Source organism: Tetrao urogallus (assembly GCF_951394365.1).
Source record: "Tetrao urogallus genome assembly, chromosome: 20".
In the NCBI taxonomy this organism is placed as follows: Eukaryota; Metazoa; Chordata; class Aves; order Galliformes; family Phasianidae; genus Tetrao; species Tetrao urogallus.
Genome location: NC_136833.1, coordinates 4,475,511 through 4,613,579, shown reverse-complemented (window position 1 = coordinate 4,613,579; position 138,069 = coordinate 4,475,511). Strand labels below are relative to the sequence as shown.

The 138,069-nt window shown below is 52.9% G+C and overlaps 10 protein-coding genes across 12 annotated transcripts; 5 read left to right on the top strand and 5 right to left on the bottom strand.

Annotated features, from left to right (window-relative positions):
* Positions 1-945: 945 nt before the first annotated feature.
* Positions 946-5,312, top strand: RHBDD2 (rhomboid domain containing 2; the record flags this gene model as incomplete). Its single annotated transcript, XM_079545003.1, has 4 exons — positions 946-1,090; positions 1,943-2,344; positions 2,697-2,847; positions 4,883-5,312. 4 exons carry the CDS (start codon positions 946-948, stop codon positions 5,310-5,312), a joined length of 1,128 nt encoding a protein of 375 aa, XP_079401129.1.
* A 14,917-nt stretch (positions 5,313-20,229) lies between these two features.
* Positions 20,230-34,917, top strand: POR (cytochrome p450 oxidoreductase; the record flags this gene model as incomplete). Of its 2 annotated transcripts, XM_079545098.1 has the most annotated exons (15): positions 20,230-20,405; positions 26,933-26,981; positions 27,793-27,921; positions 28,480-28,629; positions 29,251-29,375; positions 30,236-30,325; positions 30,675-30,773; positions 31,416-31,532; positions 31,793-31,911; positions 32,700-32,881; positions 33,030-33,179; positions 33,382-33,649; positions 34,023-34,168; positions 34,467-34,552; positions 34,773-34,917. In XM_079545098.1, the coding sequence occupies 15 exons, from the start codon at positions 20,230-20,232 to the stop codon at positions 34,915-34,917; spliced, it is 2,031 nt and encodes a 676-aa protein (XP_079401224.1). The 2 variants fall into 2 exon arrangements, with proteins under 2 accessions (XP_079401224.1, XP_079401225.1); XM_079545099.1 differs by lacking the exon at positions 33,030-33,179.
* A 1,762-nt stretch (positions 34,918-36,679) lies between these two features.
* Positions 36,680-43,067, bottom strand: TMEM120A (transmembrane protein 120A; the record flags this gene model as incomplete). Its single annotated transcript, XM_079545059.1, has 12 exons — positions 36,680-36,793; positions 36,870-36,938; positions 37,374-37,438; positions 37,912-38,004; positions 38,244-38,305; positions 38,799-38,864; positions 39,277-39,366; positions 39,613-39,708; positions 40,383-40,442; positions 40,807-40,923; positions 41,309-41,427; positions 43,002-43,067. The coding sequence occupies 12 exons, from the start codon at positions 43,065-43,067 to the stop codon at positions 36,680-36,682; spliced, it is 1,017 nt and encodes a 338-aa protein (XP_079401185.1).
* A 2,547-nt stretch (positions 43,068-45,614) lies between these two features.
* Positions 45,615-55,020, bottom strand: STYXL1 (serine/threonine/tyrosine interacting like 1; the record flags this gene model as incomplete). The annotated part of the gene is made up of 8 exons (XM_079545058.1): positions 45,615-45,746; positions 47,901-48,010; positions 50,354-50,448; positions 51,155-51,303; positions 52,299-52,468; positions 53,564-53,696; positions 54,146-54,207; positions 54,918-55,020. The coding sequence occupies 8 exons, from the start codon at positions 55,018-55,020 to the stop codon at positions 45,615-45,617; spliced, it is 954 nt and encodes a 317-aa protein (XP_079401184.1).
* Positions 55,021-55,251: 231 nt separating this feature from the next.
* Positions 55,252-62,861, top strand: MDH2 (malate dehydrogenase 2; the record flags this gene model as incomplete). Of its 2 annotated transcripts, XM_079545054.1 has the most annotated exons (9): positions 55,252-55,314; positions 57,037-57,205; positions 57,976-58,059; positions 58,705-58,814; positions 59,261-59,386; positions 60,017-60,094; positions 61,237-61,336; positions 61,739-61,890; positions 62,558-62,861. In XM_079545054.1, the coding sequence occupies 9 exons, from the start codon at positions 55,252-55,254 to the stop codon at positions 62,687-62,689; spliced, it is 1,014 nt and encodes a 337-aa protein (XP_079401180.1). In that variant the 3' UTR covers positions 62,690-62,861. The 2 variants fall into 2 exon arrangements, with proteins under 2 accessions (XP_079401180.1, XP_079401181.1); XM_079545055.1 differs by lacking the exon at positions 59,261-59,386.
* A 10,296-nt stretch (positions 62,862-73,157) lies between these two features.
* On the top strand, positions 73,158-90,009 carry SRRM3 (serine/arginine repetitive matrix 3; the record flags this gene model as incomplete). The annotated part of the gene is made up of 14 exons (XM_079545053.1): positions 73,158-73,381; positions 75,511-75,612; positions 79,260-79,394; positions 79,619-79,699; positions 80,012-80,041; positions 80,349-80,417; positions 80,707-80,742; positions 80,962-81,012; positions 81,122-81,226; positions 81,506-81,677; positions 86,508-86,794; positions 87,410-87,640; positions 87,931-88,068; positions 89,790-90,009. The coding sequence occupies 14 exons, from the start codon at positions 73,158-73,160 to the stop codon at positions 90,007-90,009; spliced, it is 1,881 nt and encodes a 626-aa protein (XP_079401179.1).
* A 2,832-nt stretch (positions 90,010-92,841) lies between these two features.
* On the top strand, positions 92,842-94,755 carry HSPB1 (heat shock protein family B (small) member 1; the record flags this gene model as incomplete). Its single annotated transcript, XM_079545061.1, has 3 exons — positions 92,842-93,202; positions 94,245-94,308; positions 94,444-94,755. 3 exons carry the CDS (start codon positions 92,842-92,844, stop codon positions 94,601-94,603), a joined length of 585 nt encoding a protein of 194 aa, XP_079401187.1. The 3' UTR covers positions 94,604-94,755.
* A 4,305-nt stretch (positions 94,756-99,060) lies between these two features.
* YWHAG (tyrosine 3-monooxygenase/tryptophan 5-monooxygenase activation protein gamma) lies at positions 99,061-114,267 on the bottom strand (the record flags this gene model as incomplete). Its single annotated transcript, XM_079545060.1, has 2 exons — positions 99,061-99,717; positions 114,181-114,267. The coding sequence occupies 2 exons, from the start codon at positions 114,265-114,267 to the stop codon at positions 99,061-99,063; spliced, it is 744 nt and encodes a 247-aa protein (XP_079401186.1).
* Positions 114,268-121,065: 6,798 nt separating this feature from the next.
* On the bottom strand, positions 121,066-126,649 carry SSC4D (scavenger receptor cysteine rich family member with 4 domains; the record flags this gene model as incomplete). The annotated part of the gene is made up of 9 exons (XM_079545277.1): positions 121,066-121,382; positions 121,512-121,589; positions 122,395-122,706; positions 123,485-123,559; positions 123,847-123,927; positions 124,919-125,233; positions 125,617-125,688; positions 125,848-126,153; positions 126,592-126,649. The coding sequence occupies 9 exons, from the start codon at positions 126,647-126,649 to the stop codon at positions 121,066-121,068; spliced, it is 1,614 nt and encodes a 537-aa protein (XP_079401403.1).
* Positions 126,650-132,333: 5,684 nt separating this feature from the next.
* Positions 132,334-136,307, bottom strand: LOC306954215 (PHD finger protein 7-like; the record flags this gene model as incomplete). The annotated part of the gene is made up of 8 exons (XM_079545276.1): positions 132,334-132,413; positions 134,409-134,527; positions 134,759-134,875; positions 134,964-135,070; positions 135,195-135,357; positions 135,432-135,556; positions 135,782-135,883; positions 135,987-136,307. 8 exons carry the CDS (start codon positions 136,305-136,307, stop codon positions 132,334-132,336), a joined length of 1,134 nt encoding a protein of 377 aa, XP_079401402.1.
* Positions 136,308-138,069: the final 1,762 nt, after the last annotated feature.

Sequence of the window (138,069 nt, the reverse complement as noted above, 5' to 3'; positions counted from 1 at the left end):
CGGATCCCAGCCGAAGAGGCAGGGCTGTCGGTGTGTTTCAGGTAATAGGGTTTTCTAAAGGAAAGCCATATGGGCGGAGCGCACAGTGTTCTAGAAAGCCACGTGTTGATTCGGGGAGCAGCTTTCTGAGAGAAGAGATTGTGATCTGGGGGCTTATCAGGCAGGAGAGAAAATGAGGCTTCAGAAATGAGGTTTCATCAGGGATGAACAGAAATTAAAGCAATTTGATTGCAGCGGAATGGATTGATGGCTGAGTTGGGCTGTTTCTAAATCCCACTGTCGTGGCCTGAAGTTTCTGCAAAGCGAGTTGTGACTGGAATTATTAATTTAAAAAAGAGTTGCTCTGTGTAGAGCCTTTGAATCTCCAGTTCCAAAGCAATTGAAGTATTTGTATTGTTGGATGCCTGAAGGCGTTCAAGAGCAGCTTGGATGGAGCCCTGGGCACCCTGGGCTAATAGCAGATCTGGATGATGGTGGCCCTGCCTGTGGCAGGGGGTTGGAATTGATGATCCTTGGTGTCCCTTCCAACCCAAGCCATCCTATCATTCTCTGATCAGTGGAAAATGGCACTGAGACAATAAGTTACTGTTTTTATTGCCTAGTGGGAGGTCGGGGGTTCCTGACAGCTCACAGCAGGCTCAGAGGGAAAGCTCCTGCACTGTGCTCTCTCTTTGCTCCCCCCAAAATGCTGGAGTTGGGAAAAGAGATTGGCCCTTGGTCCCTGAGCATTCCCCTCATCCGACAGCTCCTAACAGTATGAAACTATGAGATGGCAATGTCCCCTGCTGACCAAAATAGAAAAGGAGAAAAAAAAAAAAAAAGTATGAAAAATTAAAAAAAAAAAAAGACAGTCGCCATGGTAACGGGTACCGCAGCGGCTCGCGTCGCCATGGCAACGGAGAAGGCCTTCCGGCGGCGACCGGAAGTAGGGCGGCACGCGGCAGCATGGCGGCGGGGTGCGGCCGCCCTCTGGCTGGTGGTGCTCTCACGTTGCTGCTGTCGCTTGGTGCCTCCGGGCCCAGCCTGCTGCGGGGTTCCCTCGCCGCCCACCCCGGTGCCTTGCGGCCCGCCGCCCTGCGAGCCGGGGAAGGTGAGCGGTGCCTACGCCCAGCCCGTGTGCCCTTCCTCCGCGGTGCCTTTTGCCGTGCCGCGCCGCCGGGCCCTCACAGCCCCGCAGCGCTTCTCTCCCAGTTCCCTGTGCTTCCCTATGTCTGTGGGCGTAGTGCACAGTGGGGACACGCTGCTAAGAGCTTGGCTGGTTGCTCTCTTCTCACCCTGTGCTATTTCCTGAAGGAGCTGATCATTAATTCCTCAGCTTGCTGCAGTGTTCAAGCAGTGTGGTGTGCTGAATTGATGGTGAAATCACTGCCTGCCTGGGGCTGTCAGGTTGTGCTAAATGATGCTCTCTCCTGTATTTATCCTGTAGTTGGAAGGAGGGCTTTGGGAGCTTCTTGGCATGCCCAGAACTGCTAATCAGAGGGCCTCAGGGTGTTGCTACTAGCTGATAATCTCCAATTGTTTTTACTTATGAGACAAATCTCTCTGCTGGCTGTTTAAGAAGTATTTTCTTTATTTTTACTTCAGTAGCTAAAGCAAGAGAGCAAAGTCGGAGTTAAACTGTAGCAGTCATTTTTATGCCTTCTGCCTTCTAACGAGGCTGATATTTACTATAGAAGCTATTGCTTTTTTCCAGGCACCATCCCAGCAAGCAGCAAGTCAGTCCATCTGCCTACAGTACCCAAGATAGCTCTTGTTTTAGCCGTCTTTGATTCCTTACTCGTAGTTTTAAAGGCCTCAAGTTCCCTCTCTTCTGCAACAGGATAGATTAAAAAAAAGGTTGATTAATCTTGTAGGCTGTCTCCCTCTGCTTAAACTTGTAATTGTAGCGGGTTAGGACAAATTCATTGCTGTCCCTGCCTTTCTGACACACTGGCATGCTCAGTTCACAGGCTGGTTACCTACATCTTTGTCTATGAAGACCTGATATCCTTGACCTGTGGTGCCATTGTCATCTGGTATTTTGCTGGCAGCTTTGAGAAGAACGTTGGCACTGTGAAGCACTGCTTCCTCACCGTTGTGTTTGCCATCCTGACCGGCCTCCTGTACCTCTTACTTGAAACTGTTGTCTCAAGGGTGTCAGAAGTGGAAGATGCCAAAGGATTCATGCCTTTAGCTTTTGCTACACTGAGTGTCTCCACCACCCGCTCACGAATGAAGCGGGCTCTCTTCTTTGGATTTAGAGTTCCAGTGATGCTGGTGCCGTGGTTTCTGCTCTTTGTGGTGTGGTTTATCCCCCACTCTTCTCTCCTGAGCAACCTGTGTGGGCTCCTAGTTGGGAAAGCCTGTATCCTTTCTGAACATGTAGCCCTAAGTCAGTGTAAGATTGTTGCTTCATGAGGAGAGAGGGTGGTGCAGTTCTTGTGGTCAAGATGCATTGACTTTATGCTATTTCCTGGGCTCTTTTTCTCATCACACCCAGTTCTGCATTTCTTTCTCATCCCATGCTTCTGCTGTGGCTTTAAGGTATGCAGAGAAGATGGAGATGTGAAGGATGATGGTCTGAAAGGGCAACACTAGCTGGAACCGGAAGAATTCTCCAGGGAAACTAGTCTGTGGTGTGGAAGGGATGGTGTGTTGCAGTGCAAGAAATGAGAGCATTTTGTCAATAATCCTCCTTAACGTGCTGCTGACTTCAGATGGTCTTGGTTACTGTTTCTGCTTGGATCTTCCAGAGTCGGTGGCCTCTAAGCTGGATCAGAGGTTTCCTTTCAGTGTGCTAAAGAGAATACCAGGGCTAAAATACATCCCGGGGTCCTCAGCTGAGAGAAGAGCCACTGAGAGCAGCAAGTAAGTACTGGAGCTCCTATGAAATATCTTGTGGGAGATTTTTGAGGCATGAGGAGGCATTAAATCACCTTTAAAATCTTTACTGTGCTGGTCATGTTCCCATATGGGATGTTAAGAACAGGAATGTGGGACATCGGTGTTGCTGTGGTATTGCTGTGATACATCATCACACATGAACTCAGTTTGCTCTTTCACTGGAAACTGAGTGGAGGTGAAGCTCATTTGCTGCAAGGCTGCTGTGTACACATGTTACATGTATTGCAGCTCCACTGACATGAAAGTAACAGGAATTCTGGTGCTTGTTTCTGGCTGAATTGCTCTCTGGGATGTGATCTTTGTCAGTCTTTGCACAGCTTCACCTCCCAGGAACGTTGGGATGTTTGTCATATCCAAACCTGTGTAGGAGCAGCACATTATAAATTGAAGACATCACACAGGAGACCTTTCAATGCATGTTTTCTGTATTGGGGCAAAGTTGATTTAATGAAAAGGAACCATGGCACTGGAGCTGACATTCAGGAATGATTATGCCACAAGCAATGAGAACTCATGCAAATTCTAAAAAAACTCAGAAGTTGAGGTCAAATTTTTCCCTACCCTGAGATGTCATTTCAGTTTCACAGAGACAGCGATGGTTTTCTGCTACAGGTTAAGTTGCACGTTTTGTTGAAGCCATCAGCTTATTGTAAAGCATTCTCTGAACTGGAAGCATTTCCAGGTGTTTACATTTCCCCTCACCTGAGGGGAAACCATGAAACAAAACCTTGCTGGTAGGAAGAATGTGCCCAGATGCAACCAAACTCTGCAGGAGTGCTTGCAGGGGAAGCCAGGCAAATCTGGGACCATGTTGACTCTCCCTGTTTTATTACTGCTATAGGGAGGAGGGAATTTCTCACCATATGCTGAGCCTGTGTCTACCTCAGCCTAAAGCTTCTGCTGTTGTGCACAGCTCTGCCTTAACTTGCTTTCTTTAGGTGAGATGACACGGACTGTTCTGGCTCAAAGGTATTTGCATAAACGTTTGATTATCAAGCAGGGTGTGGGAAGGTGTTTCTAGGATGTTTCCATTTCTGCAGCTAAATTTGTATGTCTTTGTGTCTGAAGCACAAGTTCTATACTTGTTTCTGGGGCTTAATTAATTACTATTTTGATTCTTCTACCTAAATATGAGCTCTATATGTGTGTAGGTTTGGTTTTCTTCTTTTTTTTTTGTTTGTTTGTTTTTGTTTTTTGAATTAATAAGACTTCAGACACCAACTTCCCATCAGACAGGAGGCATTTCTGGGAGGTTTGCTCTTTCCCATCAGGCTTATGGCCACAAATGAGGTACAGGGGAAATAAACTCAAGTCCCCAAACCCCAGCATGAGCCAGTTTCTCATTTTTTCTGGTACTCACGTGATCTTTGTGAATATCGCCTTGATTCTCTGCACTCATTTAGTGATGTGCATGGGCTGAGCAGTGCTCTGGAAGTTCCCAAGACTTTGGCTTCTGGGTGAGGTTTTCACTTGGTGTGTTTTGGTGGGATGAGTCATGCCTTCTGCTGGCAAGGGCTGTTTATGGACCTTGCTTCTGAATGATTCATTTTATTTGCAACTCTCTCTCCTCCTTCTCTTTTGCTCTCTACCCTGAGCTGCTACTTCTACTAAAGGCCTTCTTGATAACCAACACTTGGCAGCTGTGACTTCTCCTGATTAATAACTTAGGCTCAGTGGAAGGCAGAGAGGATGTCTATGGAAATTGTAAAAGCATTTTGTGGTTTGGCTGGCATGTTTCTCGCATGAAGAGACTCCAGGCTAAAACCCTCCTCGTTCCGTGGGTGCAGAATTAGAGTGGGTCTGGTGTAAGCTTATCTGTCCTGGGTAATTAGTAAACCTATTTTTACTCAAATGCTACTTGTAATAGAGAATCTCTGATGAATTGCTGTGACCTTTCTGAGCACTGGTCAGGAGGAAATCAACCCCCAGGGCACTTCCAGCACTAATTAGGCAGTGACAGTTTTGAACGCAGTATAGCCTTCTGTTTTCTTCTGTCCAGGATTACCCCGCTGCCTGGCACATATCCCACTCAAAGCTACTACTGCTCTTCACCTTCGGCTCTTCCAGCCTCCCCGATGCAGCACCCCGGTGTTCAGAGCCAGGGCTTTCAGGACAGCTGCACGCCAGGATTTGGCCATGCTTTGGGACACGTGGGACCTCAGCACAGCTATGCAAGATACAGCCTTGTTTCTTCCCCCTACCAAGCCAGAGGTGCCTCTGCAGAGGGCTGCATTCAGTCCCACGCTGGATCCTCGCCTGGACAGTGCTGCCAGACAAGCAAGTTCTCTGTGCCACCGCGCGTGTGTCTGACTGGTCCACAGTCACCTGTTGGCCTGGACCTCCTGGCTGGGGTTCAGCAAGCATCAGGGGATCCAGCAGCCTCAGCAGCTCCTGTTCCAGCTGAATTTTCAAAAGTTCAGGTGTACTGATCCTCCAGAAAGCAGCAGGACTTGCAGCAGCAGGGAAGACGATGTGATGCTCACGGAGCAGCAATTGCTGGCACTGTTGCTGTCTCTGAGGTGACTACCTAAATGGATTACTTTAATTCTATTTCCTTTTAATTTTGATACTTCTTTTAGCATTGTGGAGGGAAAGAGACTGGATTGCCTCTCCACATTTCTAATTCTAGTGAATACTTTTCTCATTGTAGTGTTTAGCAGCCTTCTTTCTCCACACAATACCTACAGTTTCAGAGGCTCTGTCCTCCGATTCAAGGTAAGATGGAAGCTAATAGTCAAAACACTGGACTAATCTGGGATTGAGCCGTGCTGCAGAGATAAGGATACATCCCATCTACATCAAGGCTCTTAGCTTCCTATCTTGTTTACATGTGTGATGTAGTTAGGGCACAGAAGAAGGTGGAAGCATGGAAGCCTTAGTTTATAAGTTAGTATATGAGTGAAGAAGCCTTTCAGTAGTGATTTCTCCACTGAGGGTACGCATTCAAGGGGGCTTATTAAGGCAGGGCTGGAACAAGGAGAACAGAATAAAGAGCACCTTTTTCTGTCCCCCAGAACCCTCAAAAAACATCTCTTAAATACTGAGGTGCAGTCTGTGCACTCAACAACACACTGTTATTTCTGATAGCTCCGCACTAGCTCAGCCTTCATACCACTAATAATCATTTGAGTTGGAAGGGATCCTAACAGGTCATGCAGTGCAATTCCCCTGCAATGAACAGGGTCATATACAGATAGGTCACCCCTGCACTTGTCAGCAAGGCAGCCTTGAATGCATAAGAAGCAGTGGAAGAGTCTTTAGTAAGGGATTGTGGCCATTTGTGCAGCAAATATGCATAAATCCAAGAAGCTGAGAGGGACTTTCAAACTGGGTTATAAGAATTACCTGGAATGTAGCTTTCCCATTGGGGATGTTCACATTTTTATCTTTTGGTGTGTCACCCACCAATATTAGCACAATCACTCTGGGTTTTCTTTAGAGGTGGTGGAAAGGTATATGGGAAAGAGGAGTTTTCAGCATGGGATTCAGAGCAGAGCGTACCTTTTGGTGGCTGTGGTAGTAGCACAAGTGTTTATTTTAGGTGGTAGCACTTGGAGAGCCAGAGCTTTATTTCCCACTTTGTGGTGGCTTTACTGTGCCATGTCTAGGAGGAATCTCCTGTTTCTGTGATTGTGAATCAAGCAGGATCTCAGCTACTGCAGTTGATTCATTACTTAAAGTTTTCTTCCCTTCCTCCCCCCCCCCCCCAAAAAAAAAAAAAAGTTATATGTAACACAGAGAGACATTTCTGCCCTTGGAAATGTTTTGAACATGCCTAGCCTGTCCCCTACAATAGCACAGGGCTCTTCCTGTGTATCAGGGAACCAGGGTTGGAAACAGCATTGCTGATGCATGAACCAAAGCATGTGCATGCCTCTCTTTCACCTTTCCCCCTCTTCAGTGTCTGAAGAAGCCACGTGTTGCTGTACAGCCACTTCTCCAGCAGCTCTTCTGGGAAAACTGCCACAGGTATGTGTGGCTTCACAGGGACTTGCTTTGGGGGAAGGCCAAGGTGAAGGGAGAGGGCTTGAACCTCAGATTCATGACAGTAAGAAGCTGCTTGAAAAGACAGAGGTGGGGCAGAGGCTTTCAGAAGGAAGATGCAATAATTTGGGAACAGGCTTGTGGTGGGATGCCTGGAGTTGGTGGCCAGCTCCATCCCACTCCTGATTGTTTCACCCCTCCCTGGGTCGACAAATGGACTTGGTTTCACAGTCTCATTTTTCCTGAGCTGCTAACAAGAATTTCATTGTTAAGTTTTGTGTGCAGCACAAACAGGATGAGGCTCTTGTTTGGAAGTTAAAAGGATGTTTTCAATACCAGGAAAGGACTGCTAGAGATAATCATTGAAATGTTGATATTCCACTCTGGTGCCTTGATTTTCCTCCTCGTGAGATCTACATGAGATGAGATCTTGTGAATTTTATCACTGTGCAGAAAATACACTAGAGTGATGAGGACTGTTTGCAATGGTAAATGTTGTGTATAATCAAACTGAAAGCTTGAAATACAATCTAGAAGACAAACTGCCACATGTCCTGGTTTGCTGTCAAGTGGGGAGAGCCTCTGGATGGTGGTCTCAGTCCCATGGGGACAGCTGGGTGCAGTCTGCGTGATAGGCTGGTGGCAGAGGACACACGTTGGAGAAGAGTAGCACTGCACATTGGAAAATGCTTGCGGGCATGGAAGCTGGTTATTTTTATTTGCTGACTTTTAACAGTTGATCTGTTTCAACTCTTACCAGTTGCAGAACCATCAAAAGGATGGCGTGGTTTCCAGTGAGTAGTTTCATGGCATGCATTAAGTGGTAAGAAGTAAATGTTGGCTTCCGAGAGTCACTGCTTTGTCACTGCAAGCAGCAAGAACAGCCCTGACTGATAGGTGAGGGGAGAAGGCAGAGGGTCTCCTTACAGGAATGAAGGTGGGCTCCTGCCCATGCAGGAGGCAGCAGGGACCAGCCCTTAACCCCTCTGTGCTGGGTGCAGGTGCCCACTGCAGCTCTGTGGGAGGGACATCCTAGAAGAATGGGGGCAAAACCACGATTTGAGGTTTTTTTCCTTCTGGCTCCAGCTCTGCTGTCAGCTTCCTGAAGATCTTGGCATGTCACTTGGTCTCTGATCACTGCAACTACCTCTGTGACCCTGGGGCTGCTCTGAGTCCAACTGTGCAACTGCCCTGTGCCCACATGGCACTTGAAATGTTCAGTGGCCTTCAGACAGACATTTTGAACGACACGGATGATTTCTAACAGTCTGTTCCCTGCCTTTCCTGAGGGCAGTTGTGACAGTTAAACATTGTTGTATAAATCAGAGGAGGACCTGCTACTTTTCCAGCAGTGGAGTTCAACCAAGTCCCAGTTCCTTAGGGCTGGCAGTGGGTTCAAAGGGGAATGGAGAGAGAGGGACAGGATGGGATGTGCAGTTGTGGCTGAAGGCTGAAAGAAGGAATTGAAACTCAGGAGAGGGAGGCAGAAATCATCTGTTCATCCGGCCTTGGCATGTGTCTGAGCTCACAGCAATGCTATGGATCATACATTGCAGTACCAGCTCCCTTCCTTGGAAGGGAGATAAAAAATTGAAGTTATTCTTAAAAAAGAAAGGGGGGAAAAAATAGTGACAAAAAAAATCAATACAATTCCAGGCTGTCCTAGAGAACATACTGTCTCCAAAGGTTTGTTCTTCTGTACCTCCAGTGCATTCCCAGTACAGCTGGCACTTCTTCAAAGATCAGGATTGATTCTCTCCTGGAAACAGGGCACAAAGTGACTCTGGGCTGAAAGGGCACAAGCCAGCTAAGCTGGTGATATCACAGTCACCATGCTAATGGGTCAATATTCCTCTTATTTCTGTGCTTCGCAGCTGCTTATTTATCTCTGGCAAAGCCAACGCGCGCAGTTATCCAGGCCTGGGTGACCACGCTAGCTGTGCACACGTATGCTCTCTGCTCAGCTGGAAACAGGCTTGTCAGGTCAGTGCCTCTCCCTGCACCTCTTCTGACCCCTCGGGTGCCCCCTGCTCACCCACATGGACTTTGTGCCTTCTCTGTGGGTGTTATTGACTCTGGTGTGAGTGTCAACGTGGTGATAGCAGCGGGACCATGGACTCGATGTGCCTGCACTGTGCTGCCCACACCTCTTGCAGCCAGGAGGAGGTGGGCAGTGCCAGCTGGGCTTTGCAGAGGAGAGAGGCTGAACGTCATGCCCTAACCTTTGGCTGGTTCATGGGTGCTATGGGGTGTGAAAGGCACCACCGTGACCGCTGTTGTCATGCTCCAGTGGGGGTTCTTTGTGCACTGCAGAAGCAAAGTCCCCCCAGGACTCCTCTGTGCCTCTCATGCATCCTTGCATTGGGGCCTTCAGCCCAGCAGTGTTTGTGGCTGTGGTGCAGCTTTACAAAAAGAGCAGAGCTGCAGAGGTGCTACAGCCAGGTCTTGGGGGTCAGGTTGTGAAATCTCTCCTGCCAGGGACGTTTCTTGTGCAATGCTGCTGCCAGCAGCATGGGCTTTAGCAAAGGGCTAAAAGCATGGTTTGAGGTTAAATTGCACATTAAATCTGTGCACCCATATCTGCTTGTCTATGCATCTGTGTGTCTGCCTGTACGCCTGCTTATATGCCTGTGTATGTCTGCGTATCTCTGTATGTCTATATATCTGCCCGTGCGTCCGTGTATCTATATGCCCGTTTATGTGCCTGTATGCATCTCTGTATCCCCATCCCCATGTATGTCTATCTGTCTCTCTATAACCGTCTGTCAGCGTCCCTATATCCGTGGCTATATGGCCGTATACCTACATGTCCATCTGTCTGTATGTCTGTACCTCTGTCGCTGAGCAGCGTGGCGTGGCTGCCGCGCCCACCGTCATCCTTCCCCCGACCTCGGACCACCCCGCGACCTTTGAGCCGCGCACCCTCCCCGCTGCTCTGTCCCTTTAAGGCTTCCCCAGCAAGAGGCGCGCTGGGGCCGTACCAACCGCGGGGGGAGGCGGTGAGGGGTGTCCGCGCGGCCCGCTCGCAGCCCATTGGCGGGAGGCGGGGGCGGCTCACGGCTCTCCCCGCTCTGTGCGCACAGTGGTGCGCGCCGCCCTACGTGCCGGCCGCGCCGGGCTGCGGGCACCGCCAGCGTCAGACGGCACGGGAACGGGGCGGGTGAGGGCACGGCGGGGCGGGCGGCGTGCCGAGATTGGGGAGAGAGAAGGGGGCTGTTTGGGGGCGGGGGGTCGGAGGTGAGCGGGGCCCGGTTACGGGATGGCTGAGGTGAACGGGGCCATGGTGCGGGGGGGCCGGGGGAAGTGAGGCCCTGCGATGGGGGGCTGCGTTGTGATCCTGGGTCCCGCCGAGAGCGCTGCTGCTTTTCTGTCTGTGTCTGCCGTAGAGCCATATGGGATGGCTGTAAACTAAACGAGAGGGGGGTTAGGGTTGGGCGCTCAGGGGCGTTCTTTGCTCAGATGGCGGTGAGGCAGCCCAGAGAGCTGCGCCCAGCCCGGTCCGATGGGGACACCCAGAACACAGCAGGGCTGCGAGGGCCGTAACAATCCAACCGGTGCCAGGCTGCTGAACTGTGCTGGGGGTGAAGTTACCCCTAGGGAACGTGCTGACAGAAGGAAATAATGGGAAGTCTCGTGTCTGGGGTTGTTAAAGCAGGAGGGGGTGAAGGTGCCTGGTTCTGGGGTTCGTTGGGCATCAGCCATCAAGCTGGAGGTGGTTCTTAGGAGGTCTCCTTGCTTGTTGGAGTGTGCTTTGGTCCCTGGGTTTGGTGTGGGTTAACCTTCAGGGCATAAAGGCAAATGATAACGCTTGGTGGAATGCATGAAGAAGGGTTACTTAGTTCTGCTTAGTCTGAATGAATCTGGGAAACTGAAACGGGTTTTGGCTTTTACAGCTGTTTCTAAGAAGCAGTAGCATCCTGTTGAGAAATCAGAAGAGCACAAAGGTGGATCAGGTCTCTGCTTCTAAATTTGGAAAGTAAAACGGTGCTCATATCGATGAAGGCATCTCCCCTTTGCAGTGCTTTAGGCTTTGTGTGGCCTACAGTGAGGAGCAGCGCATGCATCTTTTGCTAATTAGAAAGGAGGGTGCTGTCATTTACTTTTCCTGTAGATCTTTCATCTACTCATCAACTTTGATGAGCTGTGCACACACAAAGCATGCTTGTGGGTGAGTCTGCTGCAAGTGAAGAAACTGGTGTTTGCTGGGCAAGGGCTGGTGAGTTGGGCTGCTCCTGGAGAACCTAGTGCTGTCTCAGTGCGTGTTCTGTTGGGTTGATTGCTCTGAATCCAGGTGTGCACAGCGTAGAGCCCCCAGGTTTGGGGCTGTGCTGAAGGAGTCCTGTGTGTTGCACGTGGATGTGAAAGTGCAGAAAGAGGTGTTTGCAAAACGCTTTCCCGTGATGGTGGGGAAGACAGGGAGGAAACCAACACTGCAGGAAAAATGGTGGCAACTGAACACTTTCACTTACTCTCCAAGGCTTTTATATTGAAAGAGTAAGGAGAAGAGTGGGCAGAAAGGAGGAGCTAGTGCCACACATCTGGCTTAACACTGTTAATTAGAGTCCTGCCCTAACTGACAGGAAAATCTCTTGTTATGTCATCACTTTGCAGTTGCCTCCTTTTCGATCAATAATTGCTGGGGTGGTGCCTAGTCTGAGTTGAGCAAGGAGGTGGTTTCTACAACTTTTATTTTTCTTTCTTGCAGGCAGCTCGACAGGATTGTGTGACCACACTCCTCATCTTGTCTTGAGGGAAGTGTTCCGGGCTGCTTGCTGCCCTTCGTGTTGGAGCTCGTGGGTCCCATCAGTGTTTGCTTGCAGAACAGCAGGTGCAAGGTAATCCGTTCCTTTTGAGCATCACAGGTGGAGTATCTGTGGACACACTGGGGTTTGGAACGGATGGCTGGCAGCAGGAGCTGACAGGCTGGGAGCTGGGGAGTGATGATTTCTTTACGCAGTTCACCTGCAATAAAAGCAACATGTGGAGCCGCACGTGGACTGAAATCCCCTTTGATCTTTACTCTCATGTTTAGCTGTTGAGACACAGCAAAGATAATGTTTGCTCTGTCCTGAAGGACTGGGCAAGATTTCCCTACTCAGATCTGTGCTCTGACCATCTCCTCCCCATCTCTTTTCTCTCACATAAAAAAAAGATTTGGCAGTTACCTCTGCTAACACTGAACTTTGTTCTGTTGCCTGACATGAGCTCTCCTACCTTTAAAAATGCAATTCTTAGAACTTACATAAGTTGCTTTCCCAGTATGATCATTTGATCCAAGTGTCTGTATACATGCTATTGTTGAGTGAGTCATGAGCACCATAGAGGCTGGTGCACGCCTGCCAAGACTGTTTTTTGTGGAGTTTGAAATTTCATATAACAGGACAAATAATTACAGGCTGCTCATAATCTCTTGCTGCTTCTCTCCAATTACAAGCTGTTTGTTATCTCTTTCTGCAGTTCAAGTCAATTACGTGCTACTTGTCATTTACAGAGTCCACAAAGAGTGGAAGAGGAGTGCTCCTATCTCTGGCTTTTCTAAGGCCACAAGTCCAAAGGGTAGCTGAATGTGATATACTGTGGCAGACTATTGTAGCATTTCTGCTTGCTATTGGCCCCTTCTGTGCCTCTAGTTATTGCTTTGCAAAGAGTAAAGTAGAATTACTGATTAATTTTCCTTTCCATTCTTCCTGAACTAGGAGTTGAGTAGGTTCAGAGTTCAAGCTCGGGTTGGATTTTTCTCCTTGGAAAATCTGGCTCTGTCAATACATGTGCAGGTCTTCTGTGGAGGCTTAGTTACCTGCTTGGGGTGTTTTTAGATCAATCTTTGTGGCACTGGCAAGTACACTGGATGTTGCTGCACAGTTATTTGTGGAATGTATCTACTGACTTGCTTTCGCAGGTCATTGCTAGCATCTCTTGATTCTAACTAACTTGAAGCTTTGGAGGAGCAAGCTGATAAAATGCCTGCAAGGATTGTGCAAGCTGTGGTTGTGTAACAGGGCTGTGTGCATACATACTTGAGGTAAGAGGAGCAGCTATTCTTACAAAGGGAAAGAAAAACTGCGTGTCAAGTATCTTCTGTTTATGTTGACCATAATAGAATGGGAGCGTGGAGTTGGAATGTTGTGAGTTTTATAACTTGAGTTCAACCATTCAGCCTGTGACCCTACTTACTTTCCCTGCCTGTCTTGTCTGCTGTTCTGTGGTCTGATGTCCCTTTCTGGCATGAGGATGTCAGCTTTGGGTTACAGAGCTGATGTTCTGGGGTCTGCTGGCACTTGCCTGCCTGCATGCGGTTGTGTGTGTCTGCAGGGAACAGAGCTCAGGAGTTGCCTGTGTTTCTCAGGTGTTCAGCTTGGAGTGCCTCACCCACAGAGACAAGGATGTTCCCTGGGGGACTGTGCACCCTCCTGGATCAGCCAGATGTGCAGTCTGCTTCTGGGGCCTGGGGGACAGCTTTCACAGAGAGTTTGGTTGACAGCAACGTGGCCACATGCAAGGATCGTGTGGTAACACCTCCTGCCCTTATATCAGTACAGAACGCAGGTGCAAAATATTTGAAATGCTTCCACATCCTCTGGGGAAAGCTACCTTACAAGTACAAGGTGTTCTGGTTCTGTACAAATACCACAGGGTTTTCTTTAAGTAAATAAATAACTCCCCCCAAAATGTACTGTTCCAAACAGAGGTTGTTCACAGTTCTTAAGCTTGTGCTGGATCTCTGACTCTCTTCCAGCTGCTAGCTTCAAAGGAAGACTTTTGAATGAGAAAAGTGTTAGAGACTTTTGCCATCTAAACTCTTCTTGGTGGAAGAGATGAAAGTCTGCAGCTACCAGCCCTGTGATGCTCTGCTCCCTGTAAGTGCCTGTGGGTAAAATCACAGATGCCCTTATCAAATACAGGCACAGGGTCAGCAAGTGGCCAGTTCTGAGGAGGAGTTTTCACTGCAGCTTTAGCAGCTTTGGGTACAGCAGCTGCAGAAGGGAATATGGTGTTTATTAGCAACCTCCTGAGCATGAAAATATCTTCAGCAGTCAGGACCTGAACTATGCAAGATAGGTGCGTGAAAGGCTTGCTCCTGAGATTTCGCAGCACAACCCTCTGAGCAGCTGTTCTGAGTGAGAAGAGCCTATGGCAATTGGCAGAAGGGTGATCTGCAGCTCCTGTGGTCTTTCCCCAACTTCTAAATGTTGGTGGCATTGAGACCTTTGTTCTCCTTTCATAGAACGCATGCGTGGCACGGTGCTCTGAATTTGTCCCTCTGTAGGAAGGAAAGCTGGGGAGCAGCACTAATTAGCAGAGGGGTTCAGTTTGCACGCACTTCTCAGGTTCTGTTTGTCCTGCAATCCTGAATGCTTGTTTTTCTCTGCTGGCTCATGTTAATCTGTGCAAAAGTGGATGTTTGAGTGTTTGAGCCAGTGAAATGCCCGGTGTTTAAAGGCTGAGAGACAGGCTATTTCCTGGTGAAGGGAAGTGTGCAAACTCAGTAATACTAGGTTGTGTTGTTAGGACAAGTTTGATTTCATTCTTGTGTTGGATAATGCCTTAAATCCTCTGGTTCAGTGTCCTGGACTCATTGCATAGCCACACCTTGGCATACCCCTAGGGTAGAGTTGCTTTCTGCCTCAGTAAACCCTCTCCTGTTGTTCTCCATGCTTTTACAGCTGCTCCACTGTCCTTGAATAAGAGCTATTGGCCAGAAAAATCCCAGTGTAACAGTGAAAGCTCAAATATGCAGTGTTTCAAGCTCCAGTTTGACTGATGCACATTCTGCATCTGTCCCATTCCGAAAATAGAAATTCTGATGTCTGAGCTGGTATGTCAAGGCCTGGTTGGAAGCGACCTTGCACAGCGAAAGTAATTTGTTCTGTTTCACACACACACACACGCACAAAAGCTTTGATCTGTGTACGTTTCTTAGTCTCCTCAAGGTCCTCTCTTTAGCTGGGAGCTAATGCCTTGCACCCTTGAGCTGATGGTGGGGAATGGCAAGTTGCAGGATGTGATGGGGTTTGGAAGCGATATGGAAGCGATAGACATAATGAGCCTTGGTGCATAGGGAGCCTTGGTTTCTCAGGCAGTGGTGAGAATCAGCCTCACACAGCTGACCAAACTGTTGCAGTGAGGGAAGCAGTTTGCCCCAAAGGTCTCCTGGCCTAATACTATGCACCAGCACACAGGGAAGTTGTCTCTGCAGCTGGACTCAGTCATGGGCAGCAGAACCATCTCCACCACAAACCTGCTCTGTTTCTGTTGCTGCTGGCACTCCTTTCTTGTGGGCTTAAGACTGGGATTTCTTCCTGGCACTTCAGTAACCTGCTAATCTTGTTATCTTTAGTGGGTGAAAACAGACAACCCTTTCCCTACCACAGGACTTCATTCCTGCTTGTAAGCAAGTTCCTTCCTTCTTCTCCATCCAACTGTGTGCAGAGGCTCATGGCTTCCTTATCTCGTGATGACACTGACCACCCCCCCCAATTCAGACCTTCCAATGCTAGTAATTGTGACAGCTGTATTTCTGCTTTTTCTAATAATGCAAAGTATGTGCTGAGTCAATGGCACGAGGGTCGTCATGTGGCTGCAGGAAGCAGGAGGAGTGCTCTGCCAGGCTGTTTCCACCAGCACACTCCTTTGTTCTCTTCCCTGGCGCAGCTGCACAGGGCTTTTGCTGGGAGCCTGACATGGAGAAAGACAGTCTGAAAGAACTGGGAGATCTTTGAGTGTGTGTTGCAGTTCGTTTTGGTGCTGACTTGGAGAGATTTCCAGTGATAAGAAACAGAAAAAGAGTCCAGTAAGCGTCCTTGCTTGATGGGAGTATTTCAGTGAACAGAGAAGGACATAGTGCTCTGGTTCATGCTGGCCACATGGCTGTACAGCTGCAAGGCATACAGCTTGCTCCTGCAGGCCATGGTTTGGCTTTAGACCAGTTCTTTGGTCCCCTGGGCAGCAGCTGAGATGTCCTGGACCCGGAAGGCTGAGCTGTCTGGTCTGCCTCTGCATGGTGCCTGGCACCAGGAGCGTCATTGTGAGCCTTAGGTGTTTATTGCCTAGTGACACCGCATGCACTTGTTGCTTGGTGACTCCTCTGGTTCAGTCATTGCAGATTTAGAGTGCACATATTATGAGATAGAGCTTCTGCCTGCAGCTCCCATGTTTGTTTTATCTCCATGTGTCCAGAGTGCACTGCTGCTGCTCTGTTTGGTTTGAAAAGCTCTTTAAGAAGTTCAGCTGGCTGCCTCAATAGACTCAACGATGTGGGAGATGGGCTTGTGCTTATCACTGCATGAGTGTACGGATCAGGAAGAGCCTTTCTCTGTGTCAAGCTGAACTTTTGGGCTTGTTGGTGCTACAGGCTGTAATCAGCTGGCTGGTGGAATCTTGGCCTTGGGCAGGGGGGTGGCTGTGGGAGCTGAGGTGGAGAGCAGCGTGGGGCTGTGCCTTGTCAGCAGTCTGCTTCTCCTTCCCATCTCAGGCCAGTAGGGCTGATGTCAGTTTGTCATATCCTGCTTCCGACAGCACAGGTCAGAGGAGGCTTGAGCTCAGAGCTTGGATTCACAGGCTGCAGCAGTGGGCCAAGAAAGCAAATCATCCTGGGATGCTTGAAAAAACACCAACATCATATAGATAAAAGGTTACTTTTGTGAAGAGCCAGCCTCCTGCACAAGTCATGAACTTGACTTCAGAGCCAAGGGTTATTGGTCACTATATTGTACTACAAACAATCTGTGACTCTCAGAAACTTCCTTGTATTTTGGGGAAAGGGAGACCTTCTAGCCACCTGCTATATGAACTTGATGTTCTGCCTGCCAGTTGGAGCTGAGGGCTGCAGCATGCTTTTGGGTGCATCTGTAGCACCACTTAATACTGCCACCAGCTGTGAACAATAGAGGGAGAATAACAGATCTGCTTGGGTTGCTGACCACTTAGAATTAGAAATAAAACTCTTTAACATGAAAAAGAGATGCATCACTTTGACAGCAGGGGGATGTGCAGAGATGCCCCCAATGATTGGAATGACTGCGAGCTGCTGTACTGTGTGCAGTCCCAGGTTTAGAAGCTGCACTGAGAGGCTGAAAAGCTGTGCTGAAATAGTGCTGCTTGACTGTAGTCTTTCAAAATGCTGTGGCTTTTCTATGTAGATACCTTACATCGTGGCTGAGACTCATTGCTTTTCACCAGATACTGCATGCATAGATGAGGAGCAAGAAATGTATGCATGACTGATATTAAAAAGCAGGGGGAGGTGGGGAGTTGGATGTCTGCCTTATCTTGATTGTTATCTTGACTGAAGGTACAGTAAACACTGAGGATAAAATAGCTACCCTTGAAGCTGATATAAGGGGGACTTTTACTTCTGCATCATAAATTTTGTTCTCCCTTGTAAAGAACTGATTTGATTCTAGTAGGATCTTCTGAGAGACTGGGATTTCCAGGACAGCTAAATCCCAAGTGAGAGTCAGTTTTCCCTTCACTGGAGGTTTGAGAAGGATGTGTATTAGCTGGTGAATTGCTGTCACCTTCTGGAAGGTAATTGCAACCTAGCCAACTAGGTTGAGTCTGAGATAAATTGAGAAATAATCTTCCTGTGTCAGGTGAAGGGAGATAAATCAGTAATTCTGAGTTATGACAGGCTTTCTAAAAAAGAAGTGTAAAGTTTAATCCCGCATCCTTTGTGTTTCTTTTGTTACATCTGGTTCCTAGGGATAGGGATGGGAAAGGGAGAGAAAAAAGAAAAATCTGTAGCTGGCTTGAATCAATGGTAATATCCAGGGCCAAATGGAACCAAGCATCAGAATTAGTGTTTCTTGTGTCTTTGGTTCCATCACTAGAGGACAGCGCTGTTTCTTTCCAGGCTCGGAGCTCAGTACAGAGCCTTTTTGCCATGGGGACTTGTGAATGGTGAGATGAGAGCAGACCAGACTCTAGCTCCTGTGCCCTGAGCTTCTAGAACTGATGCTGTTCCCTCGGGCTGTGAGTGAGCAGGGGGTGGCCCAGCTGTTGCTGCAGCTGTAGGGTTCAGCTTTGAAGTGCTGGAGAGCTGCAGCATGGTGAAGGCCAGGAGATGGTCTGGCTTCCTCCCCCTCCTGTCTGCACTGCATTCCTGAAAGCTTCACTCCTGAGGATGCCTTCCAAGGCACTGCACTTCTAGCTGTTGCAAGCAAAGCCCTGGGAAGCTGGTGGATATCTGTGCTGAGTTATCTGAGCTGGAGGGTGGGGTTGCTGGGGGCCAGGCATACACAGGGTCTGTATGCTTCCCACCCCGTGCTTGCTGGAGGCGTCTGGCTAGAAACTTTCCTCCATGTGCAGCTGGTTGGTGGGCAGTTACATGGCTGCTGTGCTTGCTGCAAGAAAATTTCCAAGGGCTTTGCTGCTGCAAGTGCTGGATTTGGTGCTTAGGAGGAAAGGGCTGCCTGCCCCAAGCCAGCATAGCATGGTCTCCATCAGCCTCATTTTTTCCAATAGCTTCCTCTGAGGTTTCATCAGGAGTGGGAGCAATAAGCTAGCAGTGCTTTTCCTCACATCAATGCCTTCTCTCAGACCATCTCCTGCAGTAAATCCCCATCAGGGATTTACTGGAGCCAACAGAGACGAGAGGAAGGACTCTGCTGGGAGCTGTGTGTTGTTGGCAGCAGAGATCTGGTTGTGGAGGCTTTCCTAACAGTTTAGTCTACAGTCACACAGAAATAACACCCATCTCCTGCTTGGCTCTGAGATTTGGAGATGGAAAGCCTCTCTATGAGGGAGGGAGGACAGGGTGACCTGATGAGAGGAGCAAGCACTTTGCTTGTCTGCACTGCATTGCTAATGTTTTTCTTCCTACTCCCTGCTTAGTGTCATCTCTGAGAGCCAGCAGCAAATGTGGGTTCTGCAGTGGTTTTGGTGCCTTTTGTAGTAGTCACTTGCCAAGCTCTTCACTAAATGAAGCTTCCTGTGGAGCTGAGAGCGCGCTGATCTGCAGAAATGCCCAGCAGCCCACCTGTGATGGCTGCTGGGTGGCTGTGACTTCTCCCTGTACTCCACTGTGTACAGCACAGTACTGTGCTGTACTCCGTGATCTCTGGAGCTGCGTGCTCCTTCAGTAGGCTCACAACAAGCAACAATGTGGATAGGAGAATGAAGCAAACCCTAGCTGTTACATGAGTGCTGTCAGGTGAAAAGGATGAGCTGTTGTGAAAACCTGGACTTAGATTTGAATAAACCATGAGCAGAGTTTAAACTGAAGTCAACTTCTCATCCCAGGCACAGCTTGCTGTTTCTCTTCCAGCTTTGCCACAGGACATGGCCTCAACATGTCCTCACTCCAGTGGCAACCCCGCAGCTCCGAGTCACTCTTCTGTGTGCAGGTTCAAATGTCCATGGTCTCGTGGCATGGTGCCTAAGTGCAAGAAGAGTCACTTTGCCCTTATGAATCAGGTTTTGAGTTAATTATCTGTTTGCCTGGACAGAGAGTGCCCTTGTGCATTGGGCAGGTAATCTTTCAATCTGAATTGCAGCCAGGAGGGTTCAGAGTTTGGCAGAGTTTGGGAGGGAGGGAGCGATGGGTGTCTCCTGCGAAATGGACAGAGGCCATTGGGCAGTCAGGGACTTGAAGGCTGGATACATGTCCTTGTTCTACCTCAGACCTTGAGTATGGCCATGGCCAAATCACTTAAACTCTGCTCAATTTCCTACTGGTGAACTCGTAATTCAAGGAAACAGAAGTTAAACAAGGGAAGGGAGTGGAGTTGATGAAGATGAATGAGGTACGAAGGGATGGGGTCTGTGTGGGGATAGTAAATAAGAAGTACTCACCATTTTGCTGCTGTAATGGCATGGTGTGGGGATGCTTGCAGAAGTCCTGCTTTGCAGTGTGTGAGTGCTGCAGTAAATCAGGAGCATTGCATCTCCTTGGAGTGAGGGACAGATCTGGAGGTGTGTGTGAAAGAGTGGTGTCTTCCCCCACCAGCAAGCACCCTTGGGTGTGTGATGGGTAAAGGTCTGCTGAAGGCTGGCCATGCATCCCTGCTGAGCCTTGCTGGGCTGTTAGCAGCCTGCCTGGGCTCCCTGGCTGGAACATGGGGCTGCTCCAATGTTGCTGGCTGGGGATGAGCAGAAGTTACTGCCAGTAGATCAGCACGGATGCAGTGGGAAGGGACAAGCGTGGCAGGGTAGTGAGATATCGAGGAAGGAAGAGATCTTGCAGAGTGTGATGGAATGTCTCGAAATCTCTGGGAGCTGTTGGGCTACCATGTGTTCCTAGGATTAAGTGTATAATGGAAAATCATGTTCTGAGTGGTCCTTAATGCTCTTCTGTTTTTCTGTGGTTGCGTGTGATTGCTGATGTTCATCTGTTTTTCTTTCCTTCCAGTATCTCTGACCATCATGGGGGATGCTGGCGTGGAATCAACAGTCTCCCCCTCTGAAAGCACTGCGCAGGACTCTTTCTTCAGCATGACTGATGTGTTTCTCATCTCACTCATCACTGGGCTTTTTACTTACTGGTTCTTCTTTCGCAAGAAAAAGGAGGAAGTTCCTGATCTCCCCAAAATCCAAACAGTGTAAGTACCAGCTCAGGTGGTGTGGGGTGAGGGTGACTTTCATTCTTCCTTATGATTTTCTGACCACAAAGGCACTCTTGCTTTTCCTTCCCTGTTTGGTTTTCCTTGAGCGCTTGCAACCGGCTGGGTCTTCCCGGGATGTTACAGTCACAGACTTCTAGGAGCAGGAGGACTGATTTCTGTGTATGAGAACATTCAGATGGGGTTTCCACCACCAGCCTTTCACTCAGTGCAAGTTCCTGCATTTCTCATCGTGCCCTGACCTCATAGAGTTGCCACCAAGGCTTGTGACCTACTGTAGGAACTGGTGGAGAAGGCAGAAGGGAAAAACCTCCTGTTAGCAGTTCTCTTGCATTGCCATCCAGCAAATTGCTTTGACCCTTGCCAGAGGACAGGTGATTTTTCCCAAGTGATGGCATGGGATTCCTCCTGTCAGAAGGGTGGGAAGATTTTGTGCTGCCAGTGGGTCCTTGAAAGCTCCCTGAAGGGGTTCCTTTGAGGTCCCCAGATGCAGAGCCTTGGTCCTGAAGTGCCCTTCTGTCCCCTCATGTTTCTTTAAGATATGTTTGCCTCACCATGCAGAAATCCCTGTGGAAGAGCCAGGCTGCAGTTCTCTTATGCTGTGATGTGGCCTGTGTCAATAACTTGTCTTGCCAAGCAAGGCAAGAAAAGACTTTAAAAGCCCTTGGCTGTACTTCAAAATGCTTAGGGATTGCTTTGGCTATTCTCTGCATTTTAAGATAAGTCATAGATAAGTCTGGAGAAAGAGAAAATGAAAAGAGGAAATCTTTTCATAGTTACAAAGTGAAGAAACAGGGCCTTGGGAGCTGGAAGGTAGTTCCTAGACATGAGCTGCTTGGCAGCTCTTGTGAAATGTGTTTGGCTTTGATACCTGGTCTCTGCAGCAGGAGACTGGATTTCGAGAGGGGTCTTTGTTCCTCCCTTTCTTCTAGGACCAGGATTGAGCTGCACTGGTGGAGGTGCTTAGTTCCTTGTCTGTCCCATCAGCTTTCTTCTGGGCTTTTGATCCTGTTCCTGCTATTTCTTCCTGGTGCAGTGGGCCTTGTGTGATGAGAGCAGTAAGTACAGGTGTGAAACTCTGCAGCGGAGACCTCGGGAGCTGGAGCTGTGCAATACCTTTCTTACCTGGGATCTGTTCTCTGCGTGGATGCGTTTGCTGCAGATAGAAAGCCAACTCTATGCTTTTACAGTAGTAGGCCATCACAGAAGGTAACACCGTGACCAAGGTGAATCTTTTGTGTTTGTAATGCTGGGTACACTGCAGGTTGTGCTACAGGGCTGGCGAGAGGGACAAGGTGGATCATGCTTGGATGTTCACACCAGGCTCAAGATTTTTGCACATAGTTGCAGTGGTGAGATGGCCTTCATGAAGTGGTTTTCTCCATGAGGCACTTAAAGGGTGCTGCTCTGGTATGAAATTCTTCTTAGTCCTTCATTTGAAAGTACTCACTTGGAGCAATAGAGTAGCACTTGCAGTCAGTTGTGGAAAGAGGCAGCAGCTCTCCGCAGGCTGGTCAGGAGAGGACATTTGGTGATAGGCCAAGGCATTTCAGCATGGGGTACATGCTTCTAGTACCCTATGTGTAAATGTAAGCTAAGTCAAGCACAGCAAGTGATTGTGGGCCTTGTATCTTTTCTATACCTCTGTATTTACCTTACTGAATTGTGCTGCTTCCAGTTCTCAAGGCTTGTCTTTCAGTGTTTGTGTTGGAATTCAGTTTGTAGTTGAAAAGGAACAGGTTTGGTCTCCCCTCTGGCCAGATCATAAGTTTTCTAGCTGCAAGGCAGAGCTCTTTGAACGGTCTGGGACACCTGATTTTGTTGAATCAGTCAAATAGTTCCCTCTTGTGCCTGAGAGCTATTTGTGCATGTGGATATCCTCTGGAGATTGTAATGAGCGTGGCTATGTTGTGATAAGCTGTGGTCATTGTGGTAAGCTGAGGGGAGCTTGGACCCTTAAGCCCGGGCTGTGGCTCATGGCACATTTATCCTCTGGTCGGAGACAGTGACTTCCTGCTGCTGTTGCAGTGTTATTTTATGGGATGCCTGGAAATATGAGGGAAACAAGCGGGGAAAAATAACCTTGCTCAGCCTTGGATTTCCTTCCCTCTGTCATCTTAGAGCCTGGGGTGGAGTTTCCTTGCTGTTGAACAAGCAAATCGGCAATATAGAAGATCATGCTGTCCACTATTGCCCTGGACTGGCTGTATAGCAAGCATGAGGGAAACTGGCCCTGGAGACAGAGCCCTTTGCAGCTGCAGTGGAGATCCTTGGCCTTAAGAGATGTTGCTTTTCTTCAGCACTTTCCTTGCAGCTGTACCTTGACTTGCCAGGCTGTCCTGAAGTGCTTTATCTGGCAGTATTTGCTGGTGTTTTTTGTTGCGCTCCTTTAGCTCCTAGCTTCAACTGTGAAAGACTGGAGAGCAGAAGGTTTGAAAAGCATTTCATGTGGCTGTGAAGGCTGATGCTGGGTTTTCTTCCAAAGTATGAGAGTTCAAACGTAGTTTCCAACCTGAACTCAGCTCTGAGACCTCGGTGCCCTCCTGGAGTTGCTGCTGAGCAGCGTACCTCTGTCAAGCAAAGTCAGCACAGCTGTGTCTCCAAGAAGGATGCTGGAATTGCACTGCTGGAATTGCTGCTGATTGTTGAAGCTGATGTCCACAATCCAAGTACTCTCTTCTGGATGTCATCTCATCTGGCCTCGCTTTTTGTGGCCCTGCCTGCCCCCTTGTGCTGGGAGCAGTCCTGCTCTCACCCTGTCAGTGTGTCTGTGGGTTGAGCTGCAGCATTCACTGGTCCCTTCTACGTATGGTGGAGCAGAGCTCTACTCCTGCCTGAAGCCCGCAGAGAAGGGATTCAGCATATGTAGATGCTTCTGCATGTAAGACTTCATCTACTTGTGCTGTGAAATACCCACAGGGCAGCCCGGGATGCTGCCAGCTGAGGATTTTTTGCATTTTGACTGTTTTCAGTTTTAATTAAAACCACTGGAGTGTTCCTGGCCGCCTGCTCTGCAGATGTCATTAAAGAGAGCAGCCCTCGGTCTCCATGCAGCCATGGTGAGGGCAACTGTATTCAGTGACATTACTGAGGAGTGCCCTCGTTTACTTTTTCTCACCCAGGCCATCTCTGTGTGTTTCTCAATCACAGATTTCTGCCCTCCCTTGTGTTCCTGCTCCAGAGTTGCACAGGGAGACACGGGGTGAGACACTGATAGCTATGCTTGGTGTCAGCCCACCCTTCTCCTCCCCCTCCTCGTCTTTAACATTGTTTGGGGCACAAATAGGCTTATCTCTATTCCGCAGCTATAGAGAGACTCATTCTCTGGTGCTTGTAGGGCTTCCTGTCACAGGAATTGCTCCAACTTCTCAGCCTGATTAGCTCTCAGCTGCCTGCGTGTGCGTTAGAGAGACCATCTCTAATTTAATTTAATAGGATCCTGATGAGAACTCCTTTGAGCTGCCTCCATAATGGCACTGCCATAGTTACCCGGGATATTACTCACACAGTGTCTGGAACCGTTTCATTCAGCTACAGCACTGACTTTTTTTTTCTTTCTTTTAAAGAATATATATAAAAACAACTGTGATATAAACAGTTTCCAGGGTAACAAGGCTGGGGGAGGGCTTTGCATCCAGCTCCACGCGGATGGGAGAGGGACGTGTGCTGCGGAGAATCCTGGGAGGTTTCATTCTTGACTCCTAATTCCTTTCTGCCACTGCTGCCAGATGTTGCAGTGTCTCAGGACTGTGTGGATTTGCTGTGTAACTTCCAAAGCCTCACGACCGGGAGCTGAGCGCGCTGCACCACTTCTGCTATGACCCTGACTGGGACCTTTTGTGCCGGCTCTCTTCTATTTAACAAAAGGCTGACGCTTGGCTTCAATGCCCAGAAGGAGCAGAATGGAAAGGCCTGTGTGCATGTTTCTCCAGAGCTAAGTTAGATCCTTCCCCCACACCTCCCCTTGCAGACAGAGAGCTGCCCTGGGACTCTTTGTTTGCCTTCTCCCTGCCCTGACCATGGGATGTGTGTACTCGGTGCCAGGAGAAGAGGCGGCTGCGTCCAGGTGAGTGAACTGCCCAGCGGGCAAAGGGAAGGACTTGGAGCAGGAGGAGAAGGCAGGGAGAGACTGCTTGGAGGCAGGCTGCTGCGAAGGAGGTCCCCAGCGTGGGTGCTTGGGTGAGAGCAATTTCTGTGCAGCAACCAAGCTGCATTCTTGCTTCTGGATGTGCATTTGTTTTCGGTAGGCGAGGCAGGTGTGGGAGCTTTCTGTTTCACCTTTTCTTCAGACTTTGATAACTTTGAGCTGCCTGTGATTTCCTCTACTCCTCCCTTTTTCCTTCTGAAATCAAAGTGAGAGCGCCTTGGGACTTGTTTGTGCTCTGGGCTCTCAGCAAGGGTGGGTGATCTGTACACTTGCTTCAACAAAGGAGTTAATCTCCTTTCTTCCACCCATCACTTTTTCTATTATAAACACAACCATGAGCTACGTTGAACTGTAGGAGTGGTCTGCCGAATATGTGCTTTCTCTCCTAACTTTTCCTGGCTGAACAGTGAAAATCAGTGCCATTTCTGTTTTCAGTATTTCTGCATTTTACAGCTCAGATTTCCAAGCCATCCTGATGAAACAGTTTCAGGGAATTCTGTGGCTTTGTTTTTTTTTCCTTTTTCTTTTTTTAACGGAAGCCAGACTCATTTCTTCTATGTCTGAGCCACAGTCTGCTCTTCACCACAGCTCTTCAATGTGAGGTTGCCTCCTTTGAAAGTGGACTAGCTCCATGTGTGCCCTTTTCTCCTTTAAAGGGAGCTTACTGAAAGGATTTAAAACTTATTTTTTCTTCCTTTAAAAGCATTCTGGTTAGCAGTTGACCCAACAGCTATTTTAATTGGATCTAAGGGCAGTAAACGAAAGAGATTCACAGGGGAGCCAAAAGTGAAGTGAGAGTCCTGTGGGCTTTGGGACACGCGGGGGCAGCTCTGCAGAACTTGGGTTCTGGCAGAGGCAGGGTTGGGATTGCTTTGTGAAAGGTGCTTGCAGTGCCCCTGTTCCCAGCAGGGTACAAATGAAGACACAGAGAGGCTATTAGCCATGGAGGGGGCAGATAGGGGCACAGAGCAGCACTCTCTTGTGAGCACAGCCTCTGTCAGTATCTTTTTTGGATAGGGTTTGCTCCGTCTTTCATACATGGTGCTTGGGAATATCACTGCTCAGAGCTACCAGGCCTGGTTGTGGAGCTCCTTATGAAGCTTGGGTAGAAAGGGGTGCTTGGACTGGATGCCCCCACCCTGCTGCTCTGTGTGTGCACTCTGCAAATGTCTCTGCACGTCCGCACAGATCCCTCCCTCTGGGCTGCAGGGTTTAGGAAACTGTTAGTGAGCTCTGCACATTCTCACATGGGCTGGAGCCAAAACCATTTGTTTTTTGCCTGGAGGCTTCTCTCTTCCCACAGGAGACCCAGCCTTGCATTCTTCCATTGTGAAAGAGGAATGGGAACGGGTCCCACGTTCCTCTCTTCCCTGCTACCAAAGCTTCAGCAGGGAAGACAGCAAGTGAGCTCCTGGCACTTGTTTGCCTGCCTTGAAGAGACCCCAGTGTCTAATCTGACCATTGCTGGAGCTATGTCTGCTTGTGGGGTTCCCAGAGGTCCCACTTGTCAGCAGGGTTACATTGCGTTCACGGTGTGACACTAAAAGCCCACGAGTGCATTTAGAATAGTTAAGCTCTCTTGGCTTCCTAAATAATAGGGTATCCATAGTGCTGTGAATCTGCCTGCATGTTTCTGACTGCCATGGTTTTTCCCACTTTCAAGCAATAGAAGGCCGCTTACTTGCAACAGAGCAAATACCTCTGTGCTGGAGACAGAAACCCCAGTGTGGAAAGTAACACTGTGGGACCTCAAAGGGCAGCATTCATGTTGCCAGAGACTGATCCACCACTGAGCCTCTGTGTGCCCATCTGCTCTGCGGGCTCTGTTTTGAGGTCAGAACAGTTGGTTTTTAGCCTTGTCTTACTTCACGCTTGGGGAATCCTCCCTGGGGCATGGCTCAGAACCAAAGCCTGCCTGCCACAGAAGAGCAGAGGCAGGATGTTCTCCCCATCTCACACCATGGCTTGGCTTCTGAGATTTATCTGAAAGCATGCTCTTGCATCCTAGTTCTGCGAGGTCCTCATAACCAGCAGTTTTTCAGTTTTCAGAGTGAAAGTTTTCTGCTGCCCAGGGCTGAGTTCCTGGTCTTTGCCTGCAGCATGCCTTCCTGAAGGAGGTAAGGCTGGCAGCTGGCTTTTCCCCTGCTCTGTTATCTGTCCTTGGAGAAGTCACCCTGCAGCTGAGCACTGGATATCCCTAAGATGGGCTATATATCAGTGGCTGATGGGGAATCTCACCACTTTGGTAGCCCTGCTGAGATCTGACACAGCCCAGGGGCTGCTTTTTCCTCCATTTGTTTATCTCTGACCTTAAAGAACCATTGTACTCATCTGAAAGGAGGTTTCTTCTATCTTTCAGGTCAACCCCAGCAAGAGATAGCAGCTTCATTGAGAAGATGAAGAAGACGGTAAGCTGCCTGCTCTAGGTGCTGGGAAGGTGACAGAGCTCATGTCATTCCCTTTATCCTCTGGAGACTGTTAGCTGTCAGTAGTGGGACTGACTTGGATCCAGAGGCATTCTGCTGCAGTGTCCAAAGGCAGTCTGTGTGGGAGGCAGGAGTAGCTCACAGCAGTCTCTGCCTGAACATTGTTCTTAGAGAGAAGAAACTAAATTGACAATTTGATGCAAGAGTGCAGTAGGGGATCAAAGTCAGGATGAAAAGGGCAGAGACTTTGAAATCATTGGCTGGCAGTTGTTCATCTTTGTGGTTGATTCCCAAACCAGGCTCACTCTGGAATGGGAATTGCACACAGATCTGGCAGATTGGACTCTGCTGGACTGGGTGCAAGAGGAAGCAGGAGAAAGTGTAAGGGCTGGATATATTTTCCATTTTACTTCAAAGGAACTGGCTTGCTGTGGAGCAGGAGCTCCTGCACTCGGACGCTCTCCCAAAGCTTTGGCAAGTCTTTCTTGTCCAGGGAGTTTCCTGCCTTCTGGAGTCACTTTGTAGCTTTGGGCTGAGAATAAACCTTGGAAGTTTATTCTTTGCTGTAATTTTAGATTGACCTGAGTCGCCTCCCTGAGACTGGCATGGATCATATTCCTGGTAACAGCTTAGCCTGGTGTGAAGTCCTGTACAAATTCATGCTCCTAGTTGCCTTTAAGCTTCGGTCCAGGACTCCTGATCCCAGGCTTTTCCATTTTGATGAGATGTGCTTGCTCTGTGCATTTGCCAAATGAGTAATTGCCATTTAACAGTTTATTTTTCTTCTCTCCAGGGGCGAAACATCGTGGTTTTCTATGGTTCCCAAACGGGTACAGCAGAGGAATTTGCCAATCGCCTCTCCAAAGACGCTCACCGCTATGGTCTCCGTGGCATGGCTGCAGACCCAGAGGAGTATGACTTGGTAATTTAGCCATGAACACAGCCTCAGGGCATGGCCAAGGGACTGTTGCTCTTTTAGTAGTCTCACTTAGAGAAGGAAATGAAATTAGCTCACGTTCAGAGTTGCAGAGGTGGGTCCTTGTCAGTCTATGGGTTTAGGGGGTGCCACTCTGCAACGTGGCTGAAAAAGGAATGTAGCCTGGAGTGCTTGGGGCTTACAAGTCTGCTGCTGGCAGCATGAAACTTTCTCTATGTTCCTTCTGCAGTTAGCATTGGTACCGTGCTGCTGCAGTCTTGCACAGAGGGGTTGACGTTGTATTATTCTTCAGCCTGGATGGAAAATCCCATCACTTTTCTGGTGGAGCAGAAGTACTGACTTGCAATCCAGTGGTACAGTTAGCTTTATTTTCCTTACCATTTCAGATGGGCTTGGCCTTTCCCCAACCCCTTTTGTAAGCAGTTGTTTGACATGATGTGGTGCTGTTCTGGGCAGCAGGGGTGTAGCTGCAGTGCAGGTGTAGGCTTGCTCAATGATCACATTGCACGATCGTGGAGGATTTATTCTTTGCTTTGGTTTTAGTCGGACCTGAGTCGCCTCTCTGAGATTGACAAGTCCTTGGCTGTGTTCTGTATGGCCACGTATGGTGAGGGTGATCCTACAGACAATGCCCAAGACTTCTACGACTGGCTGCAGGAGGCTGATGCTGACCTGTCAGGTCTCCGCTTTGCAGTAAGTGGTTTGATTCCAGTTTATGCTGTGTTTGGGCAGGAAAGTCAAAAACCTTCCACTGTGCTTGCACGTGGCTTGGGTAAAAACACAACAGGATGTCTGTGCCTTCTATCTGTTCTATCTATTCTATCTCCAAGCTGCACAGATATTTGCAAACATATATCTAAGTGTTTTAAATGTAGCTGTCAGGGAGCTCTCTCCACTGCCTAAATCACAAGGGTTTGCTGGCGATGTGTTGCCCAAACAGCCCAGCAGACATTGAGTATAAGGTCTGTAAATGAGTTACGGGCTGCTGCTGTTGTTCAGGAGCTGATTGAACAGCCCTTGGCTAGATTCTCTCACAAATTAAATCACTTGGAGGAGTGTGTGGCTCTTTTTCTGTGCTGAGCTGAATAATTGGCTGAGATACAGCCACCTCACCTAAACGCCAGCCAGATTCTTTAAGCAGCATCACAATTGCAAATGAAAGGAAAATGCACTGCTGGAGATGTTAAGCTGCTCTGTAAGAAGCAGTCTGTAAGCACTTGCTGGGCGTTTTGTGGGAGGGGAAGGATAGAGGATGCTGTCTGATGGAGGAAATCCAGTCCCTGCTTCTCCATGATTATCAGTGTTCTCTTCCAGGTCTTTGGGCTGGGGAACAAGACTTACGAGCACTTCAATGCCATGGGGAAATATGTGGACAAGAGATTGGAGGAGCTTGGAGCCCAGCGCATCTTCGAGCTCGGACTGGGAGATGATGATGGCAAGTGAGTAGCTCGACTTGAAGGGTTGCTCTGAGCTGGCTGTAGCAACGTGGAAGGGTCCCTGGCAAGGTGTTGGCTCTACTGCTAAGACAGAGGTAAACTCCTTATGGCCGTTTATGGTGGTTGCCATGTCCCTGAGTGCATCTGCAATCTCTCACATAAATCAGTCATGTATACCCTGTATACCTTGCTGAAATCCGACATCAGCTTTAAATGACCATAACTGTATATTTATTGAGGCTTCACAGCCTCTTCTGCAGCTCTACTGGTATCCCTGCCTGGATGGAGAAGCCCTCTCATCCCTGCAGATGAGATAAGATCCATCTCCTTGTGAGCTGTTTATTTTATGGTAGAATGCAGCAGTGTTCCAAAATCACAGTCCAAGAGCCATTGTTTGTACTTAGCTGAACAACATCTTGGCAGAAGCTGAACTTCAGGAATTACATTAACCTGTGGTTTTGCCTCCAAGGATGGCAGGATCTAATTAGAGGGATCTGCCCTCTGTGTGAGGCTCTGAATTTAGGAAAGTAAACTTTTCAAAATTGGAATCTGGAAGGTGACCTAATGCCAGGAATGGGCAAAGGGTGGCTGAGATGAGCAAAGACAGCGGGTCTGAGTTACAGCCTTGTGTGGCTGTGAAGGGAGGTGTGTGAGGAAGGGAAGTCCTGCTACTCAGTGCTCTGAAGATGCTCTTCTGGTGACGTGTGAGCATGAAGAGGTAACAAAACTTAGTAGGTCCATGGGCAGATGCCTTTTCCCATGGTGAAGGAGGAAGTCTATAGGGATCTCAGTTGGCTCTTCTGGGAACATCCCTCTGCTTCCTCTTGAGCAGGAATATTGAAACTCCCTTTCTCCTCATCTAGCCTGGAAGAAGACTTCATCACTTGGAGAGAGCAGTTCTGGCCAGCAGTGTGTGAGCATTTTGGGGTGGAGGCTACAGGAGAGGAATCCAGGTGAGTATGGGAGCATTTTCTTCTGGGTGCCAGAAAGATTGGCCACGACTGAGCGGCAGCTGTGCCATCAGGCCTGAGCTGCTGTCCTCTTTCCTGCAAGCTGTTGCCTCTTCCAAGCTTGAGTGCACACACAGATTTGCAGTGCTCCCAGCAGAGTTGATCGTTCTTCTTGCTTTGGGCACTGAGCATTACTGCCCTGCTTCCTGCTGTGTTGAGAGGGGTGAAGGGCAGAAGTGTCTTTTGTCTAAACTGCAGCAAACCCAGTAAAGCAGATGATGGTTCCAGTTGCACCTTTGTTATTTCCAATCTGACTTTTTTTTCCTCTCTTCTGTCCCCTTTCCTCTTCCAGCATCCGCCAGTACGAGCTGGTGGTGCACACGGATGTGAACATGAGCAAGGTGTACACTGGGGAGATGGGCCGCCTCAAGAGCTACGAGAACCAGAAGCCGTAAGTGCCAGGGTGTCCCTGGGCCAGGCTTTGGCCGATGGCATTCTTCATGTTTCTAGCTACACAAGCCATGCAGGCAGTGTCATCTTGGCAACACAGCCACGTGGCGGACATCTGCCCAAGAGAAATGGGTTCAGATGTGCTCTGGAACTCTCAGGGGTTCCACAGTTAATGAGTCATTAGTGTTTGAGGGGTTGGCTGTGTTCACCTACACTGTTTGGCTGGTAGGTGAGCAGCGTTTGTCCTGAGGTCAGTCAGAACCTTTCCTCCCCTGGAGTGGTTAACGTGTGATGGTTGCTTGCGGTATTGCTGCGGGGAGATTAATTGTGTAAATGAATGACAACCTGAAATACCATTTGGAGAGGTGACGCTCCCTCTAATCCGCTGTTGCATCACTTGTTCTTAATGGGGTAGGAGCTGTTGGCTGCTGGGCTGTACTGAGAAGGAAAATGATTGTTTTCTCTGTCAAGCGTGGGCAGCAGCAGCGTAAGTTGTGTGCTGTGGTGTTTTGAAACATCAGCCAGGGTGGCCCTGTGCTCTAATAGTGGGACCCTGCTCTGGAGACAGAGGGAAAGTACCTAGATGAAAGCAGTACTGTGAGCCTGCAGGAGAGTAACCCAGGGGGGCCTTCTTTCCTTCCAGGCCATTTGATGCCAAGAACCCCTTCCTGGCTGTGGTTAGAGAGAACCGTAAGCTGAACGAGGGTGGGGAACGACACCTTATGCACCTGGAGCTGGATATCTCCAATTCCAAAATCAGGTAGGCTCTGGGAAAAACTACTGCTATTTTGGGGGCTCCCATGTAGAAAAGGGGGGGGTGGGGGGGGGGAAGCATCTGATGGTTCCTTACTACCATGACTGCTGTCTCTTTGGGGTCCCTGATCCTGCAGGTGCAGCTCAGGTTTCAGTGTTGTCTTACAAACCAGCAGCCTGCTGGTCCTCCAGCTGAGCAGCTCAGGCATGACATGGACAAGAAGTAGTGCCTGTATTTCATCTCTTCTGCTCCTGTTCTTGTACCAGGTATGAGTCTGGGGACCACGTGGCTGTTTATCCGGCCAATGACGCATCTCTGGTGAATCAGTTTGGTGAGATTCTGGGCACGGATCTGGATACAATCATGTCACTGAACAATTTGGATGGTGAGTATGGATCACCCATGCACATCAGCAGCTCTCCTGCCATAGCCTCTGTCCTTCCCACTGCAGCAAGAGTCAGATCACCCTCAGGTCCTGTAGGACCCATCCAGGCAGAGACATCCCATGGCCACTCTAGATGCGTTTTGCAGTAGTGGCATAGAGCCTGTTTGCTGCAAGCCAGCTGAAGTGGATCAGTTGTGAAATGTTTGGTGTGCCCATTCAATAACAAATTATGTAACAGCGTTCTCCTAATTACAGAGCACCAGCCCACCAGAGCATCCCTCTGCTGCAGCAGCCCCACAGCTCAATAGGAGCTTTTGAGTCTGAAACACTGTTTTTCAGTCCCTGGAGAATGCACAGACTTGGGGGCTGAGATGCCAGAAGAGAGCACTTTTCAGTGCTGATACAAAGAGCTCTTCTTGGGCAATGTTCCCAGCAGAGCTGGCCTGTGGCAGGAGGGAGGCTGCAGCTGCTGCTTGTGTTACTCCTGAGACAGCAACGCCTGACCTGAGGCATCATAGCTGCTGGCCCAGAAGTCCAAGAGCTGGCTTCTCATTTCCAAACAGTAAATGAATGTAATTCTCTGCTAGAGGCTGTAGACTCCTGTGTGGTGTCCTGGGCCGCCTGGCCTCACGCAATCATTCCTGCCCCTTACTTGCTCTTAGTTTGTAAACTGAATGTCTCCAGCCTTGACTGATGGTACTTTGCTTTCCCAAATGTCCACAGCTGCAATCTACCATAATAGCAAGCGGTTGCTGACATCCTTCTTTCTTTCTTCTCTTCTCCTCCAGAGGAATCCAACAAGAAACACCCATTCCCCTGCCCCACCTCCTACCGTACAGCCCTGACCTACTACCTGGACATCACCAACCCGCCCCGCACCAACGTGCTCTATGAGCTGGCCCAGTATGCCACAGATGCTGGGGAGCAGGAGCAGCTCCGAAAGATGGCATCATCCTCTGCTGAGGGGAAGGTGTGAGCTGCAGCCTTCCCAGCAAAGCTGCGGGTTGAGCTGGGTCTGGGGGATGCTCTCAGGGGAGGCGTTGTGCCGTGGTCAGAGAGCTGTGGGCTGTGTTTGTGGTTTTGTGGAGAAGTCATGGGTGTGCCTTCCTTGTCTGCAGGCTCTCTACCTCAGCTGGGTGGTGGAGGCCCGGAGGAACATCCTGGCCATCCTGCAGGACATGCCCTCGCTGCATCCCCCCATCGACCACTTGTGTGAGCTCCTGCCCCGTCTGCAGGCCCGCTACTACTCCATTGCCTCCTCCTCCAAGGTGAGCAGGCAGCACGAGGGATGCTAAGAAAGCCATTTAGCTCCACAGTGCCATAGTCCCCTTGCTCTGACACGGACAAGACTTTGGGAATTTGCTCTGGGTTATCCCAACTTCTGGAGAGGGAATTTTTTTTTGTCCTGCGTAGCAGCCGGGCTGGGGAGCTGGGCTCCCTCTGCCTCGCACCGACGTCCCCTTCCTGCAGGTCCACCCCAACTCCATCCACATCTGTGCTGTGACGGTGGAGTACGAGACCAAGACGGGGCGGCTGAACAAAGGGGTGGCCACCAACTGGCTGAAGAACAAGGTGCCCAACGAGAACGGGAGGAACTCCCTGGTGCCCATGTATGTCCGGAAGTCGCAGTTCCGCCTGCCTTTCAAACCCAGCACACCTGTCATCATGATTGGACCGGGCACAGGCATAGCCCCCTTCATGGGCTTCATCCAGGAGCGGGCCTGGCTGAAGGAGCAAGGTGAGAAGCCAAAAACTCCCCTGGGCGCTGAGGGGTGCCCTGCTGGGCTGGTCGGTGCCTCCATTGCCACATCCCATGGGTTGGGGAGATGACTGCAGATGAAGGGCAGCGTATCTTGTCCCAGCACGAGGAGACTTTGTTCTTGGTTGCTGGCCACAGGGAGGCACTTAGAGGGCGGGTAGATCAAAGCTATTTCTCTGACTTCTGCCACCTCTCCAGAAAAGCGCAGGCAGGTCACCTTGACTCATTTCTAAAGCACGTAGCTATCTTGGGATCAGCCTCGAGATAAACAGAAGCAACAGCTCTGCCAGCCCTGGGCTGGGTGAGCAGGACAGGGGGCTGCAAGGGGCTGATGGGTGCTTTGTGACCGCAGGCAAAGAGGTGGGTGAGACGGTGCTGTACTACGGCTGTCGCCGTGAGCAGGAGGACTACCTGTACCGCCAGGAGCTGGCCCGCTTCAAGCAGGAGGGCGTCCTCACCCAGCTCAACGTCGCCTTCTCCAGGGACCAGGCTGAGAAGGTACCTCTCTTGTCCCTCACACAGTTGTTCCCATTGCTCAGCATCGCTCCCCTAAAATCACAGAGTATCCTGAGTTGGAAGGGAAACACAAGGATCAAGCTGTGATGGTGGGGGTCAGTGAGGCTTTGAGGACTGGGGACGGCCAGCCCTGCTGTTTGAGGAGGCCCGGGGCAGTCAAAGGAGCACCCAGCTCCTCTGCTGCTGTGTGGTTCTGTGTGGGATGGGGGGGTCTATGGGCATGGGCTTGGCTTTCCCCCCCCCCCCCCAGCCTGTGACACAGCCTGTTGTTTCTTGCCAGGTTTATGTCCAACACTTAATAAAGAAGAACAAGGAACACATCTGGAAGCTGGTGAATGATGGAAACGCTCACATCTATGTGTGTGGGTAAGTCTTGGGACAAGGAAGGGACTTTGGGACGAATGTTCCTATATTTTGGAAAATGAGTGTGGCCCTCATTTACACGCTTGCTCACTTTTTTTCAGTAGGAAAGGGAGCAGCCAGGTAAATGAGCTGGGCAGGGCAAACTGCCCCCATCCACACGTTCAGGGACAGCCAGCTTTTATTTGCTGTGTTGTCACCTCACTCACGGTCCTCTTCTTTCCAGGGATGCCCGCAACATGGCCCGGGACGTGCAGAACACTTTCTATGAGATTGTGGCTGAGTATGGGAACATGAATCAGTCTCAGGCCGTGGACTATGTAAAGAAACTGATGACTAAGGGCCGGTACTCTTTGGATGTATGGAGCTAAGAGAGAGGATGGTGGGGCCAGGGAGAGAAGGCAGGAGGTGCCCTCCCATCCGCTGTTCCTGTGGGTGACCGTGTTATCCCCAGCCTCCAGCTGCCCCACTGTCACCCCAACCCCTCTTCTGCACCCAGGGTGGGCTGTGGCTGTGCACCCTGGGTGGTGGAAGGGGGCAGGTGGAGGGACAGGGGGTGGCCGAGGCTTTGTCCTTGGTGTTTGCCCTGGGGATATGTGGGGCAGGAGGGATGGATGGCCCTGGGGAAGCTCTCGGGTCTTTTCTGAACACGGGGTGTTGCCTTATTTCCTGGCACCTCGTTCTGGAACTGCAGACCACCCTTGTGCCCTGCAGGCTGGGGATGGCAGCGGGGGTGGAGGAACCCGGCAGGTTTGGTGCGAGGGCAGCATGGGGCAGCGATCTGCTCTCATCCCTCTCTACTGTTCGACCCTCCCTAGGGCTAGCTCCTGTGCCCCATGCTGTCCTTAAATGACAACAGGCTGCTTTTTGAGGAAAAGGCACAGCCTGCACTCAGACCGGACCTGCAGGCACCCCCCTCTTCCCCTGCAGCCCTCCTGGGTTCCAGCACTCAGCAGGGCAGGGGGCAGCTCCTCTCCCCTCCCCACAGCCCAGTCTGGGGTCACAGCTGCAGGGTTCTGCTGGCTCCCTTGGGCCCTTCAGCCGGCAGCTCCCCTGTTCCCAGTCCCTCTGTCATGCTGTGTACGCTCATTTTTTTTTTTTTTTTTAAATACTGTTTTTGTTTCAGTATCTTTGTGATTTTAATCATGGAAGAAAAAAAGAAAAACCACCTTTCAGGCTGTTCAATGACTGTAAATTATTTAAATATTCTTGCCCTTGGAATAAAAACACTGTTTCTGTAGTTTGCTGCTTGCCCTTCTGTCTTCCCCCTGGCCCACTGAAGGAAAGGAGAAGCAACAGCTGCCACCTCCAGCCTTCCCCCTGCCAAGGAGATGGGGGGAGCACACAGGGACTGCTGAGTGAGGTGACACAACGCTGCTTGTTTCAGGAGTTGCCTGCAGTGGCAGAGGGCTTCAGGGACGCTGCACTGGGCTGTGTGCTGCTGTTTGTTCTGCAGCATCAGCCAGCAGCGTGGCTCTGCTCAGCCCTCCCGTTTCAGTCGTACTGCAATCAACTGTGCTTCACCCCAGGCAGGGGTGGAACAGCTGGAAACGACTTTCATCCCTCCCCCCTGCAATGACAGCCCACTGCCACACTGCCTGAGTGCAAAACGATGCCTGTGCTCTGTTCCAAGACCCCAGCAAACCAAGGAAGTACCTTCCCTTTATTATTTTTGCATATGCATCCTCCAGAGATGCAAGGCCAGGGAGCTGTGAAGCCTGGTTCTCAGGTTCGCAGTGCTCCCACTCTTCCTGTACCCACAGCTCTGCCTGCTCAGCCCCTCTTCACGTTGAAGGGTGAGGAAGAACTCGGGGTGCCCCATCCCAAAGAGCAGCACGTGTGTGCAGCCTTCGGCCTCCCTGCTATGGGGGGGCTGCAGGGGCTGCATTCCTGTACGTGGCTTCAGGAGCCGGTGTTGCAGGGTGCTCCTGCTGCCCGCTGAGTGACACAGGTACAGATTCAGCACCACAGAGAACACGTTCTCTATTCACAAGCAAGCCCCCAGCTCTGTCCTGCATCCAGGCTTGCACAGAATGGGTGAGACACCAGAGTCTGGACGGCATCAAGGCAAGGAGATGGGAATGGGACGGAGCCAGCGGGGAGAAACAGTCCTGGCCCCCGTGCTGCTCCTCTTCAGTTCCGCTTTGTGTCTTTGCTCTGGTTCTGAAACTTCTGGTGCACAACACGAAGTGTGGTGAAGAAGTTCCCCAGGAAGAGGACGAAGAAGGGGAGGCCGCACATGAGAACCTGGGGGAGCCACGGAGCTGTGAGGCAGCAGGGATGGACACCCCTCCCCACGCAGCCGCCCATGAGCCACCCCTACCTGCCACTCCTTGCACTCTGGGTGCTGCAGCATCTGGAAAAGGGTGACAGCATTGTAGAGCTGCCAGAACTGCAGGAGAAAGGAGATTTAGGGATTGTCCAAGGCTCGCCCTTACGCTGATGCTCAGCTGGCTGCTCCCTCACATGAGGCCAGGCTGCCTCTGCGCAGCCATGAAACCCCACGCGGGCTTGGAGTGAGCATCAGCCTAAATGGTGGAAATGGACCTTCCATAGCAGATCAAGAGCTGAACTTCAGAAGGGCTTGAGAAGGGTTGTCAGAGCCCCTCTGCTGTATTTACACTTAGCACTTAGCAGCACTACCAGCTCCACATCTCACTAGCCAAGTCACAGAGGTGGGTGCTCTGGGGGAAGAAGAGGAGGCTCAGCCTCTGGCACCTGTGCTGTGTGTCTGCAGCAGCCCAGGCTGCGGGGCACAGTGAGGAATGGTGTGGCTCAGTCCCACCCCAGGCCTCCCATGTGTCCCCGGGAGGGTTGGTGCACTCACCTGTCCAAAGAAGAGGAAAGGAAGCAGGAAGGTGAGGCCTCTCCACATCCAGGACTGGAAGCCCTCTGCAAAGGATGAAGGTTTGCTGAGAACGTGCTCACAGGGCCAGGATGGAGCAGAGCTCCAAAGGCCAGGGCAGGGCGGTTCAGTGGCCATCCCGTGCCTGGCTGAGGCCCTGCAGGGCACTACAGGGGCAGGGAGTGTGGGAGGACCGTGGCAGGTTTCCTATCCCTGGGGTCTAGAGTGAGTAGGAGGGAAGGAGGAAGGTGCTCCTGTGGGGCTGCCCTCAGCCAGAGCTGGGCTGCAGAGGCTGCACTGGAGGGATGCTGGTTGTGTTTGTGGCATCTTTTCTGATGCCAGCACTCATAAACCACGGTCTGATCTTGGAACAAAATAACTACCACCATTGCTTCTAACAGGAACACAGCACCCGCTGAGCCTAGCACCGGCCTGGCCCTGGGAGGGGGGTTGCTGTCAGGAGCAGAGGTGACAGCATGTCCAGCTGTCCAGGACAACCTCAGGGAAGATCCTGGCTTACCCACAGTGAGGTCCATGTTGTGCCTCTCGCCCAGCGCTCGCAGCCGGTACAAGCACCCGCTCTGGTAGTAGTATTGGAGGAACTGCACGAAGCCTGCAAAGAGAGTGGATGAGGGCAGGAGGCACCAGCCTGCGGGCTCAGCACCAACTCAGCTTCGAGTTGCCTGTGCACAGAGCTCTTCCTGGCCCCTGGGAGGCAGAAGGCAGGAGAAGAGCTAAGGGAAAACCCCAGTGGGCTGAGTATCCAGTCAGTTCTCCGCTGCAGAGCTGGGCAGCACAGCACACCTGGCCACTGCAGGAAGGTCCTGGCCCAGCAGGCATGGCAGCACTTACTTTGGTACATGGAGAAGGAGAGGAACTGGTTCCTGAACATCTGGTACATGAGCCCATCTGGCCTGCGGAGAGAGGACACTGATAGGGGTGTGTGGGAGGGAAGAGATGCTGCCAACCCTGCCTGCCCCACAGCTGAGGTCACAGCGCTGCTGCCAGCTCCCAGCAGAACAGGGGAACCACAGCACAGACCCTCGGTGTCGGCGTCTCACGGAACACTATCTGCCCAGCTTGGGAAGCCAGGAAGTAGGAGGCTGGCAGGACAAGGGTCAGGAAAACACTGCACAACCCTTGGACAAGAATTGCAACACTGGGAACAGTGTTACCCAACAGAGACCTGGGCTGTGCTGCCTGCCTCACTGAGGTGCTGGTGGCTGCTTTGGTTTGGGGTGCTTGGGCCTGCTGAGGAATGCATGGAGCTGATGATTATAGCATAATGCTCATGGGGAGGAATACAGCTGTGGGTTAGGGCACAGAGAGAAAAGGCCCCGTCAGCCAGGCTGGCACGGCACAGGCAGGCCAGGTCCCTACACACAGGAGCTGAGGATGCAGACTTACCAAGTCAGCATGACGCCTGAGAGGAACGTGGAGATGTGGTGATGGAAAACCCACCAGCCCTTGATTCTGGAAGACAGACACAGGCAAGGGGTCAAGAATTGGGATCCAAATGCACCCTAGGAAAGCAGAGCCAGCCAAGTGCCAGCCACCTGGTAGCTCCCAGGGCAAGGCAAGAGCAGAGATGGTTATGAAAGGGACGTGCATGGAGCAGGACCCAGCGCCTCCGGCCCAGGTGGCACCCAGGGCACCGCACCTTCCACACCACCTCCACACAGTGAGTTCACCCAGCCCTCCCTCCCCAGCAGCTGCCTCAAAACCACAGCTAATTACTGTATGGGGGCTAATTACCAAGGTTTGTTACACGCCCTGAGTAGGAGGTGTCAGCTGCATCCCCGGGAAGCACAGAGCTGTGCGATGGGTGCACAATCTCTCAGCCCACAGAGCGAGAACTGCCCACACCGAAACATGAGAGACTCACTTGGATCCGTTGTTGATCAGGATGCTCTCCCGGATGGTCAGCGTGCAGTAGTACCACACCAGGAGGAAGTTAAAGGCAGAATCTGTCACCCTGGCAAACAAAGCAGGGTGAAAAGACAGCAGGGAGACCACATCCCTGCAGGATGCTCATCCTTGGGAGGCCACCGTGTCCCCAGGGCAGGGGAGAGCTACAAGGTTGGGGCAGTCAATCCCTCTGTTGGGACCTCCTGTTCAGCTCCATTTTTTGAGCTTTAGTGTTGCTCTGGGCTCTTCAGGACCAGAGATGGACACAGGGGCTCTGGGAGGACAACTCTGCCAGGACCTCAGGCAGACTCACCTGGAGTTTAGAAGGAACCGACAGGAGAAAGACACAATGAGCAAAATGATGGTGAGGTAGAGCTTGAACTTCTCGTACTCGTCTTTATAAGCAAACCTGCAGGGGTGGACAAGAACAGGCTTGGAGCAAGGTGGCTGCCGGCAGGCTGCATCCTCCCCTCCCACCTGGCTGGACATAAGAGATGCCCTTCTGGGAGCCTCTTGCAAGAGCTAATGAAATCCTTGTCCCCCAAACACTTCTGAGAGGAGAGCAAACCACAGGGCAGCATTGCATCACTGCACAGCCACACCAGCTGGGGAGGTGGCCCAGGGCACTCAGGAAGCTGAGCAGATCAGCACTGGTGCATTTCATGGAGAGCCCATGGAACAAGACAGCAGGGTCTGGGGCTCACTGCTCAGCACTTCTCACTGAGTGTCCCAGAATGGGGGCTGTCAGCACTGGCTGCCATAGCCAAGGCTTCCCCACAGCTGGGTCCCTCCTGAAGTCCCTAAAACAGGGGAAACTCAGGCACAGCTTTGGTGGTGGGTCCCATTTAACTCATTACAGCCAGCGGTTCATCCCAGCCTGGTCACAGGAGCTAAGCAGGGACTGAGGGCTGCTTCCAGGAAAGGGAGAACTGGACAGACCTGGCAAGGAATCTGCACCAGCTGGGTCAAGCCAGCCACATGCCTGAAAGCACCGCGCTCACAGGCTGCAGATCTGTAACTCCCCGCTGACAAGGGAACCCCAAGCCTCCCCACACACATGACGGCGGCGCTGCAGGGCCGTACTTAGCCTGCTTGCTGAGCAGCGTGACGTTCACGTTCCCAAGCACCAGACTCAGGTACAACCTGGGGAGAGAGCAGAGGTGTTCAGGTGGGAGCCTGCACAAAGCTGCCCGCGTTACGGGCCAGGCACAGCTATCACCTTTCCCACCACGTCCCGTGCTGCTGACGGGCACCACATCCCCTGCCCAGCCATTTTCCACCCGGAGCTGCTCAAGGGCAGCAGGAGGACGCAGAGAGTTGGGCTGGCTGCTGCCCAGGCACCTGCGGGTGACCACGGGGCTGTGCCTAGTGGTGGTGCAGCTGCTGGGACCCGGTGCAGCATGTCATAAGGTTTCACCCAGGAGGATCCTGGCACCTACAGACCCCAGCTGTGCTGCCTGCTCCTGGCAAAGAGACCGTCCTCACGCAAACATGGGGCACCTCTCACCCGTTCTTCTTTGGCAGGTAGGCCTCCATCTCGAAGAAAACATTCTGTCTCTCTTTGATCAGGCTCTGGATCTCTTGGATGGACTCTCGCTGTTCGGGACTCACGTGGGTCTTGCATCTGGGGAGGAAGAGCAGGCACTGGCATCAGGATCGGCTCCGTCACAGCACGAGCGCGTGCTGGCACTTGATACGGTGCTGTGCCTGGGACAAGGGCACCCCAAGGACAGCAATAGCAAACTGGAGGCGAGTTCCATCTGCGGGGCAGGCAGAGGAGCTGCCAGAGGGAAGGGAGAGGGAGGGAAAGCACAGGGAGGACGGGCAGCTCGTCCCATTGCCAGGAAACACAGGCAAGACTTCGAAAGCACAATTTGGAAAGCAAAGCTGAGGAAGATGTGCCAGGGTACACCCAGACCTCAGCAGCCTTTTGCTAACATCTGTGCTGCCCTGAGCCGGGTCCGACAGCCCTGCCCTGGCAGCTCTTCCCTCCCAGCACCCCAACTTACTTCTTGAGGGACAGGGACAGCTCCTTCAGCCGCTTCTTCTGCCGTGTGATGCAGCTGGAGATCCCATCCTGCAGCTTGGTCAGCTCCTCCAGCTTCTGCTTGTACAGCCTGTGGTTATCCTGCGAATGAGAGCAGTGTGTGCTGCAGGTACACACTCCAGCAGTGCACAGAGCCCTCAGTGCACGCCTGTCCCACAAGAACACCCCCAGAACCACAGTGCTCTGAGCCCAGTGAGGAACTGCAGCAAAACAGAACGGCAACAGCCTCCGTGCTGCTGCTTGGAAATATCTTTAAGTAGAAAACCAGGAGTGCAGTGTGTGGAAACGATGCAGATGCATCTGTAACTTCAATGCACATCAGGGTGGGGAACAGAGCAGCAGTCAGACAACGCAGTGGGCAGCCAGGTGTGTTTGGGGAGCCCATCCCCAGCTCTGAGTGCGTTACCCACTGTAAAGGATGAGTTCTGCATGGCACGTCCAGCAGCAGGCTGGATGCTCGGCTGCCTCGTCTCAGGGCTGTGGAACCCACAGCTTTGCTCTCCAGTTGTGACACCATGAAAGAGCCACACAGTGCTGGACCGGGGTACAGTCGGGGGCTGAACCCAGAGGTGGTTTTGCTGCTGGCCCCGCATGGGACCGGAGAGCAGAGCTCTGTGCCTGCTGCCCACAGCTCACCCTGGGGGATGCCGCTGGCCCCGCTTGCCGCCGTAACCCAACCGCACCTGGGTGACACCAGATGCCATTCTTCTGCTATATTTAGAAGGGAAAGGAGAGACCGTGCTGTGTCAATATTCCTTCTGGTCCTGTCAGCTGAAAAACAACCTCACCTCGACCACAGGCAGCCCCAGAGCCACCAAGGAACAAAGCGCTGCTTGCAACAACCCTTGGACTAGACCTTGGTGCGCGCTCCTTTCAGCCTCCGCAGTTCTTATCGGGGACTTTATCAGCAGATGTCAAAGCCTTTCCCAAAGGAGAAAGGTGAAAGCAGACACAGAGGAGGGAGAAAACACGGTCTCCCTCAGGTGTCCAGCAGTGAGGTGGGGATGAACCCAGATCACCCCGCAGTGACTAACGCCCTGACGTAGGGCGGGATGCCCCCACTCAGCAAACCCTTCCCTGCTCCCAGAGGAGCTCCTGTCGCTCAGGGGTCGGCCACGAGAGAGCCGGCTTTGGGCCAAGCGCTCCGTCGGAGCTTCTTGCGTCCCAGCCCGGGGATTTCGGGATGCACAGACCGGCCTCTATGGAGCAAGAGCGCGTTTCTCAGAGCCGCCCTTGCCCCAGATCTGGGCACAGCTGTGCTGAATCCGCAACAGCATCCGCTTCGCCCCATCCCGCGGGGGTGGAGAGGTAGAGGGAAGAGCTGTGAGCGGAGCCGGTCAGCCGAGCTTTCCCTCGGGTGACCCCGGCCGCGCCGATGCCTGCCCACTCACTCGCGGGGATTACACGGCGCACCCCGGCCCGCTCCTGCGGGGACGGACGGACGGACGGACGGAGGGCGGCCGGCTGGTCTGGCTCAGCGTCCCCCCCCCCCCGTGACCGGCAGCATCCTCCCGCCCCGCTCGGGCTGCTCTCCGCGCCAACAGACCCGCAGCTTCCCCACGCCACGGCCGCCCAACAGCCCCGCAGCCCCGCTATTTGCGGCCGGGCACCGAGCCCTGAGCAGCTCCCCCTCGCGCAGCCCCCGGCCCCGGTACCTGGATGCGCTGGAAGCCGTCCTGCAGCTCCTCCCACTCCCGCAGGCATTCGGCGACCGAAGCCATGGCGGTGGCGGCGGGAGGGAAGGAAGGAGGGACGGGCGGAGGAGGCGGCGAACGGCCCCGGCACTGCGCTGCTGCTTCCGGGCACGCCCCCCGCGAGGCGGACCGGGGGGGCGGCTCCTGCCGTGCCGTGCTGTGCCATGACACCCCATGCTGTGCCATGACACCCCATGCTGTGCCATAACACCCCATGCTGTGCCATGACACCCCATGCTGTGCCATGACTCCCCTTGCTGTGCCATGACTCCCCATGCTGTGCCCTGACAGTCCATGCTGTGCCATGACTCCCCATGCTGTGCCATGACACCCCATGCTGTGCCATGACTCCCCTTGCTGTGCCATGACTCCCCATGCTGTGCCCTGACAGTCCATGCTGTGCCATGACTCCCCATGCTGTGCCGTGCCACCCCATGCTGTGCCATGACTCCCCATGCTGTGCCATGATTCCTCATGCTGTGCCATGACACCCCATGCTGTGCCATGACTCCCCATGCTGTGCCATGACTCCCCATGCTGTGCCATGACTCCCCATGCTGTGCCATGACACCCCATGCTGTGCCATGATTCCCCATGCTGTGCCATGACTCCCCATGCTGTGCCATGACTCCCCATGCTGTGCCCTGACAGTCCATGCTGTGCCCTGACAGTCCATGCTGTGCCATGACTCCCCTTGCTGTGCCATGACTCCCCATGCTGTGCCCTGACAGTCCATGCTGTGCCATGACTCCCCATGCTGTGCCATGACTCCCCATGCTGTGCCATGACTCCCCATGCTGTGCCATGATTCCTCATGCTGTGCCATGACACCCCATGCTGTGCCATGACTCCCCATGCTGTGCCATGACACCCCATGCTGTGCCATGACTCCCCATGCTGTGCCATGACTCCCCATGCTGTGCCATGACTCCCCATGCTGTGCCATGACACCCCATGCTGTGCCATGATTCCCCATGCTGTGCCATGACTCCCCATGCTGTGCCATGACACCCCATGCTGTGCCATGACTCCCCATGCTGTGCCATGACACCCCATGCTGTGCCATGACTCCCCTTGCTGTGCCATGACTCCCCATGCTGTGCCCTGACAGTCCATGCTGTGCCATGACTCCCCATGCTGTGCCATGATTCCTCATGCTGTGCCATGACACCCCATGCTGTGCCATGATTCCTCATGCTGTGCCATGACACCCCATGCTGTGCCATGACTCCCCATGCTGTGCCCTGACAGTCCATGCTGTGCCATGACTCCCCATGCTGTGCCATGATTCCCCATGCTGTGCCCTGACAGTCCATGCTGTGCCATGACTCCCCATGCTGTGCCATGATTCCTCATGCTGTGCCATGACACCCCATGCTGTGCCATGATTCCTCATGCTGTGCCATGACACCCCATGCTGTGCCATGACTCCCCATGCTGTGCCATGACTCCCCATGCTGTGCCATGACTCCCCATGCTGTGCCATGACTCCCCATGCTGTGCCCTGACAGTCCATGCTGTGCCATGACTCCCCATGCTGTGCCATGACTCCCCATGCTGTGCCATGACTCCCCATGCTGTGCCATGACACCCCATGCTGTGCCATGATTCCTCATGCTGTGCCATGACACTCCATGCTGTGCCATGACTCCCCATGCTGTGCCATGACTCCCCATGCTGTGCCATGCCGGCCCTGCGCCGCTCAAGGACGGGATGGAGGGATGGTGGGCATCCTGGGCTTGAGGGGTTTCAGTGCTGCCAACCTAAACACGCAGTGATAGATTTTGTTCAAGGGCGTTTTTTTGTTTTGTTTTGTGCTATCAGCACAAGGAATTTGTAGTGCTGCAGGGCTGAGGGTGGTACCGACTTGAGTTTGGGGTTTCAAATTCATCTGCTGGTCAAAGCCAGGTTACTGGGTGAGCAAAAGCACACCTGAAAATGGGGAAATGCAGTGTGTCCCTGGGCTGCAAGTCCACACTCTACATCTGCCATCCAAGGCCATGGATCAGTGAACTTTTTCAGTAGGACAAGAGGTGATGGCCTCAGGTTGCACCAGGGGACGTTCAGGTTGGATATGAGGAACAATTTCCTCTCCAAAGAGCGGTGCTGCAGTGGCACAGCTGCACAGGGAGGGGGTTCACCATCCCTGGAGATGTTCCAGAGCTGTGGGGATGTGGCACTGAGGGATGTGGGCAGTGGGCAGTGCTGGTGGGAGGTGGACGTTGGACTGATATCTTAGAGGTCTATTTCCAATCTTAGTGATTCTACAAATCTCTTCAGAGAGAACCCCAACAACCTCCCTAGCTGGGGCAGAGAGAATGCCCAGGAATGTGGCCACAAGCCCCCCAACTTACAGGAGAGGCAAGCTGTGCAGTGGGCCATACCCTGCAGGTCTTGCTCTCCCCAAGCCCACATCCTTACCAGCATCCCTAACAGCTCCAAATATGGACTCCATTTATTAAAGCTGAAGATAAAAACAACTCCATTATATAACAGCAATGTCAACAGAGTTGAGTTCACTTTCTACCTACAGAGGAGGCAGTGGGGCAGACAAAGAACCATCCTTTCCCGTGCTCAGTAATTGGGTTCAGAGACATCAGTGATGGTGGTCCCATAGATTTGAGCCTCCCAGTCTGAAAGCTGTTTCACAAAGCCCCGGTGTGGTCTCACATTCGTTTTGCATTTCAGAACGTGGTCCCAAGCTTTCTGAAAAGAGAAAGCAAAGAAATGTTAGAAATAGGAGCTGAAAATGAATGTCTTGTATTTATACCAAGCAGCTCTGCTTGTGAACAAAACAGCTTTGAGTTTGCTCCCTGGGATGGACTTTGGCAGGCAAGTCTCTGGCTGCCAAACTATGGACAGATGGGATCCAGATGTGAACTTGTGAGAAGCCTTTCATCTTTTCATCCTGCTTTCCTGAGCACGAGGACAGCTCAGCCTTCTCTCGTTAGCTGGCACATATCTTGCATCGTTTGACACCAATGGAGAAATGCAGGCCTGGGTTTGCTCCTCCAAACAGCTAATTCTTTCACAGATGATAAGCAGAACAGCAATGTACCAGGTGTTTGCACACAAGGGACAAAGGTTATCATCTTTCTGAACTACTGCGGTGTTCATGTGGCAGATGTTGATGTGGCAGAGCAGCTGTTAAACTCCAGTTATCCCACCACGTTAATTACAGCCATCTTAATGATCTGCTAGGCCCATGGAATCAGCTAGGGATTCTGCTACACGCAGGGCAACTCCACCAGCGTTACACTGCTTTGCTCCTGCTACACCCCTGGATTTCCCCAGTAGGGCTCATCTTCCTGCTTCTGAAAGTCCCCCAGCAATCAGAGCATTGCATAAGCACAATGAGACCAAAGGTTACAAGATAGCATTCCATGGATTTGTTTTTCTCATCTCAGCAATTCTGCAGGCTCTGATCTTCCAGTATTTACTCCTCTGTGCCCGTGTTCTGCATGTCTGTGCTTCCCCTGAACTCCACAGAGCTATCAATCGCTAACAGAGTAAGGGGGCACACACCCCAAATCTGTGTTTCTCATGAGATATCTCTGCCTTGGGACATTGTTGGACGTGTTAGCCTAGATTGGGTGAAGAATCATAAAGGAATCTGTTACACTGCCTTTACCTGTAAGAAACAAACCAGTCTGACAGGGCAATCCTGCAGGAAAGCTTGGCCCAGGCCAGCTGCAGGAGACCATTGCACCTTGCAAAGTGCTGGGACCAACCTGCTAGTACTGAGAGAACCTGCAAGGATCAGCCTTTGACTTTCACACTGCTGCTGCAAATGCCTCTGGTAACTCAGCATGCAGGAGAAAACAGCGAGGGAACAGTTATCAGTGAGCTGGAGCAATCACACCCAGCGTTACTGGCAAAGACCAAGCAGTGTCTGCTGCCCGGCTGGCACACTCAGCCTGGAATTACACTTTGGCACACACTGGTGGTAAGAGATTTCCTCTTATGTTGCAAATGTTTGCACAGAATCAATTAAATGATTAGATACAGGCCCAGCTTCAGTGAGGTGTGAGTCAGTCCTTTCCAGCTTCCAAAGGAGGTCACACAAAGGAGGACGAGATTTTTAAGGAGAAACCTTTTGGTTTTCATAGGGAAGAAGTCTGGTCTGTGCCAAGCAGGCACCACAAGCCACTGCCTACAGCAGCAGTGTGCCCACGTGTTGCATGCAAAGGGAAAAATGGGCTGGCTTTTGGGGAGAGGCCACTAGTCTTTCCACACCTCTGGGTCATTTTCAGCCTTCCTTTGTTATTTTTCTTATGTTATTCAGAGCACTGGAACAAGATGTACTGTTCTTTTCACCTGTACATCCCTTGTGGGCTAGTGTTATCCTGCTCCAGATTTCTTTATAGTAATGTCTGTGGGAGGGATTGCTTCTTAGGAAATAAAATGGTTTCAGACAAAGTGGGTGCTGATGAGCACAGTGGTAAATCAGAGCTCTGCAAACACTGGGGTATGAATTGCTCTGTAACCCCTGGTATTAGGAGATGGGATTAACTTCATAGCTTCCAGATACTCTTTATCTCAGAGCGGGAGAGCTATGATCTGTAACCACTGCTTTGTTTTCACAGCCCTGTGGGGCTGGATTTCCCTATTAAGTAGGGAAATACAAGAACATCACAGGTGCCAGCTAAGGACTCACAAATCCAAAATCACACCTATGCCACCTCCATAATGATATCAGGAAGATCCAACAGATGTAAGAGAATCTCTCACACTATCAGGTGGGCAGTCTGCACGAATACATGGATGAGTTCTTTCTCATTACTGCAGTAATGAGGCTTCAGGAGCAGAAATAAACTGCAGGTTCAGCCAGTATCTGTGGGAAGGATGACAGTGATGTACCTTCAGGGAAAACTGGAAGGAATGCATAAGATAGGCCATGGTTACTGTGCTGCTCCGGCTTATCCCCAGGCTAGAGAACACCAGCACTGCTCCGAGATCCAGCTGGGTGTCTGCATAAAGAAACACCAATCACACATTAGTGATCTGGGAAATCAAATTTCCAATCATACAGCAGAGCTCTAATTCAGTGAAAACTGGCAGGCTGCTAGCCTGAGAGACAGGAACCATCATTAACCCTGATAGGAACAGATGTGCACTGCCAGCTCTTGTTTCTTTAAGCATCTGCCTTTCTTAAAACCCCACTGAGTTAAGAAGGAGCTTTGAGGACCTGAACCAAATGACAACGACCAGTCGGTGCTTCATGACAGATCAGTGTCAACTTCATGTCAGATAACTGCGACGAAAAGTGGCCTGCCATCACCCATCAGCTGTGGTCGGCATCACATCAGCAACTCAAACTCTTCCAGATAGGTTTAAAGATGACAAAATTTCTGTTGAATGCAAACCTAACTGTTCTGCACTCAAGCTGGAGGAATCAGCTCTCAAACTGATGGACTCAGGCTGCAAATCCCTTACCCCTCGCTCTCTACACCTGCCTGAAAGGAGGTTGTGGTGAGGTGGGAGTCAGCCTCTTCTCCCAGGTAACAGCAATAGGACCAGAGGGAATGGCCTCGAGTTGCAGCTGGAGAGGTTTAAGTCAGATATTAGAAAGAATTTCCTCTCAGAAAGAGTGGGCAGGCACTGGAATGGGCTGCCAGGGATGGGGGAGTCACTGCCCCAGAGGAGTTTAAGGGCAGATGCAGTGTTTGGGGCCACGATCAGTGGGCAGCAGTGGTGATAGGTGGATGGTTGGACTGGATCACCTTAGAGGTCTTTTCCAACCTCAGCAATTCTATGGTTCTGTGGGGGTCAGCGTGTGCACACCAGGCAGGGCACTGGTTTCATGATGGTGTGGTGCACACCAGGCACATTTTATGATGGTGTGGATGATTTGCAGCGAAAATTATGAAGATCAGCAAACTCTTTTTCCACCACAGCAAAGCCCACTTGGCTGAGAATGCTGTCACTCACTGTTCACCGCATCAATTCCGCCACCTATGCATAAACAGCTCTGTAATTTATTAATAACTCTTTTAATGCTTTCCTTCCCTCTCCAGAATAGACAGCACGATGTGTTTTTGGAATATCAGCAAGTGCACTGTAGAATTTGTAGGGCAAAGCTGTTTCTACTGTTGTCAAGAAGCTGTTGGGTTTTTTTCAAGCACTAAAACACAGTTTCCTCTCATGAGGTAAGGCCCAGGAGCAGAAATGCCTCAGTCCAACAGACTCCAAGCATGAGAATACCCACACCCCTCTCTCAGGGTTTGTGGAGAGCTTTAGTGTTCACCCACAACCGTTCCACTTAAAGTAACCTACTCAAAACTTATCAAATAAACAGTATGCACAGTATCCACAGCTAACAAACTCTAAGAGTCTGTGTTGGAAGCTTCCACATACTGATGTAAGAAAGAGACTTCTGAAATACTGCTGCAAAAAGAAAACTTGAGGCATAATGAAGGATATGCAAGTGGAGATCAACATTCCGGTTTCAATGTCGTGCAAGTCATGAAATTCAGGTTAGGACAAGAGATTATATCCAAATTATATCCACACCTATCATTTCCTTGTCTCTTTGTGTCCAGTTGTTACTACTTATTTTGCATTTGGATTATACTGTCTGAAGGAACAGACCGATCTGCTTCTGGGTCTGCATGACCGAGTGGAGCAGGGCTTTGGTCTGTGGCAGATGCTGTTTTGTAAGTGTGATAGAAGATGAAGGTGCTGTTGAACACCATCATAGGATAAGGCTGCAGGAACTGTGTCTGCTGTGCTGTTGCTGGTGCCGAGCTGGTACATTTTTCTTGCCCTCTCTGATACAATGACCTGAAGGCAGGTTTATGCTGTCCAAACTTCAAATTGCCCTAGGCTTTATGGTGAGTCAATCCCACCAGTCCCAAGGATTCAGAGCATTTTGCAGTAAGTTCTCCCATGTGTGTCACACTCCTGTTTGGTGGTTGAAGATTTGGTGGTCGAAGATTTGGGCTGGTAAGAATCAGAGGGCTGTATTTAAAAATAGAGGAACAGGGGGACTCCTATGCAGCTCTGGCAGACATCCTACAGCAAGGCCTTCTCACACCTACTGCAAAGCTCTCTACTTTTGCTGAGTGACTATTCTTTAAAATAAGTAGGAACATTGGCATCAGATGCCCTCTAAAATCTTGTCTCTGTCCATCAGTCTGGTTACTGAGGCAGCTCTGGTATCCATTAGGATGTGGGCTAGTTTGGGAGTACACTGATCTTCGCAGATAATGACCTGCCTGCCTGAGCTTCCTATTGGAGTGAATTGCAGTCACTCCATTTTAATATCCTAGAGTGACTGAGAGCTCAGGAATTCCAAATCAGAAACAACTCACCAATGAAATGACAAATTGTCGAAAAGGAAGAAAAAATATCTGCTTCAAGTGAATCTGGAACAGATATATGGAGGTATTTGCCTTCTTCTGCCCACCTGTAAAAAGAGCACGTAGCATTACGTGGACCAGCAAAGCAACTATGGGGAAAAAAATTGTTTGTTGGAGGCAAGCTGATAATTTTGTTTGCTGTAACATGTGTTTTTCATCATTGTCATTACTAACATTATGATAAGGAATCGTTATGGTAAAACACTAAGGCACTTGTAATGCAGAACCAGTTTCATTACTGATTTTCCATTTACCTGGTACTAGTACTCATGCCTTAACTTTATGCTACAGCTTCCTTTATCTGAGAGCTACATGCAAACAGATAAACTGAAAGCAAGCATGCCTTTGCAGCATGCATGTTGGCAGTCCTGTCAGCAGAGATCCCTGCTTCACTTCAGCTGTTTTCTTCCACAGCATCCTCCTCCTTCCAGAAGCTCAGAGAATTCAACACAGGGACAAACTGAATGGACAAACTCAATGGGACAAACTGAAACGTGAAAGCATGACAGAGTGGAAAGTGCCAAGGGCTCCCAGTCCTTCTCTCACCCAGTCCATCCATGTCATGGCAGCTGGCTGAAGGAAAGCACTGGTGCCATGCAGGTAGAGATCACAGAACTCAGTGTGAAATAGCACTCAAATCTGCTGTGAAAAAAAAAACAGTTCTCCTTCAAAGTTTACAGGCACTGACTCCTATGCTACCTCACTTTTTTCACAGGCACAGATATTGGGAAAAACATACCCTGAACAACTTACAGCGTTGCAGGCTGTTCAGAAATGTTGACTTGTGCTTTGATCTTCAAATCTTTCTGAATTTGTTGGTCACAGGCCTGCTTGAAATTGCCCATGTATAACTTTCCAGGCAGTATTTCTACAGGGTACGGCTGGAAGTTGTCGAGTTCCTGCAAGGAGAGAAGCTGTGGGCTCACTTTAGAGTATATTTGCTCCTTTCAACTTGGTGAGCTCTTAAACAGAAGTCACGTGCAAAAATGAAGACACATTCAGTCAACAGCCCGTGACACATTCAAGTGCAATGATTCGTTCAATCTCCTGGATTTTCTGAAGTGTTGAAGTATTTGCTAGGTTTACTGAGAATAATTAACAAAAACGTTTCCATTGTGGCATTACTTGAAACAAATCCTAACTAAACAAGTGGAAGAATACATTTTTTGCAGTGTCTCAAGCAGCGTAACAGATTCATTTGAACTCTGGTTGCTGTTCACAAAGCTAAATGAAGCCATCCGCCACCTGCAGAGCTGCAGGTGCAATGTAGTGGCACAGCACCAGTCTGCAGCTATTTCTGCTCTGTGCAGCATAAGGGCTGATGACAAAAACACACACGTAGCTGACGGTGCTTCTACATCCATAATTGATACTCAGTAATGCTACACCAGAACCAAACAGCTCAATAATTCGAAGCAATAGAGAACAGCTTCAACAGAGTGCTTGCTTTGTGATCCTTCAAAGGGCTTTACAGACATGAAACACAGTATTTGATAGATGTCAGACCTCTGCCTGAAAACGCTCACTGGGTAACAGCTCAGATAACTGCATATAAAGGAGAGTAAACTGGAACCTGCCTTCTTTGTCATCGTTTGCTACTGTTTGTTCGGTTATCTGGACTCTCCAGTAGGCCAGCTTAGGGGTTATCAGAGAAAGCTTCCCTGGTTGTTTCATGAGCTGTATTTTCATGCAATAGAAGAAGAAAAAAAAAGGCAAAGTGTGGCTGCAGAAGAACTTGTGGCAACACCTGGGGCGAGCACGGTAACTCAGATTACATTTAGTTCCTTTGTTTGAAATTACCCTGATATCGGGTTTACAGCACCATCCACCTCGAATTCATTAATCATCAGCAGTTGAACATGAAGGTTCAAGTCTTCTATTTGCAAGTCAGTCTCACCTGAGGCATCCACAGTATCTTCTGAGTCCTCAGGAAGTGGTAGCAAGCTGAGAAACGTTTGTATCCTCCCCTGAGGACAAGCACCGGATGGCGGCTGAACTGCTGCAAGCTGCTGGCGTGTCGGGCAGCAGTTCCTTCCTCAGCATCTAGCGAGAGCAAAAAGCAATTTGCTGGGGCGGGTTTGGTGTGCCCCCAGCGGCACTGCAGGCTAAACTCGGCCCACTGGCACTCACAGTGAGCTCCTTTTCATTTCATCTTATGGGCTGTAAAAAGCCCCGTTAAAAGCTGGGCTTATTCAACTGTTGCTTGAGGACAGTCACAAGGAATGCTGCTGTTCACCTCTAGCGCTGATCTTTTATTCCTCTCCTGGTTTCTTTTGTAGGACCAGATCACGCTTTTGTTTTCTCCCCACTATTCTTTGGGAAATGCTTGCAATAACTTCCCATATTAGGAAGTATTTAAGTATAAATCTAATTTTAGTTGTATGGATCCCCTTTTCTTTAGTCTGCTTTAGCCAAGGTGAACAAAGGAGGAATCTTGAACAACTTCTGAAGAAGTTTCAAACACTCCCCTCAGTAATTACACAAGATGGTTGCTCCTCCTCCTTCTGTGTGAGATCCAAGTTGCCTGCAACTGTGCCTGCTTTAGGAACAGACCAGCAAAACAGAAGCCTGCTTTGGTTTCTTCACACCTTCCCTTGTGGAACACCTTCCTACAGGATGTGTTACAATTACACATTTCCACATGGGTCAAGGAAGGCTGAACAACTGCATGAAACTTTCCAGCTCTTTGCATTTCGCAGTGAACTTCTTCACATCAGCACCACTAAAGCTAGGTCCTCTTAGACAGGATAAAGGTGCTTTGTAATCCTCAAAGAAGGAAGTACTCGCTCTGTGAACATGAGGAACCTGACTCAGTGTTCAGTCTCTGAAGAACCATTGCTTCCTGAAAGGCAATTGTTGGACAAGCCCAATTTCAGTGAGATGTAGAAGAAAAAAAATAAAAATTTGTTCCTTACATGCAACAAAGAACTTCAATTGAATCACATAGGAAACCAGGCCTGCCAGAAATCTTTGAAATCAAATCATGCTTTATGTTTAAGAACATATGCAACACAGTTAAATAACAAAGGCACAGCATGGATGTTCATTTTGTTCTGAATAGAATTGGGTAAATTTGCACTTTGTCCAGTAAAGCTCACAGAAGTAAATAAGGAGGAGGAAGAACATCCATCCTGCTGAGAGGTTTTGACTGACGTGAGCCACATGTACCTTTCTCTTTTTCCTCTTCCTCAGAGTCATAGAAGTCCAAAGAGCTGCTCATACAGTCATACACCACGCAGTATCTGACACATGCCAGCTCCTCAGGATCTGGCACCAGATACTCCCCTGTAGGGCTCTGAAAAAAAATCACAGAAGACTGATTGTACTCCATGGGGAGTACAACATCACACTTTTCTTGCAGCACAATCGACACAGTGAACAGATCTGGGGCTGCAACTGCACTTCATTCTGAAAGACCCGGGTAGAACTCAGAAATCACACAAACCACTTCAGATTGCTTCATCAGCTGCAGTGGTAGAGATGCCTGTGCTGCCCTTTATGAGACAAGCCAACACTGCGTCAGTTCTTGTGCAATATTTTTCCTGCTATACAACTTCAGCATGCCAATTCTTTGGGCTACTGAGGCCAGTTTTTCTGTCTTTGTGAACACCCCAGTGGCAGGAACACGGCTGGGACAGGCTGGGGAGAGGTGAGGACAACTCCCTTGGTTTCTAAACCAGTTCTGTGTTACTGCTTAATTGCTAAATCCAGAGATGGTTTACACAAAGTATAGTCCCACCTCACCTGTTCAATCCTGCGTGCTGTGATGATGTGGCTTTCATTGTACTCACGAAGAGTGCGGGCATCTGAAAAAAAAAAAAACAAAAAAAACCCCACCACTCAATCAAGACAAAGCAATTGGCTTATCTGATATTTATGTGGTAGTATCCTGTTCTTCATTTGTTTGGTGGGAATCCAAGCACCAGCATAACAACAGAAAGAGATTCTGCTTCTTTGCAAGTGAGGCTTTCCAAATGGATATAACAAACCCTGACACTGACGTGAGTCTGAACACGTGTAGCACCAGGGGATGCCCACAGCCACAGCTGCCATGCTCACAGAGCTGGGGAGGCTGTAAGGGGAACAGTGGGGACCTCCTCCCCTGCTCCCAACTGCTTGATCGCCAGCCTAAACACACGGCAACACACGGCTCCACCTGGGGGTGCTGGCACTGTGAAGGATACAGATGCTTAGTGATGGCCAAGGGCTGCCTGTCAGCACTGCCACCTCTGGGTGGCAGAGAGAGGAAGATGCAATTTAAGCCAGAATTTCCATAGGCAGAAAGCTCACTGCTTCCCACTGTGGCAATAAGTGCCACACACCGCTGCTTTCTGCTCTGTGTGAAGGGCAAAGGAACAACAAGCAGTGCTGCTCCATGGAAAAAGGGTGGCAGAAATGCCCCAACAGCAAGGACTCGTGGCTGGTGAGAAATCCCTCCACCAACGCTCACAGGCCCCATTCCTGAGGAAAGCAGCCCCGCTCCTGCCAGCCGCCCTGCTGTGCTCCACGGGCTCACCCAGCAGGATGAGGTAGTTGGGCTCGGACAGCCTGGGGAAGCGGCGGTTCTGGTTGAGGATGTTGTAGAGCTCGGTGGGTTCGCAGAGCATCACCCCCGCCATGCCTCGCACCAGGCCCGGACCTCTTCGCCCTTGTTGCTATGGCAACGCAACCGCCTCGTTGCTATAGAGCGACACCGCTCTGTAAATCTCGCGAGACTTCCTCGGCAGCTCAGCGGAGAGAAAAGAGAAGGCGGTGTGAGAGGAATTCACGCGAAACTTGATCTCGCGAGATCTGTAGCCGGCCGGCGCATGCGCGGCGCCTTGGAGGTCGTTGGAGTCACAGCCGTCGCCATGCTGTCCCGCCTCGCCCGTCCCGCCGCCGTCCTGTGCCGCGGCCTGGCCACCAGCGCCCAGGTACGAGCCTCGGAGATGAGAGGGGGATCCGGGGCGTTGGGTGCCTGCTGGGAGCCGGCTTTCCGGCAGCGAGAGGCGGCCTAGGGGCGAGGGGCGGCCCGTGGGGTGCTGAGGTGAAGCTGAGGAGGGCTGTGTGGGGCTGTGTGTGGGGGAGCTGAGTGGGGCTGTGTGTGGGGGGGTGGGGGCTGAGCTGCGTGAGGCTGTGGGAGGGCTGTAGGTGAGGGGGTGAAGCTGTGTGGGGCTGTGGGGGGGGGGGGCTGGGCTTGGCGGGGTGCTGCCTGCATCTTTCTGGAGCAGAGCTGAGCAGTTAGTAACGGTGATCCGTGGTGTGCCGGCATCCTGGATCCTGTAAATGCTTGGATAGCTCTGTCAGATGTGTGGTTTGGTTTTTTGGGGTGAGCTTGTGTGGAGGCACGGCTTCACACACATCGTTCTATGATGGTTGGGGGCCTTTCCCGTTGGGGTTATTCTCTGGTTACGTGTGGGTACTGGCCTCCAGGAGGTACTGCTTTGGGCTGGGTAGGGAGGGATAGAGATAGAGCTCTGCATTTTAAGTGAAGCAGTTTTCCTGTGGTGTGTACAGGATGGCTACCAGAGGTCTAAAGACAGGCTTTGTGAGAGAGGATTGTGTAATTTAATAAGAATTCTATTCAATAGCAATGAGGTTTTGATCTTAGGATATTAGTTCGGTCATAAACACGGGGTGCAGCAGTGACTAATACTAGACTTTGCTTTCCTTTGAAGAGTTTTGTGCTAAATTGTATTTCTTGCAGTAGCAAGGATGCTGAGCTGAGTGCAAATTGATCTAGCTTGTGGGTGGATTATTTATTATGCTGTGAATTATTATTAAGCTAATAATTAAGCTGTTCCTGCAGTGAGATTGGAGCAGTTATAGCTTTATCTGGGAGGACGGTGATACAGAGTGCCAGTAGCACCTTCCCTCTCTGCAGTAGCCTCTGGTCCTCCATCAGTTTGGCAGAACATCACAGTTCACAGTTTTTCTGACCTTTTCAAATAGCTTTGCTTACACTGCGGGCACAGGGGGGTCATCAAAAGAAACAGCTTTCTTCCAAAGAGCACATCTGGGTACAATTGGTTCACAGGGCAACAAAGCAGGGTTGATTTTTTTTTTTTTTTTTTTTTTTTTTTGCTTGCTTGTCAGCTGCATTTAATCAGTAATTTAATGTTCTCAGGGCTCAATTTTGAGGCAGTTGCAGGTACAATTTTATTTCAGGCATAGACATTTTCTTCATGTACGTACAGTAGCTGTTACATTTACTGTAGTCCATTAAATGTATTGATTGTTTTCCAAATGGAAAGGCTTTTTTTTTTTTTATAATAGCTTTGAAAACTGGAAAAAAAATTGCAACACTCATTTTGCTCTGAATGAGCTGGATGTCCACAGGAGCAGGTATTAGTCAATAGTCTGCAGCTGAGGAAGGCTGATCCTGTCAGTGCTCTGCCTAATGCTGCTTTCTGTGTGAGCTTCAGAGCACAAAGAACGCTTTTGTCCTTCTTGTCCAACCAGCAAATCTCAAGGATCTTTAGGAAGCTGTTGTGGTGATGGCTTTCTGTGGGCTTAGGCAAGCAAATTTGCATGGTGCTTAGTAAAGAAATTGAGAAACAGAATTAACGTAAAGAAAGCGTGGTGAAATCCCCAAGGTCACTTCTGCATTAACTAGCCAAACAACTCATCAGCATGTTTTCCTATTTCTCCTTCAGAACAATGCCAAGGTGGCAGTGCTGGGAGCATCCGGAGGGATTGGGCAGCCTCTGTCCCTTCTCCTGAAGAACAGCCCTGTGGTGAGCAGGCTCAGCCTTTATGATATCGCACACACCCCTGGTGTTGCAGCTGACCTCAGTCACATCGAGACAAGAGCGAATGTGAAAGGTATGGTGAGTGCCTGGGGGTGGACTTTGTGCATGCAGAACGTGAAGGATCCCCTCAGGTGTGTGTGGTGTTTGGCAGGGCCTGCTCTTGTACTTCATGTGAAGGGAGGCTTCACATCAGCCCAGCGTCAGCTGAAGCAGCTTTTTTTCCTCAAGTGATGCATGCCTAATTAAGGCTTACTTGATTAGATTGGCATGTATGGAGATGAGAAATAGTCTGTGGTGGTTGCACAGTTGGAAGAGAATTCATAATAGCTGGCAGGAAACATTTAATAAAGTCATATCAGGGAAAAGCCTGAGTATTGAATTTAAAATCTTGGCTATAAATATCCCTAATGCTCCTGGGGCATCTGTGTGCATTGTATGTGCTTGTTTTCTTCAGAGGCAGCAATCAATTTTTGATGAAATCGAAGAATACTTCATTTGCTGATCTTCATTTTAGTTGAAGATCACTAAAAGGTTGTGCTTTGCCTGAATGTGCCCATCTGCAGTTCTGGGGGCACTGAATCAGCTAGGACCTTTGGTTATGGATACAGAATGGAGTGACTGGCTGCGTGTGAAACGTACAGCGTGGTTCTTATCCCACTTATTCTGTGGGCTTTGAAAGCCAGAGCATCAGATCCATCCATCCATAATCTCATTGCTTTGCTTCTGAGTGTGGATTGAAAACTAAATTCAGAATTGGTTGTCTTGAGGCTTAATTTCGTTCTTCAAACTGGCAGTTATTTAAAAACTGGTGAAAGCACAACGTCTAAAAATCTTCCATTCCAGGTTTCCTGGGACCTGAGCAATTGCCAGAATGTTTGAAGGGCTGTGATGTTGTTGTGATCCCTGCAGGGGTCCCTAGGAAACCAGGTATGTTCTCCACGATAAAAAGCCCCAGGGCTTCACTGAATGCATCTCTGCAGAGCTGCAGTACGTTCCAGGAGGCTGTGGTGCTGCTTTCTGGTTGCCTTGGGATGGAAGTGGTCTGTGAATGACCCTGACCTAGAGCTTGTTGTGGTGTCAGGTACCTCAGCTAGTCACTGCTTAGATCATTGCTCATAAGGTGGGGAGAAACATTGATTTCTGGGCTTCTTTTATAAGGGGGAGGTGCAGAGTCTTTTCACTGCAGTTAACCCTGAGTCTCCCCTGATATTTTTTGCCCACGTTCAAAACCTGCCTCGTTGTCTCTTTTCTTAGCAGAACAGAATAGTCTGTTCTGCATTAATTGTACAATGTCTCTGAGCATCTCTGAATCAATGCCTTTTTAGTTTCTGATCTGTTCTATTTCCACTGTTTGGGTTTGTTTTTTTTTTTTTCAGTATACTATTGGGAACGTAACACAAGTCTAGGCTTTGATTCATTTCTTATCCTAATTCTGCATTTCCATGGTGGCAGCCCTGCAGCTAGCAATATTTTGCACAGATCAATTAACATTCCAGCTGCAGTTGTGGAGGTGACTTCAGAGAGGGATGAATAGGCTGCAGGTACTGGAAGCATTTACTGGCTGTGTTGTAGGTATGACCCGTGATGACCTGTTCAACACCAATGCCAGCATCGTTGCTTCTTTAACAACTGCCTGTGCAAAGAATTGTCCAGAAGCCATGATCTGCATTATTTCCAACCCGGTAAGCATTTTCTGGAGACCTTCAAAATGTAGAAAAGAAAATCCAGTCAGAGGATACTGAAATAATCTGCAAGTTCTTGCTAGTTTTGACCAGGGTCTTTGAGGTTTATGGAGTATTTGCAGGAAAACAAGAAGAAAAACTAAAAGCCTGGCTCTTGATTGTTCTTGAGATATAAAGAAGTCAGATTAAACTTGTATGTAGAAGGGATTGATATCTCAGCTTCTCTCTGGCTGGTTATTATACATACTGCTATAGTTACTGTCTCACTAGTTGTTTAAAATAAAAAACTTGTTCCAGCTTGCCTGTAAGTTGTTCTTACTGTGAAGAATTGGCTGATTACAGGTGACTTAAAGTTGGAGATGTGATGTTTATTGTCCTGTTCATTTCATGCATTGGTTTTGTTCTGCTCCTGTTCTCGGTGAACGCTTGCATGTTTTTGCCTGCAGGTAAATTCAACCATCCCCATAACTTCAGAGATTTTCAAGAAGCACGGCGTGTATAATCCTAACAGAATCTTTGGGGTAACAACTCTGGACATTGTCAGAGCAAATACTTTTGTGGCTGAGCTAAAGGTAGGCCTTAATGATGGGTGCTGGGGAAAGGATGTCGTGTGCTGCTGTCATCAGTTGCACCAAAATGCTTCTAAACGTCACAGTGTAGAGCTAAAGTAGCTCAGATTGATGCAGAGCTGGAGCTGAAAGCAATGATTCCCTGCAGAGGAGCCTGGGGATAGGGTTTCTTACAAAACCTACTTGCAGAGACTTTGACCTTTCCTTTCGTCAGCCTCCCCTGTGAGTGAGCTGCATGTTTGCCCTCGTTCTCTTGGCACTTTCAGCCCTGCTGGTGCAACTGGAGGAGAGAGGTTTGCAGTGTATCTTTGCAAGTCATGCTGTCTGTGCTGCGTCTTGTAGGATATTCTCTGTGTAGTATCAAACAGGGTGTGAAGGCTTCACTGCTCTTAATAGCCCTGGTGGAGTTTGTACCTTTGCTGCTGTTTATCTGAAGTTGCATTGATATTATTCTGTGACTGAAGTGATCAGGATGAATAACTTGGAGTTGGACTGCATTGATTGGCATTGCCCTTGTAGCTGCCCCTGAAATTTCTGGATGTCAGGATACTGAGAGCAGGAAAAATGTGGTGGTTTTAAATGTTTTTTTCTTATCTGTACATCTCAAACTGGAAAGTTTTGTGTTTCCCTTAGGGTTTGGATCCCGCTCGAGTAAGCGTTCCAGTTATTGGTGGCCATGCAGGGAAGACCATCATCCCTCTGATCTCCCAGGTGAGTCATTAACTGCTGTGTGTGGCAGCACCTCTGCGTGTTGTTCCTCCTCACTGTGGCAGAGTTGACTTCAGGTGCCTTTGTGCTGACACACAGCAGGACAGGCCTTCCTGCCCGCGTGGCTCATCTTCATCTGAGATGACATGCAAGATACTCAAAGGCAAAGAGCTGCATCTGAGCTCCTCTCAGTGGCTGGACTAGCATCAGTTGGTTTTTTTTTTTTTTCCCCTGCAGTAGCTCTGGAATAAGAACTGAGGTGTAACATGTTGTCTTGGCAGTGCTGTATTTTGTCACTCATTCTTGTGATGGCTGTTGCATGGAGTGAATGCTTTTCTTCAGCAGGATAATGAAAGCGCTTTTGATACAATGGACTGGAATCACTTTCTCAGCATCCAGTATTGAAATGAGTAGGCAGAGCTCAGGTTGTGTGGAGAGGCCTTCAGAAATGATTGGTAGAGAGGGGCTCCCTAATCCAAAACGAGTTACAGTTCTAAAGCAGGCTGCAGCTGACTGAGGCGGGTGGGACGTGGCTGAGGAGGGTCAGTGGAGAAAGGACAAAAAGCTTTGCTGTAAGTGAGGAATAAAGTACCCTTCACAGAAGGACAGTCTTAGGGAGTAAGAGCAAGGGCTTTAGTGCAGCTGAATGCTGAGGGTGCTCAATCAGGGCAGCACAGCTGTGCTTAACAGACTTGTGCAGCTGTATTTGAAGGTTCACCAGCTTCCTAAATACTGCTTGCAGACTGGATCCTCTGTAAGGCTCTTGACTTCCATAATGCCACGGTGACCCAAATATTTATCATGTGGCTTTTTGAAATTGCTTAGTGCTTGGAAGGCATCTGTCTATGCAAAGGACTACATGGTAGCAAGTAACCAAGCCTTGGCTTTGCTGTCAGGCTGCAGTTTGTCCTTGAGTAAACTAGGCATGACTAGCTTACTGTTACAGTTCATGCGACAGCCAGAAGCCTTAGTGAATGCCTGCAGCTGCTGGCCAGTCTGTCACACAATCTGTGAGCTGGGGTAGCTGATTTTCCTGCTCAAGAACTGCTCATAACAACTGTAATGGTGCAAAAAGTATCACTTGAGTGGCCTATTGAATCTGGAGAGGTCCTGGTATTTGAAAGCAACTTTTTTTTCCAATCTAGTGCACACCAAAAGTGGACTTCCCTCAGGATCAACTGGAAAAGCTTACAGGGAGAATTCAAGAAGCTGGCACTGAAGTTGTCAAAGCTAAAGCAGGAGCAGGTTGGTTCTTGGCTACAGCTTCCAAGTAATTCTTCTTGTCCAGCTGAATGGATGCAATTTTCTTCAGCTTAATCGTATCTGCAACGGTGATGCAGAGTTGGGAATAGCTGATTGCAGTGCTGGCTGTCTTAACTGTGGTGCTAGAAATAGCTCAGTATGTAGGTAAGCATAAAAATCAATGGGGCCCCAAACATGCATGGTATTTAAAAGTCATCTTCTCCCTCTCACTGAGCTGTTTCTTATTCAATCTGCTCAGCTGTGTAGCACATGGCTCCTGCTCTATCAAACTATCTGTGAGCTTGAAGCCGAGCTCTGCAAACTCAGCAGTGTGGAAGCTTTTGACGCTAAACCGAGTCTTGAATCTAAATGGGACCTGTTCTAAAAGAGATTCATCTCTTACAGGATCAGCCACCTTGTCCATGGCCTATGCTGGCGCTCGGTTTGTGTTCTCCCTGGTGGATGCCATGAATGGAAAGGAAGGGGTTATTGAATGTTCCTTTGTTCGCTCGGAAGAGACGGAGAGCCCGTACTTCTCTACACCTCTGCTGCTGGGAGTATGTGCTTCAAATGATGGGGCTTGGAAACAGCAGTTACTGAGCTAGTCCTTAGGTTTAGTGGCTTTTATTTGGTGATTTCAATTCTGTCTAGCTGAGTGTCTCTGTAGATAACAGCCAAACACACATGTAAGAGTTTGTGCCAGTTTATGAGGAGCTTTCGTATAGTTAACCAGAGCCAGCAGCCTGGTCTCCTCACCTTGCTCTGCTGCAAACAAATCGCTCAAATTGTGGTGCATGCAGGACTGTGGCATGGATTAGGATTAATGGATTGATTTCAGGGCCTGTACTGAGCTCTGAAGGAACAATTCTTACCCTAACCAAAGATGCTGCAGCCCTGACACTGCTGGGATGTGAATGTATTTTGTCCTGGCTGGTAACTGGGGAAGGGATGGACTTAGAAGAATATAAAGGGGAAGAGTTTGGATGTATGTGTTGATATTTATACCTAAATGAGAAGTGAATGAGAAGTTTGTGAAGGCTGTAGAAACTGCTACAAATAACAAGGAGCTTCACAGCTTTGCAGGGAATCACAGGCTTGGCAGGCAGAAGAGGTGGCAGAGGTCCTAGGGTGGGTCCCCACCTCAGCTGAACATTAAATAATCAGAACTGTGAAATTGTTCTCCTGGTCATTCAATGGTTAATCCTTAAATCCTCTTTCCCTCAGAAAAATGGAATTGAGAAGAACCTGGGCATTGGCAAGATCACCCCCTTTGAAGAGAAGATGGTTGCTGAGGCCATGGCTGAGTTGAAGGCTTCTATTAAGAAGGGAGAGGATTTTGCAAAGAGCTTCAAGTGAAGAGTTGATGGAGAGGAATTCCAGCTTCCTTAATTTATTAAGGCATCATGTCACTTTACGGCTTCTGATTCAGAGCTCATGCTTTGATTGAAGTCTGTCTGTATTAGCGTAACGATTGTCGTCAAAACAAAACCTGATCATCAATAAAATGGCCTCGTTTTTTTCAGTGTACCAGATGGAATCATCTTAATGCATTTGTCTTTTGAAGGTAGAAGCTGCAGGTGTCTGAGAGGTTATCAGTGATAATAACTTCTTAAAATGGGTGAGCCAATTGCTAGACCTTGTAAACGAGTGATCGCAGTGAAGAGGGTCAGTGGTTCCTTTGCAGAAGGGAAGGTGGTGGTACAGGCTGACTGTGATAGGTTTCCTTAGCCCTGAAGTGCCTAAAATTACATTTAGTGCTGAAAATAGTCATGCATTTCCTCCCCAGGTCATGAGATCTTACTGGATGGCACTCTGCTGTCTGGACAGAGATGATAAACAAGAGGAGGTGCTCCAGCTTACAAAGCTTGCTCAGCTCATCCTCAGACTGCTTTACACCTCCCTGTGTGCTGTCACTGGTTTCTGAACGTTGCAAAGCAAGCTGCCTTTTGAATTAAAGTTGGCATTTCAGTCCTCTGAAGCAAGCTTTTGTCTGAAAAGCTGAGTGGGGAAATTGAGCAACACCAGCACTGTGCTGCAACAGGAACTGCCTTTGAGCATCTGGGTAGGGACGTTTTCTACATGGCCTTCTTGTCCTGGTGCCATGCAGCTCTGAGCTCTCAGCTGTGCTGCTGCTTTAGCTTTATCCTGGGCTGCTGCTTCATCACGACAGTTGGGAGAACAGGAGTGATCAAATAAGATCAAGACAGGCTGCAGAGGCCTGCAGGAGGAGTCAGATCAGTGATCCAAACAGTTGGGTTTTCAGGAGGTTGGCACATTACTTCTGTTACCTTGTGCTGGAATCTTATGTAATCTGACTTGTAAAGGGTTGGTGAAAGCACAGTGATTTAAATGTCAGTCCTGCTGTAAGGAAATAATTAAAACGCTGAGAGTGACTTTTCTCTAGTTAGAACTAAAGCCTTGATTTAGCATCTACATAGATTTCTTTTACGTTCATCCTCTTGTGAATATAAAAATAAATGTCTGCAAGAAAATGGTGATGACAAGCTCTGTTGCCAAGTTCTTTGAAGGTAAGCTTTAATGAAGGAAGCTATTAATTCAATCTTCCTCCGTGCTCTGGGGGCTGCTTACCCTATTGCTTCAGATTGCTCTAATCCACGTAGGTTGAATTCCAGGCTCTGTTTTGATGAGCTGAAGGAAGCAGCGAAGCCCAGCGCCTCTGGGTGAGCTGGGAGTGCGAAGGCAAAGGCAGCAGGACAGAGGCAGTAGGTGCTGTGTGGTCGCTGGCTTTGTTTCCTCCTGCTTTCTGTGTTCCAAGTCTTCTGACACTTGTGGAATGAAGCACTTGGCTCTGTGGAACGTGTAGGCAGAGTGAGGACAGCAAACGCAGTCCTTGTCCCTCCTACCTGCAGAACTGTGATGTATGAAGTCCTGGTATCTTTGCATAAATAGTAATGAACTGGAAGCGTCGGCACTCGTTACTCAGCAGGCTTGGAACGAAGTAGTTATTAGATGGTATTAATAGAATAAAAGAGCTAAAGATCATTGGGAGGGAAGGGGGGCAGGGAAGGATGCAGAGGAGCGACAGAGCTGGGCGTTGTGCTCACAGTGAGAAGTGGGAAGTGGTGCTGGGTTCAGAGCTGTGCTTTCTGCAGTGAGATACCAGCAGCAGGACATTGGCTGGAGCTGAATTAACTTTTGTAGCTGCCCCTCGTGCTGACCTCTGGCCTGACACTGGGTAACAGTGGCCAAGGTGCAGGGAGATGCACGTTGGGAGGAATGGCTGCAGCAGTTCCGGATGGCCAGGTGTCAGGTCACCCCATCCTGCCTGCTGCTTCCACGCTGCTGCTGTAACAGGGTGGAGTGCAGCAAGAGAATAAAACGGGGAGGAAAGGTGGTGGTGAAGTGTATCGCTCTGCTATTTCCTTGCCTTGGTCCTGGGAGGCTTTGGGTTAAAAGAACCCAGGAGGAGACTGCAGGCTGACAGCCTTCACCCACGTTTATTGCTTCCCTGCACCACGGTGGGGTGCTGGCACCTGTCCCCATGTGAACCCAGCCTGCGATCTCACACGGAGGGTGAATTTTAAGGGCAGATGGATGGGAATAAGTGCTGCTGCCATATCCGTGTCCATAAGGAGCTTTAATCCTTTCAGAACATCCCTCCCTAAGCTGGTGCCTGGTGACCCTAAGCCTCCCCTGTCCCCAGGGATGCTCCGGGAGATGGCAGCAGCCTCTTGTCTTCGGGCAGGCCTGGAATGCAGTGATATTTAGGAAAAGCAGGGCAATAGTGGGAAAAACTTGGGAGGAAGCTGCCTGGGCTGGGCTCTGTGCTTTACATGCACCATCTTCAGCTCATGGGGAGGTGAACAGGGAGAGGAAAGGGGTTGGAAGGGTGATGCCAGTGGGTTAAGAGTGCATGCTGGATGGCTATGGTTCCAGCCTTGCAGAGGCCTCTTGTACTCCCCCTGTTCTCCTGCATGGCCGTGGGCACCGCTGAATCACTGCCTCCAAGCAGACTGGGAGCACAGCACTGAGACAGGGCGGGTTTGTTTGCATTTGTGGGGAAACCCGTTAATAAAGGGCACAGAAGGAACTGCTCTTTTGCTGGAACAGATGGCGGATAAGGCAGCGAGATCAGCATGCAGGGCTCCTGCTGGGGGCTGAGTGCTAGGTAGGAGGGTTGGTGTGCTTGTGGTGCCCTGTCCCCTGCTACACCCATCCCTGCATGGCCCACCCCTGGCTTTTTTGCACGTTTGGGTTTTTCCTCCCCTGCTGCTGTTGGAGGATGCTGAGCCCCTCCTCATGTGTGGGGATGGGGCTGAGCCGCAGTGTGAGCTCCACAATTAGGCCCATTCTGCTGTCGCCTCATTTGATCTCCCTTAATTATTTATCATCTTTTTCCTCCCCGATCCCTCAGTTCCTTTCAAGTGCTGAATTCCTTCTGTCCCCCCCCTCCCTCCCCCCCAGCTGCAGCAAGCTCTGCCTTCTGCTCTGCAGCAATTACAGTCCCTTCTCCCCACTCCTCACACATCTCTCTCCTTTTGTTCTCCCCATCCTGCAAAACCAAATCCACCCCCAGTCACCAGGATGCTGCAGAAGCTCTCTTGCCCTATGTAGGGTCTCCCCACATTGCTTTTGCTGCCATCCTCTTTGTTTCCCGGCCCCGATGTGTTATTCAGCACTGCAGGTGTTGGAAGAAGAGCAGTGATGTGTGCTCACCCTGGGGGTTGTGGGGTGTTCCCTGCATGGGCTGCTTCCCTCTTTGCTACTGAAAAAGGAGGGACACCAACTGTGTGTGTGTGTGGGGGGGGTTTCTCACCATGCAGCCCCTCCTCATGCCCCATGTGGTGCAGAAAGTGGGAAGCATAGAGTACAGCCCCATAAGAGCAGGCTGGGGATCCAGTGTGGACTTGTTTTCCTGCCCCAAATTGCCCTCTGTGGCTCCAACAGTGGTTGTAGGGCTGGGATAGGCTGCCCTGGTGCTGTGGTGTGCGGGGCATCTGCAATCTGTTGTGTATGTGTGTGTGTCCATACGTGTTCATGTTTGCATGTGGGCTTATGCATGTGCATGCATGTGCATGTATGCATATGTGTGCATGCATGTGCATGTCTGCATGCATATCTGCATGTAAATTCATGTGCATGTCTGTGTACCCGCATTCACATGGAGTTCTGTACATGTCCATGTGTATGTGTGCATGCATCTGCCTGTGTGTGCGCGTGTCTGCATGTCTTCATGCGTATGGATGTCTCTCTGCATGTGCGTACATGGCCAAGAGCCATTCCACATCTGTACAGTTGGGGTGGAATGGGGCCATCTGGGGGCAGGCTGACCTTTCTGTGCCCGTGCCAGGTGCTCTGGGGCCAAAGCCATGCATGGGGATTTGGAGTGGCACTGGGGGAGTTTTGGGGGGGATACCATGACCATAGTGGATAGTTTTGGGTTATTCCCAGTTAGGAAGATTCCTCCCATGGTGGGCTGGGATATGAGGTAAGGCGTGGGGTGGGATGGGATGGGAAGTGAATAGGATACAGGTTGGGATTGAGAATAGCATATGGTATGGTATATGTGGGATAGGGGATATGGGATGTGGAAAGAAATATGGGGTGAGAAGAGATATGGAATTGGGTATTTGATGAAATGGATGTGGGATAGAACATGATATGAGGATATAGGATAAAGGGTGAGATGGGATGAGAAGGGATGTATCATAGGACAGAACAGGATGGACTTTGAGGTGGGATAAAGGTTGGGATGAGACAGATAAGAAAGGGTATCGGAGGTGAGTTACAGGATAGGATGTAGGACAGTGAGTGGGGTGGGATATGAGAGGACATGGGGTGGTGGGCAAGCGGGGTTTAAAGACCATGGGGGGGGGATGTGGGGCTTTGGGGTGCCGGCGCTGGGGCGACTGGAGGCTCCGCTGGGGGGAGGCTGGGGGTGGGGCTGTGCGCAGTCCGCCGAGGCGCCCTCCGGCCAGCAGGGGACGCTGTGATCTGGTGCCGGTGGCGCGCTGGCCCAGCGGGCGGCTCTGTGGCGTGGAGCTGTCCAGCACTTCAGGAGGGGACTCGCCGGGAGGGGCCGCGCTGCGCCGGGGCGACCGGGGCCGAGCCGAGCCGGACCCAGAGAGCGGCAGCAGGGCACCGGGCCGGGCTGAGCGGGGCGGCGGGGACGGGAACAGCGGGGAGAGGTGAGCGCGGCATGGCCGGGCTCGGGCCTGGCTCCTGGGGCGGCACCGAGCTGTGTGTGGCGGAGGGGGGGGGGGTGGGCAGGGAGAGGGGCTGGGGCTGGGGGAGATGTAGGGGACAATGGGGAGAGGGGAAGGGCTGGGGGGCAGAGGGGCACGGGGAATGTGGAGCACGGGGATACCCCAAGGGGACGGGGGAGCGGTGGGGGGTCTGTGAGCATCAGTGGGGTGTTGGGGGGGATTGGAGACCTCAAATGACTGTAGGGGGTGTTGGGGGCTGTGGGTTCCTATGGAGCAGAGGGACCCTGCAAGGAGCAGGCACTGGGGCTGGGCAGGCATTTGTTGGGAGCACCCTGCTTCTCTGTGCCGTGGACTGAGGAGATGGGGTCCCAACAGTAGCCAGAGCCCAGAGCATGGTGGGATATGGGGGACTACAGTAGGGAGAATGCACAAATGGCTCCAAAATCTCAGCCCTAGAGCTCAGCTGAGGAAGGGCAACAGCACTGGGTAAATTAAGTGAAAGCATTGGCTGTTGGGTGGAGGAAAAAGGTGCAAAACTCAACAGTGGGTGAGCACAAGGTTTTGGTGAAGTGATTTGTACTGCTTCAGCCCAGGTTCTTTGAAAGAATGTGAATGAATCTCTCCTCCACCTCCAGAAAGGAGGTTCCAGCTGTAGGAATTTTGGGTTGTGATTCAGGTGGGGGCTGTTCCTTTGCTTGGCCATGCCTGCACAGAGAGTCCATATTGGCATGTGCAAAGTGCTGTGGCTTTGGAGAGCCTTGGGTTGGAGGGCAGTGTGCAGGATGCAACTGCTGCTGATCCACGTGGCCATAGTTGGGTGCACAGAGTGGGGAGCAAGCATGTTGCTAGCTCCTCGGTAACTCCTTGCTAGCCCCTTACTAGTGCTTTGGTGACTTCTTGGTAACTCCTTGCTAGCCGCTGGTGTCTCCTTGGTAGCTGCTTTCCAGCCCCTTGCCATCCACGTGTCCTCTCTACCAGGGCATTATACAAATCTGACTATCCCTCCTGTTCCTGGGCTTTTCCTGGGCCACCACCCATAGCTTTCTTCATCCCCTGCTGTGGCGGTGGCTCTGTAGGGATGGCAGCAGCCTTATTTCCTAAACAGCAGAGGAGGACGGTAGCGGTGTGGGTTCTGGAGCCAATACTGGGCAGTTTTTAGGGCAACATTTGTCCTTCGTTCTCTTTTGGATGAGCATATGGGGCACCCAGCTGCCTGCCTCAGGCAGGATTTGTCCCTGCTTGGATTTGTCCCCATCCCCAAGGAGGTGCTGCCTTACCCTGGATATAGGGCTGCCCCCCAGCATGGCATTCTCGGGGTGCTTTGATTCCTGGGAAGGGCATCGGGCACTTCAGAACTTCCTCCGTGGGGTGTGCAGTGCCCCCGAGCTCTGTGTGGAGTGGGAAGCAGCAGCTGGGCTGCAGCATGGGCTTTTCCCACTCCTGTCTCGAGGAAATCCCCAAACGTCCCCAGCTGCCCCTTCCCTGCCCCACTTTTGATGCGTGGGAGCTGAATCCTGCCGTAGGAGCTGAATGCTGCCGTGGGGCCCTACCATCCCCAAAGCCCTTCCCCTTCCCTCCCATCCCAAAGCCCTTCCCTTCCATCCCCAGCTCGCATCTTCTCCTGGCCAGGTGGCCCACGGCTTATATAATGCGCTCAGCCCCGGAATAGCTCCTCCCGTTACACAACGGGCACTGCGTCCGGGGGGGGGAAGCATGGGGGGGGGGGGGGACACGGCTGCTTGTTTGCCCCACACCGTGACCCCTGTATCTGGAGCCCCCCCATCACCATTGGGAAGGTATCTCCAGAGCATGTCCTGCCCATGCCCTAACTCCGTGTGCCATCAACCCCACACGTGCCCTCCCACAGGGTCCTGCCCCACTCTGTGCCCCCTGGCATGCCACAAAGGAGCCCAGTTGCTTGGTAACTGTTTAGCTTCTCTGCCAGCCTCATCTATTTAAAACATATAGATTTATGCTCATGCCTATGGATGCACAAGCAGCAGCAAGCCCTCACCCAGCCTGTGAGCCCTGGCACACCGCGTTGTGTCGTTAGCTGTGATGAAGCTCTCCTGGATAACCCAGGGATGACCCTGCATGGTGTGAGGCATTGGGTGTTCAATGGGGCTTCCCCATGCGCTGGGGCATCATGTGTGTATTTTATCATAGAGTCATTCAGGTTGGAAAAGACCACCAAGATCATCTAGTCCAACCACCATGCGTTAGATATTCTTTATTTCTTTAAAATCTGAAAATTGCCAGATTTTAGCATGCAGAAGGCAGTGTCCAGGCAGTATTCCATGGCTGCTTGTCCCACCAGGCTACGGGAATGGCATCACGATGTCTGAGCCACATGGATGCAGCCAACTGATAGCCCGTGGTGCCATGCTGGTGGCTGCACAACCCCAGCCTTGTGGTGGCTCTGCAGGGTCCTGGTGGCTCAGCGCTATCAAGTCCCACCTGGTGAGGCTTTTCAAGCTGAATTTCTTCTTTTATTCTTTTCTTTTTCCCCTTTTTTGGAGGTCTGACTCATGGTTTTTGGCACTCGGGCTGCTGGGAGGCAGCGCCTGGGAAGGTTGGCCCAATTAAAGGCAGGAACCCAGAACTCTTCCTCCTTGTAATGCTGGCCAGGTATTTAGGAAAGGCTGCTGTGTTATGGCTTTTGGTGCTGTGATGTGTGCTCGTGCGTGGCCTGGAGGAGGCCTTCCACTGGCCATCTTCAAATAATGGACAATTAGCAGCCCGCAACAAGGCAGAAAGCTCTTTGGGGATGGGATTATTATTTCTGCTGTGTGCTGATTGCACACCCTGATGAGACCCAGAGGGCAGTGCTGGAGCCAGCATAGTGAGATGGGGTGGTTGGCATTGTGGATAAGGAAACTGAGGCATGGAGCGAGACTGGTGGCCTGAGTGGGGCAGGGTTTGTGAGTGAGAGGTCCTGTGCTTGGCTGCGTCGTGATCTCTTGTGGGACTGAGCACTGGGGAGCTTGGTGTGTGAGCAGCACAGAGCAGGGGATGGTGGAAGGGGATGGAGATGGGGATAGAGGATGGTGGATGGGGCTGGAGGTTGGAGCATGAGAGTGGAGGTGAAGATGGGCAGGTGGGGGTGGATGATAAGGATGAAGGCTGGAGCGTGAGGATGTAGCATGGAGATGGAGGATGGGATGGGGATGGGGACGGAGGGTGGAAACGAAGATGGAGGATGAGGATGAAGATGGAGGTGGAAAATACAGGATGCAAGGCACAGCATGGGGGTGGTAATGGGCATCTCTCGACGTTTCCAAAAGCAGGTGGGATTTTCTCCTTCCAATTCTTGTTTGCTTGGCACAAGCTGCCAGCAACAGACGAAGGCTTCATCCCCCCCCCCCTTCCAGGACTGCCTTCCTCTTGTAAACAAGGTGGAAATTTTAAAGGGGAAAATTGCTCGTTGCTCTTTAGAAGAAGAGCAGTGATGCCAGTCACAGTGTCATGCCACCCCCTGGGAGACCCTGGGCCAGCCAAAGCTGGCATCAAAGGGATTTTTGCTTTTTCAATGCTCAGCGTTGGCCTCTCACTGCTTGCAGAGATGTCAGTGTGTCCTCGGGTGTCCCTGTCCCTGCTGCATCCCATGCCCCCTTCCCCGGCACGCAGGCACTCGCCATTGCCCTGTCTGGTGCAGCTGGATGTGGTGAGAATTAATTGAGCACCGACCGGAGGCGGCTTTAATTAGCGGCCAGGCAGGGGGCTCCGCTGCTGTGCTTCCCCTCCCTGGGGGAAAAGAGAAGAGACAAATTTTCTCGGGAGTTTCCCCCTGCACCAAAGCACTGGGGAATGGCTCTGGTGGTGGGGATGGATGCCAGCACTGTGTCCTGCAACGCGTTCCTACGAGCCCATGGGAACAGTGCCTGCTCTCTCTGTGAGGCAGCCGGCTCTCTGGCTGCCAGCACATGATGATTTGTGGGTAATTACTGCAGATAATGAAATATTTAACCATCCTGTTTATTATTGTGGATAGCAGTGAGCCAGGCAGGAAACTGCTGGCTTTTGGGTCGGGCCAGTGGGAATCACCATTGGAGTGGTGTCGAGGGTGAGGATGGAGGCTGTGGATGAGGATGTGGGTGGGTTTGAGGATGAAGGATGCTAAAGAGCGAGGGGATGAAGATTGGGGTGGAGGATGTTGTTGAGGATGGAGATGGAGGCTGCAGATGAAGCTGGGATTTAGGATGGGGATAATGTTGAGGATGGGGGTGGATGCTTGGGAGTGAGGTGGGGATGGGGATGATGTTGGGGATGGAGGCTTGGAATGAGGCTGAGGTGCTGCCTCCACTCCAAGCCTTGGTCCAGCACAGCCAGGCCATCCCTGCTCTGTCAGTGGCTGATGACTGGAGGTTGTGGAGGTGATGGCTGCCCTCCTGCAGCATGTCCCCAAGCTGTCCCTTGCACAGGGTGTTGCTGGAGGTCCCTTTTTGGGACAAAGGAGTGCAGACCTAGCCCATCCTCCTGGGGACTCCATTTGCCCCAGTGCATTGTCCCTATTGTCCCCATAGGCACAGGACTTTCTCCATTTCCCATCCAGGGCTTTTGCGGGTGGCTCTGCTTTGCTATTTATAGCAGGATGGTGTTTGCGGGTAGTTTTTTATCTTCCTTTGTTTTCCTGCCTGTGCCGTCACTGAGGCAGGATTGCTGTTATTAGCTGTTATGGGGAATATTACTCACTTCTGAGCACTTCCCTCCCTGCCACCCCCAGCCCCTTGTCCTCAGCTGCCTGGGAAGGGCTTCCAGCAACCCGGGAAGGGGGCACCGACACCAGCTGAGCATCCCCAATTCCCCTGCCCCCATCCCACCATGTTCCAGTAACGTCTGGGGACAAAGGAGTCCCAGCCCCTCTCCCACCACCTCAGAGGGGCCCTGCAGTCAGCCTTTGCAAACCAGCACTCAACATCGGCATTAAGGGCTCTGCAAAGACACTGAGCTCCATCCCCACTCAGGGTTATCTCCCGTTAGGTATATTCCCCAATGGGTCCAGCCTCCACCACCCCATAGTCCTTATCTGCAGCTCTGGCAGCCCATTTATCTCCTCTCTCTGTGCACGCATTCCTTCCTCTATCAGCCCAGCGACACATTCAGTGCATTCTCAAGGTTTTGCAGCAATGAATTTCCCCACTGCTGGGTTAAGGATAAAATGAATTCCCACTGGAGGAAGCGAGCAGAGGCTGCTGCTGCAGAAAGCATCCGCCTCTTCCCCCTCTCTCCGCCATGGAAGAAGCCCTTTGGTGGAGAAACCGTTCCCGGTGGGAAGCTTCCATCATTCCCGAGTTCTTGTCCCTAATGAGAGAAAGGCAGAGCTGTTGAGGAAGAGGAGCCCAAGCTGGCATGGGTGGCTGAACATGTATTGGCCCATAGGTGACATTTCCATAGAGATCCTGCTGTAACCACGCTGGTTTCCTTGTGTTTCAGACATAGGAATCAATAGGCTTTAATAATGCAGAGAGGTGCTCGGAGAGCACAAGGATGTTCGTCCCTGCTGCTGCTTCCAGCGCTGTGCCCGGGCACCTCGGGGCAATCGGAGCGCTCTGCTGCTCCCGTGCTCAGTCCCACACCACGGGTGTGTGATTGCACAGCACTGGCGGTGACCCATCGCTCTTTGTTCCCACCAGGTGCTGCGTGCCACCTGCACCACCATGGCTCTCTACAACAATGGGGCCAACGTGCCCTCGCCCCAAGAGGCCTCCAACGGCTTCTCGCAGCCCGGTGCCTCGGGCACGTGGCACAAGGCAGAGGAGGAGGTGAGGCTGGTGGAGCCCAGCCTGGTGAAGAAGGCTCACCGTGAGATCCTGGACCACGAACGCAAGCGGCGGGTGGAGCTGAAGTGCATGGAGCTGCAGGAGATGATGGAAGAGCAAGGGTGAGTGGCGGGCATCCGGGGCTGAGGTGTGGGGTAAGCCGTGACGTGGGACCCCTGTTGACTTCTCCTTCTGAAGTACCTTGAAGTGGCAGAGGTCCACAGTTGGAAGGGAATTTGTGTCTGGACAGGTTAGCCTATTCTCTTAGAATCGTAGAGCCATTAAGGTTGGAAAAGAGCACTAAATCACTAAGTCCAACTGTTTAGCCATCATCCCCATGCCCACCAGGCCATGTCCCTAAATAGAAAATAAGCATGGGGTGGGGAAAAGAAGCAGAGCGGTTGTGTTTAGCCCCAGGTGAGGCAATTACAGTGCTTCAGTTTGTCCCTGCTCTCTTCTCACTCTCCAGTTTTGGGACTGAAGCCTGACTGATGGAGCAAATGCTTCAGCACACGCAGGGAGACGGGGACTGGGATCAGCTGGGGAGAGGGAAAATGGATTGAGAGGAGGCTTCGCCAAGGCTTTCATTAAGAGCACAACTGTGACCTAGAATTAAATTGTCTCACACAGGCTGGAATAATGATTACGCCTAATTTGTCGTTATGGAAATAAATAAGGCTGACCTGGCGCCGTGGGGAGCCCGGGTCCTCCTTTTGGGTTCCCGTGCCCTGCTAGGATTCTCACTATTAGTAGTAGCATTACTGCAGCGGGTAGTACTGTGATGGGTACTGTTGTTATTGCTGTAATTGCCTTTGCTGTTATTAAGGCTATTAATAATGGTGATACACTGAAATGATAACGTAATTACAGCCGTCATCTTGGCCAACCTGGTTAATCCCCCTCTGCGTGGGAGCTCTCCCGGGGGCTGCAGGGGAAGTGCTCTGGGGGGGTTTCTTGCTCGGGGGATTGATCTCCAAGGGCAGGGCCCAGTGGGACCAGGTGCTGTGATAGCAGAGAAGGGTTTTGGGGCATTGGAGCATTCCTTCCGTGCGGATGGCTCCTCCTGATCCGGCTCTGACTGCTGCCCACTCCAGACTGCCTGCAGGGTTCCTTCTGGCTGGTGGTTGGATTTCTTCTCTGGATAAGAACTGTCAGCAATTTCTCCTCCCTTCTCCACCCTGTTCTCTGCATTCAAGGCAAAAAAAAAAATATACAACCCACCTTCTGCTAGGGTTAAAAGCAGCTGCTCTGCAGCCAATCCTCAGGTTCCCCATGCTGCAGGGTGAGTATCCATGATGCAGCTGGTGAGGTGCAGAGCAGCGTTCTGGGGGTGCTGCCCTGTTTAGGGGTCTCCCAGCGCTGGTGGGATGCAAGGCGCAGGAAACAACCTCAGCTGCCTGGTTCACCACCCTCCTGCTGGGCAGCCCTGTCTGGTTGGAGTATTAATGAGTCCATTTCAGTGCAAATGAGCTCATTAATATTAATTCCTCTTTCATTATGGTTGAGCTGTGCACCCGACTGCAGGATGTGGTCCAGGTGCTGCCCCATGCCTCGCTCTCCAGGGGAGATTGCCGGAAGCACGGTGATTTTCTCCATTTCAGTACAGAACCTTCAGGTTCAGGTCCAGGGGATGCTCTGGTGCCTTTGTGCCAGTGCAGGATGCAGTATAGAAGTGTCCGCTGTCACTGATCCTCCTGTGTCTCTGGCACGGCTGGAGTGCTGTGCTTTGCCGCGGCTGCTTGCAGATGCCAGGGACAAAGTGATTAGTGTCTCTCGTTAATAACCCTGCAGTGGCCTGAGTCAGCGTTCGGCGTTAGCGCAGTGCTGGCTTGGCTGCTGGGACGCAGCACAGTGTGGGGACAAGCAAGGGAGGCTCATGTAGGGATGGAGGAGGGAGCTGGCCTCACCAGCTATGAGGACGCAAGGTGTCCTCATAGTTGTCCTCCTCTTTTACTCTTCCTCTGCTCAGTGCTGCTTAGGAAGGGAACACAGGATTGAGGGAGTGCAGAGCACCAGGAGGAGGGTCCTGCTGTCCTCCAGGCCCTGCTGACCATCACAATGCCACCTCTCCTTCCCAGCCCCTCTGGCCACGTGCCACTCCTAAGGGCATGGGAGGTCATCAGCACGTCCCTGCCCTGCGTGCCCCTTTGGCCATTCCCCCTCCTCCTGTCCCGGCCTTTGGGGGGCACACAGTCCCTGGGGAGCCAATGCCGTAATTGTGCCAGCTCTGACTGCATCTCTGCCCACCCAGGTACTCAGAGGAGGAGATCCGGCAGAAAGTGGGGACCTTTCGGCAGATGCTGATGGAGAAGGAGGGCGTGCTCACCAGGGAAGACCAGCACGGGCGCCAAATGTAAGCGAGGCAGCTCTGAATCTGCCCATCTCTGTCCTACATGTTTCTGTCCCAGGAATACATATCCCAGATTGTCACTGAGGATGGGTGGATATATGAGGATAGTTGGATAGATGATGGATATAGAGGGTGAGTGGGGGTAGATTGTTGGATGGATGGATGGATGGGTGGATGGATGGATGGATGGATGGGTGGTTAGACAACTGGTTGGTTGGTTCATTTGCTATTTGATTGGTTGGCTGACTGGAGGCAGACTTTGCCTCTCTGAGGCAGGGTACTACCTCTAGAGAGGTTCTCTCTCCCCAGTTGTTTATCACCCATTGGGTGCTCTATAGAGGTGCCATTATTGCAATGCTCCTATTTCAGCTGATGAAACCAAAGCATAGAAAGGCTGGCCACTCACTCACCCTTCCAGCCAGTGGTGGAGAGCAAGCTGCAAGTTTGGTGTTCACCAGGCTGTGTGTGTGAGTCCAGCCACTCATGCCCTGACTCTGCCAGCCCATAAACATCACTGAGGTCAATGGAGCAGAGCAAAGCACTAGTTTGATCCTATATGATGTTCAGCCCATGCTTCACTGTTGCCCACTCCTGCTGTGTTGGTTGCTTCTCCTGCCCTCTCCAGGGCTGAAAACACAGCTTCTCTGTCTGGGTAAAAACTCCTCACAAGGATCTGCTCCGTTTTCATGCTGATTTATTGGTGTGATGCTTAATGGCCCAGACAGCATGGCTGGTCTGGCGCACACCATCTATCAGCCTGGAAACCAGGTCACTTGGGACAGGAATAGATGCTGCAGGTCCACTGAATATTAATGCTTCATTAGGGTCAGGAAATCAGGGCGAGGGGGAGGCGGGGAAGCCACTGTGTTGGGGACAGCCTTCCTCTGCCAGCAGCCACCAAGCAGGACCAGGGCTCAGCTGTGCCCAACCCCACTTGGGGTGCCCATCCCCATCCCCACCCCAGAGACCATCTGGGTCTTTCTCCAGGCAGGTGGGAAAACCAAGGCGTGGGGTAAACCAACCTGCCAGGGTCGCTCAGGCAGCTGAGAGTCCTATTGGCATGTTAACAAGTGGCCTTTGCCTGTGGGGCACAAGTCGTTTCCAGGGCATCTTCCCAGGAGAGGCTGCCCATCTCATTAGGGCTGGTGTTTTAATGAGCACATGGCGAAGCCAGAGGTGTGTCCAAGGGTACCCCAGAGTGGCTGTCGCCTTTCCCTGATTGCAGGCTTGCTTTGGAAGGGTAAGCGTTAGATTAGCCCATGGGCTATAAATAATAGTGCTGAGTTGGAAGGTCTAAAGCAAGAGACTGCAAGGAGTGCACAGCCAGGAGGTGCAGGGAGGAAGGAAGCACAGATAGGTCCCAAGGAGCTGGTGCTCCGTGTGATGGGGATATGACCTGTGGAAGTCCCTGCTGAAGGATGGCTTGGGTGCCAAACCTCTGCACTGCTTGAAGGTATACCAGTGCTTTAATAAACACCCACCACTTTTGCAATGACCTGGGAGAGCTCTCAGCACTTACCTTGTCTGCTGGTCTTGTTCCAACACCTCCCAGGCCCATGTTTCTGAACCAGCTGCTCTCTTTTCAAAATACATGCAAAAGCTCAGCATTGTCTGCAGAAATCCCCAGGGGAAACTGAGGCACCAAGCAGAGCCATGACCACCTGAGCCCTAGCTTGCTGTCTGCGCCCTCCTAGCTCCTGTCTGTGCATGCACAGCCTGCTCCTGGCAGGGGGACGGCTTGATGGACAGACTGGTAGGCTTAAAAAGAAATGCAGGCGTGTATCAGGAGAGGAGGTGTAACTGGAGCAGCACGAGCTGGTCCCGAGCTGCTGAGCACAGCTGATGGGCAATGTGCTGTCAGCAGGCTGTGGTGTGCAGCACGTGGTCCAGCACTGCCTGTGGTGCTACACTTCTCGTCAAACAGAAAATCCAGCAAGAGTTAACTCAGTTTGTGCAGCTCCTTTTTTTTTCTTCGTCCTTTCCATGGTTTGGTTGCTGTTTCAAAGGCATTGTCATGGAATAGTTGGGTCAAAAGACAAAGGACTTCACTCCTCCACTGGCTTCTTCTGCTGCCAGCCTCCAGACTGGGACATGGGGAGGAACCTAGGTTGGGACATCAGCTAAAAAGTCTTGAAGATTCCTATTGCTAAATATCCTCTGGGAGGCAAGAGTGCAGGTTCATTTGATGATGGCACCAACCAGTGTGGCTTCCCCCAGAGTACCTGGAGTTTCCTTGATTGCCTTGTTCCCTCCCAAGATGCAGTCATAGACTCACAGAATCATTGGAGATGGAAGGAACCCTTTAAGGTCATCTGGTCTCATTCCCCTTCAATGAACAGGGACATCTACAGCTCAGTCGGGCACTCATGGCCTGGTCCAGCTTGTCTGTGGGTGTCTCCAAGGATGTCCCTGATCTGAACCATGTTCCCCAACAGACAGAGGGGTGCTGGATGTGGTGATGAACCATGGGCTGCAGTGCTGTTGCTAAGGAAATGTTCCTTCAGGGCTCTTGGACATGATTTTCCTGCTCTGCCTTCCTTTCCCAGTGACTGTCACCAAGCCTCCAGGCACCTTGGCAGCATTTTGGGCTCAGGAGCTCATCCCCTGCCCCACATCCTCACTGTTCCCAGCACCACTCCTTAGGGGAGTGGGTGCTTTTCCCTTGAGGTCCCCAGGGGCTTTGAGGCTGATGGCAGAGCAAGAGTAGCATGAGGTGTGGGCAGCCAGGAGAGATGGGCATGGCCCCCCCTGCTTGCTGAGTCCAGCCCACAGCCCCGGTAGTCAATGGCAACCTCCTGTCCGTTTCCATGGCAGCAGAAAAATTAATGCTGATGAAGCTGCTGAAGAGGAAGAGGAGACCTCAGTGGCTTTGGGCCTGATGTCCCCTCCTCCCTCACCCTGGCTGACCTGGGGGACATCACCCATCACCTCCTGTGCCAAGCCTATGACAGGTCGGGCTCTGGCCCCCAAGTCCGGATCATCCCAGGCAGCTCCTGCCGATGGCAGATAATCCCCAGTCTTCCACCAGCTCTACTCACCCTAATCCAGCCCCCGCCACCGACCTGAGCTGACCCCACCAGCAGCACCCGCTCAGCCCCACTCTGCCTCGTGAGGCAGCAAAGGGATTCTGAGTGATGACGAAGACGGGGGGGTGGTGTCCTGGCCCCGGGGATGTCCTGGTGCTGACATACTGTAGAGACAGGCACTGTAGGAGGACCCCACAAAGACCTCTGCCGCGTGATGGTGATACCATGGAACTGCCATGGTGATACCCATGGAAGTGCCAGGCACTGAGTGATCACAGAACCATAGAATCGTTAAGGTTATAGAAGACCTCTCACCCCCCCCCCATGCCCACTGACCACATCCCTCACTGCCACATCTCCATGGCTCTGAAACACTTTCAGGGATGGTGGCACCCCCACCTTTCTGGGCAGCCCATGCCACTGCATCACAGCCCTTTCTGAGAATAAATCTTTCCTAATATCCAAAGTCATTCAAGAGGTGGTGACAGAGCCAGGTCTCCTTGACCCCATGTGCCAACAGCAGTGCCACCACACTGCTGTAGTCTCCCCCAGCCCCAATTCAGCCCCACCACGCTCCTCTTGGATGCCAGTCTCCCAAATTTCCTCTGTTTTCTCCTTTGCCAGAGTGATAGAAAACCACCACGGGCTGGATGGGGAGGAGTACACAGCGCAGTACCCTGAGTGTGACGAGGGCTGCCTGCTGCAGTGTGACTGCTCAGCCGAGTGCTACCACGACGACAGCAGCCACCGCGAGTACAGGTCTGGGCAGGGGGCTTTGGGGGTGTCCCCAGTGGGAGGTGGCAGCGGTTGGTGTGGGAGCAGCTCCATGTCCCTATCTTAAGTGCATGTATGATCTTCTGACACTCTCATTGGCACAGCCACAACAAGCTCAGGGACACTGAGGTCTGGGTGTGATGGACGTGGTGATATTGGCCATGGAATGGTGGATGGTTTTCTTTTCTCACCTCAACCCTTTCCTGCAGGCTGAAAAGACGGTCGAGCAGCTCCACCTCCCCACCACCCAAGAAGAAAAAGAAAAAGAAATCGGGTCACCGCCGGAGCCGGTGAGTCCTCACTTGTCCCTGCACTGTCCCCTAGACAGGGAGGCTTCAATCCTGTGTACTCTCCCTGCTCAACTCTTCTCAGCCTCCGTGGAGCCAGGGGGCACCTAAGAACCTTTGGTCCCTGTGCTGATGCACCCTAAATCCTGGTTGCTCACCCCAATGTTGGTTAGCAGTGTTGGGCTCAATGAAAGTGGGAAGAATTTGAGCGTGGCACTGGGAAGAACTTGGTTCCCTTCCCGTTTTATATTTCCTGGCACAGTGGGGGGATGCTGTCCTTAAATAACCCTTTCTTTTCTGCCTTCCCTACGGCAGCAAAAAGAGGAAACCCGGTTCAGAGCGCAGGTGAGTGTCCCTTTCCCAAATCCCCATGGCAATCAGCTGCTCTTGTCTCCTGCTGGAGGCAGTGAAGCCCACGAGGTGGCAATGGGACACAGCTGGATCTGCCTGCTCTGGCTGCAGGGTGAACCAGAGCCCTTCTGCCAAATGCTCTTTTCTGTCCCCTGAAGAAATAATTTCCTTGCAGTATTTGTGCATCTCAGGGGTTGTGCAGGGAAGTGACATGCTAATGGGTGGTGGGGATGGGGCTCCCCTGGGTCACAGGGATGGGCTTTGGGGTCCCACCCCATGGACACCACTTTCCTCCCTGCAGCTGTGACAGCTCTTCCCCGATCCGCAAGGAGAAGAAAAAGAAGACTGGAAAGAAGCACAGACGTGACAGGTGAGATGGACACATCTGCAGGGCTGGGGACACCAGACTGGTTGGTGGCTTCAGGGAGGGCTGGTGACACTCGTAGACTGGATAAGGTGGCAACGTGTGTGGAATTGGGTGCCTCTTCATGGGGCAGAATGCTCCCCAAACCATGGGCTGTCACCTCCCCATGGCCGGGAGAGCCATCCCAGTGGTTCCTGTATCCTCATCTACATCACCCCCAGGGGTTGCCTGTCCCTCGCCCCCTGTCAACTAGCTCCACATGTCTCCTTCATCCCTGCTTCCTCTTTATCCTCAGGTCTGAGTCAGGCTCTCGGAAGAAGAGAAGACACAGGTGAGGGTGAAGGCTGCCGGAGCCACACCACTACCACTCATTCTGTCCCCCTCACCCCAACACTGATTGTCACTCTGGAAGTGACGAGGGGCCACCCTATGATCTGGATGTGCACTGGCCAGGGCTCAGCACAGTGACCCATTGCAACCAGATGCTGCCGGGCTTGGGGAAGTCCCTGCATCCCATCTCTGCCCTTTTACTTTTCTGCCCTCCCCACAGGTCCCGCAGCCCCAAAAACAAGAGGAAAGAGAAAAACAAAGAGCGCAAGAGGTGAGATGCTGTGAGCGGGTGGCTGGCAGGATGCATGCCCCTCAACACTGCGTGAGTGCCCAGTGCAGAGGCTCATCCTGCCCATCAGCCCTGGCTGTCATCCCCACAGGTCCCGCAGTGCGTCGCCAGCCTGGCGGTCACACCGGCGCAGCAGCTGCAGCTCGCACAGCGCTTCGCTCTCCTCCGACTACAGCAACTCCAAATCCCCCAGCAGGTAGGAGCACCGTTGGGCATAATGTTCCCATGGTAGGCACCTCTGTGGGGACAGCAGAGGAGCAGGTGCTGAAGCACCTTACAGGATGCTTAAGGGGTTGGAAGGGCAGCACTGGGGAGTCAAAGCAAAATCTCAATTAGGAAAAAGCGCAAAACCCGATTTCTTGCCCCATTTTTTGTTCTTGCGCCATGATCCCAACCCAGTGTTGAGTGCCACTGTTATGCTGGCACGTGGGTGAGGATGTGCTATGCGCCTTGCTGAGCACGCCGTGCCCCACAGGCTAAGCCCCAAGCATCGTGAGGATGGCCCCAAGGGCAACAGCGCCCGCTCCAGCCGCAGCCCGTCCTCCTCCTCACCGCGCCGCTCGGCCTCACCGCACCAGAACGGGCACAAGGGCAGCGCCCAGAATGGCCGCCACAGCCATGGCCCTGCACTCGAGGAGCCAACGGATGTACGTAGGCTTTTCTTGCACCATGGTTTGCTGCCCTCTCCTCCTCTTCCTTCTCCCTTTGCAGGAATCCCTCACCCTGGCTCTCCTCTTCCCTCCTTCCCCATCTCAGTGACGGACAGACTGATGGGGACGCAGTGCTGGCTGTCCCCATCCCTGTGTAGACATGTTCCCCCAACCCTGGGGTGCTGGTCCATCTCCTGTGGGCAGGATCCCCAGTACCAGGTCTCCCTTTATGGCCACTCAGTGGATGTCACACCCTGAGGTGTCCCCTGTGGCTCAGCAGGGCCACTGTTGGGAGTGGAGTGCTCACAGGTGGCCAAAAAGTGGGTAAAAATGGAAGCGTTATTTCCATGCCACCTGCAGCCCATCCAAGTGCAAGATCCCAGCACCACTCTATGTGCCCAGACTGAGGACTGCTGTAAGGCCAGGAGAGGTCATGGAGTGGGGCTTGGGGCTGAGCGCTAGGATTCTGGGCATCCAGGGTCCCCATGATGGGTGATAGCGGGTCCAATTGTCCCCAGCAACACCAAAAGTCCCAGCAAAACCCAGCTGTGCTGGGGGCTTGTCCCCACAAGGGATGAGGGGACCAGTCCCAGTTTAACCAGTAATGGAGCACCTCTCTACATTCTTCTTTGCTGTTTGGGGTCTGGGTGCCAAGGAGCCCCCACCCCGGGCATCTCGCATTGCCCATGAGTTCCCTTGGCTCCCCAGCTCTAGAGGGGACTTTTCTCCGACAACTTTTCTCTCTTTCTCTCTCTCTTTCTCTCTCTGTTTTTGTTTTCTTTGTTGTTTTTTTTTTTTTTTCCTTTTCTTTTAATCCCATCTGTGTTTTTCTTTAGCCTCCCATTTGAAAAAAACCCGAACGGTAATATACAATTCCATTTCTTGCTCAGCAGAAGCAGGGAAGAGGGGGAGGGAAGGGCAATGAAACCACGCTTTTTTTCCCCACTTGTTTTAGTTTCCTTTATCATGATTTATTTTCTTTTCCTTCATAATGTACAGAAATGCAAACAATATATATCTCTCTTATTTTATTTCCCCCTGTCGTCGTCGTGTTGTTCTAGAATTTTTTGCTTTCGTGTGTATTAATGTGGAGAAGAAAAAAAAAAAAAAAAAAAAAGAAACAGAAAAACCAACAGATGTGTTTCTAAAATATTGACAGCCGTTGAACATTGTACCTCCATCCTCTATGTTTTGAACGAGGGCTTTAAAAGGGAAGCTAACCGAGCGGCCGTGCGCCATGCCCGCCCTCGGCTCCGAGAGTCGGCCGCGGCCCGGCAGCTGTCCGTGGTGCTGACGGGGGTCTCCTCCCCACGCTGTACCCCAGCAGGACGGGGCCGTGGGGGCCGCGGTGCCCACCTACCGTTGACCCCCTCCCGGCCATACCATGCCGTGATGCTACCATACTGCATCCCGAGCATCCGGAGCATCCCGAGCATTCTTCCCAGCAGCGGCAGGGCTGAGCACCCAGCCTCCCCCAATCTCTCCAAAACTACTCGATTCAGCCCATTTTTCCTCATCTCCCTGCCCAGCACCGCAGGCTCCCCGATCGAGGCAGGGTGCTGTGTGATGTTGACTTCCCTTTTAAATTCCCCGTCCCGTCTCCATCCATCCTCGCCTCCAGCTGCCTCCCCATCCTCTTTGCATTTGTCCTTCCTCCCCATCTCTCCCTCCTCCTCCTCCTCACCTCGCTCTCTCACTTGCACACACTCTCTGTAACTGATTTCTCTCTGGTTTTCTTTGGGCCGGTGCTGAGACAGCCCTCCCGGCCTCCACACGTCCTGCTCCATCCGCTCCCCTTGCATGTTGTTTGGGATTTGGTCGTGTCCAGCAGCCACTTTTTGGACCGAATCGCAGTGTTGCTGTCTAGGGGCTGGGTTACACACAAAGCTGGCAAACCCGCTGCGGCCGCGAAAGCCACTGGCTTTCCAATTAAGCACAATGAAAAAAAAAATGCAAACGAGACCAATTATATATTAAAAACTCTAAGCAAAGCAAACTTGATTAGCAAAGGGGTCTAAATCACATTACTAAAGAGTCATTGTCTTTTTCCCATTCTGCACTCCAAATGTGGAGATTATTGTTTTCTTTTTTATTATTGCATTCCTGTCACTGCCAATTCAGAAGGTAGGTATTTCGTCCACCTCTGCACGTTCACTTCTGCAGATGAGCCTGTTGAAAAGCACCGTAGCTTGATTTAATGTTATTTTCTCTTTCTTTCTTACTTTCTTTCTCTTTCTTCCTTTCTTTCTCTCTTTTTCTCTTTTTCATTTTGTCTCTTTTTGGTGGCTATATATGATTTTTTTTTCAATTTGTATGGTTTTCCCCAGTTAGCTGCAAAGCCATGCTCTTCTCTTACGTTCTTTTTTATTATTTTTTTGCCCTGTTCATGTAAAATTTTTCTTTCTTTCTGCCTTTTCTCTTTTCCTCGTTCTGTTGGTAGAATGCATTTCTGTGTGTTTTAGCCCTCCGAGTTTGTGTTTGTTCCCACAGATGGTACAGTCACGTTGGGTCGGGCTGAGTTCCCCCGTGCTTCCTTAGGGGCTGGATAACAAGATGGATTTAATGAAATAGAGGCAAAGAGAAATAGGCACATCCCAGTGTGTGAGAAGGATTTATGGAGCTATGGGTGTTTTGGGCTGCAGGATGGGGAGGGAGGAAGGGCCAGCAAGAGAGAAATCGAGGGAGATTGGATATTTTTTGCCCCTCCTGGGGCTGTTGTGGCAGTGAGCTGAAGGGACCTGGGGAGAGCACTGGGGGCTGCAGAGATCTTCTGAGATCTTCCATGCCCAGAACAAGTACCCGGAGGTGTTTTTCCTCTGGACTGGACCTTTGCAAGGGTTTATTTGGATCATCCTTATTTTTGTCTTGCAATAGAAGCCCCTTCTGCCCTCCCCATCCCTTTTTCTGTGTTTCGGATGTGGACCCCATATCCGCACAGCATGGATGGCAAATGTGGGAATGCCTCACTTGGGAGGAGGTCCCTTCACTCTGTCTTTCTCTCTCTTCTTCTTCACTTGGATTTTTCCTTGGATGTAGGGCTGGGGTGCAGTCACAGCCCGATCCCTATGTGGGTGCCGATGGTGGGGCATCCATCCCCACTGCCACTTTTCCCCCTTGCTGGAGCAATGACAGCAGCAGCCAATTATTGAAGCAATTGCTAAAACTGCACCAAACCACCCTCCTCATTTCCCTCAGGGCTCTGCGGCTGTAGAGTCTGCAGGTGCTGGCTTGGACCACTTGTCCATAGGAACGAGGGTGTGATGGGGACGTGCCGACAGCAGCATGTCCTTTTGGCAGCATCTTCCTTGCAGACCCACAGTACATCATCCACTTCTCTTTAGGGGGAGAAAAGCAGCATTTAGGATTAACTACATTTGAGGCAAAGGGGATGGTGGAGAAATGAGGTCAACGGCCACCCCGAGGACAGCGGCACCTCCCAAATCTCCTTAAGCCCCATCAGATCACACAGGATTTACCCTTCATGGGCATCAGGAGCTGATGGAATGGGGGAGACTTCCCCAAAGCCTTCCCATAGCCTAAGACCTTCAGCCTCGTTCGGTTGGGGTGGTCACCACGCCGGTGGCCCCGTGTCACTGCTGGGTAGTCAGGATGGGTCCCCGACGCCCGATTTTGGAGTGTAGTGAAGGGAGTTTTGTTTTATTTCTCTCCTCTCTTTGTCTCTGTCTCTCCTCCTCTCTCTCTTTCTTTCTCTCTTGCATTTTTGTGAATCTAATGATGCACTTATATTGCCCCGCTTTTCCCTTCTCTTCATACCTTACCTACTAAAGGAGGAAATGCCACTTTTTTGGTAAGTGGATGTTAACCAAGAGGGACTTAAAAAAAAAAAAAAAAAAAAAAGCATATAATGGAAAAAAAAAAAAAAAAAAAAAAGGAAGCAGAAATCAAAGTCTGTGTTGAGTGCTGATGAGAACTTAGCAGTTCCCTGCAGAGTCACAGCTAACAGATCAATGCGTATCCCAGGAAGAGTTCAGAGACATTCATTTATCTCAGTAACGATGACATTTGTGAAGTTTTGGTTTGGTTTTCCTTTGATTTCGATGTTTTCTTCTTTCTTTTGGTTTCTTTTTCCCTTCTCTTCCCTCACCCCCCAACTCCCTGCCTTGCCCTCCATTGTTGCTCTGTGCCGTCTTCTTCGTTTCTTGATTTGTTTTAAGCCAAAAACCTTACTATCTATAAACCTACGCATATATAAACATTATAGACTTCTATATATGTGCATGCCTCTGTGTGAGCAGCCCTCCCACCCCGCACCCGCCCAGCCCCTCACCTCTTTGTTCCCCCCTCTGTCCTTCAGCTCACTCTAACTTACTCTCCCCCTTTCTCCCTCCTCTCATCTTTTCTTTTTTTCTCATTTTCCTCAGTTATTTTGGGTTTTCCTCCCCTTTTCCTTCCACCTCTCTTGGTTGGGGTGGGCGGGCGCTGGGATTGCTTTCTCTCCAGGTGTCCGGGGGGTCGTTTCTTTCCCTTTGAGCTCTCCCTCCCTGATGACTTTGGGTTTCTTGGATTTTTTTCGTCTCCCCTACCCAACCCCTCTTTGTTTCTTTGTCTTTTCGTTGATTTTTTTTATTTTTTATTTTTATTTTTTTGCGTTTTGCATGCGGAGGTTTGCATGACCCACGTTGTTGAGGGCAAGAGGCTGAGGAAGGTGCAGGGTAGCATCTGTGTAGCCTGCCTTAATGCGATGTGCGTTGACGTTGTGCACCAAGCCCCGGCCCGGCGCGCTCCACTAAAGACCGCTTTCTCCTTCTTTCTTCTCCTCTCCCCTCCGCCTGTCCCCATTCTCTCTGTCTCTCTTCCCCCTGCCAGAGGCCGGCCTCGCCATCCCCTTCTCCACGGCCTCGCGGCAGGACGGACCCGCCGTCCCCTCGCACCAGGGGCGGCCGTCATGGTGCCCACTCGCCCTCGCCGGAGCGAGCCAAGCACGGCCACCGGCACCGCTCCCGCTCCGCATCGCCGCCCCGGCACCGCGGTCAGGCCCCCCGCCTGCCGGCCCCAACGGGGCTCAGCCCCACTGGCTACAGCAGTGACTCGGAGGGCTCAGTGTGCTCGCACCCGCTCAGCCCCGACAGGACCCACGGTGCCCACGCTAAGAAGTAAGAGCAATCTGGGTGCCACTACATCGGAAGCATGGGTATCCAGGGTGTCCTGTTGCTATCCAGGTGTGGGATGTGCTCCAAGACTAGGGTGGGTGGCCATTGGGTTGGCGTGCTGTTGGAGAGCGATTCCAGTGGGGATGGGTGAGCCCCATAGTGCCCAGACAGCTCTGTGGGATCTTGGCGCATCAGGTTGGATGTCAAGAAAAGCTTCTTGACCAAGAGGGTGGTCAGGCACTGGGACAGGCTCCCCAGGGCAGGGGTCATGGCCGTGAGCTGCTGGAGCTTGAGGAGCATTTGGACAATGCTCTCAGACATATGGTTTGATTTTGGGTGGTCCTGTGTGGAGCCAAGAGTTGAACTCAATGATCTTTACAGGCCCCTTCCAACTCAGGATATCCTGTAATTCTACCCAGCAGGGAGTGGGACCAGATGGCCCTTAAGGGCCCTTCCAACTCAAACAATGCAATGATTCCATGATAATCAGGGTGGTTTGGGATCCACATGGATGCTTCTGCTCCTCTATGGGCTCACAGGGGACAGTCCACAGGTTGCAGAAGGAAAGGAACCATGGCGAAAACGTTCCTGTGACATTACCCCCTCTGCCCCTCTCAGGGTGAAGGACAGGCACCACCGGGGCCGTCCCAACAGCAGCTCAGAGTCGTCAGCGAAGCACTCTCGGCACGGAGCCTCGGAGCGGAGGAAGAGCCCCTCACACAGCACAGGGCACCGCAGCACCTCCTGGAGCTCCAGCGCTTCCCTCTCCAAGTCTCGCTCCCGCTCACGGGACAAGCGAGCAGCACGCAGCCGCAGCCGCTCTCCCTCGCAGAAGAAAACTGCCAGCAGGTCAGCTGGGGGACACGGCCGGCTTGGGGTCTGAAGGATGGGCAGTGGTGGCAAGCAGAGCCTGGGGACCACCCAGGCCCCTGTGCTGCTGGGTATGTGCATGGCTTCCGTGTCCCATCTCTTAGGACAGCCTCAAAAGTACCTTCAGAGAGCACCCACACCTGAGAATGGGTTCCAGCCCTACAGGTTTGGGGAGGCGCTTTACCTGCCATGCATGGGCTGTCCCAGAGTCCCACACAGATGCCGTGTTGCCCCACGTGCCTCTAACGCTCCTCCTTGTGTTGGTATAGAGAGAAAGACAATGAGCCTCGAACACGCCACAGTGACCCAGACCCTGCTCGGGCCCGGCGTCGCTCCCGAAGCTACTCCCCAATCAGGAAGAGGAGACGTGACTCCCCCAGCTTCATGGAGCCCAGAAGGATCACCAGGTAGGTCCCAGCATGAAGTCTGTGCGTGGTCTGTGTCCAGACTGTGCTCCCAGACAGCCCCAAAGGGTGGGTGAGTGGTTAAATGGACGGATGGATGGATGGTTGGATGCGTGGATGGTTAAGTGATTATATGGATGTATAGATGGAAGGAAGAAAGGAAAGATCACAGATCGGTTTGGGTTGGAAGGGACCTTTATGATCACCTAGTTCCAAACCCCCTGATAGAGGCAGGGACACCTCCCTCTAGAACCAGTTGCTCAAAGCCCCATCCTGCCTGGCGTTGAATGCTTCCAAGATGGATGGATGGTTAAATGGAAGGAAGGAAGGAAGGAAAAAAGAAAGGAAGGAGGAAGGAAGGAAGAAAGGAAGAAAGAGTGGATGGATAGATGGATGGATGAATGCTTGGACTGGCTTGGTGAAAGGCTGCATGAATGGATGGATACATGTACAGAAGAACGGATGGGTGAAAGGATGGATGGACCAGTCGCTGGACAAACATCTGTAAGGACAGCTACATAATCCTAAGGATGAAGGAAGAGCCAATCAGGCTGGTCCAGATGGATAACCAGACTGCCTCCAGTACTACAATCTTCTGGTCTCTTCCCATTTACAGACAGAAAATAAGAATAATTTTACTCCATGTGTGTATATTCCAGCAAGAAGTCCATTTGTCTCCTGCCCTCTAAATGCAGTTTTCTCCTTCCTGAGATCCTATTGACTCAGGATGCCAGGCTCTAAGACAGGCAATATTTAGTGCCAGACAAAACACTGCGTGCATATATAGCACCTCGTTAGCATGCAGCGCTGGCGGCATTAGTGGTGCTGAGCTGAGATTACCTCGTTTCTGACCTATTTGTCTCCCTTGCTATCAGGGTCTGAGCATGGCGCTGGCTGGATTTTCAGTCACAGGCTCTTGCTCACTATGGGAGGATTTTGATTTCTCCTGGACTGGGCTGAAGTCGTAAGACAGAACAAGAGAAATATTGCCCATCTCAGCCAGCTCTGCTGTCCTGACCGTGTCACCCCCCCACAGCCAAAATTCCCCAGAGCTGCAGGGTTGCCGGCGTGTGGCCCAGCAGATGACATCTTCATGGCACCATGTACCACCTCCTGTGCCCCTCCTTCTCCCTCAGTGATGCCAATGTCTCCTTTTCCATTTCATCCCAAGGTTCCCCTCGGAGAGCATCGCCGCCTGCCTGGCTCGCAGGGTAACCTCTCCCCTTCCTTCTTCTCTTCCTCCCAGACTGCTCCAATCTGTGCGTCTCTCTCCGGTCCCTCTAACGCTGCTCACTGCTGTGTAGGGATGGGACAAGGGGGCAAGGAATGAACTGCTGCGTCCCTTGCAATTGTGGGGACCTGCAGGGCTCTGGGCTCAGCACCATGCACTGCTCCGGATGTCACTGCCCCATAGGAGCTGGTGCGGGTCGAAGCTCGGGCAGCCTGACGCTGGCTAATCCCTAACAACTCTTTTTCAGCAGCTTTCACTCTTTGGTGGCTGGGAAAACACAAAAGCCACATTAACCCGCTCACTTTCTGTCCTCGGCGCTGCCTAATCCAGGACTAACACCCGGGGCGAACAGGGGAGAGGAAGGGGATGTGGGACGGGTACTGTCACCCTGCAGCCACCCCAAGCGCACTGAGGTGGAGGTTGGGCCGTTGCTCCCCATCCCTCCCCTAACCCACACCAGGACTGTGACTCGGTTTCCCTTTTCCCTCCGCAGCGCTCGCAAGCGTCCCATCCCCTACTACCGCCCCAGCCCCTCGTCCTCCAGCTCGCTGAGCACCTACTCGTACAGCCGCAGCCGCAGCCGCAGCTACGACACCTACAGCACCAGCCGCAGCCGCAGCCGGACTCGCAGCCCCCCCAGCCGCTCGCGCAGCCCCCCCAGCCGCAGCCCCAGCTACAACAGCCGCAGCAGCTCCGAGAGCGCTGGCTTCTGAGCCCCCCCGCCCCAACCAGGAGCCTCCGTCCCACCCCAGGAACAGGGGATTGCCAAGGATGGGCCGAGCGGGCGGGGGTGACCCTGAGCCTGGAGGGTATTTGGGGGTTGGGAGATGGGGTGGGGGGTGGCTTATTTTGGGGGGACAGGGTGGGCGAGCACAGAGCGAGGGAACAAATCACATCGACATAGCTGGGGGGGTGCTCCATCCAGCGGTGCTTTTTGGGGTATTTGGGACTTTTTGAGCACCTTTCCCCAATCCATGCCTAGCTGGAGTGTGCGATGTGGCCCTAAAGGAACTGCAGCATCTCACTGACTTGTATCCCTGTGGCACCCCTGGGGACAGAGGTGACACGAACTATCCTGGGGACCCAACAGCCCTGGGCACCACAGAGCCACCGATGAACAAAGCATCGCCACATCCCCAGTGCTCATCCCGCACGGGGTTACGGGCCCAAGGAGTGGGCTGGGATCCCCCCCCCCCCACTCCAGGGCTTTGCATCTCCTGCCCCTGAAGAACAAATGCTGTCAGGTCTGGATTTGGGGTGAAAAAGGTGTGTTTTGGGATGCGTCTCACCGTGCTTGTGGGGTGGTCCTCACCAAGGTGCCCCCTGCACCCCCGTTGCTTTGGGCGCCCCTGGACACGTGGTGCTCCCTCTGAGCACTGCGACCCCAGCTGGGTGCCCTGGCCACCTCCTGCTTCAGTTCCTGACCCAGATGGCTTTATGGTGACACTTTCCCCAAGAACTGCAGCCCTGGGGGATGGCTGTGGCTCCTCTCCTGGAGGATGCTGCACTGGCACCATGGTGTGGCAGTGGGTTCGCTGTGCCCTGGGGCTGGAGCATTCCTGCAGCCCTCCCTGGAGCTTTAATGAGAGATAAAGGATGCGGCCCGCACGCTTTGCTGACAGCCCCAATTCCACAGCGTTGTGCTGATTTTCCAAAAAAAAAACAAAAAACAAACAAACAAAAAAGGCCCTTCCTGGGGGCATCCCCCTGGCCCCACTGTTGGTGTTTAATCCACATGGACCGTGTGTTTTCCGCCTGGTTGGAGGAGGATGAAGCACTGAGCCGGGTGGGATGGGAGCACAGCTGCTGGGATTAACCCACAGCGCCGCAATGGGATCAGGGCTTTGTCCCCCAGGGCACCGCAGAACTGGGGCGTCCCTTTGAGTCCGGTAATGCCCCTTTAGTGCTGGTGGGCTGGGGGGCTCTGACCACGGCCACGCACTTCAGGCACCCTGCATTGCCCTCCCCCTGCACAGGGATGCTCGGAGGCATCCTCTGGTGTGGTCCCTATCCCAATCCTAATTCCCAGCCCCTTCCAATCCCAATCCCCATCCTAATCCTCAGTTCCCATCCCCGACCCCATTCCAATTCCAGTCCCCATCTCAATCTCCAATCCCAATTCCCATCCCTGACTCCACTCCAATCTCCGTCCCCGTTCCAATCCCCCATCCCCATCCCACACCTGCCCCCCCATCCCTGCCCCATGGCCACAGCTCCCACAGTGACAGAGCCCCGGACAGGACAGCACATCAGGGAAAATTTCCAGTCTTCCTCTTTTACAGTCTCTGTCTCCTGCCGCGGAGGGAGCCAACTGGAACAAAATACTCTGTAGAAATACTTCAGTATTTTCCTCTCTCTCGCGCGCTCTCTTTTTCTGGATTGTGAGTACAGCTGTAGATTCAGTGAGCTGGTTCAATTATAATAAAATATACAGTATATATTGTAAATGATGCTGCGAGGCATGGAGAGGTTTCTTTGCATCCCTCCCTCCCACCCCAGCCCCCGGCAGGATGTGGCCCCACGCCTCCAGCTCTGCAGCTCAGCTGCTTTGATCCCTTTCCAGTCGCATTTCCCAGACAACACAGGGCTCACCCCCACCCCAGCCCCCGACAAAGGGCTCAGCAGGCTGTGCTGGGACAGAAGGGACACCCTGAGCCCCCCCTGCTGAAGGATCCCTCTCTCATCCTTCCTGTATCCCCATCTGTGCCAATTACCCCACACGGAGGGCTCTCACATCCCTGTGCCGAGCACATCAGGGCTCAGCTACAGCCATTTCCTGGCTGTGCTGGCTCTTAAAAGCAAAGCCTGCACACTGCAGGAGCCGGGAGAGGTTGGACAGACAGCTCAAGGCCAAAGCTCAGCCCCTAATAGTCCCAATATTCCCAACAACCGGCAACAGCTTCATCAGTCCCCGCTGCCCCCATCAGCCACCAACAGCACCATCGATCCCTACTGGTCCCACTGGTCCCTAGCAAACCCCAGCAGTCCGCATCGATTTGTACGATTCCCTGCTGACCCCCACCAAGCCCTACAGCCTCCATCAGTCCTCCTGACCTCCATCAGCCACACTTGGCCCCGCTGACCCCCACCAAGCCCTGTAACCCCCACTGGCCCCTCTGTCCTCCATCAGCCCCACAAACCCCACTCCCAGGTTCTGGGACCCCCACCCCGACCCATACGGGCCCTGGGGTTCCGCATTTCTGATGGGCTCCAGAAGTTTCCAGCGCGGCGGTGACGCAGTGGGCGCAGGGCCGGGCTCGGGCTCCTGCTCTGACTCATCCCCCCAGCGCTGCGCATCCCAAGGACTGTTGACGGGAAGGGGAGGGCAGGCTGGGAGCCATCCAGCTCCCATCCATCAGCGCCAAGGAGCCGTGCGGGGCGGGCAGCCGGGGCCTGCGGCTGCGCAGGGCCAGAGAAAGCTTCTGGTTCCTTCCCGGCCCCGCTGCGATTTCCATTAATAGCCAGCTGCTCCTGCCGGCTAAAAATAACCATCGGGACGCGTTCATAAGGCCCTACAGCCGCTCCACACCACCGCCCCGCACACCATGGCCGAGCGCCGCGTGCCCTTCACCTTCCTCAGCAGCCCCAGCTGGGAGCCTTTCCGCGACTGGTACCATGGCAGCCGCCTCTTCGACCAGTCCTTCGGGATGCCGCACATCCCTGAGGATTGGTACAAGTGGCCCAGCGGCAGCGCCTGGCCCGGGTACTTCCGTCTGCTGCCCAGCGAGAGCGCCTTGCTGCCCGCCCCTGGGTCGCCCTACAGCCGCGCGCTGAGCCGGCAGCTGAGCAGCGGCATCTCCGAGATCCGGCAGAGCGCCGACAGCTGGAAGGTCACCCTGGATGTCAACCACTTTGCTCCCGAAGAGCTGGTGGTGAAGACCAAGGATAACATCGTGGAGATCACCGGTGGGTCTGTGGGGTGGGGTGACGGGGGGATGTGGAGGGCATGGGGGACGCGGGGTGGTCGGGTGGATGTGTTCGTGGTTGGGGTATGCAGTGAAAATGGAGCAAGGTGGGAAAGGGGAAAGGGAAGGGGAAAGAAAGAGTGTGGGAAAGGTGGAAGGGAAAAGGAAAAAGGAAAAGGCAAAAAGGAAAAGGAAAGAGAAAAGTGGAAATGGGAGAAGGGGAAACGAAAAAAGGGAAAAGGGAGAAGGGAAAAGGTAAAAGGGAAATAAGAAAGGAAAAGGGAAATAGGGATGGAAAGAGAAAGGGAAAGAAAAGAAAGGGGGAGGGAAGGAGAAAGGGGAAAGGGAAAGGAAAAAGGGCAAAGGAAAGGAAATAGGGAAGGAAAGGAAAAGGAAAGTGAAAGGGGAAGGGGAGAGGAAAGAAAAAGCGAAAGAGGGAGGAGAAGAGAGGAGAGGGAAAAGGGAAAAAGGAAAAGGAAAGTGGAAAAGGAAGAAAGAGAAAAAGAAAGAAAAAAAAAAGAGAAAATGATAAACTAACAGAGAAGGCATAGGGTTACAAGTGAATTCCAGGCATGACTCACAGTGTACACAGTGTGCTGGGTGCACAGTCCCCAGCCCCACACTGCTGCTGTGCGCAGCCCATGGTAGGGATGTGATCTGTGCCCCATCGGGACAGAGCTGGCAGTGCCATGGGGCAGAGCCAGGCCCACAGCACCCTGAGCATCCCTGCATGTCTGGGAGGGGGCTCAGCAAGGGGTGCTGTGACAAAACACAGACCCATGGCATGAGGCCAGCAGTGTGCCCAGCACAATGGGAAGCTGAAACAAAGGCACTGGAGGTCGGTTGGGTCCACCATCACCGTCTGTTTTCTGCCCTTAAGTGTAGGGGCTTCTCCTGTAGGGACACAGGTGTCTCCCATCACTCAGGGCTGCATGTAGGGCAAGCAGGAGTGCTTCCATCCCAGAGTTGATGGAGCAGGGAAAGGCAAACCACAACTGTGGAGACCCAATGGACACCAACCCTTTGCTGTTTATTCCTTCCAGGCAAGCATGAGGAGAAACAGGATGAGCACGGCTTCATCTCCAGGTGCTTCACCCGCAAATACACGTGAGTACCAGGCTGGGGAGAGAGGGGGGACACAACCTGCCCATCCCCAGCTCACACACACTGGGGCTGTCATTTTCCCCAATGGGAGACACGCAGAAATGTGGGGATTTTCTGACCTCTCCCCTCTCCCCACAGCCTCCCCCCCGGTGTGGAAGCCACAGCCGTGCGCTCCTCTCTGTCCCCCGATGGGATGCTGACAGTGGAAGCCCCGCTGCCCAAACCGGCCATCCAGTCATCTGAGATCACCATCCCTGTCACCGTTGAGGCCAAGAAGGAAGAACCAGCCAAGAAGTAGGAAGAGGCCCGGCTGCTGTCCCTGCCACGCACCCCACACGCCTGCCCCCAGCTCCTGCCCCCCTTTGTATTTTTTATTTGTACTCACCCATCACCCCAGTGCCTTGAATAAACATGGAGGAAAAGAAAAAAATGATGGGAATAAAAGTGACGGAAGAATCCTGCCCTGTGTCTGCCTGCCACATCCTAGAGCCTACATGCCATTTCTCACACCCCATACCCCGCATCTGGACATCCCAGGTCTCCAGAGTCGTAGGATCATAGAATAATGGGTTATCCTGTGTTGGAAGGGATCCATAAGGATCACTGAGTCCAACTGCTGGCTCCATGCAGGGCCATGTCCCTGCTTCCCACACCCTGGGTTTCAGCAGTGTGGGTCTCCAACATCCCAAGGTTAATGTCCTGGTCTCCAAGTCCTGGGGATCTGACACCTTGGGTCTCCAGAGTCCTGGGTCTCAACATTACATATCTACCACACTCGAGGTTATGACATCCTGACTCTCCAACAGCACTGCGACCAGTATCCAGGGTCCCCAAAATTCCAGGTCTCCCATCTCCCAGATCTCAGCATCCCATTTCTCCTCCATCCCAGGTCCCTAAAACCTCAGATCTCAGCACTTTGGCTCTCAACACCTCAGCATTCCTCTTCTCCAAAGCTCTGAGCATCACCACCCCAGATCTCAACGTCTCATATGTCCTCAACGTCTCATATGTCCAACCTGCTGCGTATCCCCATCCTGGTACCAACACCCTGGGTCTCTACATCCCATAAAACAGGCACCCTCCGCAGCTTGCAGGGAAGCTTGGGCAGAAGCTCAGGAGGTCAGAACAGGACTTCCAACCCAGCAGCATGCTGCCATCCGCAATTCCTTCTGGGATGCACAGCCTCCACTCCGTTATGCTCCTTCCTTTCACCCCATTGGGATGAGTTGGGCAGATGGGGCTTTGCACACCTCCAGCCCCAGCTCAAGGGGCCGGGCACAGTGTCAGGATCCTCACACCCTTCCTGTGCCCACACCTCCATGCAAGGGTCAGGGCTGGCCCTACATGGCCAGGCTGCCGGCAGCCGTGTTCCTGCTCCTACAAATCCCTCTAATCCCCCCTGAGTCATCCCGGAGGCAGGCAATGACCGGGGAGGAATCCTACAGCCGTGGGGCTCCTCTGTCAGCCCAGCCCCCCAGAGCACGGGGACCCCCAGGGCACACGTGTAACATTATGGGATGGGTGGCCACAGAAACCAGTGGTGGAGACAGTTGCCATAGCAAGAGCAGTGCCAGCCCTAGGGTCCAGCAATGGACTTCCTGGCTTTGTGCAGAGGTGTGCAATGAACACACGTCACCCAGTGCAGCAGGGTGGCACCGCAGCTGGAGGCGGCACCGTGTGCTGTCCCAGCCCCAGGCACCTTTATCAGCACGGCAGCGCTGTGCCAGGCCCCAGGGCTGGGCACACAGGTGGGGAGGCAGCAGCACAGCCTGGCCGTGGGCGAGCCAACAACACCCACTTTGGGCGTTCAGTTTCCAAGGGAGGGGATTATTTTTACAGAGTGAGTCAGCGCACAGCGTGCTGAGCGGAAAAAGCTGCTGGGAGGCAGCGAGGCAGGGACAGGCAGAGCGCGGCCACGAGCAAGGCACTGAGATTACACCCATGGGTTCCCCAGCCCTGCGTTGGGCCAGGGGAAAGGACTGCCCAAGGTCCCCAAAGCCAAGGGTGGGAAGGGGACATCAACGGTTGGGGATGAGAACTGTTGGGAAGGTGACGCCAACATAGGTTGGGAAGGAAGGGGGACGCCAACACGGGTTAGGAAGAAGCGGATGCCGACAGCTGGGAAGGAACACCAGGATGTCCCCAAGGCCAAGGGTGGGAATGGGACACTAATGGTTGGGGTACCAACACAGGTTGGGAAGAAGTGGATGCGAATGGTTGGGAAGAGGTGGATGCCAAGCCGCCCTCCAGCCCCCGGCGACTCGAGAGACGCAAGAGAATTGAGCAGCGCTGACGTCAGATCTGTAAGTTTATTTTGCTCAATGTACGACGGCTACATAATGACTCACATTCATGATATTCCATCACTGAGGAAAACTGCTAAGAATGGTCCGTGTGTGAAATAATTCCTTACAGAAACACGGAGTTGGAAAAATAATCACTGATTAGACCTTAAAAATAGTTCACTGCATAACATGACAAAAAGCACAAACAAAGGCTCATTCAAAGAACACAGTCATTGTTCTCCTACACTGTAATAGTTATAATTTCACCATGACGAACACCAGACATTAAGATTAAGCTAACACTGGTGTTTTTCTTTTGCTTTTTTTTCCTTTTTAAAAACAAAATCATATATAATTGCATGTCACTATAGCAACATCCATAACAGATCAGTTTGTTACGATCACTATTTGGTAGAGCAAACTTTACCCCCAAAAGAAAAATAAATTAAAAAACTTTAAAAAATTTTTGAAGACTATTTTGTCATAGGAATACATAACATCTACAGTATAAGTTAATAAATTTCAAGCTACTGTATAGAAATACGACACTAGCATGCACAATATTGTATCAATAGAGTAATGGAGCAGTAATCATTTCACTGGAGAGACAGTATCATAGGCAAGTGCATTTCTTAAAAAATGAAAGAAACCATTCAAGCTGCTTAAAAATCAACCCCTGACCCCTCTCCCCTTGGAGCCCTCTCGTGCCATCTCTCCTGCGCAAGTTTCCTAAAGCAGCCAGAGCCAAAGCCAGAAAGGAAAACAAACCAACAACAAAAGAAAAAACCCAACAGGTTTTGTAATTCCAGTAAATCACTTCCAAATTATACAGCCGGGACAACACTGCTCACCGGACAGCGAGGGGAAAACCGAGGGGAGGGAAGGCGGCTACACAGATCCTCCATTGCACGGCGCTGCCGCAGGCCGTCAGCCCGGGCACGGCTCTACCAAGGCACCCAAAGAGCCCAAAGAGCAGCTGTGGGGCCGCGGCATCGCTGCACCCCCTGCGCGATGGGGAAAGCACACAGCTCTGGGCCGGAGCAACGCGGGGCAGCAGGGAACTTCCAACAGTTAGGTAACAAAATTGACTCCAAATGGGGTAAACCTCACCTGCTAAGCAACTCGGACGGCCCTCTCCCACCCCTTGGCGGATAAGAGATTTGGAAAAGGTTTTGTTAAGAAGAGAACTAAGTTCCTGGGCTCCTGATGCTTGATAGAAATGTCTATGATTGTAGCTCTTCCCTTGAGGATTTCTCTACCAAATTAGTTTCTAAGCTCCTGAAGTTCACTCATTACACCACAAGCTTCCCCAGGAGAAAGAAATCGCACCTGGCTTCCCTGGTGACAAACAAGGGAGCCCGGGTGCCTGAGATCTGCTGACAAACCTCATGGTACAGTGGGAGAAAGTCAGGCAGAGTGAAATGGCAGTGCAATCCCTGAGGAAGCAGCTGTGGCACCTTAAATCAGGATGGTCTTTGAAATACCGAACACAGTACATGACATACAGACCTGAATTCTCTTTTTTTTTTTATTATTATTATTATTATTATTTTTTATTATTTTTTTTTTTCAGTGGCATTTTAAGTTTAAACACTTCCCCCTTTTCCTAATTAAGTTCTTAAACCTTTTGCTGTGGACTAAAATAGTTTAAACAGCCGCTAGCCAAGCACCTGTTAAGCTGTTGACCGAAAACTAGAGCAGCTTTTGATGTTCGTGGGGCAGGCAGTCTTCTTGCCTTGGGCAACACAGAATAGCTAAAGCCAGTCCACAGGCGAGGACTGATCAGGAAGGCAAGCCAAAAGAACTAGCAAAAGAAAACAGACAATCAAAGGCTTGATGTCATATGGCTGTAATGTAGAAATACTGTAAACTGCAATTTAGTGTTAATACTGTAAGCTACCCTAATATCTGTCACAAAAAAAGATTAAATGGCCTAAATCCTGGAGCTTTACAAGCCCCAAACTCTTTAGTCATTTTTTAAATTATTATTATTATTCCTTTTCAACGTGGGGATTTGAAGCTGGGCCCTGACAGGCAGAGCGCTCCGGTACGGACGCGGCACTTGAGCTGAGGAAACAAACGCACAAAGCCTTACTGGAACCACAGAACTTCCTTTTGTGTAGCTTTTCTCAAAAACGAGGGCCATTCCATTCCAAGTTAATTCATCTTAAAACCCTTTTATTTCTAGCAATAAAGTTAAATTAAAGACAGCTCCACTTGTATTAATAATCTACAGAACAGTCCATATGCCAGTGAGGCTGCTATTCCATACCAGCACAGCCAGCCTGACTTCCACTAGTGGTGTTTTGGCAAAAATGTCAAAGAGGCAATCAAAGACAGGTTGTGGGGGCCTCCCTGGGAAGGTGTCCCCTCCCGATCCCTCCCCCACCCCTGACCCCCCCACTCGTGGGAAAAAAATAAAGACTGCAGTAGTTAGCATCAGCGTGCGGCTGCCAGTCCATCTGGGGGTCTAATTGTTGCCTTCTCCACCGTCGTCATCTTGCTGATCGCTTGTCCAGAGCGTTAGGTTGTCGCGGAGGAGCTGCATGATGAGCGTTGAGTCCTTGTAGGAGTCCTCGTTGAGGGTGTCCAGCTCGGCGATGGCGTCGTCGAACGCCGTCTTGGCCAGGTGGCAGGCCTGCTCCGGGGCGTTCTGGATCTCGTAGTAGAAAACGGAGTAGTTGAGCGCCAGGCCGAGCCGGATGGGGTGGGTGGGCTGCATGTGCTCCTTGCTGATCTCGTGAGCCTCGCTGTAGGCCTTCTCTGAAGACTCCACCACGGTCGCCCTCTTCTCGCCCGTGGCCACCTCGGCCAGGTAGCGGTAATAGTCCCCTTTCATCTTCAGGTAGAAGACTTTGCTCTCGTACTGCGTCTCGCTGCAGTTCTTGATCAGGTAGTTGTCCAGCAGGCTCAGCACATCCTGGCACACGGCTTCCAACTCCTTCTCGATTTTCTCGCGGTAGGCCCGGACCATTTCGATCTTCTTCTCATTGCCATCAGCGGAGGTCTTCTGCTCGATGCTGCTGATAACTCGCCAGGACGAGCGCCGTGCCCCCACGACGTTCTTGTAGGCGACGGACAGGAGGTTCCTCTCTTCGTTGGACAGAGGCTCGTTCAGTTCTGTCACCTGTACCGAGAGAGGAAGAGAGAAGAGAGACTCGGGTTAACCGCAGAGCCGCTCGCTGCTCCCATCGCAACTCAGCACTGCAGTGCTCTGTGTAGGAATGGGAGAACGGAGCCGCAGTCAGCAGGCACCCAAACTCATCCAAGAGGGAGGCCACGCCGTGGGGCCCAGCCCCCAGCTCACAGAATCAGAAAGGTTGGAAAAGACCTCTCTGACCATCTAGTCCCACTGGAGCCACGGGTTGATGGCTGGACTTGTTGATCTCAGAGGCTGGGATTTGTTCATGTTATCCTCCATCTTAGAAATACCGGTGTTCTCCAGAATGAGAGAAATTCACGAGGAAAAAGGTGCATTTCATTTCACCTGAGGGAAGATGCTGATGAGAGGAAGCACTGAGATGGGTGGCGATGTTCTAGGGTTACAAGCTAGTTGAATGGATTAACAAGACAGATAATTCAGCTACAATGTGTTCAGCTTTTCCATTTCCCATGAGCATTTTATGTGCTTTTGAGATGCCAAAAAAAAAAAATACGTTAGATGTTAAAATTATAGCTGCCTAAGGCATCTATGGAGATAAGGATTTGAAAGCTCACGTGGCAAGAGCATGCTCTTCCCACACGGGATTTTCTTCATTGACAATAAGAGCGTTAATGCACCATATCACTTCTCCCTGCCTCACTCAACACAGCACAGAGCAGCTGAGATGACGGAGCCACAGCATCAAAACTCATAGAATCTTTAAGGTCGGAAAAAATCTCACAGATCCCCAAGTCCATGCCCACTAACCACATCCCTCAGTGCCACACTCCATGGTTCTTCATCGCCTCCAGGGACACGTACTCCATCAATCCCAACGCATCACCACCCTTTTGGAGAAGAAATTGTTCCCAAAATCCAGCTGCTGAAGGTGTCCTGCCACACCGGAGGAATGCCAACAGAACAGAACCTGCGGGATCCCTGTGGGACCCTTCCAAGCCAGGCAGACACTCCTGTGAGGATGAGGTCATGGTTTGTACACGAAAGGCTTCTGCAAATACTGAGTCATTCACACCAGTGCTGACGGGGGCAAGGTTTGCTCTAGGCCCAGATAACCATGGTTATGATGGCAACCAGGAAGCACAGGGATCCGGCTGGGAGGGGAGCATGGCCCAGCCCAGAATCTTATTTGGGCATCCTGGAACTACATACCATCAGTGAGTGAACACTGTGTCAGTGAGGGCACAGCCCCCCAAAGCTCCTCAAGCATAATTATGGTGCCCCACTGCCCTACAGCTTACAGGTTGTCCATCCTTGGAGATGGAGACAAGACCTTGATCCAGGCAGCCTCTTGATCCAGGCAGCCCCACTCTGGTGAGTTGGGACTGGAGACATCCAGAAGTCACAACCCAACATGTTCTCTTATCTTCCAGTCAGAAATCCGGACAGTCCATCACTGACTGCTACACCACAAGAGATGTGGCAGCTCAGTAAAATCACTAAGGTAGGAAAAGGCCTTTAAGACAATCTAGTATCTAGTCCAACCCCAACCCAGCCCCACCAGGTCCACTAACCACGGCCCCTCAAGGCCACATCTCCACGGTTCTTGAACACCTCCAGGACCTCCAGTAGAGCTTCTGCCTTGACTCCAGTTATAGGGCTGGCTTTCAGCAAGATGTTCCTGTCCTACACCAGTTTCAAGCGTGGCCCGGGCAGATTAATCTAAATATGCCCACAGCCACATCTGCAGATAGTCATCACCACAGAAAGCATACAGCAGAATTAGATTTACCTCCTCCCACCAGGAGTCTTGTAGAAGGACAAATTTATTAAAGCTACAGGGAGTTTCGGAGGATTATCATTGCCATAAACATTTTAAATTTGAAGCTATTAAGGATTACAGAAGAAAGTCGCCTGTCAAAATCCTTTCAAAAAAAAAAACAAAAAAAACCCACCAGGCTGGCAGATGGAACGTACACCTGTGGAGAACACAAAGATTTCTCCAGGGAACTGGTGGGGAAGTTATCAAAGTAGAAAGGGGACCTTGTTAAGCACGTAACTCCTTTCTAGGCACTGAGCACGTAACCAGGAGCAGCACCAGGCTTCCTGCAAGATGCAGCACCGCAGTGATGCACTGAAAAGACACCTTTGGTGCTTTGCTCCCCTGGCTGGCAGCACACAGACCAGCCTTGCACTGCAAGTCCCAGAAAGCACTAAGCTTCGTTTCGCCCTTTGTGTCCCTGCACATCCATGGGGCTGAGCTCCATACAGCAACACAGCTACTGCAGCAGTCCCCTCTGGACAAAGCCTGCTGAGAGTTTAGGGTTTCTGCTGCTTGAGTCTGGAGATTTATAGACCTGCAAAGCCCTCTGCTTAGCAGCAGAGCTCTCAGCAGGCAGCACGAGCCCAGAGAAGGTTCTCCCAGTTTCTCTGCTGCAGCTGTGAGCTGTGACTCAGCGCTACACTCAAGCCCTGGCAGGCTCCCCACACGCTCAAGTATCACGTTGCAGCCAGGGGAAGGCTCAGCTTTACATGGAAGAGCCAATACGCAAACCTTCACCTGCCACTAAACTCAAAGTCTGAGCTCTCTGGAAGCCCATAGCTGTCCCACCGAGCCCTCCTTCCAGAAGCATCCTAAATTAGTGGGTTCCTTTGGGATCCAAAGGGAATGTTTGCTAATAGGCTTATTGCAGGGCTCCATTCTGCACTTCACCCCTCACACTGGTAGGTTTGGACCGATCAATGCTCAGCAACACAGACCCTTCAGCTACAGAGGTGCAGCAGAGCTGCTCATGGAGTTTAGTTATACCCACTTACCCTCACACACGTGGACTTTCACTGACATTTGATGACTAAATACCCACCTTTATGGCTGCTACCTAGTTTTGATGTCTTAAAGCATGCAGCACAGCAAGCTGAACAGACCCAGGCGTTCTTCCCCAGGGAGTACCATCAACATCCAACAGCTTCATCCACACCATAATGCACAGCACTTGCTCTTCTGATTGCCCAGAGAGACCTCAAGCTCTGAAGACACCAGATATCTACAAAGTCTACAGCTGAGAACCCCCAGCTGGCCACAACACACCTCACCTTTCTCAGAACCGTCACTGATTACTGCTATGCTGTGCTCCTGCACAGGGTTCATTTACAGTCAGACATTGCAGTTTGCAATGCTCACTGCCATTCTTCCCCTTTGCTGGAGAAGCCTGCCCCGAGCCCAGCTGTTACCCCTTTCAGGCTGAGCAGGGCTGCTTCTGTTCTACCTATGGTTCTGCACCATGTAATTAAGCATGTTATCTTTCTGCAGAAACCCCAGCACTCGCCTCATCTTCCCTCACACACGGCTTATTAGTCACACTGAGGTCTGGCTCCAAGGTCCCCTTTTCTGTTCATTTTTTAAAAGGCCAACGAGCTTCTCAAGCCAATTCTGGCCAAAAGTCCCACCACTGGAATTCTCACTGCCTCACCTCTCCCCACATCTGGTTTCTGAAGAAATGACTTCCCTTGAGCATGCTGAAACTGTCCCCATTGCCCATTGGCTTGTTTAGGGCCACAGCTGAATGTCACAGCTCAGCAAAGAACAGCTTCTCCTCGAATGCCCAAGAGCTGTCCCAGTGTGCTGCTGGAAAGATGCCTTTCTCAAGCTCTGTCCTACTTCAACACATGGTAGGCGTGCGTTAAACCAGATCTAAATCAAGAATCTTACCAGACTTCACAGGTTCAGGTCCTCACCCATTTTCCAGCCTCCTCTCTGACGTTATACTTCTAAAATGGAAGCTGTACCATAAGTGCTTCTCTCTCCTTCTGACCTCCTCCACTGTCCCTTGTGCTCATTTTCTGAGCGTTTCTGATTTGGGGAACTCTAGGCCACAGATCAGCCCCTCCCCCAGCCCCGGACAAAACCAGAAATGCACACGCAGGCTGTGGGCAGAAGCTCGTTCCCCTCTGCTGTCTCATTCAACGCTTTCAGTATGAATAATGGCAGTCTGGTTCCCATTTTGAAGCTCACAGGGCTTGCTTCCATCACCAGGTGATGAAAAAGCCAAATGCACCCGGAGGCACGATGGACAGCTCTGCCATTAAGCTGCAAACTGCCCACGGTGCATCAAGAGGCAGCGCCTGGAAAGCCAGGCTGCTTATTACACATAGCATAACTGGATCTCAGATGCTACTGAGGCACTTCAGACACTGATTAGGATCTCTGCATGCTGCTCCAGCTAATAGGAGCTTTCATCAGGCCCTGCAGCCCTTATTATTTAAGGCGACACTGAACCACCTGAGACAAAGTCTGCAAATGAGAGGCGTACGAAGACCAAGAGCTCATTATTTATCGCCTCTGCAGCTCAACAACCACTTAAGCCAAGTGAATTTCATCACACAGCACACGAGTCTGACTGTCCTCAGAGCCTGCAGATCTACTTCTAATTGCTTGGATGGATTTAAGTGAGACAAAACACAAGTTCCAGGTATGTGGATCACTCCTACCTTAAGTTTCTGCATGCAAAAGGTCATAAGGGAACTGTGGGGAGAAAGCCAGAGACAGAACTGTGAGCTGTCCCCATTCTGCATATAACAGTGCTTCGTTGCAGTTCCTTATCTGCAGAGCTGCAGCCCCAGGATCTGGTCTAACAGCTCAGTTTTTCCCACTGCAGAACACCTGGGTGCCAAAGATTTGCCTCTCCAGTTCTTCCGCAGCTTTCCAGATAGGGCAGGCACAAGGGAGCATACCCCTCTGCTCCCTGTACATGGCTTCCAGGTACAGCATTGGGCCCTGCAGCCTGCCATGACCACTGCTGAGGACAATCCAACCACCTGACAGAATCATTTGAGTTGGAAGGGACTCTTAAAGGTCACGTAGTCCAACTCCCTTGCAATGAACAGGGACACAGAATCATTAAGGCTAGATATGATCACTAAGATTACCTAGTCCAACCATCACCATCAGACATCTGTAGCTAGATCATGGTGCACAGAGCCCCATCCAGCCTGACCTTGAACAGTGACTTCTGGTAACTTGCCTTATTTTTGCTGTCTATTTGTTTCATCTTCCATTCAACACTTCTCAACTCATTCTTGACTGATGGTATGAATTTCCACTCTCTCCAACATGGTCACAAGGAAGAAGTCACCCAAGCCTCCAACAGGGACAAGGTGTATGCATTTCAAGTGCATTCAAGCTGCACACCACTTTCGGTTCAGCACAGGGAGCTGTGCCCATGGCTAGTATTCACTTTGAGACATTAAGGAATTAGAGCTCAAGTTCTACTTACGTTCCTCACCCTGGTTCCTGTTGGCCTTACTGAAAGGCAGGCTTTTGAATCAGGTGAGAACTTGTCACAGGACAGCTCATGGTTGCCACTAGCTGCCTCACACCTATTAAAAACTCTTGGGAAAAACCATCCATCTCTGTTATCTAACATCTTCCTACTGGCAGATGGAGAAAGCAGCAAGTCAAGCCACATCAGCTGAGCATTCAGAACTGGCACTCTGGGCGCGTCACGCTGTCTCTGACAGATGGGATACCAGCACCTTTGCCTGCTAACTACAAAAGGAACAGAAGGACATTAAGTTATCCCTTCCCCAAGACATGGCAGGCTGGCAACAACATCTGCCCTCTTTTGCATTTCTGCAAGCAGCTCTGCAGCAGCCCAGGATCACCTCTCTGCTCTGCTGCTCTCCTGCCTCCCATTACCCAGGTTGCTCACCTTCTGTGCCAGCTCTCTGCAAAAGACCAAATCAGCAGCATGGCACTGACATGGCAGCTCAGACAAGACCTTGCAGCACACCAGCAGTTTAAAAACCTCACCTTTTTAAAGGTGAACGCCAATTCAGTGTTTCTCGAGGCTTTTCTGGGCTGCACAAAGGAGCTTCTCCAGATGTCAATTCTTGAAGAATAACTGTGGCCCCTTTCCCCAGTAGCATTTTTGTATGTGTTTAAAGAGAAGCCCATCTACTCATGGGATTTTCAACTGAAGGAACCACAGGACCACCACTGCTCACTCCTAAAGCAGTAAGACTCTACAAGATGTGCTTTTTCCTCCTAGTTGATGGCAGAACAATAAAATCAAGCTAATGCTGGAGGTACTCTAGTGGGGACAAGCTAGATAAACAAACCAAGCTCCGTGGCATGGAGGGTGTGTGATGCTGCTGGGAGCATTAGCTGCTTAAAGACTTACCTCACAGCTTCCACGAGCACTAATCAGGCTCAGCTCCAGCCCCACTGCTGGGAAGCAAGTGACCTGCCACCAAATCACGGCACCCGAAGCTCTGGGTGGGATGCAATGCCAATATGAGATGTCTGACCCCGCTGCAGGCTTCAAAAAGAGATGGTGTTGTGCTGTGCTCACAGACTACTCAGGTATATTGAGAGGACAGTCAGTGTGCTATGGGCAAGTGTCTCCTTCCTGCTCACATGGCCTCCTCCTGCAGAGCCAAGCGCTGCAGCTGGCAGGCTGCTGCTCCAGCACCATGAAATGGGAGAAGGTGACACCAGGCAGAGGACTCCCTGTAGCCAGTGCATACGGTTTTTAACTGCTTCATTTCATTTCTCCTAAACGCTATGGGGAAGTCTGCTCATTGCACATCAAGGCAAAAAAAAAAAAAAAAAAGGCAAACAAGATATATATTTTTTTGCTCTAAGTCTTTTGATCTGCAACGTGTTTTACCAGATTAAGCATGAGAATGCAGAACGCCCAGGTGGACTCCAGCACGGCTCCACTGCAGGTTTCATTTCCGCATCGGTGAGTAAGGTGCTTATCCCTCCAGATGTACTTCGCCCTCCCCTGCTTCAGGGATTTCAGGCTTGATCTTCCACGCCTCTACCAAAGATAATGTTATTTCTTGAATGAACTTGAAGAAAGGCAATTCAAGCTTTTGCCCTGCCAGCCTGGAGCACAGTTCTGAATAGCCCCCCTTATGAGGTGGGTCACTTCACTTATCGCAGTCTGGCCATGGATTTCACCTCCACCACTGGGCTCCAGCTACCTCCTCCAGCTCCCTGTGGATGCCTGAGGGGCTCTCAGTTCAGCTCATGGCAGGTGGCACAGCCAAGCACAAGAAGCCAAACTCTCAACTTCAAGGAAATGAGGAATTCATCCCACGTAAGGACAGCATCAACAGACAAAGCTCCATCGAGTTCCCCAGCTGGGTGTAAATCAAAGCCTGTTAATCCTCCCCAAGTCCTCATTCACTGCCGCATACTAAGCATTAGCCTTTTTACAAGTGCAGATCTCCTGCAGCAGTTTTTAAGCATAGCTGTTAGCACAGTGCACAGCAACAGCTTCTCCAGCTACTATTAATAAACCCGATGCTGCAGAGAAACACAACTGTCCAAACAAGACGTCCATCAGCAACCTACTTCACTCTTTGGCTCAGACTTCTCACCAGCATTTCCCTACAGCCGTGCTGAATCCACCTTAAAGAGGAATCAGCAGCACCCTGACACGCCGAGAAGCTTTGCCCGAGACGTAAGCAAAGATACGTCCCAAGCAAGCCAACTCACCCAGCAAGATCAGAAGGAATTTGCAAACAATTAAGGAATGCTTTGTACTTTGAGTCCTCGCAGACTTGCGTATGTCCAAGCGCAGCCGCCTCCAACGCCCATAGGCTGGCTCCATGCAACATCTCCTTTAGCAAAGAAAAACATTAAGTCCTCTAATCCCTAATCCGCGGATCACTTTAAGGGAATCTCATGCCATCAGGGATATGTTCTCTGGTTACCCTCCCTCCTACTGTCATTAACTAATGCGCTGCCCCCGGTCACCAGATCGCCGGTCGCAGGCCAAAACTCCGGTTGTTTAATAGCTAACCAAGCACGTGCTGGGTCATTCTTGTGATGTCACTAAATCTAACCTAGCACAGAAAATAAAAACCTTCATACTTCCTCTCCCTATTAAATTCTTTTGTCTTCCTTCATGCTCCTCAGCTGCTGCAGATCACTGGCTCCATGCACACTGTGCAACCTCACACTCTGTCACCACTGCGTTTCCAGCTGCCTGACCCCAGCACAAGGCCAGCAGCAGTGGGCATGGAGCAGGGCTGGATGGACACACGGCTCAGCTCCGCTGCCTTTGTGCAGCTCCTCGGAGCACAAAGCCCCACAGCAGTGCCAGGACCCCACGTCTCAATGCTGAGATCCTGCATCTTGACAGCCGCGCTCCGGAGGGAGGAGCAGGGCCTCCTGCTTCAAAGAAGAAACGCCTCTAGAGCAGAAATGGAAGTCTTTTTGTCAGCATTTTCTGTAGTTTTCAGATGGGAGGAGGGAGCCTGTTCATTAGCTGAAGCAGACAGGGAGGAACACGCAAGAGAAAGCTGAATTGGCAGCACTGGCTGTGACAGAGACAATACTACCTTACATGAAGCACGCTGCTTTTGGGTTTCCATCCTTCCCTTGGATTGCCCTGGAATGAGTGCAGGTTACAAAGCCTCCCATGTGCTACTGAAAAGCTCAGCTTGCTGCATGCTGCAGGGACAAGAGGTGATGTGGGACCCAGGAGGGTCCCTTCCTGGACACCAGCAGTGCCAGTGCTCAGGTCAGTGCCTGCTCAGGACAGCCTAACTGGCTCAAGGCAGCACCGTACTGCACAGGGCTGGGCTCCCAGAAAGCCATTTTATGTCTGCAAGGGAAGAAGATCTCACAGCTCCAGAGATGGAGAGCTGCAGAGGCAGCAGCACAGCGTTTTATCTACCCACTGCCAGCACGAAGGCACCCGTGGCCATTTATCTGAACAACAACCTCAAGACGAGATGGAGGCTGCACAGGCTGACAGACAAACACCGTATCTCCACCAGTGCAGCCACCGATTTGCAGCCGCTTCCCCTCCATCACAGCAGGCACTAAAACTGGTTCCCAGCTACCGCCTTCCAGCACAGCAGCCATCGCTAGCAGAATTTGATGAGCTCAACATCCACTGTTTTAATGGTGTTTTGTCTTGGGTTTTTTTTTTTTTGGTTTTTCAGACATCAGATTGCCATTTGTCTGCAGACTCGTTAATCTACCAGAAGGGACAGAGGCTTCAGCCAAGGACACACTAGGTTATTTATCTTCTAAGAACTAAAGAAGGGCTGGACAGTGAAGGGAAAAGGGTCCCAAGCAGTTAGCACAAAAGTGCTCTTATCAGCATTGCTTCAGAAGAAGCCATCTTGTGTTGCAGAGCACTGAGGTGCAGAGGAGTGCCTGGAGGCACCAAGGTGCATCAGCTGCGCCGAGATGGCTGCAGCCCTGCATCACGGCTTGGTGGTGAAGCAGAAGATGGTGCCTGTATCTCATCAAGACTGACAGTGAAGAAATGCTTGGGAAGGCAAATGCTGTTGTTCTGTGCTTTGTCCTGCAGTTATTCCACTGTGTGTTTCTCATTGGCAGTCACCAGTCAGGAGGTGGAGGCGGGCAGAAAAGCATGAGCTCAGACAAAGCCACCTCCCAGGCAGCAGCTGGTTCCCCCAGCATGGGGAAGTGGACACAGAACCTTGGGGTTTTGTTCTTTCCTTCAATACACACCCTTGCCTACGATCTTTACGCATTCATTCCTTTACTTGACATAAAGTTGCTTAGAATGGAAGCTGCAGATCTTTGCTATACAGTCCATGTGTCACAATGTCAATTTGTTCCTGTCCACAGAGATCTCTCTGGACCCAAACCCACTCTCCTCTTCCCACCACAGCCCCACAGCTGCACCAGTTCAGCATTTTTGGGGGAGGCAGGAGAGCAGCTTTCTGGAACACTCAGCTCAGACAACACCCTGTGCACCAACACCTTCCTCCTTCTCAGATGGAATCACACTGCTTCCAGCACATCAGAACCATCAGGCTGCTCCTGCTTCATCCCCCAGGTCTTAGGCTCTGCAAAGTTGAGCGCTAGCAGCTAGACCAACCCAGACACAATTAGAACAACTTAAATTTAAGTAATCCAGCAGTACACTGAAAAAGGGAGAGAGCAGAGAAAAGATGGGAAACCTCAATTAACGAAGGATCTTCTTGCTACCAGCAACAGAAGGTGAAGGAACATGCTTCTTCCTCACTACCTCATCACAATCCAAATCCTGCAGGCCCATGGGTGGAGCAATCCATTACCTGCTGGCAGGAAGCAGGGCAGGCAGGAGCAGAACGCTGCCTGTACAGCCCTCCCTTGTCCTGCAGGCACCACCCAGCCGCTCATGAGGACGGGTAAGGGGATGCCAAATGACATCATCCAGTTCAGATGAGACAAGCCAAGAATAGAGCACTTCAGCTCCAGAGGTCCTCGAGTTTTAAATTCAGAACAAGGAAAAACAAGCAAGACAACTGTCATCAGCCCTTCTGCACCTCCAGGGCTACCACCACACAACAGCCTTGCTGGCCAAGCCCCAAACACCAAAGGGCTCTTGGAGAGCACTGCCCAATAGCTTTACAGTCTCCAGTACCAGAGGCATCTGCAGAGGGCTCAGCAGCTACATTCAGCATCACAGCCTCCACCACTGACTTCCAAGAGCTATTTTCTGTTCCATCCACACCTAGCTGTTGTGCTTGGCCAACCATCAGAGCCCCAAATGGTCATCAATGAAGCTTAGCAACAAAGACTTAAGAGCTTAAAGAGAAACTTTAAAAGCTTGGGCTGCTGAAGGCTGGTCAGTGAGCACAGTTAACATGTGCAATGCCCTGCTGAACTTGTGCAGGTTGTCAGCACTGTGCCCCGTGCACAGCCCACCACCACAACCTCCTGAGATGCTATTTAACCAAAGCCAACGCTGCCACAAACCACTGCCAGGCCAGGAGAGCAGCAGAACAGCACGCTGTGATCAGAGCCATGCCCTCTGACCCCAGGGCCCTCCACGAGGGGCACATCCCGCTCCCAGCACACCAGACCTGCAGCATGGCTGAGATTTCTCTGGAAGAGTCAGGAAGGGGCACGAAGCAGTTTAAGGAGAGCCTTGGTTTGGGTGCTTAAGTAACCCTAAGAGAACCTCGCTGAGGTGCTTGAGTCTATTCTGCTCAGGCTGCCACTGCTCCAGGCCCAGAGCACAGACAGCCAAGCAGTTTGGGCCATGGGACATGCTCAGACTGCAGAAGGGAGAGCAGTGCCCACTTGGGATGCTTCTCCAGGCCCCCCAGTGAACCCTTCATGATGCTGGAAATGATTTCCCCAAAGCTTTCTATCACTCTCCAGGAGGAGCTGCAAAGGCAGCTCATAGTCCTTACTTTGCACCTGCCTTCCTGGATGGTCGCTCAGCACTCCTCCAGGAGTTGTCTTTCCACCTCACCCTTCTTTTCCTGCTCCCAGGACTTGCAGGATGACAGCTGGTGAGCAGCCATGGCAGAAGCCTGCACAGGTTGTCCTGCGGTTCTCCACCCTTGGTCTCCTCCTCCACCCACCAGTCACTCACTGCATCAAGGCACTCTGTGTGCATAATGTGCTGCTGCCCAGGCTCCATCTCCAACACTCCTCCACACCCAGCACTGCAGCTGATGCTCTGCACCCACAGCTTGGGTCCCCAGAGCCAGGCAACCACACACTCCTCTCGCAGGGGACCTTCAGGTGAGCTGAAGGATTCTGTGCGCAGCCCCATCACTATACCATATCTGGATGCAACATGATAATCCTCTCCCCATTCTTTTCACTTGTCTCCTTTCTGACAGAAGTTACACCACGCACCTTCTGTGGTCACCTGCGTGCTGCCCACAAAGGATGTAAGAGCCACAGGGGTCCCAGCATAAGGATAGCAAAACTTTTAGCAGAGCCAAAGCCAAAAAGGCTTTAACCAAGGGCCAGCACTGGGCAGAAGGAAGATGGCGGTGCTGCTGGCAGCTTTTAAACCAGCAGCACGCTTGGCAGCCAAGCACAGCCACTGCCCTGGGGACCTGCAGGGACTAGGAGCAGCTCAGGCACACAAGAGGGCTGATCTCATCCCTGCATGCAGGGCATGCAAGGGACGTGGTCAAGGTCGCACACGTGCAAGGCCAGCACGTGGCCCAGCAACATCTCCCCTCTGATTTCTGGTACTCGTGGCTACCACCTGCAGCTAAAATTTACACAGGAGAAACTATTGTGACCCAGCCCATCGCTGCAGTGAGAAGCATTTGGTGATTTAGCACACAATGAGAGCCCCAGCACGCTGCTTTCTGCATATAAAAGCATCACAACCAGCCATTCAGCAATGAGGCGGCCAAATGGCACGGCTGGATGCTGCGCAGCGACCCACCAGGTTACCACAACACCACAATGGTGAGATCAAGCTGCAGAAAAATCAGCCTCGAATGCAGATAATGACCACACCTGACTCAAGGGAAGCAGCTCAGCATTTCAAAGCACCGTGCCAAGGAAGCAAGCGGACAGCAAGCTCTCAGTGCAGGAGGCAGCCCTGCTCCTGCATTACCTTGGCTGGATGCAGCCCGCACGCTCTCTGCTACCACCTGGGTGCAATGCAGCTCGCACCAGCGCATGACATCACCGCGCGTTGCTACGGAAATGAGTGCGAGGTCACAAGCCTCCTGCACACCCAGCGCTGGGGGATGGGTAGGATCAGGGATAACCGAGTGTGACATGCCCAGTGCCGTGGGACTGAGACGGAGTTTGGGCAGCGCCGTGCAGAAATTAGGAACAAAGCTCTCTGTCTTTTGTCTGCTGGGGGGGGAGGCGGCGGCGGTGCTCCCGCTGGGAGTCATTTTCTTACGGCCGAACAACAAGGAGACTGATAAGCAGCATTAAGCTCGGTTACTGTTTCACCAGGGCCGGGGAGGACTGAAAGGAAAAATGCAAATACAATCTCTAACGACAACGTCGGGTTAGCCGCCGATCGCCGGTAAGCAGGCTAGGGAAATTCACAGGGCAGAAATACGGCCACCAGCCCCTGCGTTAAGTCCACAGGCATCCCTGCCGGCTTTGTGCTAATGGCCGCGTGATCCATGTGCGGCGAGCTGCCGTGGCTGCTCACACAGCAGGCTCTGCCTTAAAATGGAGAGATGCCGCTATCGGAAAATAGTCTAAAATCCATAGTGCAGCAGTGGAATAGCCCAGCTGCTCTAATATGCTATTATCTGGTTTCGATTATCCATATTTCATTTCTTGAAAAGACATCTCCTCCCTCCCCGCTCTGGGGCTGTGACGATTTTGTCTGCTTGATAAATGCAAGGTTATTGTCAAAATGGTGCAACACAGCAAACAGGGCTGCATCCAGCAGACTGCGACACTCCTAGATCAGCATTCCCTCCTCATCAGCAAGGGAGGACACCCCAGCTCCTCTTAAAGGTTCAGACCTGACTAAGGAGACAAACATAAAGAACAGTTTTCCCCTTTAAAGCACCCCCTCCCTCCCTCCACCCAGTCTAGCCTCTCTGCAATATGACAAATGCAGAATCTTCTGGAATGACTTGATCCTGCCTCCCACGATTGCTTTGTTTGCAAGATCAGATCAGAGATATGTTTTTTTTTTTTTTCCTTACTTCTTACATTGTCAAAATGTCAGCATTCAAGGGGAACGTTTGGTGTCACAAATCAGATCAGCCTGCTATATGCAGAGTCTTTATTTTAAGAGCATGAAATGAATACAACATGACTCAATTCATAAATCTCGAAACAAGTGCAGCAAAAAGAAACAGAATAAATCAGAGCCCTGGCAGCTAAAGGCTCAGCTCCGCAGGGTCAGGGGCACAGCAGCCACACTGGGGAAGGGATGAGCAGCAGCACGGGGGCCAATGGGGCAGCAATGCCCCACAGCCTCACCCCATAGGGCTGGGAGAGGGGGAAGCAGGGGCTGTGCCCACCCCATGGGCAGCTCCCATAGTAGGGCATGGGCACGGCAAAGGGCTGAGCAAGGGGCATGCTGGAGGGCAATGGAATGGGGGTTGGGGGGCACACATTAAGGCAAGGGATAAGAGCTTGTGCACAGCACAATGGTTGGAGTACAGGATGGGGGTTGGGGCAGAGGGGACACAAATGAGGGCTGGGGACACGGTTTGGGGGCAGAGATGGCACAAATGGGGCACAGCACCATAGATGGGGAATGGGATGGGGGACACAGATTGGGTTGAGGGATAAGAGAACAAAGATAGGGCACGGCACAGAGTGGAAGAGCAAAGGGAAGGGGTGGGGGATGGGGAACACAGACCGGGCTAAGGATGGGGATCAGGGCAGCGGGGAGGGGGTACAAATGGGGCAGAGCCCATATCGGACGGGAAAGGAAACAGGGGACACAGATACGGCGCAGCACGCGGTGAACGAGACAGGGGATGGCCATCACAGGGGAAGGGGATCACGGCGGGGGGTGACAGAGCTGAAACACGATGCAGAACGGAGGAGACAGAGCTGGGGGCCGGGACAGAGGACACGCGTAGGGCACAGCACGAGAACGGCACGAACAGAACGGCACGGGGCGGCGCGGCGGAGCCAGCGCGGAGCTCCGGGCTCAGGGCCCGCAGCCAGAACCGCCCCGGGCACCGGCACAGCCCAGCCCGAGCCCGAGGGACGGCGCGGGGAGACGGCAGGGAACGGAGGAGAGGAGGGGAACGGACACTCACGTTCTTCATGGCGGCCGCCATGTCGTCGTAGCGCTCGGCTTGCTCGGCCAGCCGGGCCTTCTGCACCAGCTGCTCGCGGTCCACCATCTTCGCGGGGCCGGGAGGGGAAAGGGCGCGGAGACTGCGGGCTGCGGGAGGAGGAGGAAAGAGGAGGAGGAGGAAGGAGGAGGAGGCGGCGGCTCCTGGCGCTGCTGCGGCGGTGACGGCGGCGGCGGCGGCGGCTGCACCCGGAGCTGTGCGCGCGCCGCGGGCCACCACAACCCCCCTGCGGCCCCGCCCCGCCCCGCCCTGCGCCGCCCCGCCCCCACGCGCGGGGCACGCCGGGATTCGTAGTCCTCCTCCTTGCGGCCCTCCTCGCGCCGCTCTCCCTCTCCGGACTCCATTTCCCAGAGCACCCCGCGCGCCGCTGCGGCCCCGCCCGCCGCGCGACACAAGATGGCCTCCCCCCCCACCAGCCCGCCCCCCTGTGGCCCGCCCTGCCGGGAGCGGCGCCCCGCTGCTGATTCACCGCCCGCAGCGCCCTCCGCCCGCACGGCGCCTCGGCGCGGCCCGCAGAGGCCTCGCAGCGGCCGCAGCCTCTGTCTGTCCCCGCGCCTGGGTTCTCGTGGCTCCCAGCCTGGAGCCCCGGCCCCGCGTGTTCCCCTCCGTCCATCCTCTCCACCAGTCAAGCAGAAATGCCTGCAGAACTCCCGTCTGAAACCCGGAGGGAGCCCTTCCTCAGAGCCATGCTTAGGGGGGCTCGTAGCCCTTCCCAGTGCCACCCTGCATGGGGATGTGACTGCTGTCTGTGGAGACATGGCCACTGCCCACGGGGATGTGACCACTGTATGGAGATGCAGCCACCATCCATGCAGACATGCCCTCCATCCGTGCAGACATGACCGCCATCCATGGAGCTGTGGCCACCACCCGCAGAGCCGTGGCTCCCATGCAGCTGTTGCCTGACACTGTGCCCATCCTGCTGCTGATCCCTGGGCCTGCAGCTTTCCCTCTGCAATAGGAGCCCTCCTGGCCCTGTGCAGGCACTGGTGGGCAGAGATACCACTGGTGCTGGACCTGAAAGCACCCATTGTGCCATGTTCTGTTTATCGGGCAGTGCCTGCAGACTACAGCCATGTATTCCTCTGTTAGGATAAAGGCACGTTCATCCTCCCAGCTCGGTCGCTGGGGATAACATTGGAGCAAATAAAGCACTGAAGGTGGCATCCCCTGTGGTATTTCAGCTCAGAGCTGTTCAGAAACGCCATCAGGGCCCACTGGGGCTGCCCACTATGATGGGCCCAGGTCTGCAGCCTGGCCCTGGGGGAGCACCGTGCGCGTGGAAGGCTTTTCTTGTGCATGGATCTGTGGGCCTCGTAGAGATGAGTGCCTCCTCACCTGACGCTCCTCCAGCAGCGCACACAAATGCAGCAGACTCTCAACTGGCCCTAATGGTCACTGCTCTCCTATTTATGGGGACTGTGTGTTCGCCCCAGATCGAGCGAGTGCCGATTTATTCCTGTCAGTGCACCCCAGCAATGAGTACTTTTCACAACGCAGGCAATCCTTTCCCATCACAAGTCAGGATGCGATATCCATCATGCTGTAAATTCTTCAGAGTGGCCATAGTATATATCTGCAGTGTATCTCTCTGCAGCTCTCCTGGTGCACCATCCCAGCAGGAACTTACAGAGACCCAGAGGATGTAGGTCTGTTCTGCAGATGTCCCTGAAAAACCCAATAACCCTCATTCCACCCACAGCATTAAAATAGCTCTGGAGCACTCGGATGTGCCACTTTGTTAATTCCCGTGGCCTGGAAGACAAGTTCTCCTTGCGTTCTCTTCCCTTCCCTGCTATGTGCTGCAAATGCCTTCTGACACTGTGAGGGAAAGCAGTAAATCCTCTCTGACTCGGATACTCACTTCAGGCTGCACCAAAAAGTTATCCTGAGCTCAGCCCTGCTGAATGCAGGGTCATAGGGGTGGTGGCATTTGTGAATTGAGGCTGGGTACGAGCAGCTGGGTCAGGGCCTGCGGTGGATGTGCGATGCCCGGTGGAGGCAGAAAGGCAGCAGGGAGACAGAGCATGGGATCAGAGGGATGGGGAAGAGGTGGGGTGCCTGGGATGGAGGTGGATGGAGGATGGAGGTACAGATGGAGGTGAGGACGGAGAGGGAGGATGGAGCAGGAGGATGGAAAATGGAGGTGGACGATGGAGGTGGAGGGTGGATGGAGCATGGAGGTGGAGGATGATGGGGACCCAAGGGGGCACAGTGTGTAGGAGCAGCCCCAGACCCTGCGGGGGTGCAGGGACCCAGCTGGCACACCAGCTCCCCGCATGGCGTTAATAATTAAGCAGGCACACGGGGCTCGGATGTCAGCTCTTATTTAAGGAGCCGATATAAATACTGCCCAGACAGCGCTTATGGAGCACCTAAAAAAAGCCCTGCCTGTCTCAGTCCCTCCAGAAGCACCCCGAGCTCCGCAGGGCCGGTGGGCAGCACCAGGCAGGATGAACACCAGGTCCTTCAACCCCCAGGGCACTGCCTGAGAGGTGACAGTACATGGGGACGATCCCCCCAGCACCCACCTGTGCCTCAGGTTCCCTTTGTCATGCAGACCTGCTTTTGTCCTGCCAGGAGGCTTACCATCACCCCATGCAGGGCTGCAGTCTGTTCTGGCACTGTGTCCCCAGAGCCCCGCCATCCCCCTGCTCACACACACCTGGGGACACCTTTCCTGCAGCACTGCAGATGTCCCCATGCAGAGGGGTGTGGAGGGTCCTGTGGGGGTCCCAGAGCTGCCCCATCTCTATTGGAGGACAAGGCCAGGGTGACTCACAGAACAGCACAGAGACGGACAGGACCCGGGGTGTAGTTGGGCCCCAATCACTTTCACAGCATCACTCCATAGGCAGAGCCCCATCCTCATCCCCCCCCCCCCCGGCCCCTCCATGCTGTGGGCTGGGAAAGGACGGGACTGTCACATCCGTCCCCATCAGAGGCTGCAGGCGAGCTGCTTGCTGCAGTCTGGCTGTGCGTCTCTGCAGCGTGACTCAGCACAGCCTCGCCCTGCACTCGGCCCCCCCGGCCCTACGCCCCTCACTGGGGGCACGCACACACCCCATTTTGCTGGTACCCTCCCCATCGCCTGCCCTACACCCAGGGCCAGGCCCTGCCCCACAAACCCCCTCCCCAAGAGCTGCACCGCTCTTCTTGCTGCAGCTCTCAGCCTCTTGCAGGCTTTAGGAGAAAGGATTTTTTACTTTTTTTTTTTTTTTTATCCACCGGGGAGGATGGGAGTGAATGATGCAGGGAGCACATGGGAAAATCTGGGGATTTTTAAAGCATCGTGGGGTTGGTTGCCCGTTTTGGTGTCTGGTGGGCACAGTGTGTTTCCCCTCTTTCTGTGACCCTGCATGGGGGGGGAGGGGGGCTATAAAAAAGCAGCCAACCCCCAGGAAAGGGGCTGAGTCTGTCCCCTTGTCCCCACGTCCCCATGCACAGAGCCTCATTGCAGGGCAGGAGCTGTGCAGCGGGCCGTGACAGCCGCACGTGGCACGTCCCCACCCCGGGAACAAAGCACAATGCAGCGAGAAGAGTGCCCGGCCTGACCCTGACAGCAGCTGTCACCCGCAGGGGGAGCCTGGCGGGTGTCCCTGGTGAAGGTGACGAAAGGGGACAGCCCGCTGGGGACAAGGACAGCGGCTCGGAGGGGCTGATCCTGCGCAGGAGGAGCGGGGCATGCGGCCGGCCCCAGAGCTGAGCCAAAATAGGGGCCCCTGCGTGGGGTCAGGAGGGGAACGTGGGGCTGGGAAGGTTGCTGCCACGCTTCTCCCCAAGGGAAGGCGGTGATGGTGTGGGCTGTAGGACGGCTGCGAGCCGGATTTTGCCGGCGCTCGGCAGCCCACGTGGGACTGCTCTGCCATGGGGGAGAGAAAAAATAAAACAACTGCAAGAGAAGGGATGATGGATGAGATCTGCAAACGTGGGAGGGAGTCCTTGAGGTGGCGGGGAGGGGGAGCAGCACCGGCCTCGTGCAGCCCCCCACCAAACGCAGGGGGTGCAGCCGCCCCGCAGCCCCCCCTTGGCCGCTCTGCCTTCAGCAGCGTGCTAATTGCACCAGTGACTTTGCAGTTCCCAAAATAGCAGCTGGCTGCGCCGGGCTGACGTCACTGTGAGACGTGGGGAAGGAGGACGGCACGGGCGGGGGGCCCGGCAAGGATCGCGGTGATGCCTGCATCCCTCACCCACCCCACATCAGCAGTGCGGTGCCGTGGTACAGCCACGGCTGGGGAAGCAGGCAGGAGGTGTGATAGGGGCATGGAGAGCAGCCCAAGGTGACCCAGGAGGTGTGGGCACAGGGATGCTCGCTGGGTCCCACTGTGACTCATCCAAGCTCCTCTGGTTACAGGTGCACGGATTGCCTTAGGGGGGCATGGGAGCACCCTGGTGCAATGCATCCTCCACTTCATACAGCATCCAGAGTGGTCTTGTGCTGGTCCCCAGTCGGACCTCCATCCCTCCCAGCACCACCCTGAGCAGTGATCCCAATAGCAGCCCCACTCAGCATCCCTGCCCTGAGTCCCCATCCCTGCCCCGGGTCCCCATTCCATGCCCTGCGTCCCCATCCCCACCCCAGGGGGCTCCCAGCCTCATGCAGCTCTCGAGGTGCCCCCATTCCCAGCGAGGAATTATTCTGGAACGTGACAAAATCATTAAAGCCTCTTCCATTTCCCTTTGCTCATTTGTGCTCCTTCAGCCTGGATTAATGGGTCTCCTCTCCCCAGCGCAGACTCATTCCTTATTCCTAATAGGCCATAAATCCAAGCCCCAAAATAACCCCAGCTTTTTGCCGGGGCCTCGTGAAATATTCATTCTCTTCCCCCACCGGCCTCCGTGCTGTCCCCTCTCTGGGGATGGAAGGAGGAACCGATCGATGGCATCGACCCATGCGGAGCCACAGCTGCTGCGGGCGGGGGGAAAGCAGCTGATGCAGCAGGAAGGGAGGAAGGAGCCCCCTGTCCCTGTAGATGCTGCTGGGGGGCAAACCCTGTGGCCATCCCCCAGCTGGTGTGGCTGCATCCCTCCTGCTGTCACCCAGCTGTCCTGCATGGGGATGGAGACAGGAGGGAGGGGATCCGGCATCCAGACTTTGCATCCCATCGTGCTGCTGGGGGAACGCTTCCGTGCCTCAGTTTTCCAATGCACCGAGAGCAGCGTGCTCTGCAGCAGGGCACATTGCTGCAGTTAACCTGTCATAGGGACTCCGATGCAGAAAACACTTCTGGACTGGGGATGCAGCCTCCCTGCCCACCTCCACCCCCTGCAGAAGGGTCCCTTCTGCTCCCCCGCCCTCAGTGAGCGGCGCTGCTGAATTTATGGCTGTCAGCACTGCAGCTGCACACCAGCAATCCGCCCACTCCAGCAGCAAACCCGCAGCCTGCAGGGCTGCCAAAGAGCCGGGAGCAGAGCCAGAGCCAACCCTGTTCCCTACGGCCAGAAGGATCTGAGCAGGGTGTAAATCAGCACTGCTCCGGGCATGGATTTGCTCTCACTGAGCACTACAGGGAGGGATGCAGAGACACGCGCTTGAAAAGGGGATTTATTTATTCACAAAACATGTAAGAAACCTATTATTAACAAAAGAATTGTACAAACATAGAAACGGGAGGAGGGAGACCCTGGGACCCTCGGCGTGAAGCAAACCCCACCTGGCCAATGCACCCCTCGAGCAGACCTGAAGGAGTGGTTCTCCTGCTCAGGTGGAAGCAGCGCTCCATCACAGAACATTGCAGAACAGAGCAGCCCGTTGCAGAACAGAGGCACCTCACGCTGCAGAGGAGCCATGCATGCACTTCCATGGGCTCTGCAGGGACAAAGAAGCTTTGCTGCAAAGAGCTGCTGGGTGCAAGGTGTGGGTGGTGGGGATGTGGGGCTGCAAGGGCCCCATCTTGCCCTGCTTCCCAACTTTCTGTGGCTGCGCTTGCAGGAGAAGCAGGAGCAGAGGAGACAACGTGGGCATGTTGGGAATTAATGGGAACTGCAGGACTGGGCTGCAAGCAGCGGGGATGGAAACCCCGTATTTATTCCTCATTGCTCATACTTGGATTAAGGGGGTTTTGCAAAGCAAATTGTAGGAGGGCAGCAACACACCGCAGAGCAGCTGGAATGTTCTGGTTTGGTTTCCTGTTTTACATTTCCCAGGTAAAATCTAAAGTCAATTTCGCAGCAGAAAATCCATTTTTCTCCCCTCATCTCTTAAATGAAATGGCTGAAACCAACTGGATTTCACACACACACACAAACAAACAAACAAAAAAGGCCACTTCATTTTTCTCTCCAACAGGCGTTCTGGAGGAAAAGCTTCAGCAGGGTTTTGGGAGCCAAAGGACGCCTGGCCCCAATGCCTGGGGCAGCTCTGGGGGAGGGGGAGACACTACTGCTGCCCGGGCCCAGCTGTGTCACTGTGGGTTGCACTGCAGCACAAGCAGTGCTCCCAAGGGCTGTGCCCAGCAGTGCACAGGGTGTGGATTCTCTGGTACCTCGTATGGTGCTGGGTTCATTAGGTTTCCTCCTGTAGGAGCTTCTCCCTCCCCCTTCTGCCTATTTTATAGGAACTAATGGGAACACCTCGGCGACTTCTACTCTGTTGCCTAATTTGGGTGAAGTCAGCCAGCAGATTCACAGGATGGAGGGGCACGCTTCCAAGCAAGAAGCACACGTAACATCTCATCTGAGCGTGCTTGTCAATGGCTCCGTCCATCTGATTTAAACCTTGACTGTTCTCCTGCTACATTCCAAGTCCCACATCCCTCCTGCCCCACTTCCCACCCCCCCTCTCCGTGTGCCCCCCCGTCTCTCCCCCCCATCCTCGTACCCAGGATGGTCCCTGCGGGTGGGTGGTCATAGGAGGCTGCAGACCACGCTGGCATCCTCCGAGTGGTCACAGTTGTGGACGTCCCAGCGGATGTGGGAGCAGCGCAGCAGTGAGGGCTCACTGCCCTTGCACTTGAGGTTGTCGAGGAAGATGTAACCGGTTCCGGGGCCGTAGTGTGCTTCTCCCCACGCTGCCACAGCGTGCCCACAGCCCAGCTGCCTGCACACCACCTTGGCATCCCGCAGGTCCCAGGCGTCGTCACACACCGTGCCCCACTGGGACAGGTAGAACATCTCCACGCGGCCCTCGCACCGATGGCTGCCGTTCACCAGGCGCAAGAACCCTGTGGTGGGACATTGGGATGGGGTGGAGGAGAACGGGCTCACCCCAGCCAGGCTGGGCCAGGGAGTGCCTCGCTTCTCCCAGCTGCATCCAAACCACCCCTCTGTGCCAGCGCCCATAGGATGCTCACCATCCTCCAGATGGGTCGGGGCTGACGTGGTGGTGGCAGCGGTGGCTTCTTGGAAGTGGTCTCCTGAGTCATCAGCACCTGATGAGGCAGGGCAAGGTGGGAGGAAGATGTTTTGGGGACATCCTGTGCTACCCAGGACCAGCTCAGAGTCCCTGTGCATGTGGCATGGGGCTGGCAAGGGAAGAAGAAGCAGCACCCATGTCTTCTTCACCCAGCCACAGCACTGCTGCTGTCCTCCCTGAGTCCGAGTCACAGAACATCCCAAGGTGGAAGGGACCCACAGGGTTCACAGAACCATACAACTGCAGAGCCACTGAGACTGGAAGAGACCTCCAAGATCCCCAAGTCCAACCCCAGCTCACCCCACCATGCCACATCTCCATAGAACACCTCAAGGGATGGTGACCCCACCACCGCCCTGGGCAGCAGTGCCAATTCAGCACCACTCTTTGGAGATGAAATTCTTCCTAATATCCAACCTGAGACCACAGAGTCCGGCTCATGGCTCTACACAGGACCCCCCCAGGCCCTATGTGTGTGAGGGAGGTAGCCCAATGGGTATGGGGAAAAGCCACTGTGGGGATGAGAGGAGTCGTGGGGAGATGGGGGGAGCCCCCTGGGCACGTGAGGGAGCCTGGGAATGAGGAAGGAGCACCTCTAGGTAGGGGGTGCAGGTCCTGGGGAGGTGGCCCAGGTCCCTGAGCTCTGGGCTGTGCCCACTGCCTTTGGGGGGCAGAACCTTTCCCTAACCTCTGTGCAAAACGGACCCCATGCCAGAACCTGGGCCAGCAACCCTATCCATCCTCCTGGGACCGCACTCCAGTCCTACATCCCACCCCCGCCCAGCGAGACGGACAGGAGGGGCGATGCTCAGACCACGCACCTCGGCACACCACGCCCGCGTCCTCGTGATGGCCGCAGTTGTGTTGCCCCCAGCCCAGGTGGAAGCAGTCGGCCAGGCGCATCTCGTGCCCGTCGCACCCCACGTTATCCAGCAGCACGGGCCCGCTGCCGTACCCGAAGGAACCCAGGACGGTGGCGGAGACGGCGGGCCCGCAGCCCAGCTGCCGGCACACCACCTGCGCGTCGGGGAAGTCCCAGTCGTCGTCGCACACCGTGCCCCACGTCCCGCCGTGCCGCACCTCCACCCGACCGCGGCAGCTCCCGTTGCCGTTCGCCAACCGCACGCCGCCACCTGCGGGTGGGCGCCCGCACAGCCACTGCGGGAAACGGGAGGGGGGGGGGAGGGAAGGAAGGGAAGGGGAGGAGGCGGGGGGAAGGGTGGAAAAAGGGTGGGGAGCGGCTGGGGGAGTCCCTGGGAGGGTGGAGAGAGGCTCGGGGATGGAGGGGGGAGCGGCGGGTGGAGGCGCTGGGAGGATGGGAGGAGCGCCCTGAGAGCGTGGGGGAAGGATGGGGAGATACGGGGAGGTCCCCGCAGGGATCCCGTCGTAGGGGGAGCCCTTTGGAGGCGTGGGAGGAGCCGCGGAAATGAGGGAGGTAGCCCAATGGGTACGGGGTAAAGGCACTGCGAGGATGAGGGGAATCGTGGGGAGATGGGGAGATCCCTCCGGGCATGTGGGGGAGCTCTGGGAATGAGGAAGGACCACCTCTAGGTAGGGGGTGCAGGTCCTGGGGAGATGGGGGAAGGATGGAGAGATGGGGAGAGCCCCTGGGAGGATGGGGGGAGCCCTGAGAGGATGAAAGGAGACTCCTAGGGACGTTCGGGGAGCCATGGGAATGAAGGAGGTATCCCTATGAGTGTGTAGTGAAACCTCTGGGATCATGGGAGGAGTCATGGGAAGATGGGGGGAGACCCTGGGAGAAGTGGACACACATGTGGGGTGATCCCAGGGGCTGTGGGGCAGGTCCTCCCCCTGGGGAGATGGGGTCATGTTCCCAGGGCAGTGAGGGAGCTGGGACAGGAGGACGTTGGGCTGGGGGCTGTGCCAGACTAATGGCAGCCACATGCTTACTTTCCAGCTCAGCAGTGATGAGCACAGTGGTGATCACCTCAGTCGCAGGCGAGGGCTGCTCGTGGCCGTCTGTCACTGCTGAGACATGGGGACACATGGGTGCTCGGTGTCTGGCCCCAGCACCCACTGCCCCTGCTCTGAGCCACAGCCAGCACCACGGTGGCCCCATGGCAAAATCCCTTGATGGTGAGGAAGAGGTTCTTGGGATTTGCCATAGGGAAGATCACCCAAGAGAGCCCCAGAGCCTCACCAAGGTGCACCTGGACCCATGTGAGTGGCTGGCCATGGAAAGGGACAGCCCAGAGAGCTGCCAGTCCTCAGAGCCCTCCCTGCTGCGGCACTGGTTGCTGCCAACACCATACCTGTGGCTGTGGCAGTGAGCATTTCTTCATGATCCAGGGCCGTGGAGGTGGTGAAGGATGTGATGGTGGATGTGTCCAGACCTGCAGGGAGACAGAAGGACAGGGGTAACAGGCAGGGAGAAGCTGCAAAGCACATAACCCTCTAGCTGTGACACCAGGATGCAGAGTGGAGCGGTGTGAGGAAGGAGATGGAGATGGTGGAGGAGAGGGAGATGATGGACATGGAGATGCAGATGATGGACTGTGGGAATAGAAGAAAAACTGTTCAGAGCAGCAGCTGTGGAGCAAGACAAACAGCATGAGAACCAAGGACACCTCTAGAAGAATGAACGTCTCGCGGCTCTGACTGGATAATGGTTGAAGAGTGTTTGTAGAATGCTCTGTTGACACGTGAAGGTGGGTGGGAAAGTTGTAGGGGTGGATGGGAAAGCCAGAAAAAGAAAACTTGTGAAGGTATGTAAGTGATGTGAGAACTTGTTATAAACAATTTGGGTCCTACACATCTGAGTCCGTGCATCAGATGCTGCAAAGGACTTCCTCCATTCGTACTGCCCACATCCTGTAGATGGAGGTTCTCCAGCTCTATGCAAGTGTTACAAGGGCTTTTTTGAAGCTGGATACATCAAATATTCACCAGCTGTGCTTGAGCAGCAGAGGCAGGGTGTGAGCAGCCAGCCTCACCACCAGGCCCAAAGCTGCATTCCCTGAGTCCTGCCCCATCTGATGGGCACCGAGTGCTGCCACCCAGCCCCAGCACAGGATAGCCTGTGTCTGGGAAGGAAAGGAGCATCCTTAGAAAACTAGCCCTTCCTCTCCATCAGCAGCTTTGTTAGCAAATAGCAGAAAAGAAAAGAACCATAACTTCTTGCTCCACTCATTATCCAACATAACAAGGGAGTTCAAGGGAATTATTAACAATATAAATAGTAATCAGTGGGTAATGGCAGGGTTGGGCAATGCAGGGAGGAGGCAATCCCAGTGGCATGCCCAGCCCTGGCTGCGCTCCCTCCCTCCTGTCCCGGCCAGGCAGGCTGTTTCTGTGCAAGGACGTCCCATCCTCGTGCCCCATTACCCATGCAGATGACCCCGGCATCCTCGTGGTGGCCGCAGTTGTGGATGCCCCAGCCGAGGCTGTAGCAGGCGGAGAGGATGGGCTCGCTGCCCTCACAGTTGACGTTGTCCAGCAGGATGTGCCCCGTGCCGTAGCCGAAATAGGCGTTGCTTTTGTACTCCAGAGCCTGGCCGCAGCCCACCTGCTTGCAGACCACGCTGGCGTCGCTCAGCCCCCAGTCGTCGTCGCACACTGTGCCCCAGCTCCCCTGGTAGAAGATCTCCACGCGGCCCTGGCAGGCGTCTGCCCCGCTCACCAGCCGGATGCGGCCGTCACCTGGAGGGTGACAGATGGGGGACAAGTGTCTTGCTGTCCCTTCAAGGTCACCGGCCCACAGAAGTGGGATCTGGATGTGCTTACGGTGGTGAAACTGCCCAAGTTTCTGGAAGAGGATCTGCTCTAGGGCAGCACAATTTATGGGATCCTGCAGGAATATCTGAACCAGGATATGACCATGAAGGTGGAGGTTCTGGGGGTCTTCTCTTGGCCAGCCCAGCAAGGCTGTTTGGTGGAGGGGAAACACTGGGATGGTGGGTGAGATGATGGGCGATGGTGGAGGATGGGTGATGGGAGGTGGGTGATGGGTGATAGGATGTGGGCGCTGCTCTCTGCTCGCCCCTTGGAGAGCTCCCAGCCAGGTCAGGCCATGAGCAGCTCACCTTCCCCATTCTGCACCGAGGCTGTAGCAGTCCTGCTGGTCGGTCCTTCGCTTGCTGATGTGGGGGAGAGCTCTAGAAAGGGAATGAGAGATGGCATCAATTTCTGCCTGCAGAAACCCTCCCAGAAGCGAGATGTAACCAGGGTCCCTGCTGTGACTATATATACACTTAATACAAACAATACTATTCTGCCAGCCGCATGCTGGCCCTGAGGGAACCAAGCCTTATTACCATTGCAGACCACAGCCACGTCCTCGTAGTGGTAGCAGTTGTGGATGCCCCATCCGTGGCTCCAGCACTCGCTCAGTGCCTCCTCCTGGCCCTTGCAGTCCACGTTGTCCAAGAAGATGGGCCCGCTCCCCTGCCCGAAGGTCATGGGTGCCGGCAGGGCGATGGCATGGCCGCAGCCCAGCTGCCGACACACAACGTTGGCATCTACGATGTCCCAGTCATCGTCACACACTGTGCCCCACGAGCCGTTGTAGAGGATCTCCACGCGGCCCTGGCACCGGCTGGGCCCGTTGGCCAGGCGCAGTTCTGCAAGGACGGCCCAGCGCAGAGCTTCAGTGGGCAGCTGGGAGGGCAGCACCCAGCGTCCAATGGACCCACAGCCTTCGGGGGTCTGGGGCCATTCTGCACCAAATCTCTGCTCTCTGGACCAAATGGGTGACTCCTGGCTACGGCAAGCTGTTGGCTTTCTGCCCTTGTGTTAGTTAACACCACGTCAGCTTGATGGTGGCCTTGGTGACAGGTGGTGGATGCTGCTCATGGGTTGGAAGCAGTGGACATGGACATCCCACACAGCTTTATGTCACTGTACTGGGTGCAATGTCACCTTGTCATCTGCGTTATCAGGCATAGAGATAAGCCATCCATAGGACGACGCGGGTGAGAAGGTGCGATCATCTCATAGAATGACAGAATCGCTGAGGTTGGAAAAGACCTCTCAGATCCCCACATCTAACCCCAGCCCACCGTGCCTGCTGACCACAGCCCTCAGTGCCACATCTCCATGGTTCTGGAGCACCTCCATGGCTGGGGGCTACCCCACCTCCATGGGCAGCTGTGCCACTGCAGCAATGCTATTTCTGAGAAGAAATATTTCCTAATATCCAACCAGAGCCTCCCCTGGTGCAACACAAGACCATCGCCTCTCATCCTATTGCTGTTACCTGGGAGCAGAGACTGCCCCCCCTCTCCTCCCCCCCAGCTATGACCATGTCCCAGTGAATATGGCCATAGTTGAAGTGGTGGCATAGAAATGCTTTCCCAAGCTGCTGGCAGCGTGGTGTAAGCAGCCTCAAGGGGATCGTTCAGAGGACGTGGTGAGTGACAATGCAGCTAGCAGGGAGCAGCGAGGTTGCACTCGCCTGATCATAAGCAGAATGAGGATAATAAAGAATCTGTATTTCCTTTCTGTAAAAGAGGTTCAGCTTTCTGTTGCTGCTCTTTGTTCAGAACCAACAACTGCCTCTCTGACGCATTTTTCAACAGCAAAACCTGGAGAAGAGCGACTCGGAGAGAAGAACCTCACCTGGGAACGGCGGCGGGGCGGGCTCGGAGGTTCCTGAAACAGAGAAGGCAGGGCTGGGTCCCACAGGATGCAAGGAAGGAGGTGGCAGGGACAGGGGAGCTGCAGCTCCCCCAAATCCTTGGATGGAATGTGATGGAGAGGTGCCAAGAGTGGCCATTAGCAGCTGAATGAAACCAAGCTGCTCTCCTGGCACGCGCCGAGGAGTTGCTAGCTTCCAGACAGAAGCAGCCTTTCATTCCTGCCTTTCCTCTCCTCCCTGCCATTGTTTGGCTGCCAGCAGCTTGCTTTATGAGCGCGGTGAGTGACAGCAGCAAGCCCCGGAAAAATGGTCCTGCCTGCCACGAGAGCCTGCTGGTGGTTCCTGATGGGAAATGCTGCTCTGGGCACCACTCAATGCAGTCTAATTCTTTTTTTTTCTTTTTCCTTCTCTTTTTTTTTTTTCTTCCTCCCCCCCCCCCCCCCCCCCCACACACATTGAAGTCAGCATTTTGCAAGCCACATATTCCTATGTATCAATGCAGCTGATGGTATGCAGCCACCCATAGGGGGAAAATGAGCAATCCTGAAGTGGGGAGGGCTGTAGGGGCTGCTGCAGGGCACCACACAGATGTGCCTCCTGCATTCACATTTGCCACATTGCAGTGGTGCAGGCACCTGGGTAAAACCTGCTTCTGCAGCACTCTCAGCCAGAAAAAAACATACGATGCAGCCCCAAAAACATGGGGGGGGGGGGAGGGGGGGAGGAGGGGGAGCCTTAGGATGCTTGGCAGCAGTGGGGGTGGGAGCTGGGGCAATGAAGATGAGATGGGGCAATGAAGCTGCTGTGTCCCTGCAGCCATCTCAGAATCCAACAGGGAAGACCAAAGGCTGCTAGCCTTTCTGGAACAGTGATTTATTCTGGCTTGTATGGATTTTTAGCACTTTTAAACCATTTTAACAAGCAGCAGATAAGAAGGACATTGTTAAATATTCAATATCCATCGCCCGTTAGTCAGAATCAAAGCTCTGAAGTATTTATTTCAGAGCATCCTCCAGCAAAGTCAAGAGAGACCTTGAAAAATATGCACAGTGTGTCCACACTAATGAGGAAAGCCATCCTGGAGAACAGAGCTCCTGGCTCCCTCTGATCCAGCTCACAAAGCCCAGAGAACAAAGGGAACCACCTTGAGGTAAACACAGCCCCTTTCAAGTCACATCTCTGAATAAAACCACCAAAATAGGACAAATTGCCCTCTGATAGGACTTAGCCGTGTCTATTCATGAAGAGAAACAGCAGAGCTCACCAGCGGGGCCGAGGAGGAGGAGGAGGAGCAGGGAGGAAGGCAGTGCCCCACATGACATACAGGGACCAGCGCTCATCGCTGCTCTGGGGTCCTCTTGCTGTCCCTGCAACATGCAGACACCAGCATCAGCCTTTGGGCAGCGATCAGGTCAAAATACGGCTCCAGTTGGGATCAGCTGAGAACAAGAGGTGTTTTTTGCGTAGTGAGATGGGGGTCACTTTGGACCTTTAGGACTGGGCTTCCGCTGAGGCACAGGGCAGCAGGAGAGATCTTGCCCAGCATGAAAGCCCAAAGGTTGCGTCATGGTGCCACTACCCACCCTTCTGGAGATGCCTCCAAAGCTGTGAGAAGCATGCTGTCCTCATCCAGGTGGAGTTCATCCCTCAGGAAGAGCTGGGAATGGGCTCCCCACCCACACAGGCACGTCCCAAATCACCAAGCAAACCTAGATCTCCAGCAAGCCACACCATGCAGCTGCCTTTTGGGATGTGATGGTGATTCCCATTGTGCAGAAAGTCACAGCCCACATTCTGGGAGGCTCCCATCACCCTAGCTGAGCTGCCAGCCCCATGGCTCCTCCTGTGATGCTGTTGCCAGGCTGTCACTGTGCTGTCACCCATGGCCAGCCCTCTCCATCACAGAACTTCTCTACAAAGGATGAGTCCCAGCTCCCACCCCACTCCTGCACTGACATGACCATGGTACCTCCCACCCCCGCTGGAACACCTATGGGACCCCAAGCCCTGCACTGCTCCCAGTCCTTGGGAAAAAAGAGGCATTTGTGTGGGAACACAGGTCTGGTACCACAGCATCACACCATTCGTCAGTGGGAGGAGATGCAAACTCCGTGGGGACGAGATGGAAAGCAAGCATGGAGAAAACGAGGAAAAGATTAAAGATAATAAGATGCAATTTCCCCATGATTTGCTGCTCTCTTCACCAGCTGCTGCTGGAATGGTGAACATCTGGCTCTGCTGGATTCTTACTGACAGCACAGGGTGGTGACAGCACTGCTTCCATCACCCGGGCATGGCATGGGAGAGCTCAGCCCACCCTTGGGCTGCAGGACTCAGCCCCTTCCCATGGAGCCGCCATGCAGGATGCAGCCCCTGCACATCCCTGTTCTTGCCATGTGGCTGCTGCCGGCCCGGTGCTCAGAGGAGATCCTCCAGCAGACAATCAGCTCAGTTACGGGGCTCGGAAATCAATCTAGTCCCTAACATTGCATTTCTCAATACTCCATTCATGCTTATTCCGCTCCGAATAATGTTGCCTTTTGTCCCGCCAGCCCTCCCCAGTCTCTGGCAGAGAGTGGCTGACAGACGGCCGGCACACTGCCGTGGGCCTGCAGCCCCTTAGCATGCTGCCTGCACCAGCCCTGGTGTGGGGGAGCATCCCTCCTGCATCCATGCTACATCCATCCCATATGCATCCCACATCCATCCCACATCCACCCTGTATCCATCCCATACCCACTCTGCATCCACCTTGCATCCATCCCACATCAGTCCCGCATCCATCCTGCATCCATCTCATCTCTGCTCTGCATTCACCCTGCATCCATCCCACAACCATCTCACATCCATCCCATATCCTTTCTGCATCCATCCCACATGTATTCCACACCCATCCCATATCCATTCCACACACATCCTGCATCTACCCTGCATCCATCTCACATTTGTCCTTCATCCATCCTGCATCCACCCCACATTTATCCCACATCCATCCCCTATCCATCCCACACGCACTCTGCACCCATCCTGCCTCCCGTTCCCATCCCAGCACTCCATAAAGCATTAATCACTGAGATGCTGAGCATAGTCCCTGCTATACCTATAAAGGTGAACCCCTACTTTTCCTCCCACAGAAAGTCCCAGCTCTGTTTTCACCCCAAAGAAGGCAGATCTCAGCAAATAAGCTGTGAAAGCTCCTTCCTTCAATCTGGACTTGAGAGAGATTTGGTGCAGCCTGGACTGACCCTGTTGCAAAAGCAGTGTTTTCCATCAATCCACGTACCTGTCTGCTGTTTTCTTTCCAGTATAAAGATGATGTATTTAAACCCAGAAATAAATATTCTCCTTTGTAGTCAAGAAAACTGCTGGCTGGTTAGTTAAAAAAAGAAATGAAAATTAGTTGATGCAATAAATATTACAGTGGGGATAAAGGAGGAAAAAAAAAGCTAACAAGGAGGAGAAGAGGCTTCCATTCATCTGCCGAGCAGCTTCTGGCTTCATCCTGTGTCACCCTGCAGGCTCAGGGCTGCGGGGCAGGACGGCTGCCCGGCCCCATCGCGGGGTGCCTGGGCACAGGGATGGCTGAGAGGGAGGAGGAGAAGGAGAGGAAGAGGAGAGCAAGGAGAGCAAGGGGCCGCTCAGCGGGGCACGGCGGTGGGACTGGCTCGGGTTTCAGGGCAGCTGGCACTGGGAGCACTGTGACTCCCCAGGGCTGGCTGAGGGCATTCCGGCTTTGCTTTCCTCCTCCTGCACTGCCAGCATCTGTCCCACTGACACGGGCAGGACAAGACCCTAAACCCACAGTGCTCTCCGCGTGCTGCTGGGTATCCCCAGCACGTCCATGCTGCACGCAGTGCACAGGGCATCAGCGGTACCTGCGCTCTGCTTTTCTGAGCATAGCATCAAGGAGGTGCTCTCCAGGGTGTCCAAAAGCACGAGATGTGGATTATTGGTGTTCACCCACCTCCCCTTCATAGGAAACCCTTCTGCTTCACTCTATGTGCTACACTCTCTGGGCTTGCAATGAAGTGTGTTTAACCACAAGCCTGGCAATAAAAGTGAAAGAAAATTTGAAAGCAATTGGGTAGGAGGAACATAAAAAAGGTGGTGGTTTCCTGCTCTTGCAAAGCTTCAGCAGCGTGGGCACTGGGGTGTGCTGTTGGCTCTGATAAGCTGATCCCAGGGGCAGTGAGGTTCCTATCCTGCCCCTCCTGCAGAGGTGCCCATGCCCACAAGTGCTGGGATTTGGGGTTTTCCTTGGCACAAAGCTGGCTTCAAAACAGCTGTCACTGACAGCACCATCACCCATCTGCAGGCACTGCCTTCTGTGGGTTCGGTAATTAGCAATTAGGCACTGACTTTGTATTTTGCAGGAGCAGCAGAGTTCTAATGAGTCTGCTCACAAACATCAGTTTCAAAGGTGTCTTTTAAGTCTTTTTTTGCCCAAACTTTGCAAAACTCCCAGCCGCCCTGGCTCCCTGCCATGGCTGGAAGCAAGCACTGCACAGCCTCTGAACCACACAAAGCAAAGCGAAACACACGGCCGTCAGTCGTAAGCTCTGGGATGCTCTCCTAGTTAAGACGAAGACATTTTCTGAGAGCCAAAGGAGGGGATACTGCAGCCCTCAGGAGGCTGTGTGCTGGCACAGGGCTGCGGTGAGGTGGCTGCCAGGAGAGGAACCCGGCCCTGGACAAACGCCCTTTGTTTGTCCCATAATCCGCTTCCTGACTGATGTGCTGCAGGTCCCACCTGCGCCAGGTGGGAAGGAGAAGCCCAAGGACGGCCTGCAGACAGCACGGGCGGGACTGTGCAGGTGGTCCAGCAAGGCAGGACCCTGAGTAGTGAGCAGCCCACGGGGAGCTGCGGGCTGTCGGAAGGACGGCTGGCACTTGGCTGAGTGTGCAAGCAGGGCTGGCCGTGTGCAGGTGCTCCTGGGGAGGGAAACCCGCGCCCATGGGAGGTGCAGGCACAGCCCATAGGAGATGCAGCGCTGCACATGGGAGGTGCAAGCAGCAGGACACTGCTACACGGGAGAGGTGGCTTCCCCACTGTGTGACACACTGATAGATGCACAGACACCGTACGCACACCCTCACATTATCACACACAGCTGCACACACTCGCAGCCCCAAGATCACACATGCTATAGACCTTATCACACCCCTAATAGGCAGGGACTCCTGCCACCACATCAGGCTGCTCAAAGCCCCAGCCAGACAGGACAGGAATGCCTTGAACAGCAGCTGGGCCAAAGGAACAGCATGGAGCCCATCAGAGGAGGCTCAGGCAGGATATGAGGGAAGCCCCAAACCCGGTCCATGCAAAATGCAGCAGGAGGCTGCAGCTTGTGACATCCAAAAGGACAAAAGTGACAACCCCCGTGCTTGGAGTCAACTCAGCCTCTTGCCTATGTCACCGTTCCTTCTCTAAATATCCCACAAAGGGCTGGTTTCAACCGCAGCGGAGGTGAATGTCAGTGCAAGACACTGTTTTGAAGACGACTCCATTCCTGCAATCACAGCACCACGCACGCAACAGAGCCCTTCATCTGCACCTTGTTCTGCAGGAAATTTACTCCATTCAACCCAGTTAAGTTAAATGTTTATTTTCATGAACAGGCGCCTAGCGAGATGAAGTGGCGGTCGTCGTCGGCCCGCCGTGAGGGTCCTGTGCACGGGGCCGCGGGTTCCGCAGCGCCCTGGGATGCCCGGCGTGCTATAGTGGAGAGAAGGAGCGCAGCTCCTTCCTTCATGGCAGCTGTGGTTGTCCCGGCGGCTGCGGTTCCGTCCCGGCAGCCCTCGGTGCTTCGTGGGAGCGGAGGGGCAGCGCTGGTGTCTGCTGTGTGGGGACGGGACGGGACGGGACGGGACGGGCGGAGGAACAGCACGGAGCTGCGCCAGGGGAGGCTCGGCTCGGCTCGGCTCGGCTCGGCTCGGCTCGGCTCGGCTCGGCTCGGCTCGGCTCGGCTCGGCTCGGCTCGGCTCGGCTGTCGGGGAACGGCTCAGCAGCGGCGGGCGCCGGGCACGGAGCAGCTCTGCAGGGCGGTGGGCACAGCTGGAGCTGAAGGAGCCCCGTGGGACTCTGTGACACGCCGCCTAAGGCTGGGTGCTGCTGTGCGGAGCCGGGAGCCGGGCTGGGTGATGCCTGTGGGTCCTTGCAAGTTGGATAGCCTGTCCTCAGCCAGCTGCTCTGCCAGCTGTGCCGCGAAGCAGGGATGCTGCTACCAGCAATGGCAGCACCGCGCGCACAGCAGAGCGTTCGGGCTGCGTTTGGTCCGGGGGAAGCTTGTCTATTAAGGTGCTGAAGTTCAGAGGCAACTTCTGTGGCGTTTGTCCTTTCGGTAAGGATGTGCAGCACTGCTGTTGCCTTTGTTGTTGCGCTGGGGCTGAGAGTGAGGAGCTGTAAGTATGTTAAGTGGTTCCACTCCATCCAAGTCAGTGAAGTTTTAAATAAGATGTTTATTTTGATGGAGAAAACAATTCAAAGGAATAGGTGTTTGACATATAGAGTCACAGGATGGCTTGGGTTGGAAGGGGTGGTAAGGCTCAAGTTCCAACCCCCCGGCCACAGGCAGGGTCACCATCGTCCAGGTGAGGTCCAGTCCAGGTTGCCCAGGGCTCCCTTCAAGCTGGTCTTGAACACTTTCAGGGATGGGCCGTTCACGGCTTCTCTGGGCAGCAGTCACAATCGGATGAGCAGTCACAGTAAGGAGTTAGGAGTTTCGATGCCAAGAGAAATTACTTGGACTATCGAAACCCTTGGTCTCAGCTCCCTGCAGTGGCATCTTCCACAGTGCTGACATCTTGGCTGGGCTCCCATCGCTCGCTCTTGCAGAGGAAGCAGCAGCTCAGCAGGGAAGCGCAGGCAGGAGAGTCGTGGCAGTGGTGGTGTCGCGCCCTGCAGTGCTCCGGCACATCAGCAAACTCTGCTGTGGCGCTTCAACCAGCAAGGCCGTTGTTCAGAGGCTGGCAAGGCGCAGTGGCTGCGGGGCTGCCGTGGGCTGTGCAGGCAGCTGAGCGTCGCGGTGTCGCAGCCTCTTGTGCTGGAGCCGAAGTGCCAGGAGCCGGGTGCTGTGCGGGGATCACTGCGCCGCGGCTGACGCTGAAGGGGCTGCAAGGTGCGGGAGATGAGCGCAGTGCACATGTCTGTGCCCATCGTGGCTCCAACGGGGAGGCCGTCTCCCGAGGACGTACGGCCACGTGTCTATGGGGACCACGTCCCCGTGCGGCGTTTCTTACCGGTGTCCATACCGCTGCAGCCGCTGCACTCCCACGATTCCGCGTCCTCTGCGATGGCAGAGCAGTGCTGGTGGGTGCCGCAGGAACCGCAGGAGCTGCAGAGCAGCATCCTCCAGGGCCTGTGGGAGTGACAGAAGCCAGAGCCGCGCGGTCACCGGGGGTCCCAGGGCTGTGGGATGCCAGCCGTGGGGTGGTGCGTGCGTGCGCTCCCACGGCGGTGGCTGGCACTGAGCTACCAGGGCACAGCTTGTGCCGTGCTGAGCTCAGCATCCTGGCCAGCCTCCATCCCAGCTGCAAGGAGGGGATGAAGGCGCCAGGTCGCCATGCCTTTGGCGTCAGAGCTCACTCACCCTGTGTTCTCAGAGTAGTCCCTTCCCAGTGGGCACAGGCACAGGCCGGTGTCACAGGAGCTGTGCCGCTGGTACAGCTCATGGAAGGCTCCCTCTTCCACCTCCCAGGCTGCATCCCTGTGGGAGGGAGCCCGGGACAGCTGAGTGCAGTGCGAGGGGAGGTGGAGGGGGGGGGGCGGGCGGTGGCAGGGCGGTGGGTGCTGACCTGTCTGGGATTTTGATGCCGAGGCGGAACATCTCTGCCTGGAAGGTCTGCGTGTCCTGGCAGAGCGGGCAGCGGAAGTGGTGCAGGGCAGCGCGCAGAGCTTGGGCCTGGGGAAGGCAGAAGATGAGCTGGGGGCCCGTGCGCATTGCCCCAGGGCTGGGGACGATGCCAGGGTGGCAGGGTTGGGTGGTGCTGGGGATGATGCTGTGGTCTGGAGGCAGTGCCGCCTACCTGGATGCACTGGCGGTGGAACTGAGCGCCGGTGCAGGAGGGACAGACCAGGGTGGTGTAGGTGGGGCGTCCCTCCACCGCCTCCATGCAGATGGCACACTGCGGGTTCTCCTGTTGCAGCGGCCTCACCTGCTGGGTTGGCCGGTGCTGCCAGCAGAAGGACCTGCAGGATGGATGGAGGCGGCAGCTCAGCTCCTGCCCCATCCATCCTGCAGCCCTGCGGGTGCCCGCACTCACCTGTACTCTCCGAAAAACTGGGAGACGCAGCCGCGTTCTCTTCCGCAGGGGAAGTGGAAGGTGCGGGAGCATCTGCGGTGATGGCAGCGGACCGAGGCGCCCTGGTTCTGGCAGACGCAGCATTTCTGGGGACAGCAGTGCGGTGCTGGGCGTCAGTGCCGTGCACACACAGGTGACCCTTGCCCAGCAGAGCACGGTGATGATGTGGTGGGCCACGTGGCTAGGGACCCCGCAGCACTACTGAGTTGTGATTTGTGCAGCCATGGGTCTTCTTGGACAACCAGGGCTCTGCTGGGGTCTCCCAGCCACGTGGCACGGGGACCGAGGTGGGGATGCGGCGCCCTATTCACCTTCTGTGCCACGCGCTGCAGCACCTCCTCGATGTCTGGGATGAGGAATCCAAAGAATCCCTCATCGTCAGCGCCGCGCTGGTACAGCCCGCTGGCGTGGTACTGCAGGAGGCAACCGGGGACCTGTTAGTGCGTGTGGGGGGCAGCGGCGGGCACGGGGCTGGGGGCTGGGGGCTGGGGGCTGGGGGCTGGGGTTGGGGCTCACCAGGCAGTTCTCATGGATGCACAGCCGGTCGTGACGGCACATGTCTCCATAGATGTCGGGGTCGTGCTCTGCCCGCCGGCACAGCCTGCAGCCTGCAATGGGGACAAGGGCATTATCACCCCAAGCCCGTGAGCAGGGTGGCTCCTGCACGTGGCGGGGGCGCTTCCGCCGCGGGAATGCTCTGCACTCACCTTCCTCCTCAGAGACGCTTGGCCTCATTCCTGGGGGAGACGGCTCCCGTTCGGGCCTGGGCCGTGGCGCAGGGCGGCGGGTGGGGGGATTGGGATGTGGCGCACTGAGGCGTCGAGACCTCAGCTCCATTCCTGGGCTTTACTTCCGGAGCAAAGCAGGGGTGCTGCTTCCTCGATCCAGAGGTACCCGGGACTGGGGGGACAGGGGCGAGCGCAGTGTGAAGCTGCCCTGCACATTGTGATGTCACCGTGAGAACGCGGGTGCTGGTGACGCGGTGCCGATGTCACAATGAGCAGGGCTTGGGGTGGGGCACTCACAGCCCCACGGGGTGCTGGGGGCCCTGAGGGGTGGCTTTGGGATGCCCACATCTGCCCCCTGTGGGGGGGCTGTGCTGGGGGGCTGTCAGCTCCAGTGGGGAGTTGGGAGACACATCAACTCACAGGTCTTGTGTGGGTGCAGACTGAAGATGGTGTCGCAAATAAACCACAAAATCCCCAGTTTCCTAGTGCAAGAGATTTATTTAGGCGTCAGAGCTCCTGACTCCTCAGCAAGCATTGTGATGTGTTGTGCACCATCTCTGTGTTTTCACTCCCTTCGCAGCGGTGGGAGAGCAGCTGTTCTGTCCTGGATAGCTCCAGCAGTGCCTGCACCCGGAAGTGCTCCGGCTGCAGAGGGAGCTGCTCGTAGCTCCCTCTTGTTCTTGGTGACCAGGCTGCAGGGAGAAAAGCGCCGTTGCGGCAATGGGGTGCCGCAGGGAGGAAGTCCGGAAGGCGAAAGCCCGTCTTGAACTTGGGTTGGCCACTGCAGTAAAGGAGAATAAGGAATCCTTTTACAAATACACCCATGGCAAGAGAAAAACCAAGGATAACGTCTGTCCTTTAATTGATGCGGCGGGGAACGTGACCACAGCAGATGACAAGGAGAAGGCTGAGGTCCTCAACGCCTTCTTTACATCTGCCTTTAAGAGTCAGACCACTTTGTGCCCTGATCTGGATATCTGGGCTGATACGCAGAATGTCTCCCCGGAGATTGAGGTGGAGGCCGTTAGGGAGCTCCTCCTCCATCTGGACAGTCACAAGTCCATGGGAGCGGATGGGCTTCATCCCAGGGTGCTGAGGGAGTTGGCGGGGGTGATTGCTGAGCCGCTCTCGGCTATCTGCCAGCGCTCCTGGTTGACTGGAGAGGTTCCAGAGGATTGGAGGCTTGCTGATGTGACGCCCATCTACAAGAAGGGCCGTAAGGAGGATCCGGGAAAGCACAGGCCTGTCAGCCTGACATCAGCGCCAGGGAAGGTCATGGAACAGATCCTCCTGGGAGAGATCACACGGCTCGCCAGCATGGGCTCATGAAAGGCGGGTCGTGTTCGACCAACCTCATCTCCTTCTACGACGGGGTGAGCAGACTGGTAGATGGGGGAAAGGCTGTTGGTGTATCTACTTAGACTTCAGCAAAGCCTTTGACACGGTCTCTCACAGCGTCCTTCTGCGGAAACTGGCTGCCCCTGGCTTGGACAGTTTTACCCTCCGTTGGATAAGGAACTGGCTGGAGGGCCGTGCCCAACGGGTGGTGGTCAATGCAGTGAAGTCCAGCTGGAGACCTGTTTCACGTGGTGTCCCCCAGGGGTCGGTGCTGGGCCCATCCTGTTTAATATCTTCGTTGACGACTGTATGGGAACTGCTGAGTCACGGCCTGAACCTCTGATTGATCACCTGAGGCGAGCCATGAGTCAGCCAGAGGAGCACAGGTGAAGGCAATTCACCTGTGCTGCCGGAAGGGGTGGAGCCAGGCTCCACCCCTCCTAGACCTATTGAAGAGCTGGCTACCAGAGGGGAAGGATCTCTTCTGGAGATCCCCTCTCTTGGTGTCTTCTGGTGAGCTCAGCCGAAGGGTA